The 128,622-nt window shown below is 37.3% G+C and overlaps 1 protein-coding gene across 9 annotated transcripts; it reads left to right on the forward strand.

Moving 5' to 3' along the window:
* The first annotated feature begins 12,164 nt into the window (after positions 1-12,164).
* Positions 12,165-117,692, forward strand: FAT1 (FAT atypical cadherin 1). Of its 9 annotated transcripts, XM_038134435.1 has the most exons (30): positions 14,891-15,014; positions 20,422-23,710; positions 49,735-50,049; positions 67,373-67,434; positions 70,259-70,588; positions 71,092-71,302; positions 73,502-73,570; positions 75,514-75,653; positions 83,190-83,465; positions 83,678-83,888; positions 86,345-90,412; positions 91,008-91,204; positions 92,521-92,674; positions 94,127-94,360; positions 95,544-95,933; positions 97,148-97,362; positions 97,761-97,898; positions 98,202-98,345; positions 100,760-100,957; positions 104,988-105,789; positions 106,720-106,851; positions 106,960-107,123; positions 107,685-108,147; positions 108,649-108,802; positions 109,033-109,143; positions 109,346-109,977; positions 110,224-110,361; positions 112,431-112,490; positions 115,275-115,310; positions 116,211-117,692. In XM_038134435.1, the coding sequence occupies exons 1-30, from the start codon at positions 14,943-14,945 to the stop codon at positions 116,834-116,836; spliced, it is 14,031 nt and encodes a 4,676-aa protein (XP_037990363.1). In that variant the 5' UTR covers positions 14,891-14,942; the 3' UTR covers positions 116,837-117,692. The 9 variants fall into 9 exon arrangements, with proteins under 9 accessions (XP_037990360.1, XP_037990359.1, XP_037990361.1 ...); XM_038134432.1 differs by lacking the exons at positions 14,891-15,014; positions 112,431-112,490 and adding an exon at positions 12,165-12,614; XM_038134431.1 differs by lacking the exons at positions 14,891-15,014; positions 112,431-112,490 and adding an exon at positions 14,243-14,471.
* Positions 117,693-128,622: the final 10,930 nt, after the last annotated feature.

Here is a 128,622-nt window from a genome sequence, read left to right on the forward strand (position 1 = left end):
GAAGGCTCGGGGGGGGGGATCTTATAAATGTGAGTAAATATCACTTGTGAGGGAAAGATGAGGGAGCCTAGTGAAAGGACAAAAGGCAGTGGGCACAAAGTAAACACCTGAAGTGCTCTCTGAAAACAAGAAACACTTTTTTACTGTGAGAATTGTCAAACACTGGCATAGATTGCCCAAAGAGGTCATGGAATCTCCATTGTTGCAGACATTTGAGACTCAACTGCACACAGTGCTGGACAATCAGCTGTAGCTTGCCCTGCCTGACCAGGAGGGTTAGACTAGGTGATTTCACATCCCCTTCCAACCACTCAGAGACTCCGTGTGATTCTGTGACAACAGAAATGTCTTGAGAAGAATATTTGTACAAGGTAAGCACATAAAGATATTTCTCCTGACAGTCTATCTTGGGAATTTCTTTAAGGCAGAAGTGGTGTTTTGATATTTAATAGAACAGTCATAAATTTCATAGGTTCCCAGAAAATTGTTCTCTCTTTCTTTCTTCCCCCATTCAAACAATGATTATTTAACAGTCTGAAAAGGCACTAATTTCAACCTGCCTGCAGACTTGTAAGAACCACTCATTAATTTCAGTCTAGTATTTTTAAAATTATCCCTGCAATCTGTAAGTATGTTTACAGTAGAATACAATTTATATATGTGTATGGATGAGTTCGGGGCAAATCACCATTTGCTTTAACCTTTTGAACAAGATAAATGCTTAACTTGCTATGGTACCTTTGGATAACAATTCCTAATATCTTAGATAAGAGCATGCTAGAAAGCAACACATAGCAAATTGCACCTGCTTGCTGACATAGCCTGTTTATTTACTACATATATTTGTGTCAAGAACACTTAATCTACTAGGTCTATTCAAGGTCTTTTATAGTAAAGCCAAGCTTTATCAACCTGCAAGACTGCAAGATTTTTTGAAGTTCTTAGTTTGAGAAAATTTTCATTGAACTTAAAATATTCCCTAGGGATTAATACAGAGTAAGTCTTGAGTAGCCATATCTTGAGGTGTAGGTGCTGAGAAGGCAGACAGTGTTTGATTCTTGCTCTTCATTCTTTGCTTTTTTTAAAATTATGTCACCCTTTAAGACTCCAGCCCCCAAACCATAAACCATCAGCAATAAACAATGTTATTACACTGCAATAGCACATTACCTTCCTAAATGATGGTTGTATGCTTTTCCAAAGCATGAAAGAAAATGTTTTTATTAGAAGTCATTCACCATCTTCACTCTTACACAAAAACATATAGGAACATGCTGTTGGCTCCAATGTCGTCTCCCATAAATATTAATTATTGTTGTTCTGACTTTCCTGAGTTATTTTTGTGTCTCAATATTTCACAACTAATAATTTAGGATATGGCCCTTAGGTATTTGAATATCAATATTATTCAGTGACATTTTAGCATTGAAGTAATTGTAATATTGGACCTGGGCATGCTAATAAAAGGTGTTCTTTGTGTTTCTCTTTCTCACAAAATGAATATACTGAAACCTTCTAACCACAAAGTGTTATTACAAAAATAAACACACTGAAATTGTGGAGTAAACAATGGCTACATGATGTGTAAGATGGTAGTTACATAGACTCATAGCACTGGATTTGGAGAGGGATCAATGATGTAGGATGGTTCCATGATGAAAGGACCCATGCTAGAAGGGTAGCTTTGCTACATTTTTTACTTTTCTTCTGCAAAGGAAATGCAGAAGAAAAACTGCAAAGCTAAAGTGCCAATAGCATCAGACTCTGCGCTACTAAGTGCACTTATTTTATCTAATTATCCAATGAATTTAAAATTTCCATTCTTAAATCTTGCTATTTATAGTCAGATAAAGAAAATGCTCAAATTGTGAGTTTTACTTGCCCAGGATACCTTCTATCCCACATGTTCCCTAAAAACATTCAGGAGTCTTGTATCATGCTCAGACAGTGATTTCATCTGGGTTCAGGGAGCTATGAAGAAGTATATTTCATGGCCACAGATATAGGAAAAACAATGTAATGAGAGAGAATTAAATAAAGCAGCACCAACTGAGCTTCTCAAGAAATTGAGGGTGTTCTTGTTCAGATAGGTCACATCCAAAAAAAAATCTTGTTGAAGCAAAGAGAATATATCAACCCAGCTGTGATTAGAAGAGCCAAAGGAAAACTTCTCACACAGAGCAAACCATCCATTTCTTAATGGGCACACCTAGGCCAATAAACACACCCAGGCCAGCCATTTAATCCTTATCAATAACTACTTTTCCTATGAGGCCACTGAGCATTACAGTGGTAGCAGTGAATCCTTGTCCTTGTTTCCTGCATGTTCCCTGGCATGAACAAAACCCATTCTGGAATTAGTTGCAAATCTTTCCTCACTGGTGTTGTCTTCCTCTCAGCTCCTCTCCTTTGAGTAATTTCTTAACCACGACGACAAAAACATGGAGGAAATCATGGAGGGATCTCTTTTTAGCACTTTAGGACGTGGAACAACTGCAAATTCTATGTAATATAATTGATTGCTTTTGCAAACAATCTCACATTGTCATCTGGAAGGCAATGCAGCACAACACAATGAAAAATATTTCAAAGGACAGACATCGCTTTTGCATTTTCTGGGGTGGAGGGAAATAATCAAAGAAAGCAAGGGTTTGGTTTTCTTAAAAGAAATAACTTGAACTGCAAGGAGAAGCATATTTGTGTCTGTCTTTCTGCTATTGTGTCAGGATATATATTAACTAGTGAAAGGCTCGTCATGGTATTAAGTAGACAAACAAAATATTTCTTTAATAACTGAATGCACTGCATACACAAATAAACTATGGAGGTCTTACACTAGACCTTATTACATAGACTAGCTTAAAGAAATATTTCAAGATCTTAATCAAACAGAAAAAGGAAGTTAAATATAGCTCAGTCATTGGTTAACTCTTTTTGTTTTTAATAATTCACTGCTGGAAATCTTATATACGTCATCTTAACAAATAAATAATGAAAAGATTTTCCTTGGGCTCGGATGTGACATTTTTTCCTGAATTTACTTTAATCAAGAAACATTATTGATTCTGCTATGGTTTAAGACCATAATAAACATTTTTTGATCTTGAATTTTATTTAGGGTCCAATTCTGCAAATGGATTTTTCTCATGGAAGGAGCATTGTCCAGTAATAGACACAGAATTTCTCCTTATATTTAACCAGGTAACTTTAAGAAAGGATTATTGTCTGTAATGATCTGCAAATAGTCTGAAAAAGTGAAGTCCTTGATGTCCAAAGCAACACAGAGGCATGGCAGTACAGGCTTCACTCACTGCTCTCCCCACTCATTTGCATTTTCAGCAAAAATTTTAGTCTTTTAGGAAAGTCTCTAGAAGTATCCCTTTTTGTCTTCTGAAATGTTAAACATGTATAAAGCCTTTTTTTGCATCCTAAACACACATCTACACAAAACTAGATTGATTCACAAACATATTTCTTACAGCCAGCAATGAGCTACCAAAAGGCCTGTATATTCAGCCTCCACTGAAATGGGCCACATTCAAGCCAGTGACTTGGCTGTAAAAATTCCATTCTTACTCCCTGGAGTATCCTTCATCTCAGATAGCCTTTTTACTCTGTAATAATTTTTTTTCCACTAAACTCTAAACTACTGCATGATGATTGGGAAGATACAGAAAATTTAACTTCTATATTTGATAAGTCATCAAAATGCTGAAAAACTCTTTCATGATCAGAGCTTTCACTCTTCTGTGCAGTGATGTTTGCAATTAGAGCACAATTGGAATAAATACTAAATAAGAAATACAGTCCACTGTGTGTGAAGATACTCTAGCAAAATATTTTAATCAAAACTGAATAGAGAAGTCAGTGCTGCCAAATATTAAAAAGCACAAAATATTCATAACATATTTTACAAATACAGTTAACATAATACAATCAAGTAGTGCTCTGTTATAGCCACTGAAATTTAATTAAGTATAATCTTTTTTCAATGAGCCTGCCTGATTGAAAACATTTTCATCAGACAGAAGGACAGAACCAAACAAAATTTTAATATGTACTTTTATTTATGCAGTTAGATAGTTGTACAGCCCTTGTCACCACACAGACTAAGCAGTTTAACAATCTATTTTACTGTTTAAATCATGCAAGATGAGAAGACTTGAAGACAAGAAGGCTGCAATAGTTTCACATAATGTAGTGTCTGCCTGCTGCCTCTGGTAATGAAATAAGAAGATAGCCAGAATATTTCAAGTAGTTTGGTAAAAAACTTATCTCCTTCTAGCACAAACATAGTTACTTACTGAATAAACAAACTTATTCCATTGCTGGGAAAGTAGCAAGTCATTTTCCAGTTTGAATTTTGCTTTCATTTTGCAAAGGACTATGAGAGCATTGTGGCAGTGATTTCTGACAGATAAACACTCAATTGCTTTTGATTTCCTGGCATCTACCCTGACATGAAAGTAAAGGTAATGATAAATTCTTGCATTTATTTTATATGGTTTTCTTTGGGTCACCAATTAAAGATGCTACTGTAAAAATGCTTCTAGTCAAACACATGCAAACCTTAGAATTGTTTTATTTGAACAGTGTCTTGATAATATAACACATAAAAATGGAAGTGATGGGCTTTACAGCTCAAAAATGCTAAAAAAAATCAATCAGAATTCAGTGCATTTGCAGGAAGTTTCAAAACCAACACCTCCTGAAACAGAAAGGCCTCTTACTTATAATGAGGAAACACTTGATAAGATATTTTTCTGATCTCAGTTGGATTTTCAGAAAAAGTTCAAATGAAAGTGCAATGGAGTGCCCTATTCCTGAACACTTATGGTGGTAACAGTAATAGGAGAGAAAACTAAGCAGGAAGAAAAGTCAATAACTCGTGAGCAGAGAAGGAGTTATCATCAAAGCCAGCCTTCCATTATGTACTCGGTTTCCTATTACAGTTATAAAGTGATAAGTACACAGGAAAGTTGAGATAGACAGCATTAGCAGAAATATCCTTAAAACCTGTTAGAACGGAAAGAGGGGTGGGGAAAAGAAAAGATACAATGCCAAGCAATGAAAAACAGGTTTAGGTATGAGTTTTCTTCAAAATAATTTTATTTTAAACAAAGCCTTGAAAATGCCAAATTTAAAGTAATCTTTTTACTTATAACCCTGCTTCATTGGACTGATCTTGATTAACTGAAATATATTTTATTATTATTAATAATTAATCAGCTTCTGTGGGATAAAATACATGTGGAAATACACTTTCTTCCAGATTTTGGGCAGCATGGCAGCACTGTGATTTATTTTGGATATTGTGATAGGCCTGGTAGAGTATTTGACTCATCAGCCTTGAATAAGATATCTAATGCTGCTTCCACAGGTCTGAAAAATTCCATCTGTGCAAGATGCATACAAACGAATGAATCACCACAAGAATTTATTACTGGTTACCTCTGCTTTCAAGGTACAAATAGACCTAATTACATTGGCTAGTTGAAATATCTGCATGAAACCTGCAAAAATTCCCTGGTACAATGGTAAGTTCAAACATCTGAACTGAATGCCAGCTCTGTAGCTCACATAGTACCTTTTCTGAAAGTGAAAATATTTCATTCTCTTTCTCTCAGGAAACTCATCTGTTGAACTTCACTCATTCTACCTCACCAATCTACTTTCTTCTTTCTGCTCCCCAGGTAAGATCCTCTTGGCAGATATATCTTTCTCTGTAGTTCGGGCTAAAACAAGGACAATTTTTTCTGAACTTAAAGAAACTGCTAAGGACTTGTGTTTAGGTGGCATGCAAGTTTTATTACACAGCTTCAGCTTCCAAGACACTAGCTTTATAAAGATTGTCAATATAAAATAATAGTACAGTAGAATTTTATTTTAAGGGCAATTCATGCCTGAAGGCATACTCTATAACTCGCTGTGGATAAGCAATGATGTTGCAATTACAAACACAAAAGGACACAATATATTTCTTGTGACTGACACACTTATATACACTTATGATGTGAAAATGGGATACATTGATATTGATTCTTAGTTAAATCCTATTTTGATATATGCATTTATTTAACAGACATTGCTCTTCATGTGATCCCATTTATACGAGGGAATTTTTCCATACATTCAAAGGGATACAATATTGGGCTGAATTAACACTTCTATGGCATTCATTATTTGGCTAATTTAAATAGTAATAACCTATCTGATGTGCCATAAGAGTATACTAAAGATAGTATAGAGTAGTAGAAATAACATAAACTACGACTTAAATATGGCATAGCTTTATTATAGAAGATGATGTGTTATATTGATCTTAGACATTCTGTGAGGCTTTTAATGATTTAGCTATTTAAAATACAGAACTTTGAAAAAAAAAGAAAGAGTAAAGAAGGCAGCAAATGATATTCTCTTTTTTTATTATGAAAGAGAGACAGAAGGTTAATGTGTGCTGAAAAATAAAACAAAAAAAAACAGGTTGTCAAATCCTATTGAGTGATACAGAGAATATGAGACAGATAATTTTTATATGGAATAACCATATTAATCCTTTTCTTTTGAAATTTTGTTTTGGCAACACAATTCCTTTGCATATACCAGAAAAGAAATTACACTGCTCTATGTCAAGAATTGTGATGGAAAGCCAAGTCAGGTAGAGTGGATGGACCAAGACTTTTTTCTTACACAGAGCTGCCAAAAATGGATAGTAAATTACCTTCAAATACAGGAAAAGTAGATTTTATTAGCTTTTAAAATAGAGTAGCTGACTTAATGGTGCCTAGGCAAGACAGAAAACAAATAAAAAGAGTTCATAAAGATTTTTTCTCTGGCCATTGTGCTCTTGTCTCAAGGAGAGGTTCTCATTTCACTTACTGGATTTATTTGAGCTGGAGGAGCAATGTTTCCAGAAGTAGGGAACCGCCCCCTGGTACTCCTGCAGCCATTATTCTTTCCATGACTCATGATGGATAACTGTGTATCCTTTTGATAAACCATCCTAACAGCAGAGACTCTCTCCTCCTTGCTATGACACCGTGCTTGAACTAGACAGCTAAAAGGAAAAGGGACTTGTCCTGCTGAGCACCTTCTTTTTGTCCTTAAATATTCAGGCACTTCCAAAATCCAATAGTTTTTCATTGAACTCAGATTATTTTAATTGATTTAAATTGGATTTTGATTAATAACATAGAGAAGAATACCATGCAAGCAAAGGAAGAAAGAGTGTGTGTGTGTGTGTGTGTGTAAAAATCCTTTCTGGACCAAACAACTCAGTTTACAGTACATAGGATATCATGTGGAATGGGAATTTCTAGTTAAGAGAGTCTTCTCTTACACTTGATGAAATAATATTCCCAAATACATTGACCTTTAGAAGCTGGATACACACACACGAAGCTTAATCAGAAATTAATCCTAATATTAGTAAAATGGGATAAAAACTACCAGTGAAGACCTGGAATCTTAATCTTGATGAAATCTAAGGGCTCTTAGCTGTGCGTCCAGATTAACTGTAGCAGAAGAATCACATATAATATTCTATTCTGTGGAAAAAACATTGAGCCTTAGTGATGACAGAAAACAGCTACCTTTCTATCTACCAGCTTTTCAAAATTCTGAAGTCATCTAGGTTTTTAACTATTTGGATTTGCAAATCCTAAACCAAACCTTAACCTAAGATTAATTAAATTTTGACAAATAAGCTATCTAGTCTTAAAAAACCATGAAGTTTATGACATGGTAGATGCCAGCACAATGAAAATTTCTTTGAGGCATGCAGTAAACTGAAGTTGATTGGATTCTAGATGTACATACTATATATTTTAATGCTATAGATTTATAAGCTGTAAGTCTACAGCTAATCTATTAAAAAGGACTGATGACTAAAATAAGAGACATGATGACTTGGTCTCAGTAGATCACCTATGCCTTTCCTTTATCTTAAAACATGAAGAATTTTGAAAACGTTCAGAGTAATACATTCCACCATTAGTAATCCTGTGATAAATTAAAGCCATCCTACCAACCAAGGAACTTTAGGTAAATCTATTGCTTATGCAGAGTCCAAAATAATTTCAAATGTTTACGAGTACCGGTCACTTGTCTCTCTACTTTTCTCCATAGTTCTTCACACCTTAATTTTGGATTTAGGAGCAATTTTTTCAGGACCAAAATCTTTTAAGTTTAATTTTTTTCCTAGGTCGCATTGCTCCAGGTTTTCTTTAGTATTGCATATGTGTGTATTTAACACACATCCACAAATAGTTGTAGCTTGTAGGTTTAATGATTGAGTTGCCTCAGTAAACTCCTCTTTAGGTTCACAGGGCACACAATAGATTGTCAAGTAGCTGAGATTGCTTAGCATTTCATTATACCAAAGCTGATATATGACTATTATTTTGACATTGCTGCCTTGGAAGTCTTGAATAGCACTGTGAAAGAATACCTAATCAAATAGTCACTGATATTTTACGCAGTAATAATTCTCTAGGGTAAAAGAAAGTCAATAAAAATAATTAAAATATGAAAAGTTAAATATCCTTGCCCAAATTCTGTCAGATAAAGAGATGTATGCTAAGATAATCCTAAAGATTTTCAGGGGTTTTGAAAAAGTTTGGTTTAGGTAAGAAAATGTCAGCACTCTCTCAAATGTGTATTTCATAGAACTTGCCCCCTTTCCCCCCTGTAAACAGCAGATGGGGGGAAGTAGAGGGAAATGGACATTTGTAGCTCAACCCAAGTTTTCAAAGAGCAGACAAGAACAGCCAGAAAGACAGAATTAGTTTTTATTGCCCAGGTCTGCATTTACTAGACAGGAAACAAACTAGAGTGGTAAAGGAGTATATATCCTCAACTGCAGGCCAGGGAAAGGATAATTATGAAGTTTTGGAAAGTTGTTTTGTTTTGCTTTCCAAAGGCTACAGCTAATTGAGGTCTGAGGAGTTCTTCCTAAGACCAGAAGAGGAAAAGGAGGACAACCAGACCAGAAGTGTCACCAAACAGCTTCCTCCTCTTATAAATGCAGTTCAGATAGAGTACAGGTTTTGTGCTGGCCTTTTGTACTGTACAGAATTTAGTTCTTACTGTAAAACCAATCAGGTCAGTTCATATTTAATTGACAAAGAACTCACTGGAAACTGTGTCTGACCTCTCTACTGAAAAGATGGTTTTGCCCTCTGTCACAGACAATCGATGTTTATGGCCCCTTTATTGCCCTTGAGTCACAGGTTGCTTTGTGTTCTAAAGTGCTTTTTTTTTTTTTTCAAGCTGCACTTTGTGTAGCAATAGCAAGTGGTTTACCCTCATAGAAACCAAGAGAGAGCTATCCTCCCCTTGGCCATCCCTGAGCCGGTGCAATTCAAAGTGCCAGTTTTGATTTTCAAAGTTTTATGCAGCTGAAGTCGCAACAACTTAAAACTATCTTCTCTTTAACAAAACGGGAGCTGAGAAATCAGTCCAAAGTACTTCAGGTATCATTCCCCAAGTGCATACCTTGGGCTGGGAGCAGGAAATTTTCTCTGGAGGACACTTGAGTTTGGTATTTACTTCTGATCTCGCCCGGTTAACTATCAGCTCCTCTTTGTTAAATATATAGCAAACAAGAGTTGAAATCTGCTAGGTTTTAAGATACATTAGCGAGAAGAGTGTTAGTGCCATAATGTCTTAGAACAAGATGGTATTGGCTAAGATTATGATTATGTGGAAATACAATTTCTATTTCAGTGTTTGAGACATTCCTAAGTTGAACAATTCCTATTTCTCTTGAAAGAAAACAGTCGAGTCCAGATAATTCTTTTTTTTTCTTTTAATCGACAGCTGAGCTGAAACGTGTTTCATCTTAGGCAATTTGATAAGGACAGACATATGTTAATACATGACAGGGAGACCAAACATATTTTGCTGCAATGGTTATAAGATTGGAAGATTTTCAGCAATGTGGATGGTGTCCTACACACCCAAGTGCGATTTCAAGTATTATCTTTAGTACCTTTCCTATAGGTTAGCAAAATATAATAGAATATATGAATTTTCTTTGGCATAACATATCACAAAGATACCCTTTCACATTATAGTGAAAGTAAATGATAATTATAACAGGTTTATTGACACTATTTCCAAGAAAAAAAATTAAGGGCAGAGAAAACACAAAATGGAAATAGAATATTCAGTAAGTATCAAAATTGCTTTGTCAATATTATTTAAGATGATAGAAACCTACTTTAGAAGGTAAACCTATCTATATTAAGCAGACTTATGAATATACTTTCCTGGACATCATGGCTCCATCACTTTATCTGAAGGGCTAAGCACCATTACCCACTATTGGAGAAGGATGGTGTATCCCTTCACTCTTCTTCTAATATTCTTACTGTCAGCATAGCATGTCTAGTAGGAGATCCAAATCAGAAGCCTCCAATTTTTTGTTATCTTTACCAGACACTTTTCACAGATATTCCTGTCCAACTTACAGGAGGTTGTTGCAATTCTACCACTTCTCCGGGCATTAGGAATTAAAGTTTAGACAGAAATGTAAGCAATCTGTGGTCCTGACCTTTTGTTTCTTAACTCAGCAATCAACCACAATATGGTAACGAATCTGAAAGGTAGGAAATTTCATACTCCAAAATTACAAAATATTTGCAACTGTAGGGAGTAGAAGTGTGGTTTACATTTGTTTCTAGCCCTTAGCTATAATGGTTTAAAGTGTTTCCCTTTTAGTCCTTTTCTGGAATGCTATTTTCAATGCAGTTTATTTTATGCAACTCGCTTTGAAGCAGTTTTCACAGAAGAAAAGGTCATTTGGCCCAGTGGCACTTGGATAAGGACTCAGTATAATTCCATTTAGGGTCTTTAGAAAGAAGATGAGATGCTAAATAAATCAGTCAGCTGTGTCTGCTGTGGAAATCTATAAGGACAGAGAATTTTGACATTAAACTTTCCAGAGGTTTGCTCAAAGTGAACATTCCTAGACTGAAATGACATGTATGCACTATTTGGAAATGTACTTAATATTTATATACTGCAGTTTGTATCTGCTCTTCCTATCCTAGAATCCTGCATGATCATTTGGCTGATAGATTTTAGTGGTGTATCTTATAGGAAATAATGATCCAATGTCTTCAAAAACCAATTTGATTTCTGGAAGAAGGCCATGACTTTAAGATCCTTAGGGATAAATCATTTAGAAAAATAATATTTTATTTTGTGAGAATCTGAAAGTGCTTTACAAATTAACTTTACACTATGTCTCTCAGACAAACAACTTTTAAAGCATTTTCTGTATTTTTTCCCAAAATTTCATAAACCACACCATTCAGGACCTTCTGAGGCTGCTCCTTTCAACAAATCGCTGCCACTAGGCACTGCAGCATCTCCTGAACTTTGTCGGAGAAGAGTAAATGGTTGGGGCTGATTTTGGATGAGGGAGAACCACACTATAAATACATCTTGCTTGCTTGTGACGCACTGTTTTGAAGAAGGAGCTGCCATTCTGCACTTTTTTTTGCTGTGCTTTGAGAAATGCACCTCCCTTGAATAAAAGAGGGAGAGGAGAGGAGAGGAGAGGAGAGGAGAGGAGAGGAGAGGAGAGGAGAGGAGAGGAGAGGAGAGGAGAGGGAATTCTTGACTTAACGTGGCCGGGCGAGAGTGGGAAATTCCCGCGCTCAGCCCGCTTGGAGCCTCCCGGCTGAGCTCGTGGCTGTGCCCCGCCGAGAAGGAGCCGCCAGGCGCTGCTGCGGGGAGCCCGCAGCGTGCGGCGGGGGCAGCGCCGTCCCGCCGAGTCGAGCGGCGTTGCGGCGGCGGAGCCAGCGGGGCCTCCAAGCGGCGGCGGCCACGGAGAGTTGCGGCGGCGGGAGGCCGAGGCGGCGGAGGCGTGCCGGGCACTGCGCGGCGCCTCACCTGCGGGAGGCAGGCAGGGAGGGCGACCGCGGCCCCGGTGCGCGCCGAAGACCCCGCGCGGAACCGGGCGGGCGCACAGAGCTGCGCGCTGCTTCCTCTCGCCGCCGACTGCATCGGCGAGGGCAGGGAGGGGGTGGTGCTGCCGTGAGCAGGGTCCGAGGGGGACGGACAGAGTGCGAAAGAAGACGGAGAGAGAGGGAGGGAAGGAGGGAGGGAGGGAGGCGGGGGAAGGAGGGAGGAGGGAAGGAGTCGACGATCCGGTGCAGCGTCTCCACTCTCACTCTCTCCGCTGCTGTAACTCCTCAACTCTGCCCGTTCTTTGCCTGGACATGTCTTAAGAAAGTTGGATCTCTCCCTCCCTCTCGCCTTTATTCTTCTTCTTTTTCTTTCCCTTTTTTTTTCTTTTTTTCTTCTTCTTCTCCCACTCCCCGTGTATTTTTCCTTCCCCGCCTCGTTCAAGTTTCAAGCAGCGGATGGGTCGGAGCCTACATGCCGCGCTGTGGCGGCGGGGCCGGGCGCCGCGCTGGCTGCGCGCCGGGGCCGCGCTGAGCGCCAGGGCCACCGCGGGGTTCACGCTCTAGAGGCGTGTGGGCACCGGAGCATTGCTCGTGCTTTCTCCCGAGGACAAAAAAGAAAGCGGGAGGAGGAAGCGTGCGGACATGAACTGAGCTGGAGCGGACTTTGTGAGAAGAGTGCCGAGTCCAGCTGGTCTGGTGAGTTCTTTGTTTAATGAGTTTATTATCAGCAGGGTGCTGAGAGGGATGATTCCCCTGAGAGTTCTAGTGCTCTAATTTGTTGCATTACTGAAAACAGTAGGGTCTTCGATTCAACGCGTGGTTTTTAACTGTCTAGAGTCTGTATGTTTATGTATATATCAATACGTGTATATATACCCGCTCATCGACTCTATGCAAAGCTACGTGTACCTTGGAGGGGAAGGTACCAAGCTTTACCTCCCCCTTCACGGTGAGAGCGAGGCTCAAGTTTCCCGACCCGGAGCCCCGCAGCCGGGGCCGGGCTCATCGCTGCCGGCTCGGTCGCGCTCCCTCCGGCGGAGCCGGGGCCGGAGCCGTGCCCGCCGCCCGTGCGCTGTGGCGCGGCGCCCCCTGCCCGGCCGCCGCGGAACTGCGCCGCCGCCGCTCCTGCGGGGCAGCCGGGGCCGGGGGCTGCAGGGCCGGCCCGGGGAGGGGGCGCGGGCGCTACGGGGCGGAGCCGTCCGGCCGCGGGTTGGTGACCCTGCGAGGCAGCGCCTTCTGACGGGGTTGGTTCCTTTTGACCTGCAGCCCTTGGCCCTTGAGGCTGTGGTTGGAGAGGGGCTCCCTCCGCCGCTGGCTGTATTTATTTATGTGGCTAATAAAAGACGTGGCGGGGCTAATGCGTGGTAAATGCGCCCCCGCTGGCGGCTCCTTCCTGCAACCCGGCTTCGTCGTGAGTCCGCTGGGACATGATTCCCCAGACAAACATTTGATAGTTATTAAGTGTGATCACTTATTAATGAGCGGGGAATCCTTCAAGGACTGTTTCGGAGTATTAATCTTTAACGGAGGGCTGACAGACTGCCAGATATCCCTTCAGCATGAATCCGGCAGGGCGCTTTTTCTCTTGAGGGTACGGATTGGTAGCCCCTACCCTGTCGGCGGGCCGCAGGGTGGTCGCCGCTGTGCTCTCCCGGCCGTATACCCGGCTCCGCACTCCCTCTCTCTGCCGATGCTTTTCCCGACGCCGGAGCAGGGCGCCGTTCCTTACAGCGGTGCCGGGGAACCGTGGGAGACGCCAGTCGCTTTTGGCCTCTGCTGAGACCTCCCTGCTCCGCCCGGCCGTTAAGCGGCGGCTCGTCCAGCGCAGCCCAGCCGAGGTGGGGAGGCGTGCGCCCAAGCCCGCCGGCGCGGTCCGGGGGCGGCATCCCGGCCGCCTGTGGGAAGGGCAGCGGTCGCCGAGGCGCTGCGGTCGCCGCTGGGCGCTCCTGGGTACCAGCGGTGCGGGCGGGCACCGCGGGACTCGTCCCGGCCACCCGCTATTCCTCGGACAGCAGAGGACCGCGTGTTCACGCGGGCTCTGACGGTCTCCCTTGCCATCGTCGTAAGACACCCCCGGTAGCAGCTTTCCGAAGTTTCTGAGTAGCCTTTCTGGGGGAAAACTTCGCCGTACGCGAAGTCGCCCCCGTCCCTAGACCGGCACCCGATTCCCTGCCGCTCCCGTCGTGCAGGAGCGGGGCGAACGCGGCGGCGGTGAGGCGTTCCCCCAGCCTCGGGCCACCGGGTGGTTGTTGTTCGCCCTTCCCCCGCTGTTCTGTTCCGCGTTTCGCCCTTCCCCGGCGGGGCCGGGCAGGGGTGCGAGGGCTGCCGCCGCTCCAGCCGAGCGCCGCAGAAACGAGTTCCGGAGGGGCGGCCGTCCAGCGCCGCGGAGGAATCCGGCGGCGGGGGGCGCCGCGGCCCGCAGGGGGCGGAGAGGCCCCGGCGAGGCGCGCTGGTGGCCGGGCAAGAAAGGGGGAGCGGCGCGGCGGGCACCGTGCGGGGCTGGCCCCGGCCCGCGCCCTCGCCCCCGCCCCGCAGGCAGCGAGCCGCAGAGAGGTGAGCGCTGGGCCAGCCGGAAAGTTGGGAGAAGTTTTGGCGGTGGGGGAGGGTGGTGGGCGCTGGGCGGCGCGGACCCCTTGGGAAGTTAAGGCTCCGAGGCGAGGCCGGGACGGGGACGAGGCTGCCCGGAGGCGCTGGGCGAGCGGCCGCCTCGTGCTGCGGGCCCCGGTGGGACGGGCTGCGAACGGCGCCGGCCCCCTACCCTGCCCCCGCCGCGCATCGCGGGCCCTGGCGCCCCGTTCCCCCCGCGGCTGGCGGCGGCCGGCCGGGCTGGAGCTGGGGCCGCACTCCACGGATAGCCAGCAGGACTTTAGCGGGCAGGTTCCGCCTGAGCTGGGCAGAGGAAAAGAGCTGGCGGTGGTGCTTTTCCCTGAGGCAAGTGTCTGAGCGCTTCTGATGGGCTATTGCAAACTTCATTCCCGGGTGAGCCGGCAGGGGCGGTTCGCGGCGGGTGAGAAGTACCTTGGGATGAATTTCTTCCTTTGTTCTCACTTCCACACTGCGTCCCTCGTCGCGTTCCTCGCCGGATTGCTCCGAAAGGTAAAGGGCAGTGCCCGCCAGGACCCGACGTTTGGCAGCGGCTCCCCGGAAGAGCCCAGCTGCACTCATCAGTCGGCTTCTGCTGCTTCTTTTATTCTTCTTTAGGGCAGTTGAATAAAATTATGTTTGAAAGACGCACTTTTTAGTCTCTCTCGTCAGTAAGTGACTCTGTATTTTACCGCTGTTAGTGTCGCCCTGTTGAAAACTTCTTTTATTTTTGGAAAAGCATTAATAAGTTAAAGAAATGCTGCCTTCTAGCAGCAGGTTTTCCTGCGGTTTAAATACTTGCATACAAGTTGTTCCTAGGGAGTGGCATAGGAAACACTACCTGTATTCTTTTACCACCTTTGCTGTCTTTCTGTAAAAGAAAAAAACGTTGTATAATAGATGTGAATTTCCTATTTGCTTTTCTAACCGTGTGGAAGTAATTCAGCTATTTAGTGAGTAAATATCTTACTTGCATGCTGTAAACTGTTTTAAAAGTTTTTGTTTTATTCACTGTGGAATTCTAAAATCCTGTTTAGGATACTGAAAGGTGTGCATTAGTAGTCATCCCAGAAGAAGGGTGGTCTGTTTTTTTTTAAATTAAGCATGCTAAAGAACTTTGTATGGCTAAGTTAACTCTGCTATCAGTTCGAGTAAACAAGGTGGCTTTAAACTCTCGAAGATTTCCTTTTTTTTTTTTTTAAGTTTAAAACTGAATTCAAAATGAGTAGAACTGTTTTTGTTATCAGAAATTTTAGGGTGCCATGCTAAATTTCGGTCAAACTGTTATTCACAGAGATTAGAGGTGTACTTTTCCTATGAACAGCTGATGAGTTCATATTAGATACACCAGTAAGTAACTGCCTACAGGCAAACAGTCGAAAATCTCCATGAGAATCTTTGTTTCATTCTGGTTTCAGAATCTTTGACTGCTGCTGTTTCAGAATCTTTGATAGCTGCTACATTTTCCTTTTAGCAGCTAATATCTCGAAAACATAAATCAAAGTATCTCATGAGATTAACTCATGATGTGGGGAATACAAACATAGAATTTACTGGACGTTAGTCACAAGTTGAAACTGTTATGTTAATCTCTGCGACAATGTACATTTTTTGAATAACTCACCAGCTTTACTAAAGTAACACTACCATACACTCTCATCATGTGTTAGTTTTCTGAATACCAAACCAGACACCTTCCCCCTCTGAAAAGCAAAAGACACTGTAATTTGTTTGATTGGAAAGTTATGCATGTTGAAACAGCTAAACCTGGTATTTCTTTTTTCCCATCAGACTACATGAATAATTCCTTTTAAACAATTGAAAGGGTAGGTGTAACCACAATTAGTGCAGCTTGCAAAGTCTCACGATCTCTCATTGACTGCTACACTAGAAATCCTGTCATGATTGTTTAGTTTCACAGTGCCTTTCTGTCAGACAGCATCAGTTGGGTGTGCTGATCAAAACTGACCTTTATGGTAAATAAGCATGGTTAATGTTTTGCTTGGTTGGTAGGTTATTCTGGACTTGACTGGTAGAGATTGCATGTAGAAAAAGAATAGCAGTGAGACTAAGACTGACTTGGATATATTGCCTGATTTAGGTAGGTTTTCTACCTGTGATTTCCACTGGTGGGGGAATAAATATCTCAGTGTATGCTCCCTATAGATACGTTATGTATCTATGTATGGCAAGTTGGTTCAATGTATCTATGATAAGCAAGATAAGGTTGGTTTGGTCTTCTTTCTACTTGCTTGGCATTGAAATTGCTCTTTACTAAGTTTTGTGTTTTATGCTTACAACTTTCAAATCTCAAACTATAAACTTTGAAATCTAAGTACCATAAACTTCCTGCTAGGAGAAACAGTCTTTCTTGTGACTGCTATCTTATCCAGTCATCTTAATTTGTAAGTTATCAATTTGAGCTCTGCTTGCTGCAAAATTATGCCTAGACCTTTAGTGTGAAGATAGTTCATATTTCTAAGTTGCAATAATATTTTTTCATGTACAAATTACGTTAATGTTTTAATGCATTAATAGTTTTGATGATGTTCCAACTAATTAGTAAAACTGTCTTACATATCCCAGTGCTGAATTTGCATATAAATAAAAATAATCTGGATATGCATCGAAATAAAAATTATCTGAATAATAATTTCCAGTTAGGAAATCAAAGTTTGCTTGAAAGTAGCTTTTCAGAATAATACGGTGTGCACTTTTGAGTTTAGGGCTGTGATGTTTTGTTAAGCAAACTGTTGCCTTGTGTATTGAACATGGATACAGAAAATCCTAAACTGGTTGTATTCCAAAGATAATAAAAATTTAGGAGTTCAAAGTGTAGCCTTTGGCTAAAATGTTTCTGAAATTCAGTCATTTTGGCACGCTGTAATGAGCCATCTGAGTTTATATCTAACACATTATCACTTTATCTTAATGCTTTCATACTTTCTCTTAGTAGTTAATAGTTTTTTTTATAACTGGAGCTGCTTAATACTTTAGAAATTTTCCAAGAATATACTAAGTTGATTTTTGGATAATTGGAGTCAATGTTTTTTAGTTTCTAGTAGCTAGGTAAATTATGACAAGATGGAAATAGTGTTGTGTAAAAGAAATTGCTAACTTGCTTTTATCTGACGTGGTTAACTGTTCACTTGAGAGATACTTTTACATTCTTGTTTGTAACTCCATGAGTCGTAGGGGTTGCTGCTGGGGAATAGATTCTCTTACTGATGGTTGTGTTATTGTTTGTAATGGGCTGCCTGTTGCTGGTTCTGAACAGACTTGAATGGGCTACAGAAGAGCAGCAAAAAGTGCTCAAGGTATTATGGCACAGAAAAATATTTGCAGAAATAGTAAAACCTATATGTGTGTTCAACTTTGAATATTAATGAGAAGTTTGGACTTCCTAATGCATCTTAGTGTGGTATATGTTCAGTCTAATGTGCCTGAGATGTGAGAAGCAAAGGATAAAAGATACAAACAGATACAATGTTTTACATTATAAATCCACTACCTCAAATAACCTATTGCCAAACATAAGTGTGGCCAGTGAGTTAAGTGCTACAGCGTCAGACGTAAAGCTGAGTTTTGGACTTCAGAATAAATTAAAAATAATAACAATAAAAAATCCTAGTGTAACTGAGGTAGAAAACAGGGAGGCATCTGATCAGATCAACATAAGATTTGATCATTTAGTAATAAATCATTGGTAATAGATGGCTTCCAAAATTCCAGCAAGATGGAGGAAAAGCTGGGTTTGTTGATTGCTTAAAAATGATGTTTTAAGCAATCTTCTTAACATTGCCTTTTAGGCCAGTCTGGTGGCATTTTAAAATTTTCAGAGTTTTGGAGTTAGTGATATCAGTCATTTGGTGAAAAGATTTGGTTGTGTGTAAGAGTTTTTTTTGGCCCTGGTCTCCCAAGTGCCTCTGTATTCCCGGGTCATATCATAGCCTGGGAAGGAAAGTAGAGAGGGGAGGAATAATATTGTTAAGCCATTGAAATGGTGACTGTTCCAACCTCACTCATTTGCCCTCCCAACCTTTTCTTTATTCAGTGTTAAGACATTGTAAGTATTGGTTCCAGCTAGTGACTAACTTCAAAGAGCTTTAATGCTTTTTATTATTTGCTTATTCACTTTTTGTTTGCTATGTTTATAGTTTTGATTGTGCAACTTAATGCCTAGATTTGGAAGACAGGCACACTTTTTTTTTTTTTCTCCTTTCAAAAGAATATTCCTTTTCATTACTCCTCTACAATACTTCTATGGTTTGTGTGAATCTGAGTCTTAAATTCCTGTCAAAATCATTGACTTAGTAATATCTGTGACTGAATTCCTTCTGAGGTTTTGAAGTGAACTGTTGACACAAGCAGATTAATTTGCTCTGATGTTTGCTGGTGGGCAGAGTCAGTCCATGGAATGTCAGCCAGTGTGATCTTTCACATATCTACCTGAGCAGGTAGGAGGTAGGAAAGAGAAAAACTACTATAAGAGAAAACACGAGTGGAGAAAGGAGACATCATGTGATACTTTAAAGGAGGTGAACAGAACTAGCATGAAGATAGGCACTTACAGATTGACATCCAGAGAATAGGATGAGGGCAAACTAGGGCTAAAATGTGGGGAGAAAAAGGTCAGGAACAATATAAGGATGACATAGTGAGTAATTAGTTTGATTTGTATAGCAGATCAGCCAGGGAAGAAAACTCAGAATGATAGGTAAGGGAAAAAAAATTTAAGCACAAATAGAGAAAGGAGAAAGAAGTGAATGTGTACTACTTAATCAAGGTAATCAAGAAAATGTTGGATTGCTTTCTACTTGCTGGAAAGAAATTTTACCCCCAGGACCTTGTTGAAAGTTTGCACTTGTTGAGGGAGCCTTCTGAAGCTTTGATTTGTTGTACTGTGAGACTTGGAGGAGTAAAGACTGTTGCTGTAAACCCAGATGCAGAAGGTGGTCCCAGGTGCCCTGTTCCTGAGGTTTCTGCCTTTCTTCCTACTGTAGTCTTGCCTAGATTTAGGTAGCAAAAATTTTATACTGACTTCAAAAGGCAAATCCAGTGAAGATGTGCCTCTGCAACTGTCTGACTGTTCTAGGCTCTATGTCATTTCTGGAGTGTGTTGGAGAAACACGACTGAAATGTTTATCCAGTAATTTTGATAGATTCTTGTTCTTACTGCCCTTGATACTAATTTGTTTCAGATCTGTTCTGAGAGGGGAATAACGGAATATGTCTTATTCCTTATGGACTTTATGCCTTAGTGGTGCTTGATAATTTTTTTTTTTATGATAAGCACTACTCTTACAAGGGTAGTCAGAGCTGGAGGGAATACAATACAATATTCCCTCAGTATTTAATACAATTCTCTGTTCTAATTATACTATTTGTAATTCTTGGGACTGGTGCACATTGGATACTGTAAAGAATAGATGGTAATATCAAGCCAACTCTTCCAGTTTACTTCCACATAGTTGGACATCAGTCATTTTACAATCTAAATTAAATGAGGTAGGAGAATTTTCTACTAGACATCATTGTCATGTATGAAGTAGAGAACTGGAGTGAATGTTCACTACTCCAGATTAGTTCTGACCTAGTTTGTTTGCTCACAGCAGACAGCATTGACATATTTCTTCTAGAATGTTGCTTCATGAGAACGTTCATTTGAACTTAACTCTGTGTTGCGTTAGTAATTCCTAGACTTTTGATGTAATGGATTCTTGGCTTTTATTAGGAGTTTTTAATTTAGCTGTTTTTCTATTACTGCAAATAATTTTGACACTTTCTGCAACAAAAGAATATAGTCTAAATGTGTAACCTACAGTTTTCTTTCAAGTATGAATTCTGAACTAAGCATCTATGTTTATTTGATAAACATTTGAACAATCATAAGCCTTACTGCATCTCTTTCTTGTTTCAGGGTTTCTTTGTAATTGCTGCCATGGGAAGATACTTGACTATGCTGTTGCTGCTGATGCTGCTGGTGCAGCATTTTGGAAACTGTGAAGGAAATCAAAGGCCACATCATGCTCCATCAATGCAATTTACCCAAATACAGTATAATGCCACTGTGTATGAGAATTCTGCAGCCAAGACTTACGTTGGGCATCCAGTGAAAATGGGCATTTACATTACAAATCCACTGTGGGACATAAGATACAAAATTATTTCTGGTGACAGTGAGAACTTGTTCAAAGCTGAAGAGTATGTTCTTGGAAACTTTTGCTTTTTGAGAATACGGACCAAGGGAGGAAACACAGCTATCCTTAACAGAGAGGTGAAGGACCATTATATGCTGACTGTTAAAGCAGTTGAAAAAAATACAAATGCTGAAACACGCACGAAGGTCAGGATACAGGTACTGGATACAAATGACTTGCGGCCTTTGTTTTCTCCAACATCTTACAGTGTTTCTTTGCCTGAAAACACAGCAATAAGGACCAGCATCGCAAGAGTCAGTGCAACCGATGCAGATATAGGAACAAATGGAGAGTTCTACTATAGCTTTAAAGAAAGAACAGATGTGTTTGCTATACATCCAACTAGTGGAGTGGTAGTTCTAACTGGTAGACTTGACTACTCGGACACTAAGCGTTATGAGATGGAAATTCTTGCAGTGGACCGCGGGCTGAAGCTGTACGGTAGCAGTGGCATAAGCAGTATGGCAAAACTAACGGTTCATGTAGAGCAAGCAAATGAACATGCCCCTGTCATTACAGCTGTTCCATTGACTCCGTCAGAATCAGACACAGATCCAACATATGCAATTGTAACCGTAGAGGACAACGACCACGGTTCGAATGGGGAAATAGCATCATTAAGTATTGTTGCAGGAGATGCGCTTCAACAGTTCAAAACAGTGAGGTCTGTTCCGGGCGGCAAAGAATACAGAATAAAAGCCATTGGTCCCATTGACTGGGAGGGTCACCCTTTTGGATACAACCTTACCCTTCAAGCTAAAGACAAAGGGAATCCCCCACAATTCTCTTCTGTAAAAGTTGTTCATGTGACATCACCACAATTTAAGTCTGGTCCTGTCAGATTTGAAAAAGAGATCTATAGAGCTGAAATAAGTGAATTTGCTCCTCCAAACACACCTGTTATAATGGTGAAAGCTGTGCCTAGTTACCCACATTTAAAATACATATTTAAAAACACACCAGGAAAAGTAAAATTCAATTTAAACACTCACACTGGTCTTATTACCACGTTAGAACCCATAAAAGCACAATATGCATCCCATTTTGAACTTGAAGTTGTGACAAGTGACAGAAGAGCTTCTGCAAAGGTATTAATTAAGGTACTAGGAATGAATAGCAATCCTCCTGAATTTACTCAGACATCCTATAAGGCCTCCTTCGATGAAAATGTGCCAGTAGGTACAAGTGTCATGAGAGTGAGTGCAAAAGACCCTGATGAAGGGGAAAATGGTTATGTGACCTATAGCATTGCAAACCTAAATCCTTTGCCATTTGTGATTAACCATTTCAGTGGGATTATTAGTACCTCAGAAGACTTGGATTATGAATTGATGCCAAGGGTTTACAATTTAAGGATTCGAGCCTCTGATTGGGGTATACCATATCGCCGAGAAGTTGAAGTTCCTGTTACTATTATTTTAAATAACTTGAATGACAATATACCTCTGTTTGAGAAAATAAATTGTGAGGGAATAATCCCCAGGGACCTTGGTGTTGGAGAACAAATAACAACTGTATCTGCTATTGATGCTGATGAGCTCCAGTTGGTGAGATACCAAATTGAATCTGGAAATGAACTGGATTTATTTAGCCTAAACCCAAATTCTGGAGTACTTTCTCTCAAACAGTCACTAATAGATGGCCTAGGTGCTAAAATGTCTTTTTACAGTTTGAAAATTACAGCTACAGATGGAGAGAACTTTGCAAAACCCTTGTATATCAACATAACTGTAGCTAGTAGTCGCAAAGCAGTCAACTTGCAGTGTGAAGAAACTGGTGTTGCCAAAATGCTCGCAGAGAAACTCTTACAAGCAAATAAGTTGCATAATCGTGGAGAAGTTGAGGATGCTTTCTTTGATACGCACTCTGTGAATCTGCATGCGCCTCAGTTTAGAAGTACTCTCCCCAGTAGCATTGAGATAAAAGAAGACCAGCCTGTGGGCTCTAGTATAATATCTGTGAATGCTGCTGATCTTGATACTGGCTTCAATGGAAAGCTAGTGTATGTTATTTCTGGAGGTAATGAGGACAGTAGTTTCATTGTTGATATGGAAAGAGGGGTGCTGAAAATTCTATCTCCCCTTGACCGAGAACTAAGAGATAAATATACCCTCAATATTACTGTCTATGATCTTGGAATACCACAGAAGTCTGCCTGGACCGTTTTAGATATAAAAATTTTGGATGCTAATGACAACCCACCAGAGTTCCTCCAAGAAAGCTATTTTGTTGAAGTAAGTGAAAACAAAGAGCCCAGCAGTGAAATAATTCAAGTTGGAGCTACTGATAAAGATCTGGGGACTAATGGAGAAGTGAAATACTCTCTTCTTACAGATACAGACAAGTTTACTATTAATTCTGTGACAGGAGTTGTGAAAGTTGTAGGGGTCCTGGATCGGGAGGAGCAGCACATTTATTTGTTGAAAATTGAGGCTAGGGACCAACCTACTGAAGAACCTGAACTATTTTCAACAGTTATTCTGAAAGTGGCTGTAGAAGATGTTAATGACAATCCTCCCAAGTTTATTCCTTCAAATTATCATGTGAAAATTCGAGAAGATCTTCCTGAGGGAACTATTATTACATGGCTAGAAGCCTACGATCCTGATCTAGGCCAGTCAAGTCAAGTACGGTACAGTCTTTTGGACAGTGGAGACGGCACCTTTGATGTTGACAAAATAAGTGGAGCAATACGTATTGTACAAAGACTGGATTATGAAAAGAAACAATTTTATAACTTGACCGTGCGGGCCAAGGACAAAGGAAAACCCGTTTCGTTGTCCTCTACGTGTTACGTTGAGGTTGAGATCGTTGACGTGAATGAAAACCTGCACCCCCCACGGTTCTCCATATTTGCCGATAAAGGCTTCATAAAAGAAGATGCTCCTGTTGGCTCCTCAGTAATGACAGTATCTGCTTATGATGAAGATGCAGGACGAGATGGGGAGATCAGATACTCCATCCGAGATGGATCGGGTCTAGGAGTTTTTCGAATAGACGAAGAAAAAGGTAAGGTGGCTTTCTGTTACTTTTATATACTAAACAAAATCAAATGCCAGGAAAGAGAGAAGAGCATTGTCACAGTTGACGTAGGCATATTGTTAGGATCAGAAGATGTCACCAACAACCAGTATAGTTGTGTCTGCTACTTAAGTGACATTATTTTTCTATACATTTGATAAGTAATTTCTCTCTAATACTCCCACTTCCATCCATCCTACCTAAAGCCATGCTTAGGTCTTAAAATCTATACCACCCAGAAAAAAGTAAGAATACTCTTGATATAAAATGGAGGTCTGCTTTGTGTGAGTGCATATACTCTCTGTCTTGTGGACAGTGGGACGGTCATACTTTTCAGTCTTTAATAACATTATCTTTTGCTCCTTTTACTGGAGGTATGCATGGGTGTGATATTGCCATAGTGCTGGTTTAGTTAGTTACTTTCAAAGTTTACAGGTGCCCATTTAGAATTTAGTAAGCAGTTCCATCTTCATCGGAAGGCTTCTGCTGAAGAAAGCATTGATGCAGCCTTAGAAAAACCTCATATGAATCAAGCAGACTGAACTGTTGACTTATTGCATAAATAATGCATACATTAATAAGCAGTGTGAGAATTTTTCCAGTGTCATGTGTTCAGAAGAAACATAGTTTTATTTTCGAGAAAATTCTAGTGCTGACTTTTAACATTTTGGTTGGATGTCTATGTAGCCATCTATTCATTTATGTCTTTGATAAAGAGAGAGCATTGATATTTTGCAGTTATCTAAGTGTCTTGAAATAAATTGAGGAGGAATCTGGTGCAAGATTTTTTCTACAGGTTACATGTAGGTAAATGATGACATATGTGATCGATGTCTTAAATACAAAAAGCTTGTAACTGAGATTAAAAGGTGGGAATTATGTCTGATTCATCCAGTAGTCATTCGGTGTGTTCTCTGTGCTTCCCACAATTGTGAATGTGGGTAATAGAGGCTCATGAAGCCACTTTACTCTGTAGGGTTCAGGTGAACAAACTGTTCCTCACTATTTTTCTTCTCTAGAAAGTCTGTTATTAAATTATGTGGTTTGTGGCCAAAGAACCAGCTCTACAGGTTGAAATGTAACAATGCTTCCCTTAGCTTTGCTTTTAACAAAGCACATAGTTAAGGTAGTGAAACAGACTTTCTAGAAGTGGAGAATTGAATACTTTCTTTCCAAGACCTTGTAGTTTCACTTTTGGCCATTTGGTGTGTGTGCAGAATATTAATTTGTGTATCATTATGCATGTCTTTTTACATAAGTATATTAAAGTTCACTGTGTGTTATGGTATTTTAGAGGTGTCTCTAGATGTCCTATAGAATGAGTCTGAGTCTGGCAATATATTATATGTGTGATAGGTAACACTAAGTGAGAATGAGCCTGTTTATGGATATGTGGACAGGTGTGTGTGTGATGGTACTACCATGGCAGAATTAGTTGTCTGCATGTGTTGCCTCTCTACTTTTTTGGCACAAAGCTAGTTTACTTGACTAAGGAATTGGTGTGAGTTTAAGTAAGTTGCTTTTTGTCAGCTGGGTTTACAAAGTTGGCAGAGCTTGGGGCAAAGCCAGCTTCTATTCAATAATATTGTCCTGAACAGTGGCTCTGTATTTGCAAGGCAGGGGAGAGGCATTGTCTGTATTCATATCTGGTGTCTAGTGTTTGCAGTTCTTTGGGGATGAAAGTGTAGGGTAGGGATTTGGTGGGAATGGGGTGGTGGTAGAGAGGAATTGCTAGTTTTTAATCTTACTGAACAAATTCCACTTATAACACTGGTGTGGGAAAGAAACTGTTTATTTCAGCTTGCTTGATGTGTTTTTTCCATCGAATGCTGATCTAAAGGAAAGGACATTGAGTATGTACTAACTTGACAATGTAGCTTAAGTTTTGGACTGACATTTTATTTTGGTGAAAAAACCATCAGATGTGTTCTTGAAGGCACTCTTTATACTGTGGTGTCTGCATATTTGTCATATTTTTCAAAATGGACTGGCCTTGATATGGGGAGCAGACTGATTATCAGCCAACAAAGCACATTGAAGAATTTGTGAAAGAGAATTTTGTCCAGCAGCTTGCTAACTTTTTCAGCTTGCTGAAAGGTTCTTCTGACTTTACCCCTGAGCTACATGTCTCATCCTGCTGTCTTTGAAGAGCATCATACTACAGTGCCCATTCAAAGACAGATAAAACAGATTTAAGAACTTGTTTCAAGTCAACATTAAACTATTCAGTGGTTCAGAGGGGCTCTTTTATCCCTTGCTTATAAGAAATTAGGGACAACAATCATATTTGCAGGTAGACTAGATGATGATAGAAGCATTGAATGACTAGTTTAATGCATTGATTTTTGTTGACTTTTAGGTTGTCTTTCCTATGTTAAGTTTGTTTTAATTTTACAGTTCAAAAGTTAGGAAATGGTATTAGTGTTTGATATTTGTACCTGTAATTCTGGTATTTTCACAAGGGACTTTAATGTATCTTTGCCATGACATCTTGAGTTCTGTTTTCGAAGACTTACCTTTACTTTCAGTCAGCGGTTTTCATAGGTTCTGTTTTCTGCAGTTGTGCCCAAACCATTAGCACTGAATGTCTTAACAGGGAGCACTAAACACCAATATTTCCAAACTCAGGAGCTGCTTTGATTTCTTAGTTCCCTGACTGCTCTGATGCTTTTCAAGTAGGCACAGAAAAAAGATATGTTAGGGTTGAATTTGGTAGTCAGTCATATTTTAGCTTTCTTAGTATTCTTAAGCCTCAAAAGGCAATAATGGTCAGAAAAGGAGGAGAACAAGATGATAAAAGTCTAGAAAATTGCAATAGTTTCTGTAGCACCTATATCCCTGTCTGTTTTTTGTAATGTAAAAAATAGGGCACACACAGTTAACAGGTTTTAAAGTATTCTTCCTTTCCTAAGCTAAAAGGAAGTATTTTTCACATGAAGTGCAATAAAGTCATGAAACCCATTTCCTCAGGAAGTTATAGAGATTGAAAGTATGACTAAAGAAAATAAATGACACTAATGAGATTACTTTGAGGTTCAGCCTCATGCTATCTTCAGCTCATAAACTGTTAACTGGAAGCCAAGGGGGTAAGGGAGAGAGATCAGAGGTCATCACTCAATATATGATTCAGAAGTACAACAGTGCATTGTGCCTGATATTGTACAGAAATAAAATCTAAATTGCATGATAAATGCAGACTTTGAGATATTTTATGAGAGGAAAAATGTTAAAATGACATTTTTGTGCTGTGAATTTATTTAACAAAGTCATTTGTTTATCCTTTAGGTACACATTCAGGAGAACTTGGAATGTAAGATAGCTTTTTATTTGTGAGTGGAACTGAAGGCTGCAAATTGAGATGATCAAGTGGCTATATAAATTGCCTGCTAAAGCAGCAGTAAAATATTTTCTCAAAGAATCTGACAAAGAGTTGAGCACATCGGTGTGTATTAATAAAAGAAGGCATTGTGTTGATGCAGATCTCAGTGTGCCACAAGAAAAACCCATGCACCATCTAAATCCCATTAGCACAGAACAGTAAAAGTGAAATAAATCATGTCAATACCATGCTGCTACTTCGATTGTGAAGAACTCTAAAAAATTACAGAAGCAATTGCTGGAGCAGTACTAAAGCAGAAGCTCTGTGGGACCAAAGCAATACAGAAACTTCCTTGTCCCAGTTTTTATTCCAGTGGGCAAGGAGGGAAAAAGAAGAATGTCTTCCTGTTTACTTTTTGGTTTTCAAATACAAGGATGGAGCATTTCCATTGGGTATTTGCAGTTCTCTAAGGTTAACTGAAAGATGGAAGCTCTGGTTTGTAAAAACTAGACTTGTAAAAACTAAACAAAACTTTTTACTAGTTGTAAAAACAGTGTTGGGAAGAGCTCGTAGTCCTTCCAGTTGTATAGGCAAGTGAACAGTGTCACTCACTGGGCTGGATAGGACATTATCCTGGGAGCACCAGCAGTCTACGCTGATTTTCAGCTGTAAAAATGAGACTGAGAAAAACTTGTAGCAGTTATCTGGCCTTCTCTAAAGAATTTTTCCAAGCAGACTGCTCTTTTCTTTGAGATATCAGGACTTCCAGCTTATTATTGAGGGCTGTTCTTACCTTTTTTCGAGATTGTTTTCTGGTGGTTTTGCTTTTTTTTCTAGAGCTCAAAATTTTGATAGCTAAGGGAGCCAGCAGACTCTGGATGTGTCGATTCCATGGGTCATTTAGCCTAACAAAGATGTCATTGAAAGGTTTAGGGAAGATAGGAGCCCATCCTGGAAACTGATGTTCAGAAGTGAAGGAAGGTTTAAGTAATGAATTCCCTGGTGTCTGTTATAACTAACCAGTTGAGTGGTTGCATTTACAATCCTTACACATGCAGATGCTGGGTGTTACATGAAGGCCCTGCACATTAAGATTTCAAGCTACAGTGAATCTTATAAACGGATTATCAGAAACTTACCGAGTAGTTCAGCTTGCAAGGCTACCAGCAGGTTCTGCAATTGAGGATATTTCGCAGTATGTAACCTAGTTCCAGAATGGTGTGAAGGATGATGTGACAGTCTGAACCTTCATGTTAACCTTATTACTTGTGTTTACAGTGTGTAGTTATTTGTTACCAGGAATCTTACTGCTCTTTCATTAACCTGATTTTGAGTTATTAGGCCATAAGTGTTACAGAATAACAGTAATTCTGCTTTAATGATACGGACAAAGTTTAAGGTAATTAATTTCCTGACTTAAAAAAAAGCATGACTATGTTTTTTTAACACAGAGGTCTGTCTAGCCTGAGATACTGTCTCAAGTAGCACAGGCAGGGCACGGAGATGATACTTTCTTCTAAAACTTTCCCAGTCTCTGGTTATTTTGTATTTGGGGAGTTTTCAAGTCACATGGTTTGTAACATTCACGTGCTTATCCTTCTTGTGTAGTCTTCTCTTGAAACCATATAAATTTCAAGTGTAACTTTGCTACTGTGAGAAGGAAAAATCAATTGTTTTGGTAAAGAATATTAAAGGAACTAGTAAAAAAAAACATTTAGCAGGGGCATGTGGAAGAAAATTAATTTTATTGCACTATCTCTGTATGTGTAAAATAGTGCCAATAAAGCTTAATGACTATATGGCTATAGGATGCTATTTTTAATATTATCAGAACTATTTCCAGCTGGGAAGACATTCATTAAGAAGAATGAATAGGATTTTAACTGTGTAAAGCAAAGTACTGAATTGTATTCACAAAAGGAACAGAGCATGGCTAACATGTAATAAGTATGTCAACATTGCTTTGTAGTATTCATGTAAATCCATTAAGTTCAATACAGGACATCATTAACATTTGTACATAAGGGACAGCTTCAGGTTCCATTTCTTTGGTGGTCTTTGGCTTTTGAGCTTTTCACAGACTGGCATTAGCAAAGTTTAAATGCTATGATCATCAGTGGAGCAAAACACATAAGCGCCCAGTGGATAGCTGTTAAACCAGCACCATTTTCTGGAACAGAAACCAACTGGCCTGCACCTATACCAACAACTCTTGTACCTTTAAGAAGGGTGACTGTACCCAGATCATTGGGAACCCTAATCCTGCAGTTCACTCCTAACTGTGCCCCCTGCTCTTTGAAAAATGGTAGTTGGCACAAACCAAAAGCAATTTAACAGTACACAAGTTTGAATGCTTGGGAATGTTTTCTGTCTGTTTGTTGTAAAGATACAGTCATAAAATACTTGGAGATAGGGGAGACATTTTTAATCAAAACTGAGATTAGTATGATTTGGTTTTAAGTTAATTTTAGTTTAGCAACCTTACAAATACGGGATATTCTTCACATCTGCTTGTTGAATGGTTCATCTTGAAGTTGCTCCTTCTGTATACATCGTTACCCTTATTGTATAAATCATGGATATAAACATCAGGATGTGCAAAAACTTAGTTTCAGTTTAAATTAAAAAAAAATGGGAAAAAAAGACATCAAGAAGTTCTTGAAAATTTCCATTCTTCTACTATACAAATTCCATGTTATATGTTGGCTTAGTGTTTTTTCTGAGTCTTTGAAGATATGTCAGATTGTATTCACTGAAAACTATGAACAGAAAAATATGTTGAGCAAATCTTATTGTAAGAAAGCAATGAAACAATTAAAAATTGTAATTGATCAGTGATGTTGATATTAGGGAAAGAATATTCTAGGTGGGTTTGATATGATTGACTAATTCTTAGAGTATCTTTACATCATAGACTAAGTTTGTTTACAAACATTGTGACAATGGCATTTCTGCTTGGCTTCTGCCCACAGATGCAGTCTCATTGGCACATAGGTTTTGCAGTTAAAATTCCTTATGTGAGTATTTTGACCAGTTAAAAGTGAGAAGTAACTAAGAAGAAGACCCTCATAGAATGGGGTCTTCAGATAGCATTTTATTCCTGCAAAGCACAGTAGTTCTTCCTACTACGTTTGAAGAGAGAGAAGGATTAACAGGGTCTCTATTTCTGCAAAATACTAAGTGGCTGCTGCTTTTTGCACAATAAAGTTGTACCCTAGCTAGCACAGGTACAGTCATGAGTGAAGCTCAGAGCACAGACTAATCTTCCAGGTATCTAATTAGCTTTTTGGGCACCTTTTTTTTCATCCTACGCTGCATTCTGTACAGCTGCATTACATTGTACTAAAGTTAATGATTTTCCCATGTAGCTGTAGCAGTTGTATGCCTCAGCTACTGAAGAAATTTATGTCCCAGAGTAAGAATTTAGATTATTCTGATGCAGTTTGAAGAAAACCCACAAAACCAACCCAAACTAAAAAGAAGAAAAAAATCCCAAGAAACCAAACCCCAAACCTAAAACAACAACAAAAAATAACCTGAACATCCCTCAGCATGCAAAACAGCCAAAAAAAAAAAAAAAAAAAAACCAAACAAAAAACCCAGAATGATTACTAGGTTCTGTAAACTCCAAGTTAGAGTTAAATTCTTAAGCTTATAAATGCTAATTTGGAAGGTTAATCGTTTAAATGAGGGGTTGCATCAGCACTTCAGTTTACAATTAAGAGAAGACCTAATTCTAATGTATGCTGGAGATTTGAATGCCATTCCAGTCAGCAGATGGGAGTTTTTTTCTAAATCAAAGGACTTACAAAGCTTAATTTTGGATTCTGGAATTGGCTGGTTCGTTGTCACACTGACATCAGGAACAGAATTTCACGTCAACACCTGGAATTTGAGCACAAACTGTTAAACTTATTTCTTTGAAAAACAGTACAAGGGCAAGGAAAACAGTACAAGGATCTATTTGTTTGAATACTGTGTAATTAAAGCTCTTGAAAGAGTTTGAGAGATGTATTTTTGTGTGTATCTCTGTAAAAGTGTATGTTGGGTTGGGGTTTTTTTTCATGTTTTGAGAAAGTTTGGGAACATACCTGCTCGAGAAGTTTTAGTTTATCTGTGCTAAATAATAAAAAACACCACTGTTCTGGAAGCATTAAGTAGTGTAGATGAGAGATGCAGAAATAGTAATTTCTTTAGCCTTCTCTGTGAGGATAGTTTTGTAAAAATAACACTACTTAAAAAAAGGGAGCAGGGCAGGTAAGGATTATTTTGGTAGTTACCTGCTCTGGAAAGATATTTTAATGCTGATACATGTTAAGGATTTATTTCTAGTGGTATATTTTGTTCTTTGCCTGGGCATTCTCTCCCTTTGGTGTTGAATTGAGAAAGATGAGCAGCATGAGATCTTCACTGACTCTAGACCAGGTCTGCACATTTCAACTCTCCTGCTGACACTTTGGTGAGTCCTTGGCAGGAGAGTCCTTATCAAGATTCTCCAGAGCCACCAGAAAAAAAGGTTTTGTTATGACTATAAATAAGGCCACTTATGGTACTATGCCCGCCCAAACACTATGACCTGTATTTTAAAGCATTTATCCAATGTTTTTATGACCTCCGTTTCCTACCATAATTTTCAGTGGTAGTCAAGCATGCTATATATAGAGCAGAGCTTAAATTCTAGCTTAGTCTGCAAGATGGGAGAGACAATCATATCTGTGTGGGACACTTAAATTGAGGAGGCATACTTGTGGTTGTTAATTACAGATACTAAAAACTTGGGTAGACTATTTCTGAAATGGGGTATTATTTTCTGCTTTCTAATTAAGGATAACCCAGTGGGTTTGTGCTGTGTTCAGTATGATGTTGAAAAGAGAAAGCTGATGCAGAGGCTGATCTGTTTCATTTTGGTTTTATGGAATTTATTCAGTGGCATTAAGGCAAACTTGTGTCATTATGCAAGATAAAATTAGTTATGTTAAAAAAACGTAACTGTGCCTAAAGTGAGTAGTATTTTGAGTTTAAAAAACATTTGCTTAAAATTTCATGCAACTAAAATATATTTTCCGCCAATTTGTTATGGTTTTAAAAATGAGTCCTTTGGCACATAGATTCTCTTTTATGAGACAGTACAAATAGTTTTTAAGTCCAGCTTACTAATAATGATTTTTGTACTTCTAGATCTCCTCTAGTATTAGGAGAAATCTAATAACTTTTCTTTTAAGAGTATAGACCCAATTTAATGCAATTTGTGTCTGATTAAAGAAGTAAAAGACTCAGGGAGGCACTATCTGTTAGACTGAGGACAAGGCCTGAATTTGCTGCTATCCATAGAAAGCAATACAGAAAGTATTTTACTAGGAGATGACTAAATTCAGATATCAGACAGCCATGGTACCAGCCATCAAGCAAAGTATCTCACATCCAGAAGTTAGTTTAAGTGCATGTTAATACTCCAGTTCAGAAGAGGTTACCTGGTTAACCTCTCAGGGACCATCTGGTTTTGACTACAGTTTGCAGCTTTCTACTACTGTACTGAGGGTGTGATTATGTTCTTTCTAAGGTCTAGAACTAATGGTGCCACTAGGTTACACTGTGATATGATGCTATTGCGTTTGTGTTTCTTTTCAGGTGCGTAAAACTAAGCCTGGCATTTGGAATTAATGTTGAGTTTCAGATTGGCAGGGGTTGAGGAGGTCTGGGTTTGGACCAAGGTCCTGAGCAGCCTGGAGCTAGGGAATTACTCTTCTTTCTTAGGCTTGAAGAAAACCCTGTAATTTGCATTTGTGATGGTGGCAACTCCCAAAGTGCTATTAGGTTGTTAATGCAGCTTTTAGAATGTGTCTTTGGAAAAAGCTGAATTAGTTTTAGACAAACATATTCATCTTATGTTTTCTGTTGGCAGGGGCATCTTCCAAAGTAGTTTGAATTTTCTTAGGTATCCTACTGAGTAAAACATCACCTTAGCTGCCAAATAGGCATCCCATACAAAAGCTGAGGCTCCCCTCCTCAACTGCAGGCATACTGAAAGTAAAGGATTGTTCTGTTGTGAAAGGTGTTGATTGGGTTGCAGCTTGGTTTGATGAAAACAGAGCTGCCTGGGGGCTGTGTCTCTGTAGGAGATGAAGTGGGGCTGAGCCACATGTGGCCACAAAGACTTACCTTATAAACAGCAATCAGTTCAGGCAGCAGAATAGATACTAAGGGCCTATTAACTTACTTGGGTCTCTCTTTGACTTGAAAAGTACTTGTGAGCAGAGGAATAATAAAAGGAAAGGGTCGCCAAAAGCTATGGAAGGTGCATCTTGCTATATCACTGTTGGGACATCTGTTAAATTGAGGATTTATTCCCTACTAAGCATCTGCTGAGCTTTTGAAGTACATATTAAGGTCAAAGGAGGGGAGCTTGAAATGATTGCATAATGTTTATTCTTTTCTTTGAAGATTTTAGACTTTAATCATACAGCATTTGGACATATTTAACAAAGGACAAACCTACATGAGCATTTGGCAAACTTCCACAACTTATTACATGCAGTAGTTGCAGCTTTAGAACTTGGATTTAAAAATACTTTGGGCTTTACTGAAACTAGGTTTAGCAGGTCAAATTTTTTTTAATCTCTATATCATTCTTACTGCATCTGTGACTTTATTACACTGGACATCTGAATGTGACCAAAAATGAATTTTCAATTCATTACTCTCCACGGGGCTCAGGAAAAGAAAATCTCTAGCATTCCAGTGCCATCAGAGAGGGATTTTTGGAAAAACAGAAGTATCCAAAGAATCTAGCAACAGGAGTGCAACAAATCATTTCCATGTTCAGAAATGAGGTTTCCCCAAGCTCCTTGTGTTCTATCCATGATTCTAATTGCTGCTTCTTTTTAATTTAAAATTATTTGTGAACCAGAATAGTCAATATGTTCATGGTTCTTATAAGTAGTTGCATAGTTTGGATTGGCATTAGGGTTACAGAGCAAACTGTTGGGTTAGTGGATATAAATTGACTTGACCTACTTGTAGTGGTGGTCATTAATAGTTTGTTTGGCTCAGAGTTCTGTCTCTGCAAACTTGTCAGTGTGGTATTGCTGATAACAGAGCAGAGTAGCTGCTGTATGTTGGGAAAGTTACACATAGAAAATAAAGTAGTTGCATTGCTTTGTTGACTAATCTTCTACCTCGACTAATCCTCTCTAACATGAATAATTTCTAAAATCTGCATGTATCTTAAATCAATCATTTTGGGTGTTTATAATAAAGATAGTCTTATTTTGGTGATACAAAAAGCCTGATACTACCTCTATACACCAGAAAGGGAAAATTACTGAGTTTTGGTTTTCAAGTTGCTGATCATAGAGTGCTTGTTCATATTTTGTGTAGGATTTAAGGCTTAAAAGGTTATTATATTACAAATTTCAAAATGCAAGAAGCATAATTATGGAATAGCCTTCTAATTTTAGTCTTACTGGTAATTTACATGGCCATTACAAAATTGATACAGTCTTGTGGGTAAAAAAATGAAGATACTGGTAACATAATATGCTGAAAGTGAATAAGAATGAATGAATAATATGCTAAAAATGAATACAGACTTCCTGTATGTGTTGCCTGTAGTCCTGGTTGTATTTATGAGAGAGAAGGGAGTTTGGAGTTCAGCTTGAAAGACTTTCAGTGCAAAGAATTATGGATTATGGAATTATGAATGTGATTTTTAATGTTGGTATGTTGTCCCCTCCATTTCTCTATAAACCTGTGAGTGACATGCTCTTTCACAGGGAATACATCTCCATTCTACAGGGGGTTTATATATATATATTTTTTTTTTTTTAATACTCCCCCCTTTGCCTGTAGATTTTCCATGACAGGGTATATCCTGTCTCTATGAAAATTAGAGATTGCTGTGTAATGATAAGGGTTTAATCTGCAACAAATCAGACATGTGGAAACTTCTGTCTGTGGAATTTTCTGTTTGATCTGAGAGGAATGCCCTTGCTGTGCCCTTCCTGTAATGAAAGCAAGGTAGAGTGAATCAAAGTGATTCTAGATAAGCTTGGAATGTGTGCATTGGTTATGCCTCTATTATATTTGGTGTTGCAATTCTGGACATATGTATTATTTTATTATTCAAGATATTAGCAGCATAGTTCATCTTCTTAAAAGATATCTCTTTCTGTTTTAGCCGGAAGTGCTATATTTTTATTGATGAAATTTGAGTTAATTACTTAGGTTTGAACACAGAAATTCTTGCTTACAACAACAAATATTGTCAGCAATATATTGAATGAGCTATGATAACACAGCATCTTTTTCTTACTGTAAATAATTTTACAGTTTTCAGTTCATCCTCTGTTTTAAAAGATTTTGTTGGTGTACCATTGTGAGAAATAGTTGAAAGTTTCTCTCCATCATTGTTTCGAAACCAGTTAATGATTAACAAATGTGCAACTGCCTGTGCAAGGAATGTTCCTTACTTTGGGAGGGGGAAACGAAAGATGATTATTTCTTCACGTAAGAAGTCTGGTGTGATAGTTCACTTTGAAGGTAATTTAAATATTACAGGATCAATTTCAGCAGCTTCATCAGGAATGGGAAAATTACCTGTGCCTTTCTTTGATGTTTGATTGTGTCTGTGTGCTTTCTACCTGTACTATTACTAAGTACAGTAATATTTTGGGTCACCTCTGTTTGTCCAGACAGTAGTTTGAAAGTAAAAAACTATGTAGGAAGATATGGCAGTTTGTTAATAACTGTATGGATATAGGCAAAACATGGCTCAAAAAAAAAAAAAAAAGGTGATAACATCTAAGCAGTTCATAGTCCAAACTATTTTACACCATTCCTAATCAGATCGGATTTCGGAGTGGGGCCTTGTCTGTTAAGTACAGAGACCAACAGATCAGGAACTGTGCTTGTAAATATAAAAACAAAAACTATCATAGAATTTGGGCTTTTCAATTAGCTTTTTGCTTGCTTCAGAATGTTCATACTGAATGGTGAAATTTTGTACTGAAATTTTAATCTGACTCGAATCTTTACAGTTAAGGTAGAGGAGGAAAGTGTGAGAAGGTTCAAAAATTGTTAGTGGAAAATGAGTAGTCAAGTTGCCATTGACTCAATGACACATCAGTTTTAATGTGCGTTGTTTAATAAAAAGTTAAGGGAGTGACGCTTAGAGTGAGAGCAAGATTGCTGCTGATTATTGGAGTAAATGTTTGAGTGAATATTGATTCAGTATGTGGTGATGGGAGGAAATGGAATAAGATATACATGCCATTCTATTTCTGTAATTCCAGGGATGATAAAAAAATACTTTGGAAACTGAGTCATTCAGTCTAGTCAGACACAAGAATGACCAACATTTGAGAGTGTGTTTTTGACAACAGGTACGAGATACAGAGATTTGAGAAGGTCTCCTGGTGCAACTCTAGTTGCTGTGTATTCTGTGAATTTCTTAAACAAGGAAGAAAATCCTCAGCGGTTAGGAATAAAATGCATTTTGTGCCTAAATAGTCTTCTACTTACCTACAATATCATATTGTTCTTTCATTTACACTGTTCTAGTGTTGACAGAGTTGATCTACTTCTGTTATGGCTTTATGACAAATTATTGTTTTATGAAGCAATTATTCATCACACTCATTTTCTTTGGTATTGTTACAAAGGGTGCAATTATCTTCAGCAAAAAATGTTTCTGTGGAGAATAACTAAGAACTTTTTCAATGGAAATTCTGTCAGAGAGACTCTGTGGTCTTTGTTCATCCAAATGCTTGCAGGTTTGCCTAGTAAGCAGTAAAATGAATTAAATTTATAGGGTTTTATACTTTGTAACTGTAACTTGCATTAATTTCTTCTACCATTAGTAATTTTTTTTTCTGGAGAGTGTTGATTAAAACTTTACATGTAGTTATCCATTGTTTATGTGAGAAATCTTTCTCACATAACCATTTCCCAACAAGCATCTAGGGCCCCCGCAAATAAGTATACTTGACATCTGGTAAGTAATCTCTAGTTTTCTAGTTACAAGTCTTCTTTTTAGACATTAGATATTGATTCTTCAGTGTGCTCTAAGAATTTGCTTACAAATGGAGGATTTCTCATTTGCTTGATACAGTAATCTTAACCAAAGAGAATAAACATAATTTTATGGTATGAAAACTCTTTGCTTCATGATTCCCCTGGCTTTAAACTTTTATTCAAAACCAGACAAGTTCAGAAATGTTTCTCTGTATGGCCTTGTGTTTAATTTGATTCATATGCAAAGGCAACTAAGGCTAATAAAAAAATCAGTTTAACAGGTACTGATCAATATAGAATCCCCTCTGGAAACAGGACCAGAAATAAGGTCTGAATAAATAAATGGATACTTTGTAGGTTAATACATTTGACTTTGTCAGAACAAGGATGAAAATGTCTTTTGATGTCACTGAATCCCAGATGCTTTCATTTCATGACTTTGTCAATTTGCTTTGTTCTCCTAGCATTAGCATGCCCAGAGGTATGTCAGATCTTCTTTGTACACAGAAATCTGCTTGGGAGCAGCATTTCTGTTGGCAGTAATTAAGTGCTATTGTGTACATAGCTGCCTGGTGCAGTAACATGAACAGTAGTAGTAGCCTGATTTCCAGTATCCCTCAGCATGCTACCTCCCTTTTGATAGATATCTGTATATTTTCTAGCTCAGAGCTGGTCTGGAAACTGTCATTGCTAACCAGCAGTTTCTGCAACTGAAAATATTTTGGAGACTGAAAACTTGAAGCAAAATTGCAATAGTCCAAACCACAGCCATGCATAAATAACACACACATGGGTAAACTACAGTTTTTTGTGGCGGGTTAGTCATGAGCCAGAGTTGTGGTGGAACACAGCTGTAACAGCTCCTTTCTGAAGGATAGGACTGGTCTGTTGGACTTGCTGGGCCTTCAGTGTTTTGCAGAAGTAATAAGAGGGTAAGCTGCAGTTTCAAATTGCCACCAAAAAGGGAATTTGAGAGAAATGCAGTCTGTGCAGGAAAGGTATTCCTGGGATACATGGAACAATTTTCCTTTATTTAAGATGGTCACTAAACACTGAGATTGACAGAAAAAAAATGTAATCTGTAAAGTTTAATAGTTTCAAAGTGTACTTGTTGCAGAGCTGTCCAGGTTTTAATAGCTTGCAGTGGTCTAAACAGCTAGATCCTTCTGGATCAACAAACCAGTTTCTGAACAATTAAATGTGTTGCTCTTGTGCATAATTGGCTTCCCATGCGTCTCATTATTTTCCTTGTAGACTCTTCTGCCTAAGGGGGACCTGGGTTAATCTGTCAACTCCAGTTAGTTTTGAAATTCCTGGGGCCATTTGCAGAGGAATTTCCCCTTCAGAGGCTCCACATTTCCCAGCTAAATTATTAGACTTACCACACTCATTGTCAACAATTCCTTAGTAGTAAGAAGACTAATAGAGAAGTTAAGAGGGATTCTGCAGTCACTGGTGAAGCCAGAGCTCTAAAGAGCATTTCTTTTTTCATTTGTGTATTTTAGAAATTCTTATAAATTTTAGCAAAGAATATAGAAATTCATCCTTTGAATTTATCATGCAGAGGAAGTACACGTTCTTTATAAAAATTTGATTAATTAATTTCTTCTTTGTCCTTGATGTTCATAAGTAAACAAACAGTGGACCTGTAAAAGCCTTTGCTTGTTTGTGAATCACATACATTTTAGTATAAATTTTCTTGGTCATGAAGGTAACTTAGCATAAAACTGCTCAACAATAGTATCCCAAGTGTTTTGCTTATATGTAGGTTTTTATTCTAATTTTATAATACTGTGTAACTGAGTTTCTTGGGACATAGAAACTTGTTGTATCTTTATCTGAAAACAAAAAACTGCCCTGAATAAGGGATGGGTGGCCAGAGCAATGACTTGCCTCAGATCCTACAAATCTTGCTCTTGTAACCCAGAAGCTGCTTTTGCAGGTTCCGAAATCCCACATGCTTGGCCCAGAACCTGCTGGTAGTTTCTCCATCCTGCTTTCTCTAGTATTTTATAAACTTGCTGTAATGTTGATGTTGAAGTGCAGTCATGTTTTTTTCAGCAAGCTTTCTCTCAAATCGTGAATGACTGGTCACGTTAACAGCAAAGCTTGCTTTACTTGCTGTCTCTTCAAGGCAGTGTAGATCCTATGTGGTTGTATTACAATAATTTTTGCTATTGGCATAGGAGTTAACATTACATTTCCCTAATGTGGACACATCAGGGGGTTTTTGTGTCTCTCCATATCGAGCTTTAGCGACATGGTACTGTTCCTCTGTATAGCAATTATATTGCCTGTCCAAAAGCTTGACATACAAGCCGCCTAGCTGACAGAAATAAGCTGGAACTATTAAAATAACCATAAATGAGGCTGACAATGGGAGCTGTCTACCATTGTCCCAAAAGATTTTTTGAACTGGAAGTAATCAGTTGAGTTCTAAGGCAGCGCCATCATGGATCTTCTAATTGCAAAAATTTACCCTCGCCAACCCCCCAGCTTCCTGAAAGAAGGTTCACAATCTTTGTGGACCTTAGGAGATTTATTGCTTGTAGCCCAGACTACCTAGTACCAAATCATAATTTCTGGGCATAATATTTTGCGTGGACAATTTTAGACACATAGGTAAAAACTATTTTTCTTTTATAAATGGCCTGAACGCTGTTTTTTTTCATCTGTTCATTTGTTTTTTGTAGAAATGTGCAGCAAGTAAAGTGGCAGGAACGAGAAGTTAAAATGTTACTGCTTCTAATTATTTACAATTATTTTTTTGTTAATTTTTTATTTGACTTTACCATTTACATGATAATGGTACCTGACAAATCTGTTTTTTCAATGTTTTAAGATATAGTCTGCTTTTGGCGTAGAGCTTTAACTATGTACATCTTTACTTCTAGGTCTTTGTGCAATTTCTAGATGCTTATTTAAGGGACAGCTGCGCTTAACTGTTGCACATTCTGTATTTCTTCAAATCTGTCTACCTACCTGCTGTACATAGCAGAGTGACCCTTTGTCTCTCTCCACTTGAACACAGTTCACGTTACTGCTGTTCGTTCATAGCACAGAACTGATGCATAAACTGTTCTGTGTTTTTAAGTTTTATGTCATGGTTTGGATTTGACCACATGCTTAGGCTCTTTGGATGCCAAATTTTTGTCTCCCAAAATATTTTCAAAGGACAGCCTTGATAATTTCTATGGGCTTGAAAAAGTGAGACAGGTTTCACTGGACACTGATAGTGTCTGATTGTTTCACTGACTGCTCTTGCTGTTCCATTAGTGTCATGGAAAACAGTAGTTTTTTAATGAAACCTGGGGGGTTTGAGAGCTTCTCTTAATATCACATTTACTTATGCTACTGCTGCAAAACTGGATTTGGCTATATATTTTGCTACATTTTGACAGTTCAGTGAAGTTGAATTTGAGATATAAAACCTCATTTTATTATGACTGAGTTTTTTCTTTGTTCCGTTTTGGTTTGGTTGTTTGTTGGGTTTTTTTGGGGTTTTTTTTTGTTAAAATTTTAAATCTGCTCTGCTGGTGATGGTTCCTCTACTCAGTTTAAGGGTGGGTTCTGTGTACCTTGCAGTGATATTCTTCCCCTTCCATCTCTCAGAACTGGTCCCTGGAAAGAAAGAAAGCAGTGGTGGACTCTACATGTTTATGGTCTTGCTACTGCTGCAGTTCCATCAACTTACTGATACTGATTGTGATTTTATTTGAAACTTTCCAGGCCTTGATTTGTTAGAAAATGAGCAATTTGTCCTTGAAACAGCAACAGGAGTTGCTTTCCATTTAACAGTTCTAGCTAAGCATGATTTCTCAGCTGGTAGTACGCAAAACACATCCTGAAATGTTGTGTTCTGTATAGCTTTCTATGTCAAAGAGCTAGAAACAAAATTTAATTACATTTCCTGGGATCTGCCCTTATACATGCTGACAAAAGACTTGTAGTTCCAATATGATACTTTCAGCTTAAGTACTTTTTCTTGTAGCTTTTCCTGAGAGAAATTTTTCAGTGCATTCTCTGAAGCTGAAATTCTGAAGTTTAGATTTTTTCATTGCCTTTCTTATAAAGAAGAAATTTATTATGATAAAGAAGAAATGTTATATACATGTAAAAGTGAATTGAAACCACTGTATAGTAACTTATTGAATATTTAAAGGAACAAATGTGAAAAATCTGTAAAATATATGTGACAAGTCTTAACTTAGAACAAACTAAATAATTTGTATTGATTATGGTGTTTATGTTGTGTACTAGACAATATTATCTTGGGGTACATGAGAAACTCTTAGGTTGGTTGGTTGGTTTTGGTGGGTTTTTTTTCCCCGTAACATTAAAATGCAATTACCCAGGATGCATGTAAAAGGTAAAGCACCAAATTATTTAAAAAATAAATCAGAATGTGTTAATTTGCATTTCAGCTTAGGCAAATCAGAAGAATTTCTGAGTGGTTGAAAAGGGAAAAATAAACTATTTCAAACTAGACTGAATCATTAGTTTTGCACATTGATATTCCTCAGACGTGTCTGCAGACATGTCACCTCACTTTGAGGTGTGGAAAACACAGTATTGATGGTTTGTTGCCAGGTTACAGTCTTTCTGTCTTTGCCTAATTAATGCTTCTGGAGAAGAGGCGGGTGAAAAGCAGGGAACATCTCTTGTTCATGTGTGATTCAAAGGCAAGCAATAATTTCTACAACTTTTTGCTCTCCTTCAGAGCTACAAGAAAGGATTATTTATATTCTGAAACAGTACAGTTTAGTCTGTGTGGATCTTCAGATGCAAGAAGTTTGATGTGAGTAGCTTGTATTGTCTGTGATAAGCTTTGAATTGCTGTGGAGGTGAAAAGCAAATCATATTTCTCTGGGTGGCTTTTGCACCTTGTTCCATAGAGGAGTAATCATGTAATGCTTCCTGTTCAAAGTGCACACAATAAAATTAAGGAACTTTTCCAACTCAGCTTTTTTGTCAAAAATAATACTTCTCTTAAAAGAAGAGATTGTATATACTTTTTAGAAGTCCACACTGCCTGCCACAAATCTTTAATATTTCAGGAGTTAGAGTGCAGTGTCTCTCTTGGTATTCTGCTGTGTTTATAGAGAGGATGAGCTGACATTTCACTTTTGCAAGAGGAATCTCATTCCATTCCTTCTTTAGAGGGAGATTTTTTTTTCCTGGACTTACCAGGAGATTTTGTGCTTTTCAGATGATGTTTTATGTAATAAGTAGTTTGCTGTCTTTGTGGCAGGACATATGTAAAATTTTCAGTGCTTAAGGATATTTGGTTTGTGTAAAATTAGGACTGATGTGATATTGTGCTGTCTTTGTTTCAGTTTTACTAAGTGGTTATTTATTACACTTGAGTGATCAAATACTATTAAATTTTGTTGACATTAGCATTGGCTACTATTTTAGAAGCATGGTAGGCTTGAGGTTTAGTTGTCCCTTACACGCTGGTGCTTGGTAGAGGCCTGAGCTACAGTAGCACAGTGGCTTCGAGGAAAGAATATTTTTTTTTCTTCAGAGTTCAATAGGTTACATGTTTCAAAACCTTCAAATTGTAAAACATTTTATGGTATGTAGGGTTGTGACTGCTGCTTCAAGGCATTTCCCAATGTCAGATTACAGTCGTGACCAGAAGCTTCAGAACTTACCAGAAGGAAGTTGAGAAGTTAACAGAAACACAGATAGACGGGGTTTTTTAATTGCTATAAAAGTGGAAAGAATCTGAGCTATGACACTGGCCACAATTAGTATTAAAGATGGGTGTAGTACTTGTAAATAGTGCACTGTACTCTGATGTAGTCGATTTTATCTTGCGTGGGTAGATACCATAACTATTAATAAGTGCACTTTTTTTCCCCAAGTCACCTTCCTTCTTCTTAGCATTTCTGATAGGGATCATAAAGTGCAGGGAAAAAAAAACAAGTGAAAAACCCCTACGTGTAGCACACAGGGTTGCACTTGCCAACTGTCCTGGTTTGACTGTGCCTCTGGAAGTTACTCAAGGGGAAAAGGAGGGTAAAAGAATGTGGATGTGTTCCTCTTTAAGGCCTCTGGGGTCTGCTGAGAAGCAGACAAGTGCTTCATCTTTTCCTATGCCAGATGCTCTTTCCTGGTTTCTTGTGGGTGTCAGTTTTTGAGGGGTGGGGAACTGTCTGTTTTTTGGTTTTTTAATCCTGTCTTCTCTACTATAGCCTCTGTATTTACACAGCTCAGGAAAATGCTAATCACATCATGATAGGTAATAATGTAAGAAAAAAATCTAGGAAAAATAGACCACATAAGAAGAGATCTTGTGTTCATCTGTGTTTGATCTGGATATGTTTGAAGAATTGCACGATCATTAACAAAGTTATTGGTTAGAATAGATGCTCTTTCAAATAAAACGAGTTGCACAAAAAATCATAAGTTGAAAATACTAGCTTTATAAAATGTCTTTGTTTTTCTGGCCTATTCTAGCCATGCAATTGTGGAAATTTTAGTAATAACCTGAAAACTATCTGTTTTGAATTGTATAACATTAGAAGCCAAAGTATGATAGTATTTTATTAAATAAGACTTTACTTAGGAAGGTTGCCAAACCACTAATAAACTCTTTCTTTGTTTTAACAACAACTTAAGCTAAGTTTCACAAAATGTAAAGCAGAAATTTTCCCAGAAAAACTGGAATGCAAACTTCTGGGAGCTGAGATCCTTTGGACCCTTGTTCACATAGTAACTTCTGGAAAATATATGTTGCCTATCTTGAGGTAGCAGAGATTCACATAGTAAACTGCAGTACGTGCTGAGGAATTTTATCTCTAGTTTAAAAAAGTGAGCAGGCCTCGGTGGTAGTTTACCCTGCAGTGACTTGCTGTTTGTTTACAATTCAGGATAGTTGCAGTCTGGGTTGGTGTGCTGGCAGTCTAGTGCCATTGAGGACAGCATGTCTCCTATAACAGGCTTAATTCACTGGCTTTTGAAACTTAGATTTGAATTGGTTGTTTGTTGAAGGTCATATTTGATCAAAACTTATGTTCGTGCAATTTGTAAAATACTGCTTTCCCCCTAGCTCTCAAAATGGCTTTTAAAGCAGCTGAAGAAGCTTTTTGATTTACCCAACTTATTAGAACTTAGATTAATTGAGTTTGTAATAAGATTTCAAGCATCATGTTCCAGGCCAGGGATTTCTTAGTTTGTTTCAAATGTCATTCCCAGGGCAAATTCTGCTAAACTGCATTTTCATGCTTTGCTGAGAAATGATTGCAGGTTTTGATTTCCATTATGGAATCATTAATATTGTTAATTAGAGTTCTTATGGATAAGCACACTTAAGGAGGATCATCCCTGGGAATTGGGAGTATTATAGTTTGAGCATTTGTTAATTAGATAAAATTGGCATATGTAAGAATGTCAGATTTGAGGTGTATTTTATGCTTATTTTTGTTTTTTAAGAGTGACTTTGGTTGTAGTGATTTTTGTTGTGGGATTTAAACTGGGGGAAGTGTTGGTTCTTGTTAACAGTGGGGTTACTCTTTCGACTTTTTCCTCAGTTGCTGTATTCATATACGATCCTATTCCTCCACATTAAATTCTGTCAAAATTATATTCTAGAGTAGTCACTTAGGACTTTTGCCTTCCTTTAATGAAATTGATAGAAAAGTCCTACTGCATCAAGTGGGAACAATATCTAGCCTAAAATTTCAGACATATGAATATTGTAAAATCAGTTCTGATGTGCTCTTGCAGATGACTGAGAAACATTTCATCAGAGCTCTTTTGTGCCCCTCTCTAGTGGTTAGTGACTGAATTTAAATTTCTTTTTATCCTGACCACCTGAAAGGTGTCAAGATTGCACAGCCAGTCAAGTGAAAAACGCTTTTTGAATCCTCGCTCCACCCTATGTTTTGAATAACAATGTTTGCAAGTCTTTGGGATTACCATACATGTGAAAGATTCGTTAGTAGATTTTTCTACTTTGTCTTGCTACATAAAAAGCAAATGGTTTGTAAAAGTCAAAATTAGCTGACTGCCTTAGCATAGAGGATGGATGGGAAATCTGCTGATTAAAGATATTCTGTGAATGGGAGAAGAGTTAGAGCAGAGATGGAGCTTTTACAGCATTGAAGATACAGTAGAGGCACTTAAGGTGTATTCCTTAAATGTGCCTTGTACCACTCAAAGAGAAAATGAAAAATTCTTTCTCGGAGCCAGAACATGCTGTTGAAACTGATTATATGATCAACATCTTAATGAAGCTTAATGAATCTAGATGTTTGCAAGATTAAAACAAATTAGCTCTTATTAGATTTTTTTTTATTTCTGTTTGATATAGGAGTCCTTATAATTTTTTTCTCTGTTACCTTGAGAACCACTGGAACTAGAAACCAGTGAATTTATAAACTCCACTAACTAAACTCCATAAACTAAAATGCTGAGTACTGACTTTCAGGCAGCATACAGTCTTATGCTACCCCAATATGTAAAATAGGCTACTGTAGTCAATATTTACAAAAGCAGAAAACTGAGACAAGGACCAATGGTACTTAAAGGACCAGTTCTAGACCTGTGATTTGGTAGGAGAATGATTGTTATCATTGTTAAAAAAAAAGTAATCAGTCAAATTTTTTTAGCTTGTGTTCCTTAGAAGGTATAGTAGGCTACTGAGGTTTTCATGCAATTTTATTCATTATTGTTCAATAGAAATTAAAAATTAAGCTATTAATGTTCTCATAGGCAAAATCAGGAAAGATTTAGTGTTAAACTTCCAGAAGCAGGAGCAATTTCAACTAGAGTAATGACAATAGTATAGTGTTTTGTAATTACTGATGTAAGATCAGATTTGTTGAGGGGGCAGAAAAAAACCTGAAGTACTTAATATAGTTTTGTGTGTTTAGTCCTGATTGTACCTTGTGACATAAAAGCTGATGTAGAACTAGAAGAAATTCAAGTTTTGGTTGTCTGAGCCTGCCCTCGCCCCTAGATGTGTGCTGGATTAGTATATCTGTTCCATTTTATTGCTGGGTTCAAACATCAGGAAGAAAGCTGAGTCATATTAATAGACCAGTCATCCCTTCCTTTGCTATACTGCCTGCAATGAGCAGAGCTAGGTGTGGTGGCCTTTCGTCCATAGCTCTGAATATGTGAAGGCTGAAGGGAAATTTTTGTTCCGTATCATCCTGTTCCCTTTCTCATAGCTTTTACAATGCAGGAATGTTATTTTGAGTTTTCATTTTTAATATTGTCAAAGTAATCAATCCACTTGCCTGCAATGCTTGTCTCTAGTAATCATGGAATTGTGGGATGGTTTGAGCTGGAAAGAACCTTTTAAGTTCATCTAGTTCCAACTCTGTGCCCATGAGCAGAGACACCTTTCACTAGACCAGGTTGTTCAAAGACCCATCCAAGCTGCCTTGAACACTTCCAGGAGTAGGACATCCATGAATACCTGTTTCCCAGCTTTCATATTCATGACTGTCTATTGCATCTATTTTTGACTGTGTCCTTTGTACCTTTAAAAAAAAAGAAAAATTCATTCAGGAGTTAATCTGTTGATTACTGTTAAACAGTTAGGTAGGTGGTTTTGCATAGGTGACTGATCATAAAATTGTTTTCCTGGATGCTTTCTATTTCAGATTGGAATTTCAAAGGCCGCATAAAGAAAAAGTGTTCATCCTCAAATTCAGAATCAGTTTAGTGAGAAACATGAGAAAAATTGAAAACCAGTGAAGTTCCCTGTTACTTTGACTAATGCATGCTTAGAGTGTGAGTGCCCCTGTAGAAAATCAGGACATTCTGAAAGCCAGAGCTATCCTAATGGGGAACCCATGTTACATGATGCATCCAGTGGTCAGATCATCAGACCAATTCTAAGCCTTTTTTTGAACACTCTGCAAAGTCCATGTAAAAGATACAGAAGTAACATTATATATGCAGATCTAATTTGAAATTAAAAATTAACCTAAAGACAAAGTTGCCCATGTGCACTGTATCATACTGCAAGTTTTTCTACATATTTATTTTTTGAGATACTAATTTTCTGGTTGTGGTACTTTTTTTTCCTCTTTATCCTATGTGATGGATGTGACTTAAGGGAATGGACATTTGAGAACTAATACACTACAAAAGCAAAATAGGTTCAGTCGTCCTTTTACTTGAGGAGGGCTTTGATAACCAGGGAGGTAGAATTTGTAGATGTTAGGTGAGCATATTGCAGGAAGTGAGCTTCATTTCCACAAGAGTCTCTTTTTATCTTTCTTTAGAATCAGTCAAGGCGATGTTTAAATTAATATGCCAGTTCTGATGCAGCTACTGTTTAGAAAGTGGGATGTGTAAAATGAAAACAGTTGCTCTTTTCAGCACGAATCACAAGTAATAAAGCAGCGTTGCTGGAACCCTTGCTAGAAGGGAGTTAATACAATCCAGTCTTCTCTTTGGTAGGACATGAAGGGTTTACAGAACTTTCCAAGGCATAGATAGAGTCCACCCAGACTCAAAATTAAGTGCTTGCATGCTACACCCAGCATTTAGATTTAGAAGTGAGGCCACAGTAAGTAACAAATTTGATTACTCTCAAGCAAGTCTCCCTGGCTGAGGTAGAGTCATGCAAAAAGTGTGCCATGAGTTACAAAATAGAATCTGGGTAACTGAGTGCTCAAGGCTGTGTCCATTATTAAGAGCAAATTTATGCAGAAAGTATTCAGGTAACCAGTGCACAAATCCAATGACTACTGGATAGTATTACCTTTTTGTTGTAATAGTAAAACTGTCATCAAACAAAATATCAATACTGAGGCAGACATAATGGAATGTGAAATAGCAGTATTAATTAACACCTGAACTTAGTTGTTGATGATGTTGTTCCACAAAAAAAAAATAAAAAAAAAAGAAATTATAAAGCCAGTAGTTTGCTTTTAGGAAAACTTTCATAGACTGCATGTAATGCATGCCTATTTTGAAGTTGCAGTGCCCCTCCTTTTTATCCCAGTTCTGTAGCCTTTGACACTACATAAAATTTCCACACTGACATCTGGTGGTAGTTCTGAAGTGCTATGTTGCTTGAAATGCTATGTATGGGACTTTGCAGGTCTAAGCATCACTTTCAATCCTCTCCAGCCCTTCTGAAGTGATCTTATTGACATCTTAAAATTTTAACCTGCCATGGTAAGACCAGCTTCTCACAAGGCAAAGAAAGTAATAAATAAATAAGTAATTCCTTTATATTTTTCTCAGTCAGTATAATGTATCAAAAAAAAAAATTTAGTGTGTGAAGCACACAATACCTGGAGTTAATTCCTTTCCTGAAGAACTCCTGTGAAAATAGTGGCATAGTTTTATTGAGATCCTGTTTGACTGATGGTGTGTATATGTAAGTATATAGAGATATAGGTATCTGTGTGAAGTAAATGAGCTCAGTAGAAGTGCCACATCATGCATACTCACATTATGTGGCTTTATCCAGAGTCCAAAACTGCTGGCTGTCATGGTGATAGTTTGACTCATCTTGGCTCCAGTTCCAATGAGTCCTGGTGTGTGAGTGTATAACAAACAGTAAGAGCCATGATAAAGCCCTTCAAAATTTCCACTGAAATGGTTGCAAGGGCTTACTCTGTTCCTCATCCTGATATGTATCAGGTTGATTTTAAGTTCTCTTAAGAAAAGATCTCAAATCAGATACCCTGTAGGAGTGATTGGATCAGGAAAAGGAGAGTATGAAGTTTTATTCTGCCATGGCTCCATGACTCTATTTAATATTCATCCCCCATCTTATGGGTTACACCATACCATGTAGCCTTTTGACACATGCATAATATGGCTGTACCTGTAGAGTAAGCTGCTTGTAAAAATAAAGTTGTATTTCTTTATGCTGTATAAATTCTTTAGTCAGTTCTGGCTTAGAAAATCTCCTGTAGGCTCAGCAGACAGCTTTTTATTAAGTTTGTGAATTGTATAGTAGTTCTTTATTGGGTAATTCATTTTATGTTTGTAAGATTAAGCAGATTTTTTGCCCCTATTTTTGCTGCCTCCCATTTGCAGAGTAGTGGCAACCATTGGTTAGTCCTAATGTGACAAAGGTTACCTTTGGGATAACTTGTTCTTTTTTTTTCTGTGACATGTCTGTGTGAACATAAATCAGCACATAAAGAGAGTTCAGTCAAATAATTTATTTGGGCACAGAGATAAAAATGTTTCACATTTAAGTAATTACTCATTAATACGAATAATAGTAAAGAGGTCAAGAGTTTGGCATCTAAACCAGATAGTTTAATGTGGTATAAAATTTACTGTAGTGAGTAAAGAAGGTCATTCAAGTCCCAAAAGATTGTGAATTACATATTTGATTTATCTTTTAGGCAAAACCAATTTTATGAATAGTGCTAGCTGGTCTGATGAATTTCAAAATATGTTGGAAGGGAAATCAAGTAATATATTGTTTTAATATGTGATGCATAATTGCTGAAAACTCTTATAGTAATTTTATTTTTTGTGGCTTCAGATTAGCCTTAATATATGTGGGTGTGTATATATATATATATATATATATATATTAGCACACACTGTGGAATCAATGTTGGTTATTTTAAACTTGTATTCATTTTGATTTATTAATTTACTTCAACTTGTTGCTTACTGTATTTTTACACATTTCTTCATACTTATCAAGTATTTTCTGTTTATCTTTCCTCCTATTAAACAGGCATTATTGAGACTGCAGATCACCTGGATCGTGAGACTACTTCTCATTACTGGCTTACAGTTTATGCAACAGACCAAGGCGTTGTGCCTTTATCATCTTTCATTGAAATCTACATAGAAGTTGGGGATGTTAATGATAATGCTCCTCAGACCACAGAACCAGTTTATTACCCAGAGGTCATGGAAAACTCACCTAAAGATGTGTCTGTCATTCAGATTGAGGCATTTGATCCAGATTCGAGCTCAAGTGAAAAACTAACCTATAAGATTACAAGTGGAAATCCACAGGGATTCTTCTCAATAAACCCCAAAACTGGTAAGTACAATACAGCGTTTTATTTTATGTATTAACAAGTAAATGTGTTTGCATAATTGCATAAACCAGGTGAAACCAAAATCTTTGGTTTAATGTTGAAAACATGCTTTTACAGTAGCTGGAGTAAGCTGGTGTCTTGGGCTGTGTCAATATTAGTAAGTTATACAAACATGTAGAAAAGGATATGAGAGTGGAGCACTTGGTTCAAAGTACTTGACATCCACATCAGGCAGGTTTTGTGAAGGCTTACTTCTGAGTAGCTCTGGTCTAGACTGGTCAGTGTCCATGCATTTTTATAGTGTAATAAGTATGCAGTAAAACCCCATATTTTAGTTTAGTTTCATCCAAATAGTTTTTAGTTGTCTTCATAGGTTTTTTTGTCAGGCCTTTTTTAAAATTATTTTTTGGTGGCAGGGGGGAGGGTGTCATGTTAGTCTAAGCAAAATAAGCCATTTACTAGCTGCAGACTCACTTGTCCCACAGTCAGAAGATACTTTCTTTGTAATCAGCTATTGCTGCTGCTAGAAGTACATAGTCTGGAGGATTATTTTCAGCTGTGGTTTTTATGCAATGAAAATAAAGAGTGTGAGTTCACTGGTTGTTTGGAAAGCTTCAGAAAAAAACATTGAGGTTTTAGCAGGGGAGTACAAACAGAAGAACTAGGTAACCTTTTAGTAACTGAATTGCAGGTACCGAAAGGTGTGTAGGACAGACAGATGGGAAGCAAAATAATCAGTCTTAACTGAAGCTACCCAGTAATTTTGAAAATATTTTCAGGGTTGCCTACCATCCCTTCCTTCTGAATGTGGAGAAAATAATACACATACTGGATGTTTTTCCCACAGTTTATGCCTAGAGAGGAATTTGGTGGTTTTTTGCAAGGTTGTGCCCAGCTTAGCTTTTTATATGTGTTTAGGTATTATTTCACAGTAAAGATTATGAGAGATGCTTCGGATTCACTCAGCCAGGTTTTTTTCTCATAATTCAGAGAGTTTTAGATTAGAGGTCCTGCAGATGTGTAGTGAGCAACTTTAATCTATTATAAACCCAGTAAGTACAAGAGAACATTAGAAGCTTTATTAATTTAGGACTTGCCCATTCATGGAAGCAATTTCAGGGGATTTAATGAGAAAAAATGGAGTGAACAAAAACACGTTTTGAAGGCTATGGCCTTCATTTTGTTTTGTAGTTATTTCCGCTCAGGGTATGAACGACTTGTGTGCTTTATCAATTGCAGTTGCTGTGTCAGCAAAGCTCTGAGTGCAAACATAGATCTGTTATTTGGGTTATTTCTGCCAATAACTTCTTTGTCAGCATGTGCTGCATCTGTGAAACACTGCCAAGAGGGACATATAAAATAGCTATAGCAACAGAAGATATTTAGTATAGTTAAAGCCTTCATCTAAACACTGTATTTACAAAATGTTGATTTAGAGAAAAGGTAGCCTGAAAAGTAAAGCCAGAAAAATTCAACAGTCTTCTAAAGTGAATGCAGAAAGTGTTTGTATGCTTTATTTCTATTTTGGTTTACTGTCTCTTTTTTCTCATTTTACATGATGCAAAAGGGAAAAAAAAATCTGCATTTTTAATCTACTTCCTTGCCCTTTCTGATTTTGAAAAAGTTCTTTTGCCTGCCACTTTGGTATTTTTTGTTGTCTCAATATAATACTGATAAAATGGGAATAAAATTGCCTGTGAGTTGGGTGGAAAAAGTGAGTGACTGCAGTATTCAAATTACAAAGGAACATAAATTCTACCTCCATTCATTTCATCATTAGTCTATAATTGGCCAGTTATTTTTGGTTATTGTTTCCTTAAATATTCCTGCTGGTCATTTTGTCTTCCTCTTTCTTCAGTTCTTTTCCTCCCCTTCTTTTCAGCTCCCTGTATCATCAGGTGGCATTTTCCAAACTGTGTTTTGAAAAAAGACACTGCTGTACCTCCCTTGCTGAAGTTTTGACATAAAGAAATATCTTTATTCCTATTTAATTAGGGCACTGGGAGGTTGTGACTTGTCTTTGGATAGAGTTTGCAGTTTTCTATGTCAGTAGCTTACTGTGATCTCTTAGGTTACAAAGGGACCTTGAGGGAGAGAGCTCAGCACACTAGATGGTAAAGTGATAAGGGACACTTAATAGAAAAGGAATAAAGATTTTCTGTCAAGAGAGCTTACCTGCCTTTATTGTAGCATGCATACACTAGAAGCAAGCAGTACAATCCACAGTCCTCAGTTTGGTGTTAAAGAATAAAAAGCAAAAGGGCAACTGGAAATAATTAAATCATTATATTTCAGAACACAAGTGCTGGGAATAAAAGAATCTCCCTCTGATTTACATTCAGCTGAAGACATTTTTTTTCCCCTCAATATAATTAAAGGCCCAGGCTTAGGTATTCACCTACCATGTGCCATTCATACCACCCTTCTCTGGTGTCTATTACTGTTAAAATAGTAATGCTAGATAGACATGCTTCTAGACAGACATCTTAAACATAGTGAAAAGGAAAAGGTGGGCAGAGGAGAGAAGGGAAACTTGTTGCTAGAGTGCACTCAGATAATTCAATGGATATTACAAAGCTAACTCTTCCCATTTCATGTGCTCTAATGGGACATAGTGCCTATCCTGTGCATGACTGGTTTGAAACTGTTAGTCTGCAGTGGGTACTAACACAGGGGTTGAGTTTTGACTGAGATTATCAAGTTCATAAGTTCTCAAGTCTCTCTTCTGTCTATTGGATATCGAATATATTTAATCTGAAGAGATCTTATTTGGTGTGAAAGTGTTTTCAATAGAATTGACATGGTAAGGAGTTGAAAAAAACACTCTAAAAGATGCTGGTTATTGTTCTAGTTATAACACAGTGCTTTTTATTTTCCCATCAGTTAAAAGAGGGCTTGGCTGAAGAGTACATTTGATTAGAATTGGAGAGATTAAGTCTTGTCTTGTTTCCTTATGTGTGTATATTATCCTTGTTGTACTCTGTGAAGTTGTCACACTGTAAGGTATTTGTCCAAGGAAGAGAAACCTTCCCTAGGGCCCCAAGTTTCCCTTCCAACCACAGGGAAGATGGGGCTGGAATCTTAATCAAGTCTTTTTAACTGTATCCTGTTGAAACATTGAAAGTGACAGTATGAGTTAAATATCTGCTGTTGTGCATCCCCGAAGGTGAGTTGAGGACTGTCATGGCATTCAGTTCAAGTCAACTAAAAGCTAGTGTTGGGATTCTTAAAATATGTGGTGAGTGTTAAAAATACAGCTCAGGGGGTAATGTGTTGTTATCTCTCCTCCTGGTCAAGGATCCATTGTTTCCTTTCTCTTTATAAAATTTAATGCTATGGTATTGTGGTCCATGGCTGGAATTCCCACACATGGTAGTAATACAGACTAAATATAGACACAACCTACACATAACATATATCAAGTGAAACACTGCATTCTGTTCTCCTGATGTAGCTAATGCATTTCTAGAACTTTGTGGACTCCAGACTGAGATGTCTGTGTCTTAATGCAATAATCCTGAATTTTTAGAAACTCTGTGACATGGATCTTTGTGAGATACAGTTCATCTTTCACAAAAATAAGAGATTTCTTTTCATGATGAGAACTATTGACTGACTTGTTTCTCAGAAATGCTATTGGCTTAAGTGGTATCTGATGCTTCTTACTGCAATCTGTTTCCAAGTACTCCCTTCAGTAAATCTTCACTTACACTTAAAAATGTCTTTTATATTTCAAATAATTATAAAATAACTTAAGGAAACACTGCTGAGTTTTTCTTTGCATGCTATTTTACTTCTTGGAACAGGATATTTAACACGGTACATCACAGGACATTTTGTAATCTTTTTACATATACTTGGTCTTTCATGAAAGCTAATGAAATAACATTTTAATTATCTTTGGAGTTTCCATGCAATGAAAAAAAAAAAGCTGTACATATGAGCTGTCCAGGTAGAATAAAAGTAGTTATCATAATATTATTTGCCAGAAGGAATGAGAACAGAGACTTAATTCCACAACTTTCATGCTCAATCTGAACATAACTGTAGACAAACCTGCAAATTAGAATAACTATTTCATATCTGCTTAACTTCTTGCAACACAACTTGTAATTAAATAGAGAAGTAATTGACAAAGTGGAAGAGATGCAACTCATGTTAATACATTCAGGTGGAAAGAGTTGAAGTTGCATGATTTGGTGGCTGTTCTGAACACATGTCCTGGGACTCTGGTTAATCTCAGCACTTAATGCTAGAACTATTGCACTGAGGCTCAGAAAAGATTTGCACATTTACCAAAACTCATGTACAGCAGAGGATTATATAGCGGTAAACAAGTTCTGAGATTTGTGCCTTGGAGCTTAAAATACATAGACAATGTTTTTATAAACACATGTAATGCATATGGTATCTATATTAGTGCTTTAGTACTATTTCTGTTTCCTGCAGGTGTGGTTTATTTGCTTGTGGGCTGCTTGGGTACTTGCAGAGCTGAAAAGTTTCATGTATCATAGTTGTAAGCTCCATGTCTGTATTTACAAAATACAATTGATCATTTTAATGCTTGGAAAAAACTACTCAATGTTTATATTTTACATTAACACAGTCCTATTGAGTAGAAAAATTATATTTTTCCTCATCTTTGTGCCTTTCATGTTAAAATATCTTAATTTACTTTTTTGCTTTTGTGAAGTGTTGGAAGGATGACAGTTGATAGCAGGATTGCTTTCATAGAAAAAGTGGAACAGATAATTAGTGTGGCATCTACAGCTAGTAGCTGATTATACCATTGTATATAAGTGTACATTTATGAGTTGAATTACGATTTTATAATTTCTGATCTATTTGGATTTAGAAATTATATATTTAGAAACAGATCTGTTAGTTCCTTTTCAAAAGAGTTATTGTATTCATTTTCCTAAAAGCTTTCAATCAAACCATGTAGTTTCTTTCTGTCTGAGGAGGGTAGGACATGCATGAAATAGGAGCTTTTTGTTGCACCCAGTAAGAATTGTAAGGGCGGTTTGCAAACAAGCTCCCCAGTTTAAAATGTGTGCTGACAGTTCCCCAGAATGACATTGTCAACCAAATTCTTTTCCTATCATTGTTTCCCATTTCGTATTTTTCTTCTAGCTTTACTTTTTAAATTGTGAGATGCCAAACATTGTGTGAAATTAGAAGAAAGGTATTAACTTTTAAATTACTAACAATAACTCAGCAAGTCATTTGTAAAACATGGAAATTGAAGAGCTAGGGACAACTTCCTAAATTGCTGTAGAACTAGAGACATTAGACTTAATTCTCTCTAAACAAAAAAAGCTCACTGAATTCCCTGAACTCTGTATCAGTTTCCATATGGATGAAATAGTTTTGCTATGCCATGTTTTTAAAAATATGGTTGCTGCTCAGTGTTACAGGCTCTATATGATGAATATCTCAAAGATTGCTGAATTAAGGTGCCTGAAAGAAGGTCATATTGTTTTATAAGTGCAGCATGCACATTAGAATGGCAAATCTGCATTTGCTTAGAGAAAGGAGTTCCAGCTCTCTGTAGTATTACTGAGCAGGAGAACTGAATCCTAACCAGGTATCTGTATAGGGCCCTTATAATGTTTTTGTATTACCTTGCACATATATTCAGGCTAGAAATAATTTTTGAACTTATGCCCAATTGGTATGCTTCTTTTTACTTCCCCAGGACTTCTATTACATTTGTTGTGCCAACCAGATTTGGCATGGGGAAGGAATCAGCAAAAAAAAACCCAACACTTTCTTGAGAATTCATGCCTTACCTCAGAAATTTAAAGCAATTTAATTAATAGCATTTACTATTATGCAAATGAGGAAGAGAGGTACTGAATATTGTGCCATACAACAATTTTGATTCAGATTGGCAGAAATGCTGATCACAAAAGTATAGCTTTCTATGCTTTTAATGAGGTTTGGTATGAAAGTGGTTTGGTATACTTCTGAAAACTAGACTTGGGTTCACAACCTGGACAGGAGAATGCCAAAATAAATTTTGCATTGTTAATTTTCCCATACTTAGGTTTTGCAGGTGTAAAATAGAGATAATTATGTGACCTAATTACTTGGGAGTGTTGTAAAGCTATATTAATTTATATATTAAGCAGTTTTATATTTATTTTGAGAATATTATGGATATACCTTTGAGGAAATTAGTAATCTGATGGTGTAGGAGATAGTCCATTTAGACAAGGATATTAGCTGGGGAATTCAGCAGAAGCTTTGAGCAATTGCCTGTTTCAGAACATAACTGTATCCTGTGCATTTTACACAGTAACCTTTAATGAAGAGTGTGTGTGTCTGTCTGTTGGTCTGTCTGATTTGGAGACTGAAGGGAAATGGGTACAGCTGCAAACAACTTCCATGGGTTTCAGATAACACTGGAGAATTACTTAGTGAGGAAATGAAGGGTCAGTGACCACAAAGTAGTATTGGCTTCAATTTAACAAAGGAAATCTTTGTTGTTTAACTGCTTGTGGGTTTTAATCCTAATTGACGTAATATTTTGGAACTTGGATAAAACCAGTGTTAGTATATTGCACACTTACGTGAGTTAAAATTAAATAAAGATCAAAATGCTGAATTTTTTCATGTAACTTCTGTAGCTGGTAAGCAATGCCAGGCTCAATTATTGTTCACTTATGTCACACAGCTCGAAGTGTATGTAGCAGCCTCCATGTGCTCAAGTATTTACCTGTGACATGCAGAGAAAGTACAGTATTTCATTATACTGTCTCTAGAACAGATTTTTTTCCTTACTGAAAATGTAACCAGAATTAGTCCAAATTTTAAAAAGAGTTTTTAAAAAGAGTTTTTAAAAAGAGCTTAATTCTGCAAAAAGCTGAAATTTCTAATATTTTCATATCCACTCACTCTACACTATTTAGAGATATAGCTTCGGCAAATATAGAAATTTTGCTATAATAGAGGCAGCTATTTTTAAAATTACTTGAAAGCATTTATGTAGAGGGCACTTCTTTTAAATCTTAGGTGGTGGTGTTGGGGCTTTATTTATTTATTTTATTTGTTCTCTTACATCTCTTTGGAAAAAGAAAAAATTTTGGAAAACAAATGGGAAGCACAGCAGTCCTTTCCTTTTCCATTATTTGTCCCTGGAACTACATAGAAACTTCAGGTCATGCTCTGCATGATCTGTGTTGTAAACCAAGAGTAAAAGAAAGTGAAGTTCTCTTTCAATTTTCCCATGTTCTGATGAAGCAGTCATGGAAACATAGGCTTGGGTTGGAAGAGACCTTAAATCTCACCTGATTCCAATGCCTCTGCCATGGGCAGGAATACCACCCACTAGATCAGATTGCTCAGGGACCCATTCAGTGTGGTTTTAAGCACTTCCAGGAATGGGGCATCTACAACTTCTCTGGGAAACTTGTTCCAGTTCTTCACCGCCCTCTGAGTATAGAATTTCTTCCTAACATCTAATCTAAATCTTCCTTCATTCCCACTCCCTTGTCCCATCACTATCTGCCCTTGTGAAAAGGTGCTCTCCTGTTTTAGGAGCACCCTTTAGGTACTGGAAGGCAGCTAAAAGGTCTTCCCAGAGCAGTCTCTTCTCCATGCCAAGCAATCCAAGCTCTCTCGGTCTGTCTTCACTGAGAGATGCCTCAGCTCCCTGGTCATTTTCCTGGCCCTCCTCTAGACCTTCTCTACCAGGTTTATGTATTTCTTGTGCTGAGGACCAGCCCCAGAGCTGGAAGGCAGCATTTCAGGTAGGGTTTCACCAGAGCAGCGTAGAGGGGCAGAATCCCCCTTCCTCAGTCTGCTGGCCATGCTGTTTTGGATGCAGCTCAGGATGCGGTTGGCCTTTTGGGCTGCAAGTGCATATTGCAGTGTCATGTCCAGATTTTCATCCATGAGACCACCCAAGTCCTTCCCTGCAGTTTATCTCAGTCTGCTCTCAGTTTATCTCCCAGTCTGGACTCATCTGGCGTTGCCCTGACCCAGCACCTTGACTTGCTGAACTTCATGAGGTTCTTGTGAGCCTACCTCTCAAGTTTGTCCAGGTCCTTCTGGATGCCATCCAGTCCTTCTGTTGTGTCATCTGCCCCACTCAGCTTTGTGTCATATGCAGACTTGCCAAGGGTATATTTGAAATGGTAAGAGAGCCAGACTCTCCCTATATCACATGTTCTTTTGAGCTGGAGTATATAATATGCAAAACTATAATTCTAGTCAAGGAAGAGACAGTGATCAGATGAGCCACTTGCAAAGTCCTGCATTCACATGTGCTTTCAAAGATAACAGGCTTTGCTTGGTAGGATCTCTGAGTAGTGTAACTTGAAGTTGTGTATATAACAACATTATTAGTATTAATATATTATTAGTATTAGTATATTATATTATATAACAACAACATTAGTATTAGTATTGATTAATTTAATATAAGAAAAGATTCCTCAGAATTAGTGCCCTGATTCAAGTCAGCTTGCCTTGAATTTTTTTTAATCAATGAAAAATAGATCAATCCCAGAAAAAATGTTGTTCTATATGACTTAATATAATTTTTCCCTCTTAAAAATTCACAGTGGAGTCACAGTTCAAGGACTAGCTAAAAGTGATCTATAAAATTATTCCTCAGTTTTGCTGAGAGCCAAGGCAAGATCTTTGACAGCAGTTTACCAGGTCATTTCTCTTGTGAGCATTGCATGCAGTTCTTTATGTATATGGTGCAGTTACAAAAGCAGTTCCCTTGAAATCAGTGGATAAGAATGCTGTGCACTTACTCTAATACACTCTGTATTGTAAATGTAGGAAATAACATATGATTAAAAACAAACGAAAAAGGGAAGAGGCAGCAGCATTGTATAAATCTCCAAATTCTCACTTAGAAATTAATGGTTTAGGGTTTAAATGGATAGGGAGTTTGAAGCATTATAAATAAAGTAGGTTTATGTCAAGTTTGAAAAGATCTTTCAAGATGATGTGTGATTTTATGGTAATATTTCTGTACTTAGCTGTTGAAGATGATATATCTCAAAATTAGAGAAAAAATGAGTGATGGACATAAGGTAACTTAGAGTTAATTACTGAAGGAATTTGAGCTTTGAATTGCTGTGGCTTTTGAAGGCAAGAATAGTATCACAAAGTAAGCAAAGAGGTAAAAATTTATAGTGTTCTGTTGATAATAAGATCAAAGTTCATTCTACAGGAAATGTATCATCCCTTACTAGTTTTCTTAAAATAAATGTATGTGAGTTTTGTTGTTTGGTCTTTAATTCAAAATTATTTTAGCTAATTGTTATTATTTATCAAATACAATATTTTAAATTTTATCTTATAATGTTTTTGACTTACAGTTCTGGGTTTTATCTTTTGTGTGACAGAAACTAGCAAAAGAATATAAATGACAATGAAACTGGACTTACCCTAAATGCTTTCAAGCACTGAGAATGCAGGATCATAGGCATTTTAATGTAGCTATTTGGGTGTTTGTTGTTATTCATATAGTTCTTTTCATTATCTCCCAAATAAACTTACTGCTAAAAAAATTACTGCACAAGAAGTTAATACCACTGTTAGTAAATCCAGACTAAAAGTAATGTAGTCAGTGACTAATTAGAGTATACAAAACTACATGGTTTACTTTTAGTTAGATACATTTGTGGAATTTTCTGCAAATATATGATCAATAAACACTAATTTTACACTTAATTTGAAATCTAGTTGAAATTGAAGTTCTATGTTTGTCATACTGGATGGCTTAGCTGTTTATGTAATTTTTTTTTTCCTTGTGCTGTACATAAATAATCTTTGGAGGGTTGCTTGTCTTTGCTTCATGCTGAGATCACAAATATGATTAATGAGTATTCTGCTCAGCAAATTCCAGGATGCAGATGCAGTTAAAATAGTTCAGGTAAGCGACTCAACTTCAGATGTGTACCTTGCAGTTATACTTTATAGTAGCAGGATTGAGTAGTTAAATTGCCTGGTTACAGACAAACATGGTCTGACATATTAGCCATACTTTCTGATCCTATATACAAAGCTTACAGTTTGTCTTGGTAACAAGCAACAAGCCCATAAATACTGAGTTGGACTTGATGATCCTTGTGTGTCCCAACTCAGCATATTCTGTGATATTACTGTACTTCAGTAAATGTGCTGCACAAATACACCCTTATGGACAGGGTGTAACCCCTTGTTTGATGCAGTCCTGACTTGGGTAGGACTCAGATCTCAATTATTGCTTTTTCATGGAGTACTATTCAAAGGGCAAGAAGAATTCATCTGGGACAAATGTGCCAACACTGTTTTTTGTGGATGAAATCCAGAGCGTGTGCACTAGCATTTGAAACGGGAATAAGGAAATATCTAAGTAAAAAGAAAAGGTGATCTGAAAAGCAAACAGAATGTAGTTCTCAATGTGTTTCAGACTTTTCAGTCTGGAGTTTACTTAGCTGTCTGTACAATGTGGGAGTGTCCTGTTGGCTTTTGCTTGAATGGCTATACATGGGAATTGAAAGGGAAAAGGCATCAAAACTGTGAAAGACTGTACTAGTTGAGTGCCATCATACTATACTTAACAAAAAGGGAGCAGTGATTTCATCTGAGTGTACTCTGTAGTAGGTTACCATTTTTATTTTCTTAAAGCTAGGGTATTGTAAGTCATTTGTGTAATTACCCTCATCAGGAAGTTTATACATGAAGTAGAAAATAAGTCCTTTAGCCCCAGAAGTGCATTTAGACTTTACAGAAAAGTCTTCTAGCCACAGGCTCTGCTAGGCAGAATGAATCTTTGTTCTACCTAAAGAACTGCATAGCAAAAAAAGGTAAAATTCAAGAGGCCAGAGAGAACAAACAAGCAACAACAGAACTAATGGAGAGAGTATATGGCTAGGAGAATTGAAAGAGGAACCCAGGCTCTCAATTCTTCTTGAAAAGTAGTACCATTTTTGAGATCTTTGTTGAAAGAACAGTAATGATTGCTTTTAAGTGTTATACTTGAGCAGAAGAGGCATTTACAGCCATTTAAAGTGCTTTTAAATGATAATCCTTGTTTATCTTGGGACTGTATATTTACAATCACATTTCAGCATTAGAAACTTACTGGTGACAATTCCGTTGCTGGTTTCGATGAGAGTTATTAAGGTGCATAGAATAAGGAAGAGTTTAGGAATGAAAAGCAAGTGAAATTGCTAAGGAATTAGGTTTAAGACTATGTAAAGCAAAGTTCAGTTCCTTTATGATATACTTGCTCCAGTGTGATAGCTTGTTAGCACTATCTTGTTTCTTTTTTACTTGGCAGTCTGCCTTCATGGTGATGTAGGACAGTGGTGATATGTTAGACTTTGTAGCTTATAATAGTCATCATCAGTCATTACATGGCTCATAAGACAGAGTTTATTTTTTGCCAACTGCAAAGCTGGAATCTCTTCTTCAGTCCCTTTGCTATTAATTTTCATTGACTTGCTTTTATTAACCTGTTTGTTTGGTTTGGTTTTGAAGATGATTTTTGGCTTATGTAGAAAACAAGGTTTGACTACAGTCTTCCCTAAAAGCTTATCTGAACATCTTCTGAAAGAAAATGTGGGCCTTTTCTGGTTATCATTGGTTGTATGGTAAGTTAGGTGTAAAACACAGCTAACTTGAAATCAGTTGAAAGAAGACTGAAAAAAATCTTTATGTGTCAGTGACAATCACGGATTATTGTTTTATAAGTAATTGTGTTTGCATTTTGGGAAGTGTTGAGATATCGGAAGAAGTTTAAAATTATCTCATAAGACATCTTTCAGACAGTGAGACTTACACTCACTGTATTATGAGAGATGTCTGAGACATGATTTGATCACACCTAGTACTTCTGTGAGAAGGAAACTGCTGATTCCTGTGAACTTCTTAGTCTGTCATGCAAAAGAAAGATATACTCCTCTGTCTAGAAGGGAAAGCTGTCTTGAATTGGATATAATACACTACTTCTTAAATGAGGAAGATTAGTAGGAAACCCTGCCTTGAAGTGAGACAGTATCTCTATCACTTAAAGAGACATAATTGGTGTTCGATTTACAGAATATTTGCTGTAATTTGCTCAGTGTTTTCAGGCTGTGTTATGCAGTAGTTAAGATGATTCCCATTACAGCCATATGTGAATTTAAAATACATACTTCTTTAAAATCTTAGACTCATTTACATATGAAGACCTTGTAAACAGATCTGAAGGTATAACAATATGTTAAAAAAAGAAAACCCTTAACATTCACTGGTAATTTTTGGGTTTCGGGGTTGAAGTGGGGGAACGAGAGCTAAAATAATAATTGACTAAGTTGCTGTAGTCATGGCTGAAAGTTTAAGTGATAATTGACTGATGCAGCCCAGAGCAACCATTTCTGCTGGTTAGCTATGGTTTGCATTGAACACAGAGGACAAAAACCATATTGACCAAATATTTCATTTATGACTTGTATCCGTTGAAGTTAGTGATAAAAAAAATTTTAGCTGCTTCCTTAATTTTTCAAAGCCAATGCATTCAAAGATCAGAGAAACTGTATTTATTTTTGTATGCTGCAATGCAAATAGGCTTATACTAATTCAAATCAAGCTTATCAGTTCAAACTCATTGGAGGCAGCATAGTACACTTGGCATCTGCTTTAGTCTTTTGGTTCATTGTGGGGGATAGCCATGTTTAACAGGCATCTCCACAATCTTCATCATCTCAAGCTGAATCTGCAGTTGGATAGTCTGTAGGTATTTGTGAAAGCACAAATGCATGGGAATGCATGATGTATACACAGCAAAATAAAAACTTTGAGCCTTCCTCCTCCCCTTGCAAAGACCACTTTTTCTGATGCTGTTTCTTTCATCACTGAGATAGATCATCCATGCCATAAAGATAGCTAATAGATAATTCTTAACATAGTGCTCACATAATATTCTATGTTTTTTTAAGGATATTGTCATTTTGGCATTGAATGAAAATTGTTGATGTGCTAGTCTTCAGAAACAGAGATAATATGATGTAGCTGGGAACCAATGTGAAATAAATCCCTGCTAATATCTGATCTCTGGTGCTGATTTCTATTCCAAATGTAGAGTTTCATTCACATTTACATAATTGCACGCTGCAGTTGCATTTCTGTATGCTTGTTTTGCTATTACTTAAAATAGAAATCTGAAGTAAGTTTTACCTGAATGCAGTTGTGATTTTCTTAGTTTTTGGGTAGACATCAAATAGGTAGCAGGTATCCCCAGAATGTAAACTCAGACAAGGAATAAGAGAGAATTGAGTTGTATTTGCTACTAGTGCAGGGTTTAGGTACAGATGTTTACAGTTAGTTTCAGTTGATTCTAGTCACTCTCTAGCTAGTGGGGCAGAGCAGCTATGATTTATCCAAAGACTCTCTAAATTATTAAGCTGCTGTTCTGAAAATGTTTCTGATGAGGCAAGCTTTTAAATATTACTAAATACAAAAATGTCACCAATTCAATAGACTTACCATTTCCTCATCATTATCTTAAAAATGTTTTTTATAAACTTGCATTTCTCAAGAATGCTTGACCTGTCTCGCCATAGTGACATTGATTTGAGGTGAAATAATAGTCAGTGATGTAACTTACTGGAGCTCATTGTTCCTGTTGGTTTTGGGAGAGAGGGGCTGATAAAAGGTGGCAGAAACAAAATGCAAGAATATGACTACAAAACAATGCTCTGAGTCGGTTTAGCTTTGAAATAGAATGGTTTGTCACAAGTTACCTGTTTCTCACACATGCTGTTATTTCATTCAGCAATAAACACATTCTCCCCACCTCATAACAAATATTTCAAAACTGAATGTTTTACAGACTTCTTCAGAGCTTAATGGAAATCTTTTACTTGCCACTCCTTTGGGGATGTGGCGTGTGCAAAAATGTGGTCATGAATTTATTTTTGTAGAGGGAGGGGCACAGCAAGGATATATACAAAGTGTCACAGAAAAGAGAAGGCGTTCCAACTAAAAAAACTTAAGAACAGAGCAGAGTGGTGGCTTTTGTTACAGGGAGCTGACTTACATTAGGTCCAAAGATGGTCCCCAGCCCTCTTAACAGGCAGTTACAGTGCATAGGAACACTTGATCTTATTATCACAGGATAGTGTTAGTAGTTCAGGAAAGCTCTTCAACAATAGACAAAATCCATTGGTGCAGCATTAAACATTCTGTAATATAGAACAACCTGGCAAAAATAGAAAAAATGTAGCGATTGCAATAATCAAACCTTTTACAGTCTTAAGCTGAAGTGAGACACTTCACTGAAGCTAAATTTGCACTTAGGAAAGTCTATATCAGTAAAGAGTTAAATAAAAAGAATGTCATGCATGTGTATGTGATTCTAAATCCAGAAGTGTTACATTTCCTTTGTTGGCATTAGTTTCTGCTGAATATACAGGATATATATGGTGAAGACTAAGTCCCTCTGTTATTGGTCTGAAGTGTTTTAACAGAAGTGTGGCATGCTTGGCTGAAAAGACTGGAGGTTTTAACAGATCAAAGCATGTATATTATGCTCTTGCTGGATATTTTTCTGCTTACCCATTTGTGTTGTACTGACCAACTTCATTAACAGGAATTTTATCTGGAGCAAGACTTCCTTTAAGAATCGCTAGTGTGTAAAGTAGTGGTACATGGTAGAATTTTGTTTTGAGTACTTAAAGCAAAAGCTTTTGAACAGTTTTTTCGATTGATATTTGTTTTTCTCAGAGTATTTACTGCCTTCTTTAGGAGTGGCTTCAGTCTTCATGGCTCTTGAAGAAAAATAAAATGGATAGGAAGTTATTGAATGTGCCATTTTTCTGATCTCATGTAAACCTCTGCTTGCTGCTGCTGTGAGAGATGGAGTCTTATTATTGTCAGAGGATGTAGACTACCTATTGAATATTCAGGGACATGCAAGCATCATGAGGTATTTCTGCTAGGTTGCTTTATTTTTCCTGTTTTTTTAAATTTTCCCCGTTTTCAACTCAGCTGTTCAACAGTAGTTCAACATAGCCTTTAGTGGCTATGCTGCAGTCTACCCTTTTCTCTTGTAACTCTGGTGAGCCTTGAGATTAATGCTTCATGGGAGGGCTTGTGCTGCCTTTTTACAGAGGTACTCAGTAGAAAGAGGTTTTAGGAGAACTTGTGTTTCCTGAAGTCACCTGCAAGTCCCTTTGCTGAAAGGAAGCAGGTGAGGTGGCAGCTGTGCCACTTGTGCACTTCCAATTAACAGTCCTGTTCTGTTTCCCATAGTGCCTGTGAAAAGAAAATGTGTTATCCAGACTTGGGCAGAAAAGTAAAGCTTTTTAGAATATGTGGCAATAAATATTTTCAGTTGTCATTGTTCACAGCTCTGTAATATCCATGTGAAAATATTACCTCAAGAAAGTTAATAGACAACTGTCACATCATTTTCTCTTTCTTCCCTTGCCCCTTCCTAAATTCACAGTAATAATGCAACTTTTTTTTCTTTGTTTGTTTGGTTTGTTTGTTTTGGGGTTTTGTATGTTTTAATTTTGATTCCCCCTTTCTTTGTAACTAAGGACAACTACTTCATAATACCAAAAGATATATCCTAACAATAGCAAACATATCTTCTATGTGCTGTAAAAGCACAAAAATGTAAAGCAGGAGAAGATGGCATATCATTCTCAAGAATACTAGATAAATAATGCATTTGATATGATGGCAAACGAAATTACAGGAAAAACAAGGGCAGACCATAATTGGAACAGCTGTTATTTGCACTATCTGTTTTTTGCAGAATAGTTGTTTGAACATTTGACAGCTGTAATATCGCCTTATATAGGTTTTGTTTGTATTATTTAGTACAGGCTGTCTGTTTTGTTGGTATAAGTAGACTACAGCTGTTTTAGTCAGAAGCACTGAGTAGCCATGCACCTGTGCTATACAATCCTGTTTCTCTTGGCCTTTCTCTTTTAAGTGAAATTGAAGTCTTGATTGCTTTTCTTATATACTCTGCTTTTTATCAGCTGAGAGAAAAAAATTGAAGGCTTTTTTATTGTAACAGACAAGCTTTGAAAACTTTATAAGTGGATTTTAATTTTCCTTATATAAGGTCATATTAATAAATTACTCTGTAGTTAGAAAATGGAGCATGAAGTATGCCACTTGTATTTTGATCTCTATTTCATCCTTCATTGGGTAATTGCTTCCCTGTTTTCCAGTCTCACAGTTAAGGATCAAGGCAGCAATGCTTTCCTTTCACTATCAAAAGCTGGGATAGTTGGATAAAATGTCTTCTGACATTGCATTTTCCTCTGTGTTGCTGCTTCAGAGAATATGGGATGCTTTGCTTAAGCTGGGCAAATCCAGACCTTGGTGTTTGCTTCATGAAAGGCCAGGTTGGGTCTAGCAAGATTTACTAGCACAGGCTCAGTCCCATGTGAACACAGCAATGATATTTGTGGGACTAATATGTACCTGTGAAAAGGTCAATGTCTTTCTTTGCTTTTGTGCAGCAAAGAAACTGAATTCTTATATGGCTGCATCCATGGCACAGTTAACTCACACAATAGCAAATCATTCTGCTATAATTGAGAGTTGAGCAAGTTTACTTTTTGTAAAACTCAATAGTTTAAATTCTGAACTGTTAGGGAAAATGGATTCAAATAAGATCCTTCTGTATTAAGTTTCACTATCTTTTTGTTACTTCTTACTCTTTGACTTCCTTCATTTAAAGAAAAACCCATCGTGCCTTCCTAATCTTGCATTGGGAGTGTATCAGTCTTGTGATAAAATATAACATCATGCATCAAAAACTTGTGGTTCTTCTCTGCTATTGTCAACAGCAACTGTTTGACCACTTGTCATTGTGAAATTAAGCGAACACAGACAAATTGCTCTCTTTTTTTCTTTTTCTATTTTTATTGCATCTCCTCAGGTTATCCTTCTTTTGCCTTTACCACTAATATTACAAATAGGTGTTTCTCCAGAAGAGATAGGTAATTAATTCTGATAATGTCCATCAGCACCCTTTGAAAAAGGCGTATGAAAACAAGGTTTCATGTGGGAGAATTGCATTCATTACTCTGTCAGAAACATAACATGCACAGATGTGTGGGAACACTGAACTGTGTTTGTCTTAAGTGTTACAACAGCTTAGTTTTCAGATTGCAAAGAATATTTTCACAGCTTTTAAGGATTGGAAACCTCTCACCCCTTCCCTTAAGGAAAGCATAAATTCTACGAAAATGGAAGTGGCCACCTAAGAAGAAATTGTTATTGAGGATACCAGTAACTGCTGCTTTAACCTAACCTTCATTCAGATTATTTTCTTGAAGGATCTGATTAATTATTCTCTTATGTTTGCAGGGCTAATTACAACCACATCCAGAAAACTAGATCGAGAGCAGCAGGGAGAGCACATACTGGAGGTAAATAATTTATTTAGATTGCTGAAAAACAGTGACTGTAAGTTCATTGCTCTTTTACAGAGAATTAAGTTTGCCAGGCTTGATTACTATATGAAGAATTAAAAAACTGGATTCAGAAGTAATTTCCTTCTGTGTTCATTATGTTGCAATGCAGATAACCACTTATCTTATACAAACTGTGTGTTGAGGCTTTTTTGCTAAAAAAGAGTAAAGGTACAGATTGAATGCAATTTTTTTTCTGTATCTCAAAACAAAGATTTACATTCAAATGCTACAAAGGCATGATTGTTAAAAGGAGTGTGAATCCTCTTTTTATCTTCCTGTGTAATTATTGGAATAGCTATTTCAGCCTAACTTTTGCTGAGTATAGGCTTCTGCAAAAGAAATGCAGGACGTTTTTATAATACAGAGAATATGAAAGGATGATATGTGAGTAGCCTTATTTTCTGCATAATATGTTTACCAATCATACCAATGCATGTCAGTTGCAAGACATGCATTGTAGAGCCCGAATCCAAGAGCATGAAACTTGTGACATAATGCTTATATTTAACTACATTTAATTAATTGCCTGGAGTATATTTAAGAGCTTTTGTCATTCTCTGTCAAACAACCTGAAAGAAAAACACATAGTGAACCTTAAGTCATCCAGTTTCACAATGTTGTCGAACAGTGTAATGCCGTGGTGCTTCTCCTGTAGTGAAGACTTAATATTCACAGTGATCCTTATGTCCTAAGATTTATCTGGAACGTTTATCGTGCCTCTTGTCTTGGATGACAGATAAAAGACTGCAATGGGAATTGGCCAAATTAATGTTAAAGACGGAGAAGCACCCCTAGACTTACTCAAAACTCATGAAATCCATAGAAAGGTGTTCCAATAGGAATGCAGTGACTGCAGAGACATGGAGATGAATGTATTTATTCCCTGATAGCACAAACTATGCTTTTGCATAATTGCAGTATATGTGCAGTCTTCCTGGGCCTTTTGTATCCCTTCGGTACATTGTGAGCTGGATTAATGCAGCTGTTGAACCAATATTTTAAATCATTATTTTAATTTCTGGATCAGCTTTGAAAAGAATGCTTTGTACCTAAGTAGCAATGGGGCAGAATTTCTTCTGCAGTGTGTTTCTAGAAGTAATAGTAACAAAATTAATTAAATGGCAAATCTGATTTAGTACTAGACATAACATTCCTGTAAATTTTAAAGTAATTATATAATTAGCTTTTAAAATTGCCTCCTCAGATCGGGTTGTCTCAGTTTCCCAAAGCACTTTTCATGTCTATTATGTCTTAATTCTTGACTACTGCTATGTATATTGGTTGTAAAATTGGTAAATCATGATTTTTACTTCTCTATATATTGTACTGGATTTTTTAAAATTAGATTTATACAGTAAATAAAATGAGCTGTGGATTGTTTTTTGATCCTGAGGCAACATGGCCCATATGGCTTTGATTGCTTACACCTTATCCCTGGAACAGGGTGACCACATCCAAATTGCCTGTTGAAAATTGTGTCTGAATTGTGTGAATTCTCAGGCTGCAGTTAAACAACGTGTGTGTGTGCTACTTGTTCTGGGCCAAAACTTATGCCAGAAGTCACACTCACAGTGTAATGTTATGGGCAGTTGTCTGCTAGCAGTCATGCTAATTTAAGCTCAACTTTATAACCTTAAGCTAACATGTACAGAACTCAGTTTATTTTTAGGATTACAATGTCACGTAATGGTACATAAATCCTTCTGCTTTCATCATTCTGTATAAAATAGCAGTTAAAGCTCATTGCTCTTTAGTTTGGAACATTGTTTATTGACTGCTGGTGTAATTTATAATTCTTTGGTCTTTGTTAATTTTGAATCCTAACTGGTTGTTTTAAATAAAAGTCTGTGAAGTATGTGACAGAAGAGTTCTTAACTACAGAGCAATTCTGACAGACAGCCTGGCCTAAAGTAGCAGTTTTCCCATGTGTTAGTTTTGTGTTTACAACTCTGATAATACGTTGGAAAGAAACCCAGAAATGCACAGAGTGGTGGACAGTATTGTGACCCAAGTGCTGAGCATCTGGCTAATTAATTGAGCATTGAAATGTTGACCAGATGGGTTGGTGGGTTTATTCCTTTTTATTATTAAATTTGATCTTTGATTGCACTTCTGCTTTCATAATAGTAACTAATATGCCCCATTTTTTTTATTCCCAGTTTGTGTTTTCTGAGTTTCAATTCACACTTTCTTATGCAGTTATTTTAGATGAGCTTCATGTTATTCTCTCATGTCTTAGTATAGTCTTGGTTTTGTCAGTAATGCCTTCAAAACTGATGTTGCATTCAAATCAAATAGATGTTTCTCAAATTTGCCTTTGTTATTTGCTTGGTTCAGGGCAATGCTAATTTTATGTTAATTGACGTGTTGTCCCATACCCCTTGTAATTTCCTCAATTGGGATATGCTTTGGTTTTCTCATTGGTTGTGGCTGGGTTTTTTGTTGTGAACTGAAAGGTGTGTGGTGGTGTTCCATTACAAGTCCTAAAGGGAACAGATATTCAAATATGTGGAAATTTTACCATCTGTTGGAGATGAGCATGGATATTTGCATTTCGTGTTGCATTTAATGTGTCAAAATATTAAGATAATAGCTAAATATACTTTTGAGTGCCTTTTGTAAATACTCACCTAATAGCTTTTGGCAAGAGCTTTAACTGAAGTTAGGGGATACAGAGTGTACAGTTGTTTAGGCAGTTGTAGAAGAACCTAATTTAGGGAGGAGCATTGTTGGAAGGACGGAATTTGAGATCTAACTTTACCCTTGTTAATAAAAACAGGTAACAGTAACAGACAACGGTACTCCTGCAAAATCAACAATTGCACGGGTGATTGTCAAGGTCCTAGATGAGAATGACAACAAGCCTCAATTCTTGCAAAAATTCTACAAAATTCGGCTTCCAGAGCGTGGTAAGCCCGAGCGAGAGAGAACTGCTAGGAGAGAGCCGATCTATCGAGTTATTGCTGCAGATAAAGATGAAGGCCCCAATGCAGAGATCTCCTACAGCATTGAAGATGGTGATGAACATGGCAAATTCTTTATTGAACCAAAAACTGGAGTGGTTTCATCAAAGAAATTTTCTGCAGCAAGGGACTACGATATCCTTTCAGTGAGTGAAAATCCTTTATATCGTGAATATATAAGGTGTTCTTTTATCTGTTCATTTCTTATTCAGTAGCTGGCAGGTGAGTGACTGCAGTATCTGAAGGAAGAGAGCTTCAACAAATCCAGAAGTATTATTTTGTGTGTTTGTTTGGTTTTTATTAAGGGATGATTTGAGGTGTTTGTATTGTGTATTAAGAACTGCTGTTCTTTCCCAGAACTTGGCAGATATGTGATGAGGGAACATAAACAATCAGTTTGATTCACCTTCAGGAAGAAAGCAAAATAAAGTGAATTTATGGTAACAGTTTGTGCTGCTGTCAGGTGCTGCATACTTTTTCTCCATTTGCTGCCCAGATAATGAAGGGCAAGTGGCACTTTGAGAGACACTTAACCTTTTTGGAAATATCTCACACGAGCAAACATGCTTGGAGCTTATTACTGCTTTCTATTTATGTGACATAATGATTTATGTGATCCTGTAGCCTAAAAGATGTGTCTGTTTCACAGATTAAAGCTGTAGATAATGGTCGCCCACAAAAATCTTCGACTACACGGCTTCACATAGAATGGATTCCAAAGCCCGTCCCACCCACAGAGCCTATTTATTTTGAGGAATCATTTTTTTCTTTTACGGTGATGGAAAGTGACCCAGTTGCTCACATGATTGGTGTAATAGCTGTTGAACCTCTTGGAACACCACTTTGGTTTGACATAACGGGTAAGGATGCCTTAAGGGCCTTTATTATTAGAAACAAATGCATGGAGTCTGAGATACTGGAGGGCTCATTGCAGCTTGGTTTTAATCACTCTTCTAAATAATGCAAGGTTTTGGCATTCTTTAAATGCAGATGCGGATTTTATAAGTCAAAATTATTTAATTTTTATCAATGACACTCTGTATCAGAGATTAAAATTAAGTTGCAAAATATCTGCTGTGTTGCAGTTTTAAAATTGATTTCTGAATATTGTGTCACTGAAATGAAAACTAATGAGGTCAATCTCGTAGACTGATTGATAGGAAAGGAAATAAGAGGCTAGTTTTCTGTAAAGCAGGATAGTACGCTCAACAAGAGATTTTACTGTTCACATGGATTTCTTCTCCTCTGGGCTGCTTCTCAGTTTGCTGTCCTTTGATTCAGTACTAAAAGGAAAGCTTGCAATGTTCCTAACCCCAGCAATCTTCTTCCTGTACATATTCTTTCTACTAAATCATATCTTAACCTCTACTGTTGAAAGGGGATTTCTAACCAGTAATATGACTATATATTGATGTCATGGTAACAAAATTAATAGTAGTCTTTTGAAGTGTAGACTTGGTCACTAGACTTACGAGCACCAGTAATACACAGGGTGTTCACTGCATAGCTGATAGTAAAACCAAGTTCTGTTTTGTGTTGTGTTAGAATCAAGGGGAATGGCATAGCTTTGTTTCAGGAGAGGTGCCATGTAATGAACTGCTTCTAGTCTGAAGTGAACTCTTTCTGTCAGTCTAACAGATTTTTGATAGATTTGTGATTCAATAGACTTGTGATTTTTCTACTACATTCACAAGAGAAGGATATTTTTCATCTTGGTTACTACTGAAAACTTTAGCATGATTATGATGTTAAGTTGCTGGGAAGAGCATATTTTAAATTATTTTAATTTATTTATTATTTTAATTTATTTCACAATAATTTCAGTATTTTAAACATCTGTTTTGCTGGTATTTATTTCCTGAGGTGTACTGAGAAGAGCAAGTGTTAAAAATAAAGTTTATGAAACTAACACAAGTAGCAGGAATATACAAATGCCAAATACTTGAGGGTGTTTTCAAAAAATTTTCAAGCACATGCAAACAGATACAATTCTTCCCTAAAATCATGCTTTGTGCATGAACAATCTGTTATGATAGTGATAATTATTGCTAATGCATTAAATACTTACATAGAATTTTTGAAATGGTTCTTTCTAGTGTATTCTTGAAAAAAAAGTTCCTGTCTGAATAGATTATAGTTGATAAAAAGTGATGGTGTTCAGACAAACCTAGGGATTACAGATCTGTACAACTCTAGAGGCACTAAAAAGTTGAGGATGCTTTCTTGCATTCTCATAGGAGCAAAGTTGTGCATTTGAGGTATTTTGGAACCAAGGCTGCTCTTTCACTGTTCTTCCAAACACACTCAGGGATATGGAAGTAGAAAAGCAGAAAATATAAAAATAAGTGAGCAGGAAAAATAAGAAGATATTGTGTACTCCAATTCAAATTAGGGTTATCCATCCACTGCAAACAAATATCAGCGGACTGAAATGAGTCCATTAAAGGAAAGGTTAAGAAGGTGACATTGCCAAAGAAAGGTGAGCAGTTCATGGAGATGAAAGAAAGCAGACAGAATAAGCCTCAGAGATTTTTGCAGTCTGAACACAGTACAGCAGTGATGTTTTCTGGGGCCTTTTATTAGCAAAATTTGTTAATTAAATTCAGGATGTACTTTCCTATTGTTCTTAGTGTGCTTCAATTGCTATGCACTATGAACAGTGTGTACATCTGAGCAGAATTCTGATTGATATTATTATTTTGATCTGCTCCTTCTAAGTATGCAGCACAGTTGGACATTTCCATATTTTTATTGTATGCCTAGTGTAGAAAATGAATGATCTTTTCCTGCTCTTTTTAGAAAGACATATATAGAAAACTCCATGGGGAAAGAGCATAACTTGTCCAAGCATTGTAAAATTAACCATTTTATTTTGACAGTTTTCTTAGTAAAAGTGTTTTGGGAAATTTATTATATGATCATGTTATGGGCTACTCTTACAGGTGGTCACTTTACTACCCTCTTTTACTGTTTCTAATAGCATGAATGAATTTGATTGACAGCTTTCCTTTGTGTTCTGTGCTTGCTTTCCATGCTTTCTTTCTTTTTGGCTGAGCCAGGAGACAAGCTTGCTAGTGAAGTATTTTACATCTTACAGATGGCTTGTGACCTGAACTGTACAGCAGAAGGTATCTGCTGAGATCACATAATTTATTACCAGATTATGAGATCTGAAATGAAAGCGTACATTTATAAACTATTTATTTTATTAACCCTTCGGAAATCAAAGTGCTCACGGTTGCATTTGTGACAGGTTCGTTTTTGTTTTGTTTTGTCATCATTACATTTATGCAGCATCAATTCTGAGCATCCAGTTTTGGTTTTGGCCAAAATTGTTGCTGTTACACTTCCAGTGTACTAGATGCAGAAGTTTGGGTTGAGTTCTGCTTCAGCGGATCACCAGATATCACTGCTACTACAAATATAGGCAAGGCCCTGGTGATTTTCTTGGTAAGGAAGGGAAAAATGTTGGTTAGAGAGCTTGTCCTTGTGCCAGGAAAACGGACTGTACCAATTCATGCTCATTCACTTTACTCTTCCCTTAAAATGTAGAGAACTTCATTGAGACATCTGAGGAAATGGTTTTGCCTGCCAGTTATAAAAGGAAAAACTAGACTGACCTTCTAAAACTGACATACCACACAAGGCCCATTAAAAAAATTCATCTGTTAAGAAAAAAGCTGCTGCCTTTCATGTCCAGTTTCTATCCATTTGAGTGATTCAGAAACTGTTGCTGGGCCAATAAGAGGAGTTGGCATTCAATTGAACTAGAAAAATTATGCGATGTTGTTCATTATCAAATATCATTATCAAATCCAGTGAAGCAGAATCCAGCCCATCTTTCCTAAACTGATATATGTTTGTCATGCAGTGGAACCTTCTAAAGGTGAAATCCTTTTTACATGTGAATGGGGGCTCATTTCAGTATTTACTGTTTTTTTCTTGGACTAAGTTCAAATTTGCAACCTTTGGAACTTCACCCTCTCACTTCTAACCCTGGCTTTTCATAAAACCCATTTAGTGATTTGCAAAGCTTAGCATGTATAATCTTGTTAAAGGAAAAAAAAGCGCTCAGAAGATATCTGAATGCTATCTGCTAGCCTTGTAAAATATAATTAGAAAAACACATGCCCATAATTAGGAAAAATTGGTTTGCCATATCTAGCAATGGCTTGACCAAAATAAGAATTGATTCTTTCATTTTAGGCAGTTTATTGAGAGGTCTAAAGCAATTGTAGTTAAATGGCAGTATTCATCATCACTAATAGTATTTGGACTTAATGGACATTGCATTCTCAGGACAATCTGCTCCAGGTGGCAGGATGATGATCAATTTAATGTTTAAGCAACTGAGTGTAGCTATTGATCTACACAGTTATTTAACTATATTTCAAAGAGTAATTTGAAAGTTTCGCAAGGGAAATTAAGATAATTTGCTTTGGAAAATGAACTTGGCCATATTTAAACGTTGGGCATTTAAACATTTAGCACTATTCTGCATCCTGTCTATCTCAGTAAGACTGAGATAGTAAATTCCTTAGATACTCAACATTAAGATAATAATCCTTTGGAGGTACTGCAGCTTTTTCAGCCTTATCTATAGTCATATATGAATATAATAATATGTACTCTGCTCCAAAAGACAAAAAATTGACTGTATGTCGAATGGGATTTTAATGTATTTTGATAAAAAGTATACTTTTCACTTATTAGCTGATAATCTGCCCAAAAGGAACTGTTGCATTTGATTCCTGCTGTATGGAATCATTAAATTCCATGGATTTTTTTTTTTCAAAGTAGAGAATCTTGCTAGTAAGAATGTCCCTGCTGACCTTCCATGAGCTGAGCAAGTCAGCTCTGTCCAAAACTACTCCGTTTAAAATATCTATTAGCAGCATATCATGTTACCAGGAAAAAAACCTAAAGTATTTAAGCTAAATGTATGTATAAATATATGTATATATAGTTCCATCTTCATTAAGCATTGGAAGATAGAACATTATCATACATAAAAATGATGATGCAGTAATGCATTTTATTAACTTCTCCCTCTCACAATTTCCTGAACAAGGTGGCAACCATGACAGTCGGTTTGATGTGGACAAGGGCACAGGAACTATCATTGTTGCAAGACCTCTTGATGCAGAACAGAAATCAAATTACAACTTGACAGTAGAAGCAACAGATGGAACCAGATCTATCAGCACTCAGGTAATGAACTTTCTGATGAAGCACTTATAAAAAGGGTATGTAGCTGGAGGGTGGGGAAGCTTTTGGGTTTTCTTCTCACCATTTTTTTAATCCTAGACAATGCACATGGTTTGTTTAAATTAGGGACTTTGTCTAAAATAGAAGTGAATTCTGATATTCACAGAGCCATGTTCATTGGTGGCTTAGGTGTAAAGGCAGTGTGTTACTGTACTGTAGTCTGAACCAACAGCTTTTAAGTTATAACATGTTCCTGCAGCTAAATAAATGAAAACAGAAACTAAGCCCCTGCACGCATGACTTTCTTCCAATAAAAGGATTAATACTACTCATCTGAATTACTCCTCTTTACAAGCTCCTCCAAAATCACTACATAAAGTGATTACTGTACTTGAAATTTAAAGACAACCATTTTAAAATTTTGTGGTTCCCTCCCCCTAAAAGATCTGTGGATGACCAGTTGTACAATATCCAAGAAACTAAGCTGCTTTTTCTGCTTAGTGTACATATAAAACAAGGTTTAGATTATAACGTCTGGTTGTATTGTCCCAAATACTTTATTTTAGTTTTGGTGAAAGTAGAGGTTGTTTAGCAATCTCCAAAAAGCAGCAACCTCAAACAAACCAATGTTTTAAAATTATCTTTTTACTAAGGCTCTCTGATGGTGGTAATTCTTTGCAGTTGGACTAATAAGTTCACTTAAAGGTGCAGAAGCCTTTTGTGACAGTATTGCCTTATTCATAGTAAAGTAGCTTGTGATGTATATCCTGCCTGTTTTTCCCCTCTAGTTTCTTTCCCCAGCCGAGAACCTGAATATATTTGAAAGTACAGTTTAGCTGAGCTTGGTGTGAATAGAGTAATAATTATACAGGAGCTTCCCTTTTCTTCCAGATAGAAAGGAAAGGCTTTATTTACTGATTAGAGACTGTTGGACTTGGACAGTGATGTGTCTGTATTACCTACCCCTATCATTGACCTTCCCTTCAGGCACTCAAAGAGCAATAAGTGGGTTGCTGCTGTCTTCTCTGTACATGGAGATCTGTGCTACAAATGCAATTTCTTCTTGTTCAGCTTCTGTGCAGTGCATATGTTTTTCTGTTATCTTTTCTAATATCTTATATGTTGTCTTCTGCTTTTAGCCAGAAGAAAAGTTGTTTCTTGTCAATATTAAGGATTTTAAACAGAATCTTTATTGAGCTGACTGCATGTCTGGAGGCTTGATAGGTCAAATAGAGTAAATTTGACAGTAGAAGGTGACCAAGTTTAGCAGTTTCCTTTGAGAAAAAGAGGTGAAAATTGTGAGTGATTTTTCTAGGCCATGAATCTTCAAAGACAGCAACATGTTTCCCAGTAGGAGCTTTCTGCAATCATAGCTGTGGTGCCATTGCTTCTGGTGCTGATAATCACCATAAAAGATTTCGAGAATCCTGCTGTAAATTTATTAACTTCAGATTAATTCTGAAGATTTGAGCAGATTCACTTCTAGCAATTACAGAATGCTGGATAGAAGACGGGAATTTAGAGGAAACATAAATTCAGCTAGAATTCAAAAAGACGGCAAGAGGCTTTTCCATACACACTCCCCCCCCCCACCCCGCCGCAAAAATACCATCATACCATGCCATCATGCCATGTTGGGGTAGCCTGGCGGCTAGGCAAGGCTTAATATAAAGCCTTGGTGAATGCAGATAGCCTATTGAGTGCTGCTGCTGGCATAGCTGAATTTATGCAGATGTCCTGAGCTGTCACAGTTGAACCATAATCTGCTTTGTCTTTTAGAACAACCTTGAATGGGAAGGTCAAAAAATTACTTTAACCCTCACCCCATCTGTTCCTCTGAGTTATGTGATTCATTTAGTTCTTCTTGGGATTGCACAGTGTGCTTTTTGTTCCTTAAATGAATTTGTTATTGTAACATTTTGTAAAGCTAAGTGATCATTATAAACATTTACCCCACAGCACTCTTCTCCAGAAGAACTGGAGTAGTAGTCTCACATTTGTCATTTCTGTGATTGCTTTTTCTGTGATTGTTTTTCATATTTTCCCTTCCTCTCAGTTAGGTTTGGCAGGATCAGAAACTGTGGTTTCTGTTACAAACAAGCACAAAGACTTCCTTTACATTGTCTTTCTTTTGCCCTGCTTGTGGGATAAGCACAAATTATGCTGTTGCTGTTGGAATCTCACTGTGGTGTATTAGATTGAGGAGTGTGGATTAGTTCAAAATCTGCAACTGTTGGTGCATGATCCTGATTTTAATTGCTTATCTGCCCCATAACTCCTGCCCCACCTAAATGCACTAATCTGTTAAAATAACCCTCAGGACTATCCCTCAAAAGATGCATTTCAGATCAGGCTTAAATTAGGGGGTTAAAAATGTTGACACAAAATCAAAATTGAAGGTGTAATTTATGGCTGCCAGTGTGTAAACTCCATTACTCACTGCTGAAATACTGATGATTGAAGTTTAAATGCTGATGCGGCATTGGATTCTTCTAAGAGCTGATAAACAGTTAAAATGGAATGACAGGCAAAAGAAATTCTGAATTCTGAGTGCATACATGAGGAGCTACAATATGCCGTACAGTGCTTTTAGCTTACAAAGTAATTCCTGTAAACACTGGATATAACCAATTTAACAAATCTTGATTAACAGCAGAGTAAGTAATTTTACATTTAATTTGAAAAAGGAAATGGCGTTTGCAAGAAATTCAGCTGGGGCACAAGAAATGAAAATCTTACTGTGGAAAAGCAGTGTATGGAATCTGACTCTAAAACTGGAAGGCATTTGCTGGCCTTGGGCCATTAACATCTGTAGAGCATTTGACTCTTTCAGGACTCCAGTTAAATAGCTTTTTTGAAAAATAAAGCAATAGTAGGCGTGGAGTCTATTAGAATTTTGCATGGATCTAAATGCCAAATGCATGAGGCAAAACAAGGACAAACAAATTCCAGGCCTACAGTAGTGATGTTTGACATGATGTTAGAAATTACTAGTGTCAGGCTTGGAAGAATTATGATTAAAAATAAAATAAAAATACAGAAACTAAATAACTAAATCCCACAAGTCAGCGTACCTATGTATTGAAACAGAAAAGGTTATTCACAGGCTCTAAGTAGTGATAAATGAACTATTGAATTGATTTTGGGGGGCAAACCAAAAGAAATGGTCCTGTTTCTAGCTACAGCCACTTGCAGTCATTGGTATGTATATCAAATTTTTTCATTGAAAGTAGTATTTCAGATGGCTTACGGCTAATTGCAGCATTTTACCTACTGCTTTGCTGTTGCAAAATATTTTATGTTGCTTTTTGCAAAATCTATATGGACATGATGCTTTGGGAATGAAGTATAGAATAATCTTCATTTACTACATCTTTGTATGTAATTTTGCTTGCAATTACACGTCTCTACAGAGACATTTAGAGCTGGAATGAACTTATATCATCTCTGGATAATACAACTTTTTATTTATGAAAATTATATAAACATGTCAATGTAACTGTAACATAATTGTGGGACAGGAGTAGATTTTAAACTCCACACAGAATCAGTAAATGAAAAATGATATTAAAGTAATCTAAAATCTAAACATTATGTCTAAATATTGCACATTGAGTATGTTTTGTCAATGGCACATATCTCCTCTTAGTAGCAATCAATACATCCCTATGCAAATTTAGGTTTCACCTGTCAGATTATTAATAGATTTTAAGTCCTTCCTGAAAGTAATCCTGCTTTGTTCTCTTTATAACCAGTGTACATTGCTCTCAATGGGATCTGTGGGCAGAAGGCAGCTGTACAACACAGCCCTTGCATATTTTTGCAAAATGAGTGAAGTTTCTTTAGTTCCAGAGCATTTTGTTTCAAAGGTCACATTATGGTCTGCTGATGTCAAGCTTTTCTATATTGTGCCTCTTTAATGTGCAACTCTTTCTTAGGAGATAATATTAGCATATTTCACTTGAATTAAATCTTGTCCTTTCATTGAGAAATGTTCAAACGCTAGTTTTATCTTATTCTGCACATTATGTTAGAATAACACAAGTTCTTCATGTGTTTTGTTCTCAGACACACTAAACCATATTTTTCTGTATGGGTCTTTAAAACTGCACTCACAATTATTTCTGCAAGTGCTTTCCATTTAACTTTAAGGTCTTAACAGTTTACATGAAAATTTGATCCTCTTACGATTAAAAGGTAATTGTACATCTAGCACCTGTCACTTAGCCTCAGTAAGATTTCCTTGAAAAATTGGGTTTTTGAAATTGAAAATAGGGTTTTGAAATTGAAAATAGGGTTTCCTTAGTACATTTATTTAATAGTTCACATTGGAAAGAACCCTGGAGTTCTAGTTGAAAATCCTGGTCAAAGCAGAGCAAACTGCAAAGTTGACAAAGTTTTTCAGTGACTCATCAGGCTCTAACTGCCTCGGTTGACAAGGCACACCACCTCTCCCTTGGACTTGCTTTTATATTGGTGTTTAACAACTGTCCTTGAAAAAAATAGTTTTCTTATGTCTAGTTTCTCTTACTGGAGCTTGTGAGTGTCACCTCCTGTTCTTTCACTGTGCATCTCTGAGAAGATCCTGGCTCTCCTTCCTGCACCCCTCCTGCGGACAGATTGCTTTTCAATCCCCACTGATTTTAATGACCTGTCATTGGATTTGTTTCATTTTGTCAAGGTGTCTCTCCTGTACTGCAGGAGTGGAGGTAGTGAATCTACCTCCCCACCAGTGAGTTTCAAACAGAAGGGGGTAATTCCTTCCCCCTGCCCTTATTAAAGCAGCCCAGTGTGCAGAGGTAGGTAAGTTACCAAAAGGGAACCAATCAGGTCACATTATGCTTGTCCACCAGAATTTGTGCAGGGGCATAAAGTAATAACATCACTGAGAGAAAAAAATAATCCTAGAGTATGTAGATAAAATACTTGTCACTTGAGTTTAAGATAAACTTTGGATTTTGCCTACATTTAAAATGACTGCACTAATGTATGAAGTTGTATATTTGTAGTTGGGTTTACCAGTGTGGAGAAAAACTGCAGCCTGAGCAACTAATGTGACAAGTAATGGTTAGCTCAATACCTGAGCTAACCATTTGTAGTGACTGAGTCACTATGTTTATTTCTTAGCAATATTTTTTTAGTCATTCATATTTAATAATGCTGTGCATTTTGAGGAGCTAACTCCTTATCTTTTCAGCCCAACAGTACTTTTTGGGGAATTTATCCTTATGTGTCATTTTAATTGCTTCACTAGCTAGTGTCAGAGTTGATGCTAAATCCTGATCAACGACTCACTTTTCAGTTAAGCTGGTTCATTGGATGTATGATTAGTCCTGTAGGTACTGATGTTGGTTTTACAGTCACTACATTCCTGGCATTTAACTTAGTCATTTGCATGAGGTTTTTTGCGGTGCTCCATTCTAGTAATACTGTTTTTCTTCACTTGTTTTGTGTACTGCCAACATCACAGGTGGCCATGTCTTCTGCTCCTAAGATTTGCTTAACAGAATTGCTCTGTAGTTGAACACCTTCTCACTTCCAATTTTAACCTAAGTTTCTGTGTTTCCTCATTTGGGAGTGGAAATAGACATGAACTTTAATAGAAATTTTCATTTAAATTCTTAGCATTTTGACACCTCATCTTTTCACTTTGTTTTTTTTGGGTTTTTTTTGTTTTGTTTTTGTTTGGTTTTGTGTGTGTGTGTGTGTGTGAGTCTGACCTTAATAATTTCTTGGGGGTGGAAATTTAATAAAAAAATCGGTGATGAGTTCAGTTTGAAAGCATAGTATCCATTAATGAAGTGTAGTAATTGTATATGGCCTTTAAAACTTTAAATTATGCAAAAGTTTTTTTAATAGTTTGATTTGTATTGAGTGTTGGGGCTTTATAGTTTTTTTTAATTGTTTGTTCCTCTTCATTTGGTATAATTTTTAATTTTCCTGAGCACAATTTTTCAGTGAACAGCTGTTTTTACTCAAATACTTTGTGAGTGTATTAGACCCTTCTGTCTTACTTCTTCCAAGAGGCATTGAAATGTATTTTATTTATACAACAAACTAACAGCTATGCTTGTGTTGCTTTATTGCATAATCATGACAATGTACAAAGATCACATTTTTAACATAATATTTGCTCTTCCTTTTCATTTTCCAATTTAATTTGTTAGTTGATGTATTTAAAAACTTGTCCTAGTATGTATCCTGGGTCACATACCATTAATATTTCTCCCCATTGAAAGTCAGTATTTAGTCTAACTCTTTGTTTCTTTTCTTTAATCTGTTTCTAATCCGTGACAAAACCAAACTCCTTAGTCTCCATAGCAACATCTTCCAAGCGATTTTATCAGTATGCCAAAGATTCAGTTTTAAAGTAAGATGATAGTTTTGCAAGGTTGACATTTCTTCTTCCTGTAGCAAAAATGGCATTTCCTAATTATTTGCCACTATCAGGATTCATCTAATTTAGTTTCTACTGCATGCAGTTTTGTACCTTGTCTAAATTACACCTGTAGACTCCACCAGTTACCAATGGAACGCAGTAAATGTCTTCAAAGAGCAATTTAACCCACTTACAATATTGTAAGTACCTATTTTAAAAACCTGTTTATATACAGCCCTTAACAAATGTATACAAAGCTCCTAACCTTTGGATGGATAAGGCTGTACGTGCAGCACATAAAGAACCTGGATTTAGCTGTGTGTTGCTGGAGCTTTGCTGTCTACTTGCCAACTCCTTTGCATTACTGTTACTTGTCTGATGTTATCGCTGTTGAAGGAACAGGATGATGATTGTCTGTCTTACCCTTTTCATACAAAATTTTGATGCTGTGTAAAGCAAGTGGGGCTGCAGGGATCTGGTGTGATTCCAGTGAGCAATATTATACAAAGACACAATTTGAAGCACCAGATTTAATTTAACTGTAACTTCAGAGAAATCGTGTCGGTGACTGGTGAGCTATGCTGAAATTGGGCTACATTGCTAGGGAACAGTAAACAAAACCACCTGCAGTTCTTCAAAATAATGCACTTTTGCCACTTTTTGTGGTACTTTTCTATTCTTGCCTAGGCTTGCAGATGTGAGGGGCTGAAAGAGGACTGGTTTTATGTGAGGGCAAGGACAAGTATTATGCATGCACTGCCTTGGAAAAACATTGCTTAAAATTGTAAATTTGCACGCCAAAACAGTATTTTTACCCACTCTAGGATCCATATTGTTTATTTTACATTTTTAATTCCAAAATTACCAAAGAAATTTTTTTTGGTCTTACTTTGGACAAATATCATTCCTTTTAGGATGTCTTATCTAAGATGTTTCTGGTTGTACAGATTTCTGGTTTGACTTTGGGGAAGGTGAGGCAGATTTGGCTTTAGTGACATTCTTCTTCCCTACACGTCTTGGATCTCTCCTCCTCTCAGCAAAATAAAATTGTCTTGAGGTGGTATTCAGTATTATGGTCTGATTTTTAATGAAATATCCTCCTTTAATTTCTTTTTACCAAAAATCATCAATGTTTTCCCCTTCCCATTGTATCATTTCAGGTGTACATCAAAGTTATAGACACAAATAATCACAGGCCTCAGTTTTCTGCTTCAAAATATGAAGTTGTTATACCTGAGGATATCTTACCAGAGACAGAAATTCTGCAAGTCAGTGCCACAGACAGAGATGAGAAGAATAAACTGATTTATACTATGCAGGGCAGCACTGATCCCATTAGTCTTAAAAAATTTCGTCTGGACCCTGCAACTGGCTCCCTTTATACCTCAGAAAAACTGGATCATGAGACCATGAACCAGCATATTCTCACAATAATGGTAAGCACACATGAGATTTCTTCTGCTGTGGATTACACACAGATACTTTTTAATGTCATTTTAGTTTGTCCCCTAATTCCAACATTTATTTGTATGTTTAATTTTTGTGCAGTCTGTGACTCTGTGGCTGATTGAACCTTGAATCATTGCTAATATCTGGTGAACTCCTGAAATACCAGTGCTAATTCCTGGTGATGTGCTGACTGTTGCAGGTTCGGGATCAAGATGTTCCTGTGAAGCGCAACTATGCCAGAGTCGTCGTTAATGTCAGCGACACAAACGATCATGCCCCGTGGTTCACCAGCCCTTCCTATGAGGGACGAGTGTATGAGTCAGCAGCTGTTGGATCAGCAGTGCTCCAGGTTACAGCATTAGATAAGGATAAAGGAAAAAATGCAGAAATTGTGTACTCTATTGAATCAGGTACATTCGCTTTCTTATATTTTCAGTCCGTAGAACTCGCTGATAGTTTTTCAACTGTAGATGTGTGAAAACATATCTGTGAAAAAAGGGGGGCAGTGAAGGTTTATGTGCCATATTCTGAGAGATGTATTGAAGATACAGCCTCAGAGTACTTAAAAGAAAACTACAAATATTCATCTATATCCTTTAGCTATTTATGTTATCCTCTGGATACATTTGACATGTTAGAGTAGTAGGGGAAGAAAAAGCCATCTTGAAACGCTCAAAAGGAGTAATTTCTTTAGAAATTACAGAATTTGTAATTTCTGTAAGAAATCATTCCATTCAGGTCTAAAAATGCATTCTATTTTGATATTGTAGGTCTTATTTTTTGTGGCATAGGCAAAGCAAGGATTTGATGAATAGAGTAAGAGCCTGAGACAAGTGCTTTTGTGTTTAATATAATGCAGAAGTAGGGAGCTCAAAAATAACTTAAATATGCATGTACCAAACTCCTAATTAATCCCTGCTTTTAAGGTAATTTTTTTGATAGATGCAGCAAAGAAGGGGTTGCTTTCTCTCTGGCTGATTTTAGTAGTCAGACTGCTATTCTAGCTTATTAAAATATTTGAGAAATTCCTCAAGAGTTGGTTTATTTGGCATTAAGACTCCTTCCAGATTGCAGGCCAGGAAAGATCTGCGCCTTATTTTTAACCTCAGACCATCTTTCTGAACTTGCCTAATAATGTGATTCAAATTGTGGCAATTTTTAATATTAGAAATCAGGATGACATTGATTGAGTTCACTTACCAGACAGAAGTGGGTTTTAATTCAGTCCATTAAATCTGAATTAATACAAGTTTGCCATTATCAAGGTCCTGAGCTTTGTAGGCACCATGACTAGAAAAAAAAAAGTTATTTACATTTCATTCCTTTTGTGAAATACTGCTTTCAAGGTAAAAAATAATTTGAAATAAAAATCCCAGTAACAAGCATGAAATACTATATATTAAAGAGAACAACAACAGGCGAAAAGTTACTCAGTTTCTGTTGCGTGCAAAGTGGCATGTGCTTTTTTTTATTTTAGATAAATTGCTGTGTAAAGGATAGGAATTACTTACTATAAATACTTTCTTTTTTTTCCCAAGTGCTGTTTTCATACAAAAGTATATTTTAACACTGTATTAAAACAAAGCTGTGATTATGATACTCTGACAAGAATGAGTGGTTTTCAGTGTCTCATAACTTACTAAAACTACATGAGATTTTTCTGTCATTTCTAGAAATACGACATTTACTAAACAGGACACCAACGTCCATTAAATTTTTCTCTTACCTTTCCCATTTTGTTAGTGCTTGTTTTATGAATGCCAAACAATGGCAAGAAAAAATGTGTGTGCCTGAAGCCTAGAATGAAGTGACATGCTGTTCTGTTCCTTTCTTCTAGCTTTTTGTAGGAGTAAATGTAAGACCTGGAAGGTTTATTTTATAGGATGGGGATCTACTGGGAGGTTAAAGCATTATAATTGATATTCTAAGCAAATGGAAGGAACATTCCTTAAATGCTTGTAATGGCTGCTTAGATTTGTAATGGGATATTCTAAGAATGCCACTGTGTTTAGAGTCTCCTCTAAAAAACCCAGAAATACCCAACCAAAAAAAATGTTAACAGTAAAAAAAGCCAAACAAAACACAAAAGCTCCTTCTTGCCTACTTGTGTGCAGAACTCAGAGGTTTTTAAAGATTTTTTTTTCATGCTGAGATCATGGCTTTAGTAATGTCATTTTTTTAGATAAGTAAAATATTAAATCTTAGCATATTTAATACATGAGCAGGGTCTTGTATGCAGTGTAGTTCATCTGTATATATCAAAATTTGAAGCAAACAAGTGTTTATATTAAATGGCAGCTGGTTCTTCTCGGCAGGCATTATTTTTCTTCTAATTCAGTCACAGGGAGCAACTTGTCTGTGTATCAATAGGAAATTAAGAGAGAGGTAACTATTTGTCCAATTTAAAAAGCTTGGTTTTGAAGCAGTCATTTAAACAATACTTGTATAAACAATTAAGATTCACAAGGGTTTGTTACAACCCTTCTTTTTTTCTTGTCCAAAACATTCCAGTTGTTTTAGATTATAAAACGTAACTTTTATTCCACGAATGTTAACTTCTGAATGTAAGTTCCTTTCAGCTACAGTTGATATTTAATTTTGCAAAAAGAAAATTTTTGCATTTATTTTCAAGTCTTCGATCGCTTTGCTAACTATATTTTATGCAGTATTCCCACAAGTAAAGTTAGAATTACTGCCAACTCTTGATTACAGAAAACTTTCGAGACAGGCTAACAAATGTTTATCAAGCAAAACTAAGAATTTTTCATAGTCTCTGTTCCATCTATATCTCTTTAAGTATAGATCTAAATAAGCAGTCATCCCTTAATTCATCCCTCTTTCCTAATTGCTTTTTCTTTCTTCACAGGAAATATTGGAAATTCCTTCCTTATTGATCCCATTTTGGGTATGATTAAAATTGCAAAGGAATTAGATCGTAGTAACCAGGAAGAATACAACCTGATGGTAAAAGCTGCAGATAAAGGACATCCTCCAATGAGTGAAGTGACCTCTGTGCACATATTTGTTACAGTTTCTGATAATGCCTCACCAAAATTCACAGCCAAAGAATATTCTACAGAAATCAGCGAAAGTGCCAACATTGGCAGTTTTGTTGGAATGGTCACAGCATACAGTCAGTCTTCTGTAGTTTATGAAATAAAAGATGGTAATACAGATGATGCCTTCGCTATCAACCCCAACTCAGGCGTCATTGTTACTCAGAAGATACTTGATTTTGAGACTTTGCCTTTTTATGCTCTAACTGTGCAAGGAACAAATATGGCTGGCTTGTCCAGTAATGCAACAGTTTTGGTACATCTTCGGGATGAGAATGACAATGCACCAATTTTCATGCAGGCTGAATATACAGGACTCATCAGCGAATCAGCTTCAATTAACAGTGTGGTTCTGACTGACAAGAATATCCCATTAGTAATCCGAGCTACAGATGCTGATAAAGAATCTAATGCTTTGCTTGTTTATCAAATTGTTGAACCATCTGTCCGCCAGTATTTTGCCATTGATTCTAGCACTGGTGCCATTCGGACAGTAATGAGTCTGGACTATGAGGAGACAAATATTTTCCACTTTTCAGTGCAAGTGCATGATACAGGGATACCACGTCTGTATGCGGAATATGCAGCTAATGTTACTATTTATGTGATTGACATCAATGATTGCCCTCCTGTGTTTTCAAGAGAGCTATATGAGACATCCCTTCTGGTTCCAACTTATAAAGGCGTGAAAGTCATCAACGTAAATGCCACTGATGCAGATTCAGGCATTTTTTCCCAATTAATTTATTCCATTATTGAAGGCAACATTGGAGAAAAATTTTCAATAAACTCTAAGACTGGAGATATAACAGTACAAAACACAACTCAGTTAAGAAGCAGATATGAATTAACGGTGAGAGCATCTGATGGCAGATTTGCAACCACTGCCTCTGTAAAAATTAATGTGAAAGAAAGCAAAGCAAGCCAGCTGAAGTTCACACAGAGTTCTTACTCTGCAACAGTGCAGGAGAATTCCACTGAGGCAAAAACAATAGCTGTTGTTACTGCTGTAGGGAATCAAATAAATAAGCCTTTGTTTTACCATATTCTAAATCCAGACAGCAGATTTAAAATAAGCCAAACTTCAGGAGTCCTTTCAACTACGGGAATACCATTTGACCGTGAACAGCAAGAATCTTTTGATGTGGTTGTGGAAGTGACAGAGGAAAATAAACCATCAGTTGTTGCACACATTGTAGTTAAAGTCACAGTAGAAGATGTAAATGATAATGTTCCATTTTTTATCAATCTTCCATATTATGCTGCTGTTAAAGTAGATGCTGAAGCAGGTCATGTTATTCAACGTGTGACAGCAGTAGATAAAGATACAGGCAAAAATGGAGAGGTGCGTTACTATCTTAAAGAACATCATGAACATTTCCAAATTGATCCCACTGGTGAAATCTCCCTGAAGAAGAAGTTTGAACCAGACACACTAAATAAGGAGTATCTGGTCACAGTAGTGGCAAAAGATGGAGGAGACCCTGGATTTTCAGCTGAAGTTACAGTCCCAATTACAGTTATGAGTAAAGCTATGCCGGTGTTCGAAAAGCCTTTCTACAGTGCAGAGATACCAGAAAACATTCAGCTCCACAGTCCTGTGGTACATGTACAAGCAAACAGCCCTGAAGGACTCAAAGTATTTTACAGCATTACAGGTGGAGATCCTTTCAATCAGTTCACTATCAACTTCAACACTGGAGTTATAAATGTTGTTGCCCCTCTTGATTTTGAGTCTCATCCAGCCTATAAACTGAGTGTTCGAGCAACTGACTCCTTAAATGGGGCACATGCTGATGTGTTTGTAGACATAATAGTGGAAGACATCAATGATAATCCTCCTGTGTTTACAGAGCAGTCTTACATTGCAACACTTTCTGAAGCATCTGTCGTTGGAACATCTGTTGCACAAGTGAGCGCTACAGATGCCGATTCTGGAACCAACAGGGGAATTTCCTATCACTTGGTTGAGGATAATAGCGAAAGTCACGACTACTTTTACATAGATAGCAGCACTGGACTCATTCTTACAGCAAAAACTTTGGACTATGAACAAATTAAGCAACACAAGTTACTAATAAGGGCCATAGATGGTGGCATGCTGCCCTTGAGCAGTGATACTGTTGTAACTGTGGATGTAACTGATCTCAATGATAACCCCCCTCTTTTTAGCCAATTGCTTTATGAAGCTAAAATTAGTGAACTGGCTCCTCGAGGACATTTTGTGACATGTGTGCAAGCCTCAGATGCTGATAGTACAGACGTTGACAAGCTGGAGTACTCCATTCTGACAGGCAATGATCAGAAGAATTTTGTGATTGATAGTAAAACTGGCATTATCACCATCTCAAACCTACGCAGACAGACACTGAAGTCACATTATAATCTTAATGTGTCAGTTTCTGATGGTGTCTTCAGAAGCTCAGCCCAAGTCCATATAAGTGTAATCAGTGCCAACATGCACAGTCCTGTTTTCAGCCAGAATGAGTATGAGGTTGAACTAGCTGAAAATGCTCCATTGCATACTTTGGTTACTGAAGTTAAAGCAACAGATGAAGACTCTGGTACACATGGCCACATCACTTACCACATTGTAAATGACTTTGCCAAAGACAGATTTTATACAAATGAGAGAGGGCAGATATTTACCTCTGAAAAGCTTGACCGTGAAACACAAGCAGAAAAAGTAATTGCCATTAGTTTAATGGCCAAAGATTCAGGAGGAAAAGTTGCTTTCTGTACTGTTAATGTAATACTTACAGATGACAATGACAATGCTCCTCAATTCCGAGCAACAGAGTATGAAGTAAATATTGGGACTGATGTTCCGCGGGGTACATCAGTCATTAAAGTCTGGGCATCTGATGCTGATGAAGGTACAAATGCAGACATCACATATTCTATTGAAGCAGAGTCTGAAAACGTAGAAGAGAATTTAGAAATTGATTCATTGTCTGGTATAATTACTACAAAAGAAAGCTTAATTGGTTTGGAAAATGAGTTTCTTACTTTCCTTGTTAGAGCAATTGATGGTGGATCACCCCAAAAAGAGTCAGTTGTTCCTGTCTATGCTAGAATACTCCCACCAGAAGTGCCTACTCCAAAATTTTCAGAACCATTTTACTCTTATACTGTCTCTGAGGATATTCCAATTGGAACTGTGATAGATGTTATCAAAGCAGAACATAATCAGACTTTAGTATATAGTCTGATTAAAGGGAACACTCCTGAAAGCAACAGAGATGACTTTTTTGTGATTGACCGACAGACTGGAGAGTTGAAACTTGAGAAAAATCTTGATCATGAAACAACTAAGTGGTACCAGTTCTCAGTTCAAGCACAGTATGCAAATGAAGATTATAATGTTGTTTCCTCAGTAGAGGTTAGCATTCAAGTAAAAGATACAAATGATAACAAACCCATTTTGGAGTCCAACCCATATGAAGCATTCATTGTAGAAAACACACCAGCTGGAACAAGAGTCATACAGGTTAAAGGAACTGACTTGGATTCAGGACTCAATGGGCAGGTTACTTACAGCTTGGATCCTTCTCAAGAGCTAGACATTATAGAGTCTTTTACCATAAACATGGAAACTGGCTGGATTACCACTTTGAAAGAACTCGATCACGAGAAACGAGACAAATACAAGATCACAGTGGTTGCATCTGACCGGGGAGAAAAAATTCAACTGTCTTCTATGGCTGTGGTTGAAGTTACTGTCACAGACGTGAATGACAATCCTCCACGGTTTACTGCAGAGATATATAAAGGAACAGTCAGTGAGGATGACCCTCCTGGTGGGGTAATTGCCATCCTGAGTACAACAGATGCTGATACAGAAGAAACCAATAGACAAGTCTTCTATTACATCACAGGTTAGTCTTTTTGGGTAATGTCAGAGTAACTATTTGAGTGGTGCTGGAATGATGGGAGATTCAGCTTAATCTTTGAAGAAATTGGAAGGTGTTTGAAACCATAGAGCTGCAAAGAAAGAATGTGTGTGTGTTAATATGAATATTAAAAACTTCAATGGAAAAATGAATTTTAGTTGGCTTTGTTTCATGTGTGCCTTGCTTAAGATGCTTTTCTCTGTATATTATTTATATATCAAATTTTATTTTAAAAATTATACTTAGATTAGTGATGTAGTTAAAGAACAAATGAAAGAAATTTCACAAAATAATAGGCTGTTAATTTCCAGTGGAGTATTTTATTGTTTCTATTTAGTGTATATCATGATATGTTTTCTATAATGCTACATGAATTTCTAAATTATTCTTTATGGATTCTGTTGGCCACAGTTCAGTTGGTTGTGTGAGCATCTACTGACAATTTCTATCTGGAAAATGAAGCTGTTTCCTCATAAAGCCACAGAAAGTACCTGCTTTTTTTTTTTTTCTATACCTTAATTTTGATAGAGTAATAGTACATATCTCCATCGTTAAATAAATATTTCTTTTCATATTTCAGGAGGTGATCCTTTGGGACAGTTTGCTATTGAAAATTTACAGAATGAATGGAAGGTCTATGTCAAAAAGCCTCTGGACAGGGAAGAAAAGGATAATTATCTTCTAAATATTACAGCTACTGATGGGACCTTTGCAGCTAAAGCTGTGGTCGAGGTTAAAGTCCTTGATGCTAATGATAATAGCCCTGTTTGTGAAAAGGTAGGCAGAGTCTTATATCTTTCATTACCAGCTGCTTTCATACATAAAATTTACATTTTCTCTGAAATTGCTTCTCAGGAGACTGACAAATAGCTGCTCCTTTTAAACCAGTAACAAAAATTTGGACTACTAAGATAGAATGCTGTCAAATAAAAGATAGTTCACGCACAGATTTTTTTAAAAATCCAAAGACAATTCATTGACACTTAGTGGGTATTTGAGAGATATAAGGAGAATTGTAGTACATTTCTCCTATGTTAATTCTTTTCAAAAAGAATTATTTTAAACTGCAGCCATCATCATTTATATGCTCTATTTTATGAAAGAAGGAAAATTTTAAAGAAAGCTGAATCCCTTGCTTAGTTGAAATATGTGTGTATTTCCTGTGATGAGAGTTGAAAAGAGTGGAACATTACTCTGCAATTGCAATCAACAGCACCAAAAATCTGTAAGTCGTAAATGTTTTATTGTTACAAAGCTGTCTACCTTACCAGATTTTTATAGTCTGCAAAAATGGACATGAAAAATAAGGAATGGAAAAAACGCAGGAAGATAGCCCCTGCAAAATGTGTTATTGCCTCTTTTGGACTTTTCATAGTTGAACACAGATTTCATATTACTAAGTTGAAATCTTCCCTTGTACTAGGAAGGACAAGTATACAGTGAACACAGGATTCTTTTTCTTAGTTGATATTTTTGTTGGTTACTTCTGTGTAAGTGGTTGCAGTTATACCCAGACTGGCAAGTCAGTATTTTTAGCTTTTTTTTCCTTTTATTTTCCCCTTTGTTAATATTGTTGTTACAAGGCTTAGTGCTGCTAATGTAATGCACATTCCTGACATGGTTAGGCTGTAAGAGTGTTTAGTGCCAATAAATTCTGAATCCTTTTTCTTATTTTTAATTTAATCTAGAAGCTTTTGTGTCATTAAAAGGGCAGATATCAATTTCTTGTAGATTGAGACAGACCTAGAAAAATGAAATTAGCAAAAATTTATAACTCCTATTTTGGGAACACATTTCTTTATTAGTTAATCAGTTACAAGTGTTTTTAGTTCTGAGCAATGCACTAATGTTCAAAAATCCCTATAGCTGCAGTATTAAATAACTTTCTGAATAATCAAATAAATGTGAAGTAATTAATTAGAAAATCATAATTTCTTTTAATTTTAAGTTATTTCATCCTCAGATTCACATGATATGTTACCAGACATTCAAACAGAATATTATTTCCTCTATCATTCCTTCTTCCCCTCCCCTTTCCAAGCTCTGCTTACTTCGTATGTTTAGTTTTTCAATGTAACTTTGAAATCTTGCAGACTTTGTATGCTGATTCAGTTCCTGAAGATGCCCTTCCTGGCAAGCTGATAATGCAAGTGTCTGCTACAGATGCAGATATTCGTTCCAATGCAGAAATTACTTACACACTGCATGGCACAGGAGCAGAAAAATTCAGACTCACTCCAGAGACAGGTAATAATACTTTATGCATTATACAAGATTCCAGTCACCTCATCGTATAAAATGCTTTGCTGTTACATTAAGATATAAATGTCATTAAAACTTTGCTATTACATTAAGACATAAAAGTTGTTAAAACTTTCCACTAAGGGTTGGTTTACTGTACATCAGTTTAAAATGTACACAAATACTAATAATATATTGAATAAAGTCAGGCAAAAGGCAAGTATTTTAATTTATGAGTAACTAAAGCATAAACAGGGTACTTGCCCTGAAGCCAGAAACTTCCATGCTGAAGTGACTGGAATAAAAGTATGCCATAAATTTTGCTCTTTTTATAATCATGTAGTAGCAGCAGTAATGGTTTGTAACTGAAATATTTTCATTCAGGTTCTCTTTGCCATCTTTTGTTTTGGAAAATTAAATGGGATGAGATTAGATGGAGCAACAAATTTCCTTTCCATAGCAAACACCAGAAGTGCACCCAGTTTTATTGCAATGAAATTAACTCAAAAGTATAAATGAGATCAACTTTTAACTTGCTTCACTTTGGTCTTCATGGCATTTGTGTGTTTTGTATTACAGTGTAGGTCACAGCTATTGCCAAAATCCTATACTGTGCAGGCTGCAGTAGACAAGCAGTAGGAAGGTAAACAGGGTAGAAAAAAATGGAGTAAGATGAATGCAAAAATGTAATGCAAGTAGAACAGATTAGAAAGCTTCAGTGACAAAATAAATGAGAAGGACTTTACTTCATGGGTTTGGGGGTTTTTTTTTGACTTTGAATGTCACCTGGGTGATGTGCTAGTGTGCTGTTACATAAATTGAGAATTGGTAGGGCTAGAAAACTTACAAAAAGTGTTTCATAATACTTTTTTGAACTGTTTATAAGGTGACAATGACTACACACAGTAGTAGCCTCTCATGTTTTCTGTCACTTTAGAAAGAAAGTATGTGTTCGAGGTCTACAGGTTTGTCTGTAGTAGCAGTTAAGACCTCATTGTGAATAGCTGTGTTTATTCATGGAATGTTAGAGGAGGAAATATCAATACCTATGGAAGGAATATAACTAAATAGCCGAGAAAAATCAGACATGGATTTAACCTTGCATTTTTTAAAGCCAGAGTTCTAATACTTCAATTTACTTTGCACAAACACACATGGATTTTTACATGTATACACATTCTCTCTGCATTATCAGAGAGTTTAGTTTCTGTTTCAAGAGTGTTAGAAAAAAAATAAAGAGTTTTAGTTCTTAATCTTTTCAAGCTGAAAAGGCTGGTCATTTATATGCTTTGTCCAAAGTGGAGTTCATTAATACAGTACAGCTGTTGATTTAGCCACTGATGAAATTACTGTAAACAAGAAAGTTGTACTTTAGCTACTCTGATTTTAGGAAGAAACACATTAGGGATACTTAAACCTTGCAATTTGCATCAACTTAATGTGTTATGCTGTTTATAGGTGAACTGAAAACATTAATGGCACTTGATCGTGAGCAGCAAGCAGTTTATCATCTTCTAGTGAAAGCCACAGATGGAGGAGGAAGATTCTGCCAAGCTAACATTATCCTAACTCTGGAAGATGTGAATGATAATGCCCCAGAATTTACAACTGACACTTACTCCATTACAGTATTTGAAAACACAGAGCCTGGAACCCTTTTGACAAGAGTGCAGGCAACAGATGCAGATGCAGGTATGCATTCTTTGCCTGATACTTTTGTCATGTTCTCAGACTTACAGTATTATTTCTTTAGTTTTATGCTGAGAGTTGTCAAGTGTTTAAGTAGAGCTGACAGATGTTCGATATCATTCAGGATTAGACTCCTGAAAGATATATTTTGGTCTACTAAATCATTTAACACCTGACTTTCATGTGTGAGTAGCTTGGAAAATATCCCTATGGTGTCTTTGCAAAAAAGAGGGGGGGGGGGGGAGAGACAAAATGTAGGGAATTTTCACTGTCATAAGGTATTAATACTATGATCGATTAGGTTCATCCTTTTACTCCTGATGTAAGTAATAGGACTATCAAGCCCTGTCTGTTCATGTAAATGGGCATTCATGGATTTTTGTGCTTCTCAGGCCAGCCATCGATGATCATACCATCAAGAGAACACTGGCCAACTGTAGCTTTATGTATATGCTCTTAAGATTTTTACTGTCTCTTTGTCTTCATTGTCCAGTTACAAATATTTAAGTGAACATGAAGTCCAAATGACATCAGAAATAGTTTGTCATAGGCTTTGTTGTAAGGAACACAACAGCATAAAGTATTTTGAAAGCGCGTGATTTCTACATCTCATAAATTTCTTAATCAAATAGTCTTAATGAATAGTTGCCTCAGTCTCCTAAAACAACTGACCTGCTTTGTGCTATGATCAAGCTAGGTTGCTCATTTGGAAGGTAGCAGACAGTTGTTTTCATACTTCACTAGTGTTTGAGGCGCAGGTAGACCAAAATGCTTGCCCCTAAAATCTATAAGGTTTTTGTTTGTTTTATAAGTAAATGTTGCTAGAAACTATGCTCCTGTTAATTTTGGGGCATGATTCTTAAATAAACGTACTGGTTTTGAGTCTAGTTAATTGATGCAACCTAACTCTCCCATATCCTCCTCTGTTATTATAAGCTTGCTAAGCAGATTCTGTTGTTCTAAAGTTATAATTACATTTATATTAACAATTGTTACATATTAACTAGTGCTGTAATTGAAGCAGAGCCATGGTTCATGTTTTCTGTATGACAGAAAATCAGTGCAGTGAAGTGTTAGCTTAATGTTTTTTGGAAGTAATCCTAATTTCATAGCTATCAGATGGATTATTCTGTTGTTGTGTATTTTAAAGGCTACTTCACACTTGAAAATTGTTTTCAAAATGCAGGGTTGAACCGTAAAATCCATTATGCACTGGTGAACTCTGCAGAGGGGCAGTTCTCTATTGATGAATTCTCTGGAATCATTCGTTTGGAGAAGCCTTTGGATCGGGAATTACAAGCTGTGTACACGTTGACTTTGAAGGCTACAGATGAAGGCTTACCTAGAAGACTGTCTTCAACAAGTAGTCTTATAGTTTCTGTTTTGGATATTAATGATAATCCACCTGTATTTGAGCACAGGGAGTATAGTGCAAGTGTGTCAGAGGATATTTTAGTTGGAACTGAAGTTCTCCAGCTCTATGCTGCAAGCAGAGACATTGAAGCCAATGCTGAAATCACGTACTCAATAGTCAGTGGGAACGAACATGGCAAATTCAGCATCGATTCAACAACAGGTAAAAGGTTACAACTGTGAATATTACTTCAGGCCAGGCAAGCACCATGCCATACTGATTTTCTCCATAGTTCAGCCAGGTTGTGTATAATCTGTGTGCTTCATCCCAGCTGTAAAGTTGCTGCTGCTGTCTTTTCACCCATTTTGCCAGCAAGCTTACTAGAGGAGTGTAGTAAAATGTAGAATAGGAACTTTATTTGCTGCTTCTATTTATTGTATTATTACTTGGATTAGGTTCATTTATAAGGGCTTCCTAACTGGAAATTCCCTACTCTAGGGGCAGGCAGGCGGAAAGACATAGATCTGTAACAAGAAACATAATAGTCTTTCCACGAAAGGTATAAAATCAGAAGGAATGGCCAGGCTTGCCAAAAGAAGGATTAGAAATTAAATTGGTTGAGAAGACTAGTCATTGGTCCACAAAGGCAGTAATCCTAGAGAAGTTTGATATGGCATTAAAGAGAGATCGGAATTGGAATATAATATTCGGCCATATGTCCAGCATGACAGTGGAGATTTTAGGCTTGTATGATAGTCAGATTTACTTTCAGGGACTTTTTAGGTTATGTTGAGAATTTTTCCCTGTTAATTTCCCTGACAATTCTTTGTTAAAAATCAATAAACACCTCAATTTTAGTTTTGTTTACTTATATAGTTCTTTTTTTAGAGCTAATTTCTGATAAAGTTGCTTGGGTTTGGGGTTTTTTATTTTTGGTTTTGTTTTTAATAAGATTTCTACTCAGAAGTTAATTCTAATTGACTTTTAGTAGTTAGTTAAATAGTTTAGCTGTTAATTGTACTAGTGTAGTGGAAATCAAAATTCTGCTTTTTCAGTGGACATGCTGGTACTAAGGTATGGAAGATAAACTTCATATATTTGAAAGGAGTAAAAAGGTTCCAGGAAAACTCATCCAGCAAATCAATTTATATGCTAGGGACTGCATCATCTTAACTAGTCAGTTAAAAACTCAAATTATAAAATGTAAGCCAGGTTGTTTTAAACTTTGAATCTTTTGTGGTAATGGCAGGAACTTTGCATCTCTTTACTTACATGTGTAAAGCATAATCATTTCACTGCATAGCTCCAGCTTTACAGTGACAAATCAAGCCCTGAAGAAGCTGAGTATTTGTCAGGTCAAAATAAAAAGTTGCAACACATAATACTACAGCAGTAGCAGAGTTTGTATGAGGCCATTTTTTTTTCTTCTTCCCTAGGAGCCATTTTTATCATTGAGAGTTTGGATTATGAAAGTTCTCATGAGTACTACTTGACAGTGGAAGCCACAGATGGAGGCACACCTTCATTAAGTGATGTTGTAACAGTGAATATTAATGTCACGGATATTAATGACAATTCTCCAGTGTTTAGCCAAGACACTTATACTGCAGTAATCAGTGAAGATGCTATGCTTGAACAATCAGTTATTACAGTATGTATTGGTTTTTTACTTGGAAATACTCTGTCATGATGAACATGCTTTCGGTCTTGAAGGAATAAGTATTGATTGGAAGGTGAACATCAATGAATAGATGTTTGCCTCTGAGTGAATTGAAAATTTACTTTGAAAAAGTTTCAGAAGTAGGGACTTCAGATGATGTGGGAAAGTAGATAATATTTTGTGATATGTTCATGCCCTCATGAGACCATGACTTAACTTTCAGAAGAAATTCAGAAAATTAAATGATGTTGGTATAATGTATTGAGATGGCATTTCTCTTGTGAACTATGAAATTTGTTAGACCTAAAGAGCTCATCTTCAGGACGAGCTTATCTAAAATATGTTAGTCTATTTCAACCTGTTTTAACTGAGACTGTAATGTCCCTTAGGTTATGGCAGATGATGCTGATGGACCTTCCAACAACCGCATTCACTACACAATTATAGATGGCAATCAAGGAAATCCTTTTACAATTGACCCTACCAGGGGTGAAATAAAAGTGACTAAGCTTCTAGACAGAGAAAAGGTGAGGTTTTTTGTGGTTTTAGGGCAGCTGGGATTAATTTACCTATACATAATTGATGACCACCGTTTTCTTACTCTATTTCTAAGTTACCATTTCATGTTCCAAAATTAATATTGCTATTGTAAAATGCAAGTATCTGTTTATAGCAGTACCTTTGGGAGGAAGAGAAAGGATTAAATATATGAAGGAAAGCTTTACTGGGGGTTGTGCTAAAATAATTCTTCCATAAAACAGAATCTTGAGTTTGTTACTTTTTTCCTCTTCAATAAATGGTTTTTTTTAATTCTTTTATTAATTTTTTAGATTTCAGGATATACCTTGACAGTTCAAGCTTCAGACAATGGAAGCCCACCAAAGCTTAACACAACTACAGTTAACATTGATGTTTCTGATGTAAATGATAATCCTCCAGTGTTCTCAAAAGGAAACTATAGTGTTATCATCCAGGTAAATACAAGTAGTGAAGCAGTTAAACCAGTGTTATTGGTCTGCAAATTTGTGACTTGAATTTTTCTGTATTTCTAATTATTTAAGGTCACTAGTGAGACTTCTTATCAAATAAATGTTGAGGGTTATAAAATTCCTGTTTGCACGTTATGTAGAAACTTACATTGCAAGTTGTAAGAATCACAGAATGGGTGAGGTTGGAAGGGACCACAGCGAATCATCTGGTCTAACTTCCCTGCTGAAGCAGGCTCATCCTAGAGCATATGATTGAGTCCAGTCCTGGACACAGGATTGAGTCCAGAATGTTCTTGAATATTTACAGTGAGGGAGACTGCATAACCTCTCTGGGTTCTTTTTCAGCTTCCTTGTGTGTACATGTCTGTAAATTATAAATTCCATTTATGCATAGAACAATCTTAGAATCATACAGGGATGTTAAAATACATAATAGTTTTGTGATTTCTTTTTAGTCTTTAGGGTTACTGCTTAGAAAAAGATCTTTTAGGTACCTGTTACTATGAAGCTAGTGTTCTGCACCATGGCACATAGGTTAAGCCCTAATTCCCACTGACATCCTCTGGGATCAGCAGCAGTTAGAACAAGAGTGGAATTTCATATGGCTGCATACCAATCTTTTGACTAATTTTACACTGTAGGATGGTAGCAGTAGGCCACAATCTCAAGTGTCTGGCATGTACTTGCCTGATTCACAAAACTGCTAAAGCAAAGACAGCAGAGTCAGCATCTATTTCTTGTCTTCCTAAATCCAATAGGAAATAAATGGAAGTCAACAAAGGAATTGCATTAAGACCTTTGTAGACTAGTACTGTAAATGGGCTCAATCCCTTGTGTCCTTCTGCTATTTCCTGGCCTGTTGCAGTATATCTGTGAGGATCAGACAATGTTACCTGATGCACTGTGCCATCCTAACATATCACTTGTGTTTGAGACAAGTGTGCATCATCTGTAAAGGCAGCTTTCCAAAACAGGACAAAGTGAATATATACAATATGCACCCAGTATGCAAATAAGATGTCCTGGATCTTTTAAAAAAACCAACCAACAAAAAAAACCAAAACAAACAAACAAACAAACAAAAAACCCCAAAACCAAACCACAAAAAAAAAAAAAAACCAAACAAAAAAAACCAAAAAACACAAAAAAACCCAAAAAAACCCCACAAATAAAAAAACAAACCCAAACAAACAGTTTCATGTTTTTGTGCTGTCAAATGTATCTTCTTTTCCCCTATTATAGTCTTTCTTGAAATAAATGTTAATTAATATCTCACTTAAACTTCAGACTGTGTAGCCAATGTCTGTACTATTTCCCTTACTCAATTAAAAAGGAAGACCTCTTGTTTTATAGTTCATTCATATGGGCCTGCCCTAGTTGAAGGTAGCAGAGAAAAAATTGAAGGAGTTGCCCAAGAAGGCTGGTTAATATATCCATCTCCATCTCCTCTTGTATTGGAGATGGATATATTTGGAGGCAGTAGAAAATGTGCTTAGCTTTTTAGGAAAGTCAAATTACTTTGGATGTCCAACTGTAAATATTTGAATTTCAAAGCAATGGTCTATGTTTTGCTGAAAGGGAAAAAGCTTCAGCTTTTTGCAGTATCTGATAGCTAAACTGACTTAGTTTTAGAAACAGAGTATTGTTATCAGGAGTTTTTACATTTGTGAAAGGGATAGCATTTTGTTATCGTTGTACTTCAAAATAATATTTCTACTTTTCTTGCTTTTCAAATAAGTATGTATATAGAGAAATCTGGCTGATACCGTAGAGCACAAGTATTCTGGGAGAGGAGTTACAAGTGTCAGATAAAGTTATATGTATGTGTAACATACATGATAAGCCAACGTATGTGAAGTGTCTGTGAAACCTCAGACATCCACATGATACAAACTTGAAGGGATTTTATGATGCAGATTTTGAAACCTGGATTTCATATTTTAACTGGATGGTGCCTGTAGCAGCCACAGCTGTAGGCAGAACTCTTAATTAGGGGCACAAGAGGTCAGATGGAGGAGTGTATTTTTCTAGTCCTCCCAACAAAGGCATTAGATTATTCTTAACAGGTGTTTTCTCTAAATTTCAAATCTTTGATGGCTTGGTAATTAGGCTACAGTAATACTAATTGAGACCAGAAGTAGAAAAAGTAAAGCATCAAGGCCGAGCTACCTTCAGAAATCAAATATGAAGTTTAAAAACCTGCCTTTCTCCTTTTACTGTTTCTGAGTCTTATTCTTGGAGTGTTGTAGTTTCCCCGAAACAATATTGTCATTCTGATTTCTCTTGTACTAATTAACTGGTTTAACAGTATTTTTTTGGGGTTTCTGTTGCAAGGAAAAAATCAGCATCAGACCATATCCTCAATTATAACAAAACCAATATGTATTATATATCTATAGGAAAATAAGCCTATTGGATTCAGTGTGCTGCAGCTAGTGGTGACAGACAGGGATTCTTCTCACAATGGGCCCCCTTTTCTCTTCACCATCCTGACTGGAAATGAAGAGAGAACTTTTCAGATTACCCAGCAGGGAGTTCTGACCACAAGTGCTGCACTGAATCGCAAAGTGAGAGATCACTATTTGCTTCATGTTAAGGTAGGATGTTTCTGTCATGTTCTTCTTACTGTTTTGCATTGTAAGTATTTGATTAACTTTTCCCACTCATGTTCAGTCCACCACTTGTCTTTCTGTTAGGAGATCCTGTCATGCTAAGTAGTCATTTGAGGCATGTCCCATGAGGTGATGTCTTCATAGACAAAATCTGTTGGTTTAATTGCTAATCAACACAGCTGCAGTGGGAAGTTCAGTTAAACTCACAGAAGTAAGGTGTAAGTGAAATGTTAACTGAGTGAGTGGTCTTAATAAGCCCTTTGCCTTCTGGTTGGAATGTTGAAAAACCAGCAGGGGACAGGTCCCTAGAGCCACTTTCTATTGACTGCAGAATTCCTCTTGTTGCTATCGTTTTGACCCTTGAAGCTGTGTGCTGGACTAAACTCACATGATGAAAGCAGGGATATTGCACAACATAGCAGTAATGGAAAATTTTCCTGTAGTGCCACATTCTTTTTTTCAATGGCAATTGAAAACATCTTTTTTTAAGTTTGGACCTTTTTTCATAGTATTTTCAGTAGATGTTTCTTCATGGCATTGAAACTTGCAGTGCAGTAGTTTGAGATCTCAGGATCCTGCTGTGGAAGCCACAGCATAAAACTCAAAAAATGACCCTGAAGTGCTGTCATATTTACTACATTTGCCATTGTTGTACAAAAAGACCAGATCATGTCCAAGGTTACATTAAACTAGCTAAGTTCTCTCAAATACTTTTTGTAACCTTGTGTGAGAAAAGTTCAAACCAATTGTTTTAATCTTATCTAGTCCTTTTAAATTCAGTTGTAAATTAAGCAGCTAAAAACAGAAGACTTAAAATTAGTAGACTAAAAGTAGATGCCCTTAATTCTTAAATCTAATTTCCAGATTCAGGTTTTAAGAAAAATTCTTACCTTTATTTTCACATGAGGAATTTTTTTTAATCTTCAAATTATTCTTACATATACTATTGCAGATCATTTATGAGTAAACATGCACTTGCAGTATTTGCGAGTAATACTGTTTATAACAGTGTATGCTGAATTCTATCCACCTTGGGATAATTGTGACATATTTATACAAAGTCTATTTTCTTTGAGAAAAGAAAAAAAATCATAAGATATTGTAATATGCTGTTTAAGTCACTGAAATGTTAGTAACCAGGAGCCATCAATTTAAGGACAGTTTCATTTAAGTGTAGTTTAATTTGGGGTTTAAGAATTAGGATGAAAATGAGGGCAGGTGTATCATTCCTCTGTTAGCCATTTTTTCCTCAATAGTGATATGCCAATTCCCCCAAAGTCACCTTTTTGTTTATGGATGTTTTTCCTGTATGTTGTATCAGTGTAGTGCAAGATTCATGTGTTTTCCTTAAGAGCTTCCTAATAGTAACTAATTTCTATTATTTTGCTTTTTAAATGTATTCTTATAAATGCATGTACAGGCAGTTATATTTGTTCTGTGTAGACTGTTACACTGACTTTATCACATTTCATGATTTAGCTGCACCTTTGGCCCTTCCTGATGTGCCTAGCTTTTTTTAAGTGTGAGGTGCCTGCCTAACATCATCCTCTGAGTGAAACCTTGCAATTCTTTCAAGAAGCCACTTTCTGGTCTCCAGTCTGCTTGTAAACAGCCTGTCAGTACTTCAGCTATCTTGTCTTCAGCACAGCAGCTGAAAAGTGCTTTTTTATTAGGGAATGAATATGGGCTATTTCAATGGCATCCAGTAGCTAAACAAGTGTCTTAAAACAAATGTACTCATTTAGAGCAAAGACTTCTCAGAGACTGTAAATCATTAAAGCAGACTTTACTAATGTGCCTCTTTCTGTCAGTATTTTGGACCTGTCTAATCAGTTGATTTCCAAGTTTCTCGACTGGATTCTTGAAATATATCACTGTCTTTTAATTGCTATTTGTCATTTTACATTTTGCTGGCTTTTTTCAACAGACATACTGCTATTATTTGTTATTATCTTGCAATCCATGGGTATAGGCATCCAAGACCAAAACTAGCATTTCCCTATCACAAGACTCCAGTTCCAATGATACACACAAAATTATAGGCGTGGTTATTGAGGAAAAATATTCTTCCTCTGTTCCTTTAAAATAATATCTTTTAAAGTCTGTAGGAAGGCATTTTCTCAAGTTTGCATTATGTTTAATTTCTGCATTTTGATCTTGCAAATCACAAGTTAATGGCTGTGTATGATCTCTTGCTACCTATTTTCAGTTTTTAGCTGACCTTTACTGGTGTGCTTTTCAGTATTGACAGCTTTCACCTTAGCTGCTTTTTGAATGGATTGCTGAGGTAGTGATGTTTTTAATTTACAGGCATACTTTCATTGGGAAAACTCATTACCAAAAGAACCCCACTAAAACTACACAACCTTTCCCCATATGTACTCTATGCACCCACTACCTCCAAAAGACTTTACTTTTGTCATTTTAATAAAAATGAGGATTTTTTTTTCCCCAATGGTCACCTTATATGGGCATGCCAGTTGTATTTGCTTTTGCTCTCTCCAAAGGAAATAGATTATCCATTAACAAATGTCTCACAGCATTAGTGTGCGAAATCTTCAGCTATGAGTCATGCAGTCCTTTGTGCCATACTTTCAAGGCTTCAGTTTAAAACCACAGCACATTTTTAAATATCTGCACTATTGAAAAATCATTTCTCCTGGGGCTCTTCTTTCCTACTTGCTGTCCATTTGTTATAATTTTGCTTGTCTGTTTTTTTTTTTGAGCCTTTTCTGGTTTCCCTTGGCATTTCTTCTGTAGCTAAACTGCCCGCCTTGTCTTGTTTCCAGGCAGAGATCTAGGCAAAACAAAACTTTGCCAACTTGAGCTAAAGCTCTCGTTATTTATTTGGGTAACTGGAGGACAAGTTTCTAGCCATGCCTGTCTTTTGGAGTTAACAGAAACAGATGAAGACATGTAATTCTATGAGACATGCATTACCTTTTAAAAATGCCACGTTTATGTGCCCATCCACAGATAAATCTTGTGCCTGAAGTTACTCCTCTTTTGCTTAAATTTGTATTAAAAAAATCAAAAGCAGCCTCTCCACTTAGATCTTCAAAGTGAACTCTGTAAAATTATTGCAAAATCTTTTAAGCAATGCAGAATATCTTCTACTTTCTGAGCTCTGTATATCCCCTCTGTACCTTCACATGTCTTCAATTCCTTTTTAACTATTTCTTCAGTGTCACTTTCAGTAACTGAGAGAGAGGTATGGAAAAAGTAGATGGGAAATAAGAGGTGAGAAATAGAAAGAAAAAAGTGAACTCAAGGGAATGGTCTTAACTCACTTCTCCACTCTTTTTTTTTTTTTTTTTTACTGTCCTTGTACAACAACAGTGTATGTCTTTGTCCAAAGGGGGTGGAGAATAGGGTGTTCAAAAAGGCTTAAAAATTATACAGTTAAAGATAGTTTTTTAACTGTCTGAAGCAAATAGCACTACAGGTACCCACCTCTTGTTTTCCTCTCTGTAACCAAAAATCATGAAAGGCAACCTATTTAACTTTCTGCATGCATTTTTTTCCTTTTGAAGTACTGTTTGGCACAGTACATTTACTTTGTCTTCCAGATTACCTCCTAATTGTAGTGAAGCACATTGTACATTTCTAGTGCATGACTCATTTCAAGTTTGTAATGTGTTTCTGTACTTGATATTAAAAAGCTTCAAGCACCATCTGCTGTCTGAAATCAGCTACTGTGCATTTCCTCTGTATTTGCTACCAGTGTTAATAGCTTCCTGGCATTTTTAGGTAATAAGAGCACTGCAGGCTTTTAATCTTGGGAGAAATGAAAACGTGTTTGTGTGTGCCTGCTTATATAAGCTTTTTAAATTTTCAGTGTTAACTTTTATGTAAGGAATTGTGTTACAGAATTTATGTAAAGCATTTTCCTATACGACTTTTTGGTGGATTTTTTATGGGTTCAAAAATACAGCTCAGCTGTATACAGGATAAATATCTACAGTAGAATTTGAGATAAAGCAAAAATGTAAATCTGTCCTCATCTTTCCTTTAGGTGGCAGATAATGGAAAACCACCGTTGTCATCTTTGACTTACATTGATATTAGAGTTATTGAGGAAAGCATTTATTCTCCAGCAATACTGCCTCTGGAAATCTTTATCACTGCCTTTGGGGAAGAATATTCAGGTGGTGTCATTGGAAAAATTCATGCAACCGATCAAGATGTTTATGATACCTTGACATACAGTCTGGACCCCAAAATGGAATCCCTGTTCTCTGTTTCCAGTACTGGTGGCAAACTAATAGCACATAAAAGGTTAGATGTAGGACAGTACCTCCTAAATGTCACTGTTACAGATGGAAAATTTACAACTGCAGCTGATATTACTGTACACATCAGACAAATCACACAAGAGGTATTAAATCACAGTATCGCAATACGCTTTGCAAACCTGTCCCCTGAAGAATTCATCGGTGATTACTGGCGCAATTTCCAGAGAGCATTGAGAAACATCTTGGGCGTGAGGAGAAATGACATCCAGATTGTTAGTTTGCAGCCTTCTGATCCTCCTTCTAATCTGGATGTCCTCCTGAATATTGAAAAGTCTGGTAGCTCTCACCACCCGATGAGAATTTTGCTCCACAAGATAAACTCTTCTGTGCCTGACCTAGAGGAGATTTTAGGTGTCCGGATAATTGATGTGTTTCATAAGCTCTGTGCAGGCCTAGATTGTCCTTTGAAATTTTGTGAAGAAAAAGTAACAGTGGATGAGAACATCATGTCAACCCACAGCACAGCCAGGTTGAGCTTCGTCACTCCCCGTCATCACAGAACAGCAGTTTGTCTTTGTAAAGGTAAGAAACACAGTGAGGGAAATTGTATCCTTGAAAAGATTGTTCTGGTTTTAAAAAGCAGTAATCCACAGATGGAAATTTATATTACAGGACAAGAACAGGAATGTTCTGTAACTCTCTCCGTAGTATTTGCCTAATTTTATTCGTAGTAAGAAGTAATTCTTTCTTATCTCATTACCTCATTTCAAGAGTTTACATATTACGAGTTTATGGGAGCAGATATTTATTTTTTTTATAGCTACACCTTATTTTTTCATTTTATGAAAGAAGTAAATTTTTTGTTGTTTTTGCCTATCCTATTTTGATGGCCATTTTCACTCTTGTGTGCGCAAAAGTTCTTGCAAAGTACCTGAATACTTCCTTGTTTCTGCTTAGAGGAGTAACCCACGCTGTTTCCAAACTTGTTGGGGAATGAGAGGGTAATGTGGGAAATAAATGTTCTTTAAAATATAAGTAAGTATAAAGATTTCTGACAGAAGATTATTTCATCTTTATCTCTGAGGAAAACAACAGTGCTTTTTAAAATCACTTAACCTTGGTGAACTTGCACATATGAAGTACATATACAGACATGCTTTTCTCTGCTCTCCCCAGCCTACTCTGTCTGTGTTTAATATCTGCATGTTGGGTTTTGTGGTGAATGATTCTAATGGTAAGCCTTAAACCACAACACCAGTTTCCCAGTTTTACCAATTGAACTGAGTAATCAAGATAAGGATGAACATCAGCCACTCTATATTCTATTTGTCTAGAACAGAATGTCTGTGCCAGTCATGTCTGTGCCAGTCATGCCCCATAACTGTTATTCACTTCCTTGTCTGACAGTTTGGAATATAATTTGGGGCACTTTCAGCTACTATACTTAACAGTTCCTTTTCACAAAATACCATCACCACCAACAGAAAAGAAATAATGGATTTGGTTTTACAGAAGGGAAATGCCCCCTGGTGAACAGTGTGTGTGAAGGAAACCCATGTCCTGAAGGTACTGAATGTTTAGGAGATCCAAAGGAAGGAAAATACACCTGTGTTTGCCAAGACAGCAAAGCTGGACAATGTCCTGGTAAGGAATTAACTTTAAAAAACTCTGTGTAAAACTATATTACCTTTCAAATATAAATTTGATTCCAGTCCTGTGCTAATACTTTTTATGCTTTTCTGTATTCCTAAGCATCAGCTGGCTCTGCTGTGACATTTACTGGGAGCAGCTATGTGAAATATCGTCTCATGGAAAATGAGAACAAAGAGGAAATGAAGCTGACAATGAGACTTAGAACTTACTCTGCTCATGCAGTTGTTATGTATGCTCGAGGAACAGACTACAGTATCTTAGAGGTATATTAAAATCTCCTAGTGCATATCTCCTCCTTTCTTCCTACCTTCTTCTTACTATTTTTATGTCAGATTAAAAGATTGCATCATAACATCTCTGTAGAATGGTTATAATTGAAAATTGCTTTAAAGGTAGGGTGTGTTGCACATTCAGGTGACAAACTTGTACAGAAATTTTTACATGTGTAAAAAAACAAAGCTTCCTGAATCATGTATTTTAAACAACTTAAAATTTATTTGCTTATAATACTGAAGTCCATACAGGAAAAGTTACTTAAAGCACAAGATGAAAGGTATTGAAGTATTGTAATATTTTGATTCTGATCTGTGACTGCTTTACTAGAGGAACAAAATGTACAAAGTGTACGTTTCAATTAAAAGAACCATACAAAATAAATCACAGTTGCTGTGACTGGAAAACAGTGTTATTAAACTGCTTTTTATGAACACTACCATCATCCTGTTTCTCCAGCAAACATAAACTTTTATAGGCATCAGTATTTTATGCTCTTTAAGTGTGCAGACCATTTATTGATGTTGTGGCTTTGTGGCTTTTCTCTGTAGATTCATCATGGAAGACTGCAGTATAAATTTGACTGTGGCAGTGGACCTGGGATTGTCTCTGTTCAGAGTACTCAGATAAACGATGGCCAGTGGCATTCCGTATCTCTTGAGGTGGATGGAAACTATGCACGACTTGTTCTAGATAGGGTGCATACTGCATCTGGTACTGCTCCTGGTACACTTAGAACACTAAACCTAGACAATCACGTGTTTTTTGGTGGTCATATTCGTCAGCAAGGTACAAGACATGGTAGAAGTCCTCAGGTTAGCAATGGTTTCAGAGGCTGTATGGATTCCATTGTACTAAATGGACAAGAGCTGCCCCTAAACAGCAAGCCACGAAACTATGCACACATGGAAGAATCTGTAGATGTCACTCCTGGGTGCTTACTGACTGCCACAGATGGCTGTTCAAGCAGCCCGTGTCAGAATGGAGGCATCTGCAATGCACTGTCAAATGGAGGTAAGCTGCTCTTTATTCTTCTGCTTATAGCTTTTAAAACTGTTTTTCAACCTCTCTGCTTTGAAGGACAAAACAACTTAGTGCATATTTCTGGGTTTCCCAGAGTTGTAGAAGGTATAGGTAGAAAGGCTTTGTGTGCCTTCTAGATTCAACTACTTGGGGTATGAGGTAGACAAAGTCCATCTGACAAAGTGAGGATTTAATCTTCAGTGCTAACATCTAAGGTCCATCCTCTTAACAGCTTACTTTGGAGTCTTTCTTTAAAAATTCTGAAATCATTGGGGCAACTTGTGTTTTGTGAGAAAAATGTTTAAGAAAACTCTTACTGTTAGACTTTGCCTCATCTGTCAATAAAAACATTTCTGTTTTTTCCATTCTTTCTCTCATGTAACAGCTTGGTGGGTAGGGAGGAATTTATCTTAAATCTGTAGGTGGGAAGGGAGGATTTTATCTCAAATCCAGTAAAGCAGCACCTTTCAAAAAGACTGTATTTGATTTCAGGTTACTACTGCAAGTGTGCACCTTTGTTTATGGGAACTCACTGTGATGTAAGTGTCAACCCATGTGCTTCCAACCCCTGCCTTTATGGTGGGACTTGCATCCCAGTCAGTGATGATTTTATCTGCCAGTGCCGAGGACAGTACACAGGTCAAAGGTATGTTTGTATGGGTCATTGCATCAATGAACCCCTTGGAAAATGGGATATAAATGTAACTCTTTTTCTGTTTCTTTTTTTATGTGTTTCCTACTTTAAATTCAGATTTGAGACATACTGGAGCTGGCTGAAGTTAACAGCAGCCCCTGTGTTACAGCTCTGAATCCCACATTATAAAATTGCTTGCCGTAAGGTAATGTTCTCTGGTTTTGTTTGTTTTGCCTTTGCAGATGCCAGCTGGGTCCATATTGCAAAGACAATCCTTGCAAAAACAGTGGCAAGTGTATTGACAGTTTGGATGGACCTGTTTGTGAGTGTGAAGCAGGCTTTCGTGGAGAAAGGTAGGTAGCATTCCACATACACTGAATTTTAGTAGTATTAATTAACAGATTAACAGTTCAAACTTGTTGAAATCTGGGATGATGATAAAACAGAAAAATGCATGTTAGTGTGCAGTACCTTATAATAAATACATCTAAAATTGTTAAGAACAAAGACTACTGATGTAAACTAAACATCACTGCTGTGCTCTGTTTCTGATAGGTGCCTGGCCGATGTTGATGAATGCATAGAAAACCCATGTCTCAATGGTGCCCTTTGTGAGAATACTTATGGTTCATATCACTGCAACTGTAGTCGTGGATTTGGAGGCAAACACTGCACAGATGTTGTGCTCAATAAATATGTTTCGACATCTTGGAACATTAGCTTAGCTGAAGTGATTGGGATTATTGTTTTCATCGCAGGAATTTTCTTGTTAGTTGTGATTTTTGTTGTTTGCCGCAAAGTGGTTAGTAGAAAGAAGAAGCACCAGCCAGAGACTGAAGACAAGCAACTGGGAGCCACGACAGCCTTCTTGCAAAGACCGTGTTTTGACGCAAAATTGAATAAGAACATCTATTCTGACATCCCACCACAGGTTCCTGTTCGTCCCATTTCATACACTCCAAGCATTCCAAGTGACTCCAGGAACAATCTTGACAGGAATTCTTTTGAAGGGTCTGCTATCCCTGAGCACCCTGAGTTTAGTACTTTTAACCCAGATTCTGTACATGGTCACCGGAAAGCTGTAGCTGTTTGCAGTGTTGCACCAAATCTGCCACCTCCACCTCCCTCCAACTCACCTTCAGACAGTGATTCAATACAGAAACCCAGCTGGGATTTTGACTATGACAGTAAGAGACATTCTTATTTTTAATTTCCATTTAAATGGGTATGCTGGTACAATTTTAATATGAGTACAAAGTCTCTATTTGAACCTCTTAGAGTACAAAAGGTATTATGACTTTACTGGGTTTTGTCTCTGATCAGCCTTCATGCTCTACTAAGTTTTGTAAAAATGTGCAGATCTCAACTTTAAGTAGTATTGATTCTTTAATCTAGAATCTATTCATTGTCTCACTTGAAACTTTTTCTTTCAGCTAAAGTAGTAGATCTTGACCCTTGCCTTTCTAAGAAGCCTCTGGATGAAAAGAACTCCCACTCTTACAGTGCAAGAGAAAGCATGTCTGAGGTCCAGTCTCTCAGCTCCTTCCAGTCTGAATCATGTGATGACAATGGTACGTAAAATGCAATCATTCTGTTCCACTGCTGATGTTCATTTGTTCTGTCTTTGCATCTGTATCTCTTAGTAACAATAGGATTTACATATATTTAATATATATTAAATAGTAGCTTATTTAATATATATTTGTATTTACTTATGTTAATACCCAAATCTGTTAATTTTTTAAACATATTTTACCTATCTCTATGCCAATTGTTAATTACTTTACCTTAAAGTTATATATAATCATTCTGCTGTTAGAATATCACAGTGAAAATGCAGCTTAAGTTGCTCAGAGCCTTGTGTTTAAAACATATTAGAATTTGTTCAACTCTTCTAGGTTATCCTTAGTTATCATCTTATGCAAGAGTACAGTGAATTTAAAAAATGACCTCTGCACAAATATAACTTTCACTTTGCTGTTCAGTTCTTAGTAAAAAGCTTTCTGGTGTTACAGTTTCATTTGTTTCCTTCTCTTTTTCTTGCTGCGACCTCAGCTCCCATATGGATCAGATCAGTTCTGAGTGAGAGCAGAGTTTAAGGGACTGCTTGTAAGTTTGATTACTTTAGTAATGAAGGAAACTGCACAAAAAGGAATTTTGTTATAATAGAACAGTATATTTGGCTTTCACCATGATTGAAATGAATTAATAAAAACATTTCATACATTGAAAAAAGCCAATATAAAAATATAAATATTTTGATCACACCTCAAGTCCATCAAAATATAATCAGCATACATACCTTGTGGGTTTGATTATTATTAATTGGATGTTTTTTCCATTGTGATGACAGATGCTTTTATAGTTGATATGAATGCATCTGCGTATTCAGAAACATGTAGTACTGATTGGACAAAGCCACAGTTGTCTCATAACTTAATTTGCTAAGTTAAGGTGTGCTTTGACTCTTTATTCCACTTTCTGCTTTTGTCTCTGCCTGGTAAAAAAAAGAACTTGAAATTCTTTTAGCTTAGGAATAAAGAACATTCTGCTTCTTAATGAAGTAGAGTGATATGTCATTCACAGCATGAAAAAAACCTATCTGGTTTAATGATTGGTGAAAGTAAAATGGTATGCTTGTAGTCCTCATCATTTTATCAGTAGACCTGATGCCAACTTCCAACTTTTTTTTCCTGTGGTTTTAAGTGTTGTGTTGTACATGTTGTTCTCCTCTCCTCACTGTCTCATATGTCTAGTATATTCTTTTTCCCATTTCCTGTCATGTGTTGATTACTCATTAATACATCATTTTAAGAGAAATATCTGTAGCATCATAGATACTGTTCCTTCCTTCCATTTTGGTAGATTCAGAATTTAATAGCTTGATATTTAATCCCTGAGGTGTGCATACAAGTTGCATGCACTTACTTCATTTTTACCCTATAAGAATAAATCCTTCTCCATTCCAAAATTATCTTGAGGGAAAGGGAAGACATAAAAAATACATTATTTTAAGTTTGGGGTTTTTTTAGTAAGTATGTAACAGCCTGAATTTGGTATTCCTACTGTGGTATCTCTACTTCATACAAAACTTAAGTAGATCAGTAACAGGAATTTTCTATAGGTATTTTTCATATTCTATCCTTTTAGTTCATTTTAGGGAAAATTTCTTTCATATATCTTTCATTGGTAGGGAGGCAACATAGTTTACATCTTTAAAGGAGAAGTCTAATGCAACAATCCTCAATTCACTCAACACAAGCCTTGAGAAAAGTCTAGTTTGTTGCTATGTAGATCAAGTATGATGCAAATGAGTATATTTAGGCAACATTTCAGAAATTCTAACACAATTTAAGCAGCCCTGTGCTCATGCAAAATGTACTTCACAAGCAGTTACAAATACTTTTGTATGTTTAGCAAGAATAAAATTGAGCTTTAGATATGTGCTTTATGTATGACATGCAACTGCTCTCTAGATTGAGAGTAAATGTGTATGTACACTAATAATGTTGCTCTATAAAACAGTAATGAACTGCAATTTCACAGTGTTGATGGGGGTTTTTATGCGTATCTGTCTGCTGTTTAAAGTGATACTAACTATAGGTTTGTTTTAATTTGCTCCTTTTATACCTTTTACAAGCTTCCGTAGTGACTGTAATACACCTTGTCAATGCTGTTGTTGACTCGGTGGAAAAAGAAGGTATATACATGTTTTCATATTTATTTACTGCTTTGGCAGCATAATGCACGTTTATCTTCTTACATTGTTTTCTAGTAATGTAGTCCTAGCTAGATGCGAATTATAAAATATCATTTACTTAGACTTTCTGATAATTTATAGCAAAAAATATATTAATTTTGTAGCTCTGTTAATATTTTCTTGAATATGCTGTAGATGCCCTGTGAACAGGTTTCAAAGTATTTTCTTGGGAAAAAAGGGATTGGCATAAAAAGACCTTGGTGCTTACTCTCTTCTGAAAATATTCATACTAAAGCCACCAGCAGAATTGAGACAACATCAAAGGCAAATACATGCAGTACTGCAGATGAAACAGCAGCAGCCTCTGCTTCCTTTTCTTCTTCCACCCACACCTGTTGATACCTTGTCCAGCTGAGCAGAATCAAAATAGCCTGGTATCAGTACTCACTTCCTTGGTCTTCAGATCAATCTGTCTCTTAAACAGAAAAAAAATATTTTTGTCTGCAGCTGAGACATGTAGCCATATACATCCTCCTCAGTTTAAGTAGCTTGTTACTTACTATGCAGCCTTACAACAGTACCTAAAATGTATGTTTGGGTATGTGAACACACACATATATTTGTGTGTATGTGTGTTTGTAGTATGTATTTGGAAGTTAGAAGGAGGCAAGGTAGGCATTTTCAACGGTATTTTATTTTAATTCTGCTAACATTTAAAAACAAACCACTCTGGGAAACACAAACTCTTTACAAAATAGTAGTAGTAATAAAAGCGAGTCTATACAATGCCAGTGAGTCTATACAAATACTGTCGTTTTAATTGACTAAATACTACTTAAAGTTCCAGTAAAAGGCAAATAATTCACTCCATGACCATGAGTTTGCAGAGGTTTCTTCTGAAACAACATCCAGCCCATGCTTCCTATTTCTAGATACAGACTAGGAAACATAATGTTTTTTACTAAGTCCTACTTAAAATGAAGCCATTGTAAGAACATAAAATCTATTAGAGTAGCTGAAGTTTCACTGTGGTTTGTTATCTGAAGTACACCCTTTTTAATTTACACAGACACACAAAAAGTAGACAAATGCAAGGACTTCCAATTACTTGAGAGTATTTCATTAATGAGGATACCATTTCATTAATGTGTACCTATAGACAATAGTTCTCAGTGCAGAAAAATTGCAATGAACAGGAATGGGAGAATTACAAGACTGAAAGAGGCCAGATCCACCAGGAGAAATATTTAATGACTGACTCAGATTTTCTCTAAGATTTTAATTGTTGGAATCTAAAAATTATAGATGTAGTTCTCAAGTCAAAGATAAAAATATTGCTTAGTGTTTAAGTATCACCATAAGATAAATACAAACATTGTGTGCATTGCAATTGTAGAGAGATTAAATATGTCCTACTCCAGCTGCTTCTTAACATTTAAGAGTTTCTGCTCTTATTAAGCATTTCTTCTTTCAAGGCATCTTAGATAAGGAGTTCTGCTTTTAAGCACCCTCAGGGAGGGTGTCAGTTCAAGCAGCAGAGATCCTTACTCAGGCCTGCAGCAAGGTCATGTTCTGGGACAGATGGTCCTTACCTTTAGTCTCCCCAATGTTTCTGTCCCCAAGTGTTTCAGGCATCCTGAAAGCATGAACTGCAGCTAATCTCATCGTAGGACAGTTTTAGGCCTGTATTCTCTGCACTGCTCCTCAGGTTGTAGCTTGATGCAAATCAGCAATGCTGAGTGCAAGAGAAAATATAGCTCCAATCTAGCAGATTGTCACATAAAGATGGGCACGTCTGGTTCTAGTTTGTGTTTCTGCCATTTACATTAAAAGATCTTTGCCTCTGAAGAAGAGGAAAACCAAGATGTCTCCATTCCTTGGTGAAAGTGCTCTAAATCATAATGCCTATTGGCTTTAGTTTTGCACCCACTTTCCCAGGAAAAATAAAGAATGTTGTCTTCTAAGCAGACTAATGATCAGAACCCTCTCCTGGCGTTGAGGCCAGAGATGTTTTAAGAGTCTCAGAGCTCAGACTGACATCTCCATTAGTCTGAACAGTATTTTTCTTGTCTGGGCTATGCAAGCTTAAAAAAAATAGGAACTTCTCTCTAAAGAGTCAACCTCTGTCCCTTCAGTCTTACAACAGATCAAAGTATGAATTCTTAGGAGATGATTCTGCCATTAGGATAGGCAGCACTCATCCTTAGAGACTTTATTAGGGAATATAGATTCCTGAAAAGAGAAAGGTTTAATATTTGTCAGGGCAGTTCTCTGCTGACCGTGAGTTTTTGGAATTGCTGTACAAAGGGACACAGGTTTCCCAGTGCTTATGTATGGAAGCCAGACACTAAAGCAAGAGTTACCTTGATACTCAAGAGATACTTCAAAGTGTAATGCCAATAGATGGAGCCCTGTATAAAAACACAAAGGTAGCTACAAGGAAAGAAAAAAATCAGATCAAGTCCTATTACCCTGTGTAGCAGAAGTCCTGTATATACTGATACAAGGATTTCAGTAAACTCCAGACTGCAGATTTTACCACAAGACAGCTATGTCCCACATGGGCTATAAATGAACTCAGTAGCTGTCCTACAGTTCAAGTCTTAACATATAAGGAGCCCAGGAGAAAATTTTTTAAAAAAGCTTTAGTATTGCTAATTCAACTGGAAAAAAACAGTGTAAATATCATAGCGACTAGTCGTTGTTTGTCTTTATATTGGTTCTACTATTTGATTCCTAACTACAGATATTTTCTCCTTTTTCTTCTTATTCTGCCACCTAAAGAATCTTTTGCTGTTCCTGACCTCAGCAATTCAAGAGGTGACTTCTGCATGCAGTTCATTGATGTTCACCAAAATTTCTGTTAATATTTGGTTTTAACACAGACTTACTATCGGTTGCTTGCTGTGCATTTGTCTGAAGTGATTTCTCTTTACTAGATTTGCACTATACTACAGTAGTGTATTTTTTTATTGGTGTTCAGATGAGAGAAATTACTGGTTTTTAGTTAGTTTAGGCTTACATCTAGTTTCCAGCAAATACAAACTTATTCAAAGGGAGTTTGCGAGAGAGGATCAAGTCCAGCCATTTTTGCATGATTAAACCTGATTTTCCTGATTTATTCTTGTAGTTGAATGTGGAATGTCTTTACTAATAATGAAAGATTTTTATCAGAGGTGTTCCTGTAGAGCTAACAGCATTTTGTGAAGCTAACTTAAAAATGTGCTTGAGCGGCAGTGTCACTTTAAATGGTCTGAAATACTTTACTAAACAGAAATGGGTTCTTTTATGTGAGAAATTCATGGGTTACATATACTAAATATATTCTTAAAAAATAGGCCATTATTATCACCCTAACTAATTACTCAGCAACAACTAAGTATTTAGCTGCACCAGGTGTAGGGTGTTGATTCTTTGCTATCCACTGAACAACTGTGTATTGTGACAGCACGTTCCATAGGTGACTACAGCTCTTCCCATGTTAGGTGTGATGTCTGAGAAAATTTAAAAGTTCAAGTCGTGAATGATGCACTATCTCATGCATGGCATAAAGTAAAGTTGTGTTGAATGTCTTTTGTGCAACCAGGGCAAACTGCTGATTAACAAGTAGTGTCCTAATCACAGTGATTGCATTGTCTTAATACATGTGTTGATTTCTCAGTTCAGACTGACTTGAATACAAGATAGTAATACTATTTTTTTCTTTAATTAACGTTTCAGGTTATCACTGGGATACATCAGATTGGATGCCAAGTGTTCAACTGCCAGGTATCCAAGAGTATCCAAATTACGAAGTGGTGGAGGAGTCAGCTCCCCTCTACACAGATCCAAATGCCATCGATACAGACTATTACCCTGGTGGTTATGACATAGAAAGTGATTTTCCACCTCCACCTGATGATTTCCCTGCACCTGATGAGCTTCCACCATTACCACCTGAATACAGCGACCAGTTTGAGTCAATACAGCCACCCAGAGACATGCCAGCCGTAGGTAGCTTGGGTTCTTCCACAAGGAGCAGGCAGAGATTTAACCTTAATCAGTACCTTCCCCATCACTACCCTGCAGACATGTCAGAACCTCAGACCACCCCCAGTGGCGGCAGCGGCAGCTACAGAGAACCATATGCTCCGTACTCACTGGGGTTCAATCCAGACTTTGAAGCCCCCACTGTAGACAACATGTCCATGTCAGTGTACGCTTCCACAGCCTCCTGCTCGGATGTGTCGGCATGCTGTGAAATGGAGTCTGAAGTCATGATGAGTGACTACGAGAGTGGAGATGACGGTCACTTCGAAGATGTGAAAATTCCTCCGCTTGATTCTCAGCAACATACAGAAGTCTGACACACTCAACAAAAGTGCCTGGACTCTAACAAACTTTATCAAATCTAGAACAATTTTCAAGAGCTTTTTTATTTTTTCTTTTTTTTTTTTTTCCAGCCACGGTGAATGCTTTTGTTTCAGTGAGCTAAACTGGCATGGCAGCATTGGATCATGCAATTCATTTCACTAAATGAACCTCTTTCCATTTCCTGACCTACTGTATTTGGAAAGTTCTAAGATTTCCATTGGCTGTGCCATTTCTGAACATCCTTTATGTACTTACATTGTTCTATGTTTAAAAAAAATCACATACCACTTCTCCATGTTAGCATGATGCATATATTTATATAGTTCTAATGCAATTAATTTTCTCCTATTTTTTGTAAATTTTATGTACAGTTTTGATTTTAATAGTTTTAATTAGATTTTGTAGATATTTTGTGAATTTGTTTTCCACTGAAACTAGTGGTGTTAGTGTGCCATTAAAAATGAGCACCCTGACTTATTATATATAATCAGGGCATCACTGTATGTATTCCCCTGAAAACTAAGGTTTGACATTTCATTGTAAAACATTCAACATATTCACACAATTTCAATTGTACATACATTAGGTCTGATATTTTTCTGGGTCAGCTATATGGAAATGTCTTAAATGGGTTGCTGTATTTTAGAACTGTAAACATTTTTTTTCCCTTCTTGGAAAGTGTGTTGGGGACCCTCTGCATACCAGTTTAGAACCAAAACCACCATGACACAGTTTTTATAGCGTCTGTATATTTGTGATCCAATGGTCTTGTAAAGGTTTTTACTGAAAATTACCATTAGCCAGTCTTTCTTACTGACAATAAATTATTAATAAAATACTTTAGCTTTGCTCTGTGTATCTCTATTATATTATATACCATTGACAAAGCATTCAGTGCAGCATTTTTTACGTCTGTATATGTTTTGTACTGTATTAAGTTACTTGCTCCAAGCAACTCCTTTTCCTCTCCTCTGAAATGAGCCTGCAGCTGTGTTAGAGATGCTCACAAGATGGCAGTGTGTGTCTACTTAATGGTGTTCTTAAAAGTAACCGGGCCAGTCTGAATAAAGATTGATGGGTATCAAACTGCAGTAGCCTTCTCGGTAGTTTGCATTTTTCTTTAAACATATAATATCAGCTATGTAAATTGCTGAATATTTTTTCTCAAGTTACAAAAATACATACAAAAGAAAATCCCCCAGATCTTCAAAGCAGTTTCTCCCCTCCTTTATCACCTGAATACTTAATTTCATGACTAGTTACCCCTTGCTTGTGCACCTGCATGCTGAAATGGCCGTGCCATTGTCTGACTTTGTGCTAAATAGTTGGTGGTTTCCTGCAATTATATTTCTAGTGTGAACTTAATGTAAGAAATTGCAATTGAAGTTTACCTTGAAGAAGTAAAGGTGGAATACAGTTTACCTGTGTATTATCCAGCTGCTTTTCTGACTACAAAAGAACAAAGCCTTTAACAGAGTTCTCTAGCATAAATTTGGCCTGATGGTAAGCTAAAGGAATAATGTAACTGTCTTCTGCCTCTTGCTTGAGGGATGCTTTTTAAGTTCAGAACAGATTTCTTGGCACATTAGTGAATTTTTAATATAGCCTGGAATCCTTTCAGCTCCACCTCCATTTTGTTCCTACTGTCATAAAGTTCTGTAGCCTAGAAATATACAATATTAGATTCTCTCCCATCATGACAGCTAAGCCTCAGCCTTCTAACTGTATTTAGAGTGCTATTTATATACAAAATGGAACAACTCCCAGCTTGGCAGCTGTATAGTGGAAATTGGGTGGATTACAGGACACAGCTAGGCACTGACATTCCTGTGTTAACTTGCCCATATACAGGTTAAGAATCCCATGACTTATGTAAAAAGACTAAAAAATAATTTTAAACCCACATCCTGGCTGTGCACTGCAATAGTCACCCTGATAACTAAGAGCCTTTTGTACATCAGACTGTTAAAATTTTCTTAATTAATAGCTTTAGAAGAATCTTACAGAACTGTGAGGAGAGGGTGCCACACACTGTAGTAGTTCATATCACTGCTTAAGGCCCATCTTGAGCGAGGAAGGTTGAGCTTACTGGAAGTTCTGCTCAAGATTTCTTGATACCTGCTACTTGGTAGAAATGACTCCTAGGTGACAGCAAGAGGAAAACGCTGCACAAATTTGCTTCATTTCTCAGTTGATAAGGATTCCCAGAAAATATAAAAACCTGCCCTACAAATACATTTTATAAAGTTACTCATTTACAGAAGGGCCTGAAGACAGATTTTTAAAATTGAGACATGTGAAGAACAGGAATATCAACACTTGAATATATTTTTATTTGTAGTACTGCAAACTGAAGGCTAACACAGAGCATCCAAAATGAAAAAGAACAATGTCTCAATATTCTACAATGAAATTCCATGCTGGTGTAAGAGAATGCTTTGTTGAAAGTATCAGAATATATATACATGTATGTGTATGTATTTTTTATATTTTCACAAGAATTGTGCTGCTAGGCAACATGCAACACCAAGGTTATACTTCACAGCAGAAAACAAGGCTAAATCATAACACTCACTTACGGAAATAGCAGGCATTTTCAACTCCACAGCTTTCAACAGCTTTGCTGTTGGTGTGTAAAGCAAGGGCATGTTGGGAAATGCTTCCTTTGTGGGGAGCTCTTATTGCCTAGTTCAGGTCCAGTAAGTGCAATCAAATCTCTTTTCCCACACAGAGCTACAGCAATACGCCAGATGAAGCTGGTGACATTTTAAACCCAATTAAAACTGATACAGCAGAGCTTTGTTGTTCGACTCAACAGCAGTCCAGTGCATTCAAAAACATTGGCCATGTGATCATTTTACAAGCCAAACATTTTAAAGTCAGGAGTTTCAGTGCAGTCACACATTCACTATACCAGTGTTTATCTGTCCTCATGTTGTCACAGCAAGAGGTTTATGTTAAGATGTAGCTTCATGTGTTTCAATTTGTGCCCATTCCAAAGGGTACAACTGAGGAGAGCCTCTCTCTCTTTACAGCTTCACATCAGGTATTTATAAACATCAAGTTCCCCACTGAGCCTTCTTTTTTTCCCCAGATTGATCAGCCTCGGTTCTCTCAGCCTCTCATATGAAAACAGCTCCAGTCTCTTAATCATCTTACTATCCCATTGCTGAACTGTAGTTAAGTCCCCCATGGAAGCATTTTTTTTTTCTATTTTAAAATACTTACGAGCTAGCAGAACTTAAAGTTTTATTGAGCAGATTTGAGTCAAGCTCATTGCTGTTTTGACCATTCTATGTTTTGAGTAAATGAAATGTCACTTAGTCTTGAAGCAGAGAACAAACTGCAATTCTACCTGATTAAGAGTAATAGAGGCAGAAACAACAGACAACCCTATGAAACTTCTTTTATTCAATATTTAACAGACCAACAGATCCTGAGAACTCCAGGATGCAGACATATAAGCTTAGCAGAAGGAACATGACCAGAGTACCAGATATGGGCCCCTTTCCCAAGGATATTTACTCAGATGGTTTTGCCATTGTTCCCTGTTCTACCCATGGCCTCCATGAAACAAGTACTGTCCCAAGAAACCACAGGAGAGTTCTTGCACTGCCCAAGGGTGGATCCACCCCTTGGTGGATCCCACAAATCTGAATCCACTCAAGCCAAAGAAGGTATAAATCTGTCTCTAACTGCAAGCTCCATTTTTGAGTAGAGTGGTAAGAAGAAATGCTCTATTTCCACCTTGAATCTACCTGTAAAGCCCTTGAAGGAAGACAGCTGTGGGAATTAGTCTGTGTTGTATGAAGGGGTCATGACTGACACCTGTCTGCAAACAGACCATTGCTGACTAAGTGCAGTTCACAAAGCACCTCGCATGACTCCTGACTCAACTTTGCCCCTGGAGAAGCTATGCTGATTTCTTTGAATCACCTCCCTGTGCCTTTAGCACAGCTTCTAGGATGATCTCTTCCATGACTTTCCCAGACACAGAGGTGAGGCTGACAGGTTGGTCATTCCCAGGGTCCTTCTTTCTATCCTTTCTAAAGATGGGCACTATTGTTTCCCTTTTTCTAGTCACTGGGGACTTCACCTGGCTGCCGTGACTTCTTAAATGTCATGGAGAATGCCTTGGCAATACAAGCCATATAATAATAATACAAGCCATGCAATAATTAAAGGGGCCATGTAATAATTACTACATCACCCAATTCCCTCATGACTCTGGGATGTACCTCATTGGGTCCTACAGACTTAAAAACATTCATGTTCATCAGAGGGTCATGAAGCTGATCTTTACTTACAGTTGGAGGGGCTTTGCTCCTCCAGTCCCCATCCTGCTGTCCATCCTCTTGAGAGGTGTAAGAAAACAGGTTTCCATTGAACATGGAGGCAAAAAAGCTCTTGAGTAACAGCCTTTTCTTCATTCTTCTGTGCTGGACTGACTATATCAATGGACAAGGCAAGAGCTTCAGATGTCATTTATCTGGATTTCTGTAAAGCCTTTGACAGGGTCCCCCACAAAATCTTCCCCTCTACACTGGGGAGACATGGATTTGATGGGTGGGCTGTTAGGTGGATAAGGAATTGGTTGGATGGTCATATCCAGATGGTAGTGGTCAACAGCTCAGAGTCATGAAGGACATCAGAAGTGGTATCCCTCAGGGGTCCATACTAGGACCAGTATTATTTAATATTTAAGTAACAAATAATAATGGAATACTTAATATTTAATAACTAATAATATTTAAATAATTAATAATATATTTTAAAATATTATTAATTTAATATCTTCATGACACAGATGAAGGGACCAAGTGCACTCACAGCAAGCTGAGTGGTGCTGTTGACACACCTGAAGGATGGGATGCCATGCAGAGGGACCTAGACAAGCTCCAGAAGTGGGGCCATGGGAATTTCATGAGGTTGAAGAAGACCAAGTGCAAGGTGCTGCACTTGGGTTGGGGCAACCCTCAGTATCAACACAGGCTGAGTTGGGATAAACAGATCAAGAGCAGCCCTCAGCCCTACCAAGAAAGACTTGGGGGATGGGGGGGTTGCTGGTGGATGAGAAGCAGGATATGAGCCATCCACGTATGCACTTGCAGCCCAGGAAGCTACACAGGTCCTGGGCTGCATCCAAAGCGCAGCATGGGCAGCAGGGCAAGGGAGGGTATTCCACCCCTCTGCTGTGCTCTGGTGAGACCCTCCTTGTGTCCTGCTCTGGAGTCCAAAACACATGAAGGACTTTGACCTGTTGGAGCAAGTCCAGAAGAGGCCACCAAGCTGATCAGAGGGATAGAGCACCTCTTCTATGACAAAAGGCTGAGAGAATTTGGATTGTTTAACCTGTAAAAGAGAAGGCTTTGGGGTGACCCAACTGTGGCCTCCCAGTACCTGAAGGGGGCCTACAAAGGAAGGTTGAGAGAGACTATTTACAAGAGCCTCTAGTGTCAGGACAAGAGGGAATGGTTTCAAACTGAAAGAGAACAGGCTTAGATGAATTATTATAAAACAATATTTTTTTTCCTACTGTGAGGATGATAACAGACTGGAAGGGGGTGCCCAGAGAAGTTGTGGATGCCCTGTATCTGGATGTGTTCAAAGCCAGACTGGAGCAACCTGGTCTAGTGGAAAGTGTCCCAGCCCATGGCAAGGGCTTGTAACTGGATGATCTTTTAGGTGTCTTCCAACCCAAACCATTCTATCATTCTATGATTCACAAACACTGTCTGGATCACTGCTCTGCACACATCCACCGTGAACACCCACACCAAGGCACCTGCAGGCTCCACACAAGGAGTCTGCACTGAAAGTTCTGCACACACTCCACACGTCAGACAACCAAGAGGTTGGTGCCTCAGCTTCTCTTCATAGCTCTTGCCAATTTTTAGCATTAAATGGCTTTCAAGCCCACACAAGCCTTCATAAAAATACTAAATAGGGGAAGTCCCCATTAAACCAAGCATGCTGAAGCAGACATAGGTTCTGGCAGCATTACTCATTCTTCCACAGCTGCACTGGGGTTGATTAAAAATCAGAGAAGCATAGTGCAATATCCAGTGCAGTTGCAAAGCATGAAAATGGGATCTTTGCTTTGATCTTAAAAAGATTTAAGAGAAAGATAATTACCATTATTTCCCCTTGTGTAAGGAGCAAACTTGCAGATAATCAAAAGCTTATTAATTACCAATGCCCAGCATCCATTGCTAAACCTGGTAACACACAACTAAAACTTCACACACAAACAAGTTAGGCACTAGAAGCAGTCACCCAGAAGTCAAGGCTATCAGTAGGAACATGACCCTAGAACAAGAGCAGTCAGTCTCATTTAGCATTATCAAAGCTGAGCCATATGCCTTTCTAGACTTTTTGCTGCAGATGGTCATTTCTCAGTTTCTTATATTCTTACATGCTTTGAGTTGAAACCTTCAATGTAAGGAAAAAGCACTGAGAAGCCCAATTATGTGAATGAGTCATTCTATCCTTAATCCCCAGGGTCCCAATTGGAAAACATGCTAAGCGAGATGAATTGCATTCAGAGCTTGAATTTAACTTTGAAGAAATACACAGGGAAAGATTATGCTCCTGCGTCAAAAAAAAAAAAAAAATTATTTTGTATTTTCATCTTTTTCTAGAGGACTTGAAGCACTGACGGTAATTTATAGCATAAAAGATTAAGGGCCTCCTGTTTAAACAACTAATACTTCATGATGGACATTTAGGTAACAGAAACTTCTGCTTTGACTTTCGCTGGGGAAAAAATACCTCAAGTCACAGAGAAAAAGGCTAAAATATAATTAGCCTGACAACTGCAGCCTGATTCTATGCATTGAGCTTTTTTTGGTTTAAAGCCAAATACTGTTCAGTGCCACTTGTGTAAAATTTCACAGAACTCACCTCCAAAAACTTAGTCTAGCTGTTCAGAAACACCTAGAATGTGGAAGAACAAAGTTCACTTCTGAGTTGGGTTAGACACTTAAAGTGTTTAAGTTCACATCTTTCACTGACTGCCCACCTCAAGAGCTGGAGTAGGCTGAGGAAGTTAGAAAGCCATCTAATCCGGGCAACAGAAAAGATAAAGACAAAAGATCCACCTGATGTCCCAAGAAAACAAAAGCAACTACAGGAAAACAAACCATCAAAACCAAGCAAACACACAGACAACACCACCAGGAACTTACCGGCTCAGAGTCAGGTATGCATAGCAGCAAAATGTGAGGAATTTTGAAAATCAGAAGAAGATAGCTACTAAAAGTAGACAACAGCTGAGGAAGAGAGAGGTTTTAAGGCTTTAAGTCCAAGAAAGTATATCCTAATAAAGGTTTCAAAGTCTTTTAGTGGACCATGTCTCAAGTATTTTAGAAACTTAAATTCACAGCCTCGAGGCTTACTCTGATTCAGTTTAGGCTAATTCTTGCTTAGTGTGGAAGTTTTTCCAAGAGCTACATGTGAAGCTGTGTTCCTCAAGTTAAAGTGCTGTCTTACTTGGAAGACAGCAAACCTTTCTAAGCTGTCCTCAACAGCCTTCCTAAAATGAAAATATTTTTCTTCTTAAAAGGGCTACTAGAATCCATATGCATCACTATTGCTGCCATGAATTTTCTATTTGCCACCCTAAAAATCCCACAATCAATATTTTAACACCATGAAGAAGTGAGGCAGACTCAAAATTAAGCCTCCTCAGTCCCACAGGGACAGCAGCTCTTTTCTCCTCCATTTCTTCAGCTCTAGTTGAGGTTAATAAGTTCAGTTGCCAAAGCCCTGCTAAACAGCCTACAGCCAGTTTTCCCCACAGCACAAGCACACAGGAAGGAGGGCTGGATTTGTATCTCCAGAAGGCAATGGTATTCACACTTATGGTTGAAACAAGTGGAGAAAAGGTCTTGCATTAAGAGGTAGGCATTCAGGTCCAGCTGTATCTGAATTCAGATATTACTGAGTCACCTCTCAAACAAGGAAAACGTAGAGTTATGCTGTGTTTTAAATGCTAGAGTTATTTCCTGGTTATTTCCCTGTACCTGGAGTGAAACATGTTATTTTAAGCACACCAGAGGTTTAGAGTATTTGTTTGGGACTCTTTTTGTTGGCGGGGTGTTTGGCTGTAATTAGTCAATTTTCTTGTGAAAAGGCAGAAATATCTTCCCCCATATTCATATTTGCTTTAACCACTTGGCCAAAAATTTGCTCAAAATTTACCTGAATGATCTTCAGGTAAAACACTCAGGAGGGTCTTATTTAGCCAACCTCTCACAAGAGGGTTAGAGTCTAAAGGAGAGCTTGTAACAAACAGGTTTTGTCTATCTCTTTTTACAGAGTTAAAGAGAAAAAGACGCTCTAAGCATGAAGGGTATATTGAATAGTTCCATCCAGGGATGGGTGTAAAAAGTTAAAAAATATTTCATTCCTACACTGTGTTTAAGTAGGCTTTGCATCTGAGAATGGCTAGATCTGTTGATATTCATTAACAGACACACATACAGATTCTCAAAGAAGACAACAAAATTTAAGAAGGAATCCTCTAAACAGAACTTTTCAGGATCATTCAAAATTAATGGTTTTATTTCTCCATATTTCCCTTGTATTGTTCATTTCCCACAAGTTTAACTCTACGGTAGCTTGCCTCAGGCTCAGCAGGGTCCCTATGGTCTCCCCTGCTCCCAGCTGTGTGGGTATTCCATGCCCACCCACACGACATACCAGACTTTTCAGCAGCTCCTTCAGTGCAGAAAACACACCCTGAGCCCCCCCCAAGAGCCAAATCAGTTTTTTGACCTGTGGTTCACAGTACCCAATGACTACTGACACTGACCAAGAAATAGCATTTAACAAGAGAGTTTAAAAGTGAAGTTTTGAAGGAGCAGCAAAAGCCAAAACTTGTAACTGCCATGATCAAAACCATCTAAATAACACAGAAGTGAATAAACCTTTTAAAGAGAGCCAAGAGAGGCAACAAAGAAGAAAATTCTTAGAATGGAGCACTGAGTGTACAAAGATGTCATATTGGCAAGCTTCTACCATTCATTTCAGCAAGAGCTGAAAGACAAAAAGGAGAATGTCACAGTACAACAGGAAAGCAAGGAAGGCTATGATCCCAAGGAGGTGGAAACTGTACAAAAAATGAGGAAAAGAAGCAGCAAACTCTGGCAAGTAAGATAATCCAGTAGTGCTTGAGGACCAATTTGCAGACATCAAAAATTAAAGTTTATTTCAAAATACTTTAAAAGCAGAAAGTTCTGCCAGAGAAACTATAAATATGAAACTAGTGGAAGATCAAGGTGCAACAGGAATCTCGGAGAATTCAGGACTAGCAGGTATCTTCCCCACTGGGTCGGTGTCCACTGAGGGAAAAGTTGAGATGTTTCACTGCTTTCCAAATGGCTTAACACGTAACTCACACAATAAAAAGAAGTAAACAGTATCAAAGCCAATATGGCACTGGCTCAGCAATTCTAAATCACTTAAGGATCAGAGACCCAGGTGTCGCAGCACACGTCACAGTTGAGACAGCCACAATACACAAAATATCACCACACAATTGCAGAAAGCCTCAACCCATGCAGAGTAACACCATACCACATCAGAGGGCTTCAAGCATCTGCTCATAAAGAGCAACATTCTCCCACTTCAGAAAACTGCAAGCATCTGCCCTGCTTGTCCTTTAGCCCAACCTTTTATACGCTCATGCATTACACCTGTGTGCCCTCTGTTCCCTTTGGAGGTTGGTCAGTGCCCCTGGGCACTCCATGGCTCATTGCTGTCAGTGCTGCTCGCCTGCTTTTCACAGCTGTAGCCATGGGGGATGAGGCTCAACGGCAGCCCCACTCCCACTTACCACAAACTGTGTGCCTACCCACGCCTTCAGTCACAGCCAACTAAAACCTCTTCAGGAACACATGACTAAAAACTGGCAAAGACAGGATACCGAGCAAGATGAACCAAGTAGCAGCTTCTCATAGATGCATACTCTCTTAAAAAAGAATGAAAACACTAATGGCAGAAGCAGCAGCAAGCAATTGAGACAATTGAGACTGTTAAACTGAGATTGTTAAACCATCAATATGGTCCACTGCTTCTAAACTGAGAACTGAATCATATCACATGGCACCAGTTTGGACATTTGCACATTCTCTGTACAATTTTTTAATGTTTTCTTTGTTCCCAAACATAAAAGAGACAAAAGAGCACCTGCCAACATGACCATTATCAAAAATATTCATCCAAAAAAGATGAATAAGCTTGGTCTTATCTAAGAAAAAAACAGATCTCCTATGGGCACTGTGACATTAAGAGTATAATCAACATCAGGAGACAAAAGCTATTCATTTCTGCTGTCAACCAGACAGTTATGGAACAGGGACAGAAATCCAGGTTCAGGTAGAAAAAGTAGATTAGAATTGCTGCCTAAACATAACCAGATTAGTATTTCCTGAAAGACAGGTTTACACAGCAGCCAGTTCTATTTAAATAAAAAAAAAGGGGGGGGAAGTTTCCTTTATGTAAAACAGTATTTCCCACAAAAAGGAAAACCATTTTAGCAATTTGGAGCCATCAATAAAGGTGTAGAGAAGTTGTACTAGTGCCTTCTCCCAATTTTTATGATTTTAGTTCTGCTCCTTCACTGCTTTACTAAATAAATGAAAAAAAGATGTTTTCAAGATGGACTAAAACTTGACCCAAGGGTGTTTTGGATTGGTTTTTTCCAGTGTTCATTCCAGCAAGATACATGCAGCTGTACTGAAGGAAGTTTTCAGTTTGGTGTCTGAACGAGGGAGAAGTTATTTTTACTGCCCTGTTTCTGAAACCGCTCTTCATCTTTTTACTATATGGCAGTGCTGTCAGCTGTGTCCTACAATGAAGTTCCTTCTATGCTTTTTTAAGCAAAGGCAACCCGACACTGAAGAAATGTTATTTTCTCCAGTAGAAATCACTGCTGTTGGAGCACTCTGGCATAGTTTCCTCAATGTGTTAATTTGCACTGTCAAGTCTTAAAAGAAAGTCATGGGCAGCAAAGTATTGGTTGTAATTGAAAACCTCTGTTAGTACTTCAGGACTCTAATCACACCTTCTACTACCCCTCCTTCATCTAATTTCACATATAAAACATTACATGGGCAAAAAAAAACAGGTGAAGTTGATATCAAACTACAGCCTTTAGTTAGTAATGCAGTCTCTCAAAAGCATGTGGACTATGAGGATGCATAAAATAAAACTGAATTATGTCTGCTTCCCCTTTCAGGGAACATCATAGGTGAAAGGAAGAGTTTTCCTCCTCATAATATTCCTTCTGAGTATTTCTATTTCTACATAGTAGAAACCAATCCAAACTCAATGAAGTGTCTTTTCATTGGGATTTACAAAAAGTCAAATATACCCTGTATCCTATACTAACAATAAATAACTACTATGTTAGATATACTTACGACTCAATAAGATCTCATCTATCAGCATCTTTTTATTTCAGCTCCACTTTCATTCAAATGAATGATGTGACAACTGCAGATCAACACACAACAGCCACACAGGGCAATGGAGCAGCACTAACAGCACAGGTTTGGGAACCACTGGCAACCCTAATACTGGCACTCAAGACCAAAGACCTCCCCACCTTTTCAAATTCCCATTCTTTTGTGATCTATTGCTACTGCTTCCTCCTGAGTATTTCAGAAGCATCTCACACAACACAAAACACACAGTATGTGGAAAAATATTTATGCTCTTGGTAAGGTGGGACATTTCTCCAACACCATCTTCCTTTGATACAGAAGTGCTACAA

The sequence above is a fragment of the Motacilla alba genome, chromosome 4 (genome assembly GCF_015832195.1).
Source record: "Motacilla alba alba isolate MOTALB_02 chromosome 4, Motacilla_alba_V1.0_pri, whole genome shotgun sequence".
NCBI classification, from domain to species: Eukaryota; Metazoa; Chordata; class Aves; order Passeriformes; family Motacillidae; genus Motacilla; species Motacilla alba.

What these genes read in the sequence shown, in the direction of transcription:
- FAT1 (XM_038134435.1), top strand. Translation starts at nt 14,943, where the DNA reads ATGAATTTCTTCCTTTGTTCTCACTTCCACACTGCGTCCCTCGTCGCG. An exon ending in GGCAACAGATGCAGATGCAG is followed by an intron (nt 94,361 to 95,543) that starts GTATGCATTCTT and finishes TTCAAAATGCAG; the next exon opens with GGTTGAACCGTAAAATCCAT. An exon ending in AGCTTCTAGACAGAGAAAAG is followed by an intron (nt 97,899 to 98,201) that starts GTGAGGTTTTTT and finishes TTAATTTTTTAG; the next exon opens with ATTTCAGGATATACCTTGAC.